Source organism: Myodes glareolus, chromosome 24 (assembly GCF_982192425.1).
Source record: "Myodes glareolus chromosome 24, mMyoGla1.1, whole genome shotgun sequence".
NCBI lineage: Eukaryota > Metazoa > Chordata > Mammalia > Rodentia > Cricetidae > Myodes > Myodes glareolus.
Genome location: NC_142049.1, coordinates 13308109 through 13430129, shown reverse-complemented (window position 1 = coordinate 13430129; position 122021 = coordinate 13308109). Strand labels below are relative to the sequence as shown.

At 47.4% G+C, this 122021-nt stretch overlaps 2 protein-coding genes and 1 long non-coding RNA gene across 7 annotated transcripts; 2 read left to right on the top strand and 1 right to left on the bottom strand.

Annotated features, from left to right (window-relative positions):
• The first annotated feature begins 3841 nt into the window (after nt 1–3841).
• On the top strand, nt 3842–13224 carry Stard5 (StAR related lipid transfer domain containing 5). Its single transcript, XM_048435267.3, has 6 exons — nt 3842–4002; nt 4596–4645; nt 4995–5127; nt 8995–9112; nt 9792–9885; nt 11448–13224. Exons 1-6 carry the CDS (start codon nt 3904–3906, stop codon nt 11593–11595), a joined length of 642 nt encoding a protein of 213 aa, XP_048291224.3. The 5' UTR covers nt 3842–3903; the 3' UTR covers nt 11596–13224.
• Nucleotides 13225–14502: 1278 nt separating this feature from the next.
• Il16 (interleukin 16) lies at nt 14503–108255 on the bottom strand. 5 transcript variants are annotated; one of them, XM_085683040.2, is made up of 19 exons: nt 108124–108255; nt 83037–83446; nt 57544–57652; nt 50840–50973; nt 48415–48525; nt 45910–46024; nt 41816–41889; nt 40890–41106; nt 38373–38490; nt 35565–35697; nt 31869–31956; nt 29482–29963; nt 24911–25055; nt 21570–22644; nt 20681–20849; nt 19516–19617; nt 17223–17481; nt 16787–16909; nt 14503–14980 (listed from the first exon to the last, which is right to left on the bottom strand). In XM_085683040.2, exons 1-19 carry the CDS (start codon nt 108161–108163, stop codon nt 14793–14795), a joined length of 4092 nt encoding a protein of 1363 aa, XP_085539166.2. In that variant the 5' UTR covers nt 108164–108255; the 3' UTR covers nt 14503–14792. The 5 variants fall into 5 exon arrangements, with proteins under 5 accessions (XP_085539166.2, XP_085539167.2, XP_048291220.3 ...); XM_085683041.2 differs by lacking the exon at nt 108124–108255 and adding an exon at nt 98186–98329; XM_048435263.3 differs by lacking the exon at nt 108124–108255 and adding an exon at nt 95139–95449.
• A 140-nt stretch (nt 108256–108395) lies between these two features.
• LOC125401039 (uncharacterized) lies at nt 108396–119692 on the top strand. The gene is made up of 3 exons (XR_007232196.3): nt 108396–109100; nt 112193–112316; nt 119604–119692. It is a non-coding gene; the product is annotated as an uncharacterized LOC125401039 (long non-coding RNA).
• Nucleotides 119693–122021: the final 2329 nt, after the last annotated feature.

Genomic DNA, 122021 nt, shown 5'->3' with positions numbered 1-122021 from the left:
TTTGTCTACACAGGATCTCCCATTTTTTTGAGGGCAAGGACCAAAGTTAATTAACTTTGTTTTTGTTTGTGTAGATTCTGGAGCAATGACTTAGCCATCAAGAGCACACTCTACTGTGGCAGAGGACCCTAATTCGGTTCCCAGTACCCATCTAGGTTGGTTGGCTCACAATCAGCTGTAACTCCATCTCTGGGGTCTCTTATATTATCTTCTGGCCTCGGTGGGCCTTGATACGTCCATGCACATATGCACACATAGACACACACTATAAATAAAAGTCGCGCTTTTGTAAAAAAAAATAAAAACTGCCCACAACACTCTGAACATAGTCATCTCTGGGATATGGATAGTATTGAAAGTCATTTCCTAGACTAATATTGGCTTTCTTGGACTGGTGTGCTGCTCAGTGGCTACAGCATTATCCTCACATGCCTGAGTTCATATCCAACATAAAGAAAAATAAAAACCAAGACTTACCTTTCTTCATTTTTGTTATCATATTGTTTAGGCTCAAGCAAAATTCTAATAGATCCCAACCTGACTCTGAAGCTGGCGTCACAGAACTTTGTAGAAATACATTATGTTGAATTCTAATTAGACATGGTAGTGGTTTGAAAGAAAATGGTCCCTAAAGGAGTGGCTCTATTAGGAGGTGTGGCTTTGTTGGAGGAAGTGTGTCACTGTGGGGGCGGGCTTTGAGGTCTCTTTTTCTCAGGCTTCCCTCAGTGTGACACTCAGTCCACTTCCTGTCACCTGCAGGGTGGATGCTCCAGCATCACATCTGCCTGCACGCTGTCATGTTCCCCTCCATGATCACAATGGACCAAACCTCTGAAACTGTAAACGAGTCACCCTTAACAAAATGCTTTCTTTATAAGAGCTGCTGTGGTCATGATGTCTCTTCACGGCAATCGCAAGCCCTAATTAAGACAGGCATTTAAAATAAAGAAAAAATATGGTAGTAAATGAAATAATGAGGCAGCATACGAGGAGATAAAATGAAAAGGGAGTGCCTAGCTGGCTCTGTCCTATAGATAAGATCACTCCTCACTAGACTGGAACGTTCTGAACACAGAAACATATCAACATCCCTAGCATGCAGTGCTTCGTGAAGGATAAATGTTTTGAAAGAGGAGTCATGAAGGACTTTTGTCATTGTGTAAATGTAACAGTGTGCTCCTATGAAGAGCAAGAGGTACACTGGGGGACATTATCCTAAGGGACCACCATTGTACATACTGCTTATGATTGACCAAAGGGACATCCTCATGGGCTGCACAGTTATATATAAACTTTAGCAAACTCACGTACATGTGCACACACACATACACACGTACACACACACACTCCTTTCTTGCTCAAGACCTATATGCACTTAACTGAACACAGATAGGGTATAGTGTGTAAATGTTTACTGCACATCAAATGCCATTCTGATTGCTAGTCACTATTAAGCCATTTTACCTTTGTTTCAACTACTATTTTTTTATTTCACTTTTCAAATGAAAAAAAAAGGGGGGGTGGAATTTTAAGGTCTGGAATGGCTACTCATTTACCCATCTGCCCAAAGGCTAGCTGACTTGCTTCTTTGCTTGCTTGCTTGCTTGCTCGCTCGCTTGCTTTCCATAGAGTCACACCCTGTAGCCCTGCCAAGCCTGGAACTCAATATGTACACCAAGTGAGCATCAGCATCGGGTAATCCTCCTTCCTCTGCCTCCCGAGTGCTCAGATTACAGGCATGTGCTACCATGCTTGGTTCTAAGCACAGGCCTTTGTAACAACACTGTTACATTCAGCTTGTATTTTTGACTTGTTTATGTGATGTACCAAATGACTGTCATTAGTTTATGTGATGTACCACATGACCATCTTTCCCTATTGGTTCTTAATCAGAGATCACATTTGAAGAAAGATAGGAACTTACATTGTACCCAGTTAAGCTTTAAAGTCTACCCACGTTCTCCAATAGCAAACGGCTGTTGAGAAGGGCTGACTCCTAATAACTCAGTCTGGGCCTCTGCTCTCTTGAGCAATCCTCCATGGCGCCAGCCTCAGTTCTGTCCCCTGTGTTATAGGAGTTTAGTGGTTACACAGTATCCCACATAATGGGTCTCTTGTAACTTGGCTTAATGCATTGACAAATAAGTTTGTTTCCATTACAAGGGCAATCTTCCATACCTCCATGCAGGTGAGGTTGTTGGGTTAAAGAGGAAGCACAGACAACTGTTAATATGTATCATATGTTTGCAAAACATTGCACACTTGTATGTTAGCATCTGCCATGAGGAAAAATCCTCTCTCAAGTACTGTTACTAACACAGGGCCCTAACACAGCTTGTTCCGTTTGTCCACTAGATAGGTCTCCTCATTTAATTTGTAATTCTCTATGCCAAGGGTTCTACATCTTTTGTGTCGTGGTCATTTATTTTGTCACAAAGTATCTTTCCATGTATGATGCTTTCTTTTTGTATACAGTTTGTTTGACATTTCTCAATGATTTAAAGCTATTTTTTAACAGCCGAATAACTTACTTTTAGTTAAAACGTATCTCAATTTTACCTCCGATTATTATCTTTGATGGTTTTATATGCTCAATTTCTCAAGGACAACAAAGTGAGCCATTAACTTTATGACTCCTAGAACAATGTCCATGTGTGCCTTCATGAGCTCTTCACAGTAGCATGGGGAGAGCCATGTTTTTGTAACTGCTATTCAAGTTAGAGACCTAACTGCCCAAATCCACACAGCCAATGCTGGGTCTGGCCCCCAAGTAGCCGGGATTCCTCACTCAGTCAGACAGTCCCTCACTTCTTCCAAATGGACTTTCAAGTCACGTGACTGCTATACCACCTCCCCAACCTTTGAAGAAAACAGAACAGGTTTCAAACAATTCAGCTGGAGGTAGGCTGGAAGAAGAAACCTGGGCTGTGGTTACAGAGAGAATGATGTTCCCACTCTCCCACCGGGCTGGCTACTTCTATGTCCAGAAGTTACTGATAATATTCCGGAGTGCTTGTAATTTATTTATTTGATGATTCTGGGATTGAACTCATGTCCTACCGCACGCTAGGTAAGCACTGTACTACTGCACTTCGTCGCCAGGCCTCTTTCTACTTTTTGACTTTTGATGAGGGTCTCATTAAATTGGCCAGGCAGACCTCTAATACATGATCTTTCTGCTTCCATCTCCGGAATCAGGATTAAATCTCTCAAGGGAAAGCCAGGGTTTCCTTCTGGTGCCAACACATGGCACTGTCTGTTGGCTATGTATGTCGACCGGGTCATCTGGAACTAAGTAGATCTGACATTGGTTTCAACATTTTCCCCACCCCATCCCTTCGATGGGTCTTTCTTCCTCTACTCAGCCAAGACACCAGCTAGTCAAGGCGAAACGATGGGGATTCGTAGCCTTTCCACAGACTTCAGCTTGTTCTATTGGAGGCGGACATCCCTGAGCAGGTCTCCTGAACAGTTGCAGGTGGGTTCCCCTCCTGCCTGCCTCCACGACCTGCTCCTCCACATCCCCGCGGCCACCCCTCAGAAACCTGCTCAGGGGTTGTTTGCTATGAAAACTGCACGGTCTCAGGCGGAGCCGAAAACCTCTGAGCACCAAGGAGAAATCACCATGCCGGGCTCTAGCCCAGGAGTAGTTTCTGGCCCCGCCCAGAAGTAGGCATACGCCGAGCAGGCTTCCTGAATCCCGCCCAGAGATGACTCTTGCGGTAGAGTCAGCCTCCATCTCCAGACTTGCCAATTTCCCGGAGGGACGGAATTGTTTGAGAGCAAAGACCAATTCTGAGAGGAAGGCGGAGCCCGAAGGCGGGGCTCCAGGCTCCGCCCAAGGCCCGGTTTTCCGCCTAGCAAAACCGGTGCTGCACAGCTGGGACCCTGCAAGCCGCTGCGATGGACGTGTCTTGGGCCACGCAAGAGAGTGAGGCAGTGGCGGAGAAGGTGCTCCGGTATCGGAGGGACGAGTCAGGCTGGAAGAAGTGCCGGGAAGGCGTGAGTGAGGGACTGGGCGGGAAAGGGTCCTGGAGACTGTTCCCAGGAGCTTGAGTCTTCCAAACTCCCAGGCTTCTCCTTTCCCTGAGATTTTCTGCACCCCAGCGCCCGGAGGTGGATTGAGGGAACTATTCCACGGAGGGTGGCTGCTCTCTAGGACTCCCGGAGATTCCCGCCCCTTTCAATGAGAACACACTCAAGGTCACCTGACTGGTTTGAGGTTAGGCTTGGATCTGCAACTCCAGGTACCGAGTCTTTCCTCCGTACACTATAATTATACGGTCCCTTCTCCCAGAAACTGCCAGGAAAAGAAACCGTTTTCTTTCCTGACGCTTCTGATGTTTTCTTTAAAACAAATATCCCTAACTTGCTTAAGGAAACAAAAGTTCTTGGTGGCGTTTAAGGCGATTGGAGAAGCGCGCATGACTCCTGGAGTCAGCCTGCCGGGATCTCTTTGGTCATTACCTGCTGTGGGGCAGCGAAGTCCATGAGGAATCCCAGCTGTACCAGGAACGGGCTGGGTGACCTTGGAGATCCCCTCTCCGAGACTTCCTCTAGCTCTAAACCTCTTCCATTCTGTGCCTTTTTGACAGAATGGCGTTTCAGTTTCCTGGAGGCCGTCTGAGGAATTTCCAGGGAATCTGTAAGTGCACCTTCGAACAAAAAAAAAAAAGCTTGCCCCGACTCCCTTCCTGGTTTCTCTGGGGTTGCCTCATGAGAGATTCCAACCCACCCTGGCCCCCCTGTGATCCCCAGTCGTCTTCCAGAAAAGCCTTAGCTAGTGTTTTAAATCGCTTCTAGCAAGCTGTGTTCCTTGAGGGCTTCATACCTGTTTGTGCAGGCTAGAGGGGAGGCGGGCTAGCATATTTTAGCCCCGTTTCTGCCAGTCAGCCCAAGAACTAGGACAGACATGTAATAATAGACTTGATGTAAAATCCTAAGATAAACAAGTTGAATTGATGTCTTGGGTCAAATTCTTCTCCGTGTTCCAGGTACCGAGGAGAAGGAATTCTGTGTGGGACCGTGGAAGAGGTGTGGGATTGCATAAAGCCAGTTGCTGGTGGCCTCCGGGAGAAATGGGACGACAATGTGACCAGTTTTGAAATTGTCCAAAGCATCACAGATGTAAGTTCCACTGGGTATGTCGTCTGAGTGTCTCGCCTGCCGCAGTGCCCTGACCCCATCGCCTCTGAAGGCAAGAGGAGTGCCTTGCACACCATCCCAGCTTCGGCCCTCTGGAAACAGCCTGACTCCTCCCGAGAGGCCAGAAACCCCCAGCAGAGACAGGGGCTATAGATGAGGAAACTCCAGGCAAGCCTGGGCTCCCCGCAACACAGAGGCAATCCTGGGTTTAGATTGGCAGATTAGTTTGAAGCCTGTCAGAGCCATTGACAGAGCCATTTTAGTCTTTTGCCCACAGTAGGACCATTGCAAGGGACTACTTCCGGATTGCAGCGTCTCCTTTAGGAAAGTGTGTGCCCCACAGACCAGCCCTGCCCAACCGAAAGCCTTGCTATGGGGCAGCATTGTTCTGCAACTGTCTTGTCTAGTGTGGGAGCCTCGGGTTCCCATGGGGCCATACAGCCTGAAAAGGTGGCTGGTTTGAGGAAATGAATTATTCATCTTAACGAATCTAAATGTAAATTTAAATAGCCGCGTGGGCTAGGGGCTGTTACAGGAGACAGCTGCAGCCTTGATGAGCCTGCCCTGGCATCATCTCTAACTTTAAGGCCTTGCTTCATTTTGATCAAAGACACTCAGAAGAATAGAAAACCGCAGTGAAAACACGTACACAAGCAACGCTAGGGAGGCTAACCTGTGGGATTTGCATGGCGTCTTAGTGTTGCTGTCTAGGACCTCTCTGGCATTGCCTGGTGCTTATGTAAGCAGGTAGCATTGGGAAACCTCACAGTGTTTTGCAGCTGGCCAAGCTGTGGAGCCAGGTGCCTTTGTCCTGACCTCATTTCAGTTCCGTCTGTTGTCTGTGGAAGACTTTATGTCAGAGTTGTCTGAAGGACGGGGCAGAAATCCCTGGGAAGATTGGTAATTTCATGTCCTTATCAGTCAAAGATGGAATCAAAACACACAGAGAGGATGGTGCTGTCTCAACCCTTCTTCCATCCCTCTGCTACCAATAAGAAGAGAGCGGATCTCAGGCACTGGTGAGCCTTTGACGCTATTTAACTCATGCTGTCCCTCGCTATGAGGCCAGTGGGTGGTCTAAGTGGGGGCATTCGCAGAACCACAATAAATAGATATGATTTTCTTGTTCTGGATTAAAGTGACACCAGTACAAGAAAAGGAAAGGATGCAAAGAGAAAATACAAAGTATTATGCCCAAGTGGGTAAAGTTGAGCAACCCTTGGTTAATGACTTTTATATATAATACAAATGCCATAACAGAAGGACTTGACTTACTTATTTGTGTTGGGGGGGTATACATGTATGTGTATATGTGTATGCTTGTTCATGTGTGCATGGTGCCCCAAGAAGTGTCTTATGCAGTCATTCCCTGCTTTATATATTGAAGCAGAATCTCTTGCTGAATCTGGAGCCAGCAGTTCCAGCCAGCATGCTTCAGGCACTCCCCCAGGGGCTCCTGCCTTCCTTCTGGAACTACAGCTGAGTTACCACTCCCGTCCAGCTTGTGTGTGGGTCCTGGGGGGTCTGAGGTCCCGTCCCCGTACTCACACAGGAAGTGGCTTCAACCGCCAAGCCATTCCCATAGCCCGGTGCACTGTCTCTCGGGATCAGGTGTGGCCCCGTCTCTTGAGCACATTTCCACCTCTCGGTCTCAGTACAGTGGTTGGTGGGACTAAGAGAATGTAAGCTAAGAAAGCCATAGGCTGATACGTGAGCTGCCATTGTGGTGGTTGACCCCTTCAGTGCTGTCAAGGTGGTTACTGGATGTTCTATTTCTGGCTACAAGCTCCCTGTCCTGAGCCCTGGGGAAGAAGACAGTCTGACAAGGGTAAAGACAAGTTGCCAAGTGCACACAGGTAAAGGAGCCAAGCAGGAACTGGTCCCCTCCTGCCACAGTGCCACCTCTCAAAGAGAACCAAAAGTAGCCTTCTAACTCTGCCACCTTCCCCTCAGCCCCAGTTCTGGGTCCCAGTGGCTTTACCTCTCGGCTCTTCCCCTAGAGGGGATGTTTGTCTCTGGTATTGCTTTCCAGGCACTGCCTGTTCCCCGCATACGAGCCACTCACCTGTGCAGAATTCTCTTGCCTTCTAAGTCAGTTCTCCAGCATGGCTGAATGGTTGGGGCTAGTGGGGCTTCCTGGCTCCTCTGGGGACGCTGGCTTGTCCCTGGCTATACTGAGAGACCCTGATCCCGGTGCAGCCATATCCCCTAGCTGAGCCCAGTCAGTCTTCTCGTGCATGAAGCATGAATCTTCTAACTTTTGGCTTGTGTTTCCTCGAACAGATTTTTGAAAATCTATGTCTCATTCCAACACATGTTATTATCTAACATCCAATTCACAGCTTAATTTTCATAAAGTATGAAGTCTGGTTTTTTTTGACATGTACTGTTTGTTATTTTTGAGCAAAAGCAATGGCATTTAATTCTGTCTAAATAATACAGATTTGTATTTATTATGTCCCATTTTAAAATGGCGCAGACCTGTCATGCCAGCAGCCAGGAGGTGGAGGCATGAAGATCACAAGGTTGGGGACAGCCAGGCTACTTAGGAGCTCCAGGCTTGGCAGGGTTACATTTCAATTTGATAAACAAACACCATCAATAAGAAGTACCTGTAATCAGAATGTAATTATTTTGTTTGAACTCTGTTTTACACAGCCCACTGAGTTGTTTGTTTGTTTGTTTTAAGTCAGGGTCCCTAGCTAGCCTAGAACTCGATGTATATATCAGGCTGATGTTGAACTCCAGAGATTCACCTGCTTCTGCCCACCAAGTGCTGAGATTACATGCTTATACCACTAAACTCAGCATCCCGCTCCATTTTATCCCTCACATGTGTTTCCTTGGACATCACCAAATGTTATTATAGATATTCGTATATGTTGAAAAGAACTTTTTAAATATTTCTTTTGATCACAAGACTCTTTTTTTTAAAAGTACTAGCCTGAGGTATGAGTGGAATTTATTAAAGTAACGTGATTACATTCGGAAATTTGGATGAAGAATGCTTAAGCACAAAGAGAAAAAGTCTTTTTCATCTCTGCATGGGATGTGTGAGAACTCTTTGTTCTCATTAATTCATGTGTTCATCGAAAGATTTGGCCTGTTGCCGGAAAGACACAGCTTTCCGCAGATGCTAAGGAGAGGAAGCATAGGCTGGGGAACTTAGACAGCCCGAACAGCAGTGAAGACAAGGACGAGAGGGGGCTCTTGTTCATTAGGAGAAACAGTGACGATAAGGGGCAAAGACGTTTCCTTTCCAATAGCATTCATCAGCATGATTCGGACAGCTCACGAACATCCTGATTCTTCTTAGAGGACGGGTAAGGGATGTGTGGAGGAGCCATGAACCTGAAGTGAACTAGGGTCTGGAGAGAGTGACTATTCAGTAATTCCTAAGACAGACGCTTCCCTCAGACTCCAGATGGAAGCAGAAGCAGATGTTACAGTTGTAGAAAGCAACGATTACTTCTATGGTGCCTGCTACAAGATATGGGAATTCAGAAACGGACTTGTGTCTTGGACTGTGCTTAGGGGAAACAGACATTCTGAGCCCAGCGTGGGGCACCGTGACCAAATATTGTAGTCAGCATTCCTGCAGATCTTTAACACAGCAAGGAATTATACCCAGGGCATTGCAAGCTAGGATGGTACTAGATGGGTGGGAAAGAACCTTTTTTTTTTTTTTTTAAGACGTGAAGATGAAATTATTTGGCCTCAGTGCACCCGCTGGAAAGTGCCCAAGGGTCCCCAGACTTCCTCTGGGTTCTCCTGCTTGCAGTTCCTTCATACTGCTGTGTATGAGATGGACTTGTCTTCAGGAGTCCTGAGCCTATTTTGTTTCGGCAGATGCTGTGTGTGAGCAGAACCTCCACACCCTCGGCCGCCATGAAATTGATTTCTCCCAGGGACTTTGTGGACTTGGTGTTGGTGAAGAAATACGAGGACGGCACCATCAGTTCCAATGGTAAGTGAAGGGAGGTGTCTGCTGGCTGTCCTAGAGGCGGGGCCCTAGCTCTTCGGGGACAGCTGGGTGATTGGGGACCATCAGCAGGCTCATGTGTGCCATCTTCTTCCCTTGTAGAGTTGGGGAGATTTTGTACCCGAGGGTCTAGAATGGGGAGACCAAATACCTGGGCCTTACTGTGTCCCAGATCTGTTCTGATCCCTGCTGAGCTCAGTCCGCACCGTCAACATGCGGATTGCACTTGCTCTCTTTGTATGTCAGTGTGTCGGGTCCACAGGAGCATCCTAATCTTGTGGTTGCTTTCTGCCCCGTTCCTTCCCAGTGGGCAACAGAGTCCCACGATTCCTCCTCATCTAGGGAAGCTCGGAGACACATCCTCACTTCTATGGACTGAAATTTGAGAGAAGAATCTTTCTCCTCCTACCCTGAGCCTTAGATTCTAGAATGTTCTTTCTTCTTAAATTCCTAAAGGGTTGGGGGAAAAGCTGTGTGGGGGTGAGGGTGCATGTGTGTGTGAACTAGAGTGGGTGTAAGTGTAAGGAAGCTGATAGGCAGCAGAACCCTTTGGGGCCTGCTGGACTTCGGTCACTGGGCCTGTGCAGATGGCGGATCTTCAGTGCTAGTGGTGGTGTCCCTGTTGTCTGAAGGTGAGTTCACTGACCTCATGAATGTCTTCCAGCTACCCACGTGGAACACCCATCGTGTCCCCCAAAGCCAGGTTTTGTGCGAGGATTTAACCATCCGTGCGGGTGCTTCTGTGAACCTCTGCCCGGGTAAGGAGATTGGGTGGAGGACTTTGTCTCAGACCTAAGCATAACACCTCTGCGAACTCAGAAAACAGGCACTTTGACTGTAACCCACAAAAGTAACATTGATGTTACAAAATGCATTGTCGCTGGCAGGCACTCAGCCCCACAATGTGCCTGTACCCTCGTGGCTCCTGGGAGGATTGTAAGTTACTTAGATTAATTTGGATGTGAGAATCCCTCTCTCCAGTCCCACAGGCAAATATGTTATACACAGTGACCACCCCTTCTTTACCAGAAATGGGACAGTGCTCAGGGCCTCGAGGACAGTTCCGAGACCACGTTGTGAATCGGAGGGCCCTGAATACACTCACAGACACAGCCGGGGTCTTGCCAGGAGCTCTCCGAGTAATGAGTTACCTGAAGGTCACAGGTTTATTTTGAGCGCCACCCAAGTTAACAAGGAGAGGAACTGCACCTGCTGGTGCAGCCCTGCGTCTCCTGCAGACAGCCAGAGGGAAACGGGTGTGCTTCCTCACAGTCCCAGGAGGCTGGTCTCCATGCCTAGGCTCTTACGAAAACCCAGACGGAGCACCCCCACGGAACACTGTGTCTGCCAGGCTGGCTCTCAAACATCTCTTGGAAGGCTCTTACTTGCGTCTGCAGTAGTAAAGCTATGCTTTGGGATGCACGCCTGCGCACAGCTTTAGCCCCAGTATTGAGGAGATCAGACCCTCTGACTTGGGCCTAGGAAACTACTCTGGACCCCTTTTCCTTGCTCTCCTCCCTGCAGTCAGGTGCCGAGACGTGCCTTGCCTTTCCAGGTTGCCAGGCATATTGCAGCGGAGTGTCTCGAGTAAGAGCAGAGACCTTGCTTGCTCCTTGAGGCTGGATCTCAGGGCTGGTTTAAGGAAACGCTTAGCACGCAAGTTTTAGCTGATGTAACTGGGATCATGGCCCGGGTTCTATAGAAGGGCTGGGTAGGACGGAGAGGTTATATAACTAGCCCAAGATCGCAAGCCAGCAAGTGATAAGGCCTCAGCTTAAACCCAGCCATCTGTCTTCCATATTGACTGTGTGTTTTTTTTTCCTGTGTTTTAAAAAAACAGATAGAAAACATCTGTTCTCTGCGGGCTTAATTCTGATGGGGCAGGAGAAGATAAACAAGGCACAAATGAAAGTAATTATGTTGTATGTACACTAGGAATTACTACACATTACGTGCTGTGTGGAAAACTCAAGGAGGGTGAACGGACCTGGGGTAGGATGGGAGTGAGTCACCCAGGAGGTCAGCAAAAGCCTCCTTAATAGCCTCACGGATCATGGTGGCCTGTGCAGGTCCAGGGTTCCTCTCGGTGGAAGCAGGTGTGGGTACAAGGGAAACTGTGGAAGGAAGTCACTGAGTCGGATCAGGAGAGGGGCCTAGAAGTACAGTCATTGAGGAAGCAGGGCCAGACCCTGCCAGATGCCTTTGTCTGTGTAACTCGGAGCCTTGGAGAGGTCTGAGTATCCATGCCATGACTTCAGTGGAAGCTTCGATGCCTCTGTGGTACATGTCTAACATGTCACCGCTGCTGTTGCTTTCTCAGGGAGCCCAACAAAACCAAGCTGGTCACGTTCTTCCAGACAGACCTGAGTGGCTACCTCCCACAGAGCGTGGTAGACTCCTTCTTCCCTCGCAGCATGGCCGAGTTCTACCCCAACCTTCAGAAGGCCATGAGGAAGTTCCATCACTGACACGGTCGCTTACTGGCAAGAAACACCCGTCAGGGGCTCCTGCTGTTGAGCGTCAAAGAACACGGAAGAGCTACTGTGGCCTTTGGAGGTGCCATAGTGAACAGGAAGTCTCGGGAGTGCCAGCCCAGGACAGCAGCCCATACACACACACACACACACACACACACACACACACACACACACGCCTCCTTCCTCTTGGCCTTGGTGTGGAAGGCGCTGTCTGTCTATCAGCTTGCGATGGTACACACATTCCCGGCAGGGCAGATACTGCTATGGCCTCCTGACAAAGACATGGCTCGAGCATCCTTTGAATCCTTGTGGTCCAAGGGCCCTGGGCGTTGCTGTCAGACACCTCGTCTCTGTGCCAGTCTTGGAGAATCATCATCTATCCTGGTCCTTAAGTCCTGCTCCTCTGGCATTTGGAGCTCCTAGACTTTTGTCCCAGACTCCTGTGTCCATTTTCTGATACAGTTTTATAGACCAGTTTTTAACACAAGACTTTCCTCCCTTACAAAGATGTCAACTCGGAAAACATGTTTTAAAGCACAGAAATAAGCCTTAAAGGAAAAACACTTTTTACCTAATTTTTTTTTTTGTATTTTTCGTCAGACTCGTCTTTTCCTGTCTGTCCTGTCACAAGTTAATGTTTGGGTCCCCCATGAAACCAGTGTGAGTCTGCCGCAGGCCAAATTCTATCTTTGGGAGGGAGTGGGAGTTCTTGTGACCTGTGTAAGTCATTCTGAGTGGAGCCAGCAGCCCCTGTGTTCATGGGGGACTCGGGAGAAGAGCCCCCCAGCCCCATCAGGCCATGCTGCCGTTAGGAAGGAAGAGTTAGTCTCCCGTGTAGTAGGACTGCATAGTCCTACAGTATCTAACAGTTGCCACAAAAGCAGCCATTCCAACAGGGACAAATGCTGTCTCCTTAGCTTTTCAAATACATTTAGAGATTCCTGCTTTTCTTATCAAGAAAGGAGAGGTCCCCGTTGGCTGACAGTGTGCTTGCTTGAAGACTGCAGATACGTGGTGCGCCTCACAGTCTAGCCAGCCTCTCCCTTTAGTAGATGTTAATAATTCCTCCCCTCCTCCTCCACCATTTGTCCACAGCGTGGGGGCGTGGAGTCCAGGACACATTTGCACTTTGATGAGGCTGGTTCGGACATTCCCACAATCTGTCTAGATCTATCTGGCTTTCTTGCCCCTGCTCTGTTCCTGGGGTTAGGATACCAACTGTTGATCTCTTCCTGCTGTCTCTCTCTGGTTTTGTCTCCATGTTAAGCCCACTTACTGTACCATTCTGTTGGCTGTGATCCACCCTGGTTTTTGTAACAGGCGAGAAACTCACCAAATAGGTTAGGCTGGATGCCCAGGAAGTTCCAGAGAGCTATGTCTTTCTGGTTCCCCGCGTCTGGGATTACAAGCGAATGCCACCACACCTGGTTCTTTTGTTTCCATTAGTCTGGTTGGTTGTTTGGTTTTATTTGTTTTTGTCTTTCTGGTCTCTGGGTATTAGATTCAAGTCACCAGGCTTGCATGCCAAGCACCTTCCTGACAGTTGTCTCCCCAGCCCCACACCTTTTATTGTTAGATCAAATTTACCTCCTAATAGATCTAAAGGACTGATCTAAATGATATCGTGAATCCTTCCTTTTCTTGTCTACTATATAGCACAAACTTTAAAGTGGACTGGAGAAATAAGCGTGCGAGCTCTAGCCATTGGCTGCTGCCATTTTTCAGAGTAGGGGAGACTGAGCTATGCAAGAGTCACTGAAGGGCTTTTCGGGAAGAGAAGAGCCCAGGGGTTTCTGAGTCCACTTCAAACAAATACTCTTGACCTAAGATTCTGGAGAGGCTAGCAGGTTACACTGGCAAGCCCCCATTGGCAATGCCCTGAAATAAATGGTCTCTGGTGTTTGGTCTGTGACCCCTGCCAGGCCTTCCCTATGTCATCCTTCTTTCATGGGAACAGAGGACTGGGGATAAGGATCTGAAACCCTGGTCCAGACCTCATAAACCATTACTTGCTGTGGATCATCAAGCATCACATCAAGTTGTCCTGAGCGTGGCTATCAGAGATTCACCATTGATCAAAGCAGATATTCTACGGGCCACACACATGCTACAAACAGGCTGGGAGCCTTGTTTTCCCTGGTGGGCTGTGTTTTAAAGCATCTGGGCCTGCTCATGTCTACCAGGTCAATGAAGAAATGACAATCTCTGCCCCATCACATCCCAGCCAGACAAGCCTCTCTTTGTCATGAGGCTTAGTACCTTCCAATACGCTGGCACAGGACCCACCATTGGTGAAGTGGCCGTGATCATGGATGGCCGTCACTCAACGTCAAGCAGAGTGCCTGCCATGACAGATGGGACATCGGGAGTAATTTTCATTTTACATTCATAGCCATGCTAGTTCATCCTGTGAACACATTTGTTCACACCTTAACTCACACTGTGCTCCTCTATCCCCTGGTCCCACTCTTTCTAGGATCACTTCTTAGCCCAAGCAAAAAAGAGTTTTTTAAGTGTTCTTCGTTACAGGCTGCATCTTTATAAAAAATGCTCCTGACAACATCTCCCTATTTCCTTGAGCCCAGGCTCCTGCTCTCAGTGCAAGCAATGCCATGAGACTTCAAAGGCAGACCATTTAAAAAGATGCAGCTCCTGCCTGGCTCTGGTGTCTGCACCAGACAGCCCAACATCATGGCTCAGCACCAGCAGCCAGAGGCACAAGCAGTAACCCTTCCTTCCTAGGGCCCCAGCCCAGCCCTTCATCATCTAGATGATGCTTAGTGGGACCTAAAGGAACTCTCCTCCAAGTCCTCCCTGTTCTACAGATTCATAAGGGAAAACTTGCTGTCATGGGGTGGCTTTCAAAGCACCTGGGTGATGTTCAAATCAGGACATGGGTTTCATTAGCAAACTGCAATACATCCATTTTATTACAGCAACAGAACATTGTCACTAAGCTGTCTATATACAGTCTATGGTTTGTATCAATCACCTCTGTGTGACTCTGCCCTGACATTTAGAGCAACCCTCTCAATGGACGGTGTCCCGGAAGGTCCAAACCTGAGCAGCAGCTCCCAGAAGCACACCTGGGCTTTCCTCAGCCTGGGTGAGGTGGGCAGCAGAGACCCTGAGATTCGGCAGTGATGGGAGCTTCGCGCTCCTGCTTTGTCTTGGCGTCGGCACCCTGTCTAGGAGTCTCCAGAAGCTGTCATCTGCTTGCACTGGAGGCCTTTCCTTCTGATGACCACAGTGACAGGTCCGTCCGGTAATGCCTTGATGACATTCCAGGCTTCAAACCGAGAAAGACCTTGCACGGCAGTGCCGGCGAGTTGCAAGATTTCATCTCCTGGCTGGACTGTCTCATTCTGTTCTGTCCCTATAAAAAAGGAGAAGATGGCAGGTGATCCTGAGCTTCACGGGCAACAGGAAGAATAAAAGGCACTTTCTGAGGAACCAGGACAGTGCAGAAGTGGATCACACACCGACCTCTGGGAGACTGCTAGTGGTTCTAAAGTGAGGGATTTCACAGCATGGTAGCTCAGAGCTTGGATACCAGACTCAGCTCTGTTTTCAAGTGAGGTTTGAACTCTGACCTCCAGGCTCTGGCATTCACATCCTGCCTGTGGCTGAAGGCTCATTTCCAAGTGTACACATGGGCCCATAATAATGAAGTGACCTGTCCAAGGCCCTGCTACTACTGTACTTGCGAAATTAACATTAGAACCCAGGTCTCTTAACTTTGGCTCCCTCAAAAGCTAAAAACATTTTCTCAGAGCTGTAGTTAACATAGAAACTTGGGTTAATTACCACACATGACACAGTCTACCCACTGGGTTTCCCACTGCTGCAGAATGGAAGATCAGCTAGCTGTAAAGACTCATAAGGACAGAGAGTCGGGATGTGATGCCCTTCGGACCCCAGTTCTATAAAGTTCCCAGACACACACCCTTACATTTTACCTCTTCTTGTGGATAAGGAAACTCTAGACTGGTAAAGAATGGTCACCTGCAGTTAGAGGTAGGGCTGAGACCACACCCAGAGCCTGGCTTCTGATCAATGTTTCTCCACATCCCTTGCTCCCCTGCCCAAGGCTTCCACCTAAGAATTGGAAGGGGTTGCAGATAGATCTGTACGGTAGCTACAAGGTGTTCATATGTCTCTCAAGAAAATCCATATCCAGCCAACCAACATGTCAGATTGTCTGGCAGCCCAGTTCATAATGAAGAAGAAATCAAATGGGAAGAATCAAAGAATTCAGGACTAGGGTAAAGCTAACCAGGCTGTGAGACAAGTGCCAGCCTCTGGCTTTACCCAAAACGTTGGCATCTTATACATTTGTTTGCTTGGTTGGTTTGAGACAGACTCACATAACCCAGGCTGGTCTCTTAGTCACTATGTAGCTAAGGTTGACCTTGAACTCCTGAGTGTCTTGCCTTCACCTCAATGCTATTACAGCTGTATAATTTTTAAGATTAACCTTTGTTTCTAAGTACATTGTGTGGACATGGTATTGATCTTCCTCAGTGCATCTTTTGGTGTCCCTCAACTCTGTGCCTCAAGCCAGAGTCTTCTTTGCCTCTTCCTGTCCTTGGTCCTGCCAAGCTGAACCAAGCCTGTTGTGGGATATTCATTCATGTTATGAAAATGTATTGCTGTGATTGGTTTAATAAAGAGCTGTGCAGCCAATAGCTAGGCAGGGGGTATAGGCGGGACTTCCAGGCAGAGAGAGGAAGTAGGAGGAGATAATCCACATACAGGGGAGATGCCAGGAGACACGGAGAGGAAACAGGAAGTACAAGATGGAAGAGAGGTAGATAATATAAATGGGTTAACTTCAGTTATAAGAGCTAGTTAGGAACAATCCTAAGCTATAGGATGAGCGTTTATAATTAATAGTAGGTTTCTGTGACATTATTTGGGATCTGGCTGGCAGGATAAAAAAAAGACTCATTACCCAAGCCCAAGGCTTAGCCACATGAGAGGGTCCAACAGAAAGAGAAGTAAGGGCGTGGCTGAGTAAGGGCACAAGGTAAGAAAAGCAGAAGTGAATGCATAGGGGTCAACGCATGGCTCAAAGGGCGTGAGAATCCACAGTGGCCCAGAAGGGTCTCAGGAGTTTGGGGTGTGGGGTGCTTGCAGCACACCCACAACTGGAGAGGGCGTAGAGAGAAAAGGGGCCCACCTTTAAAAATCCTGTTGATGGTAAGAGGCTTGTCTCCATGAAGGGAGCCCTTTCCTCCCTCCAGGCTGAAGCCCAACCCTGCAGAGGTCTTCTCCAGTGTCACTGTGCAGACAGTGGCTTCCGCTGCAGAGGAAAATACATAGTTTTGGTTGGTGGTCTGCTCTTCTCTCAGGCCCAGCTGCCCAGGTTGATGCCAGCTGCTTAACCAGATACACACACACACACACACACACACACACATACACACACACACACACGGAAACACAGACTCACATCTCGGCGGCACACCAGGCAAGTTGGGGCAGTGTGTTGTAGCCACACATTACCACATGGTGCCACCAAAGATGGATCTAAATGGCCAAAGGCGGTCAGTATGTGGCTCACAAGGGGGCTGTCCTCACACCAGCCCCCATCCCACCACACTGGGAACACTTACTAGATTCTACAGAAATGTCACTGGCTGCTGAAGCTGAGGCTGCTGAGTCAGTAGAGGAGTTCAGGTCATGAGTGGCCTCCACGGTTGCTCTCCTGGTGACAATCACAGCTTGCCTTGGGTCCCGAGCTTGGCGGAGGATAGCCAGGGCATCATTGTGGGTAGCCCCCTTGAGAGATTTGCCATTGATGGAAAGAACCTCGTTGCCTTTTTGAATTGTGCCTTCCTGGGAGGCCAGGCCATTTGGAAACACTCTGTGAACCTAAGCAAGCCAAAGGAATTAGAACCCACAGACCACCCAAATCAGATCCCCATTTGTGCTGGCAGGGGACCCCAAGCCAGGTACACAACCATCCCCAGCAGAGTTTAGGTCAAAGACAAAAACAGACAGACTATATCTAGGGCAGAGCAATAGATGCGGGACAGCATTCCTTCCTTTCCTTCCCTAGTCAGGGCAGAGCCAGCAACAGCGATAGCCAGAGAATCTTCAAGCAATCTCTCCACACAATGCCCTTGACTGATCCTCCAACCCCATCCACTCCTAGGGAACATCTGCCTTATCCATTTTGGATTCACATTTCTCAGAATGGTTTCCTGGCAAAAGTGAGTCTATGGCTTATTAAGGGGTATTTATAAGAACAGGTTTCCAGGATCAAGGAAATTTGGGAACACAAGGTTAAACAAAATCTCCCAAAATGTCCGTTGTTTAAAGATGCTAGCAACCCTACAACACCAGTCTACATCTTGATCCTCTGAGTAAGCAATGCAATAGCATGGTGACTCCTAAAACACCTTTCAGGAGAGCTTATCCCTCTGGGAATAAACTCAGGTCCCATTTTCTACAGGACGTCCTTGAGGAGCACTCTCCTAGGCTGCCTGGACAGCCTCATTCTCCTGCTGACCCCTTTCCTCTTTCTGTATAATATACAGGGTGGGGGAAAAACATATCTTACAGCCAGAAAAGAAGATACCTCAGTGGGGAAAGGTCCTTGCCACCACCTAGAGGCCTGAGTTTGAGTCCCAGATCCCATGCCACACAGCCTGGATCAGGAAGTCAGAGGCCTGAGAATAGCCAAGTCGGCAACTGATGGCCTGACGCTGCGGGTGAGGGCAATAGCCCATGCTGGTCAGATCAACTAAGCCAGAATCGACTACAGGGCCACAAGGGAAGATGCTTAAGATACAGATCTGCTGCCCCTCCCCATGCTATCCCAGACTCTGGGTCCTGCGAAACAGGAGGCTGGGACAAGCTCTGCAGACGCTGAATGAACACTGTGGTGTGTGTGGCCTGTGCATAGCACAGTAATGAAGTCCACAAGTGGACAAAAGCAGAGTAGCCCCTTCCTTTGCAAGCATTTGCCTTCCGTGGGCTCCTTTTTATGTAGTATGAAAAAGTCTACAGTCCTAGTCTGGAACTTTAAAAATGCCCTGTGGCTATATAGTGCACCTTTCCAAATCCTAGTGACCACCACAAGCTACATTTCCAAAGGAAATTATGTGATATTTTATCAAAGTTGGCCCCAATCCATGTGTATATATGTGCACACATGTGTATGCACATGTGTGTGTGTCTGCAGCAGCGTATGTGTGCACAAACATGTGGAGGCTGTAGGACAACCTCAGCTGACACACCTCAGGCATCATTTCCTTTGTTTTTAAAGACAGGATCTCTCAGGAGCCTGGAATTGACAAGTAGGCTAGGCTGGCTGACCAACTGGGAGTCTGTCTTGGCTTCCTCAGCTCTGCGGCTATAAAAGTCCCTCCATTCCCACCTTTCCTTTAACCTGAGTTCTGGGAAGCAGGCTGAGCTTCCCATGCTTGTAAGGCAAGTGCTTTATTGACTGAGATATTTCCAGATTCTGGTCTCTATTTTTAAAGTGTCCTTCACATAATCTCAAGAATATAGGTATTAGGGCTTTAAGACATGCAAACGTTCCATTCATATGTTCTGGTGGAGAACATGCGCACACATACACATGTGTGCATGTGTGCACATAAACTCACACATATACAATATTTTTTAATACTCCACGTGTATTTAGTGTTTGTTTTGGTGTACTGGACCACTTAGGGTGCACAGAGACCTTTCTTCACAGAAAGGCATATAATGTCAAAGAGTTAAGTCTGGCTCAGATAAGAGCCCACACTATGCCTCTTGAGAAAGGTTCCAATGGCTTTCCTTTTAAATGCCTTACCAGTGGCCTGGTGCTTCTCATCACAAGACCTCTTCCAGGCAGGTCTTCCCACCCGCAGCAACCCACTCTGCCTCCGGCAGGCTAAATCCTGGGCCACTCACCGTGATCACCTTGTTTTCTAGATCCGCCCCTCCTGCCAAGCTGAACCCAAGGCCAGCGCCTTCTTCCTTGTGTAAGATGGTGACGTGAATGCTGTCTAATTGCTGTGGAGGAAAATGATATACATTCACAAAGGCCATACCGCAGGCAGCAGCGTGAACAATTTAACACGTGCTTTTGCAACAGGCTGGCTTGTTTCATTAAACACCAGCTGGGCCAGAACTACCACCTCCTCAGGCTGCAGTTTCATCACACAGGAATTACAGGAAGTTTGGGAGGGGAAACAAATGTATGTAAAACAGCAAGCCCGGCTTCCTATCTCTCTCTCTCTCTCTCTTACTCACCCATCCACACCCAACTCCCACAGACTGGGCTACACATGGCTACGCCAGCTAAAGATCCGTCCAGGCTGGAAGATGCTGCTTTACCGTGACACTGTGGGACAAGGTCAGGTGGTGGAATTCGGGTCAACCTCTCGGGGCCAGCCCTTCACAGTTGCTGGCTTCTCCTTTTTCCACGGGCATAGAAGCAGTGAGGGGCCCAGCTGGCACCTCGTTCCATTGTACATGCGTGTACAAATGTGTCCATGCACACGGGCACAAACAGAAACTAATAGTCAGGAGCCAGGATAACCTAATTGCACTACCCAAAGGCAGGAGATTCCATTCTAGTCTAGGGTTGGAACCTGGAGCTTCAGGCTGAGTTCAGCAACTAAGGAGCAAACGGGGCTTTCCGAAAGATGCGAATGAAGCTCCTTTTGAGCTCACTGTGAGGTGCGCTGCGGAAGTAATGACAGCAGCCTCAGGGGGAGAGCCTACCTCCCCTACGCTGGTTACCGCTGGCAGCTCTACACCATGCAGCTTCTCTCTGGACACTCATGGCCAGGCCAGCAGCCCTGGACTTGATATTCACGCAGCACTGGACTTGAGTTTAGACACATCATGAACCTTCGTTCTCATTCATAAAATGGTAAAAGGATGCCAGGCCCAGGGGTCTACTCACACCCCCTGCCTCCGCCCACTGGACCATCTGATGCCAGCCCAATGACAAGCCTTGAGGACCACAAACTTCTTCAGCTACTTCCCCTCTCGGGCCCAGCTGAGATGGCCCCAACAGCCCACGGGGAGCCAGCGTCACTGCAGATGGGCGCACAGGAAACAAACCTACCTTCAGTGTCGCCTCGTCTAGGACTCTCACTTCCTCAATGAGTTTTCTCAGTTCCTCTGAGCTCAGCAGGGAGATAACTGACTGGCCAGGCTGAGAAGAACAGTGGTCCCTGTCCTCAGTTTCCCCTGGCTCGGTGAGGCCTTCTGAATATTCTCTCAGCTCTGAAAGGCTTTCACAAACAGAGAGAACAGAGTGGGAAAAGCGGGATTCTTGACCTACTCCATCCTGCATAGGTCAGCGCACCAGAAATTCTATTATTTGAGACAACATATCCATCCCCAGCAGCATAAGTAATAAATAAATCACAGCTGATCCAAGAGGGCTAGACCCAGATCCAGCCCTGATGGAGAAGGCCTCAGATCCCCTGACTAAGCCGCACATCTGTGAAGCAGATCTTATCCACCTCCTAATTCCATCCAAAGAGAGAAGCAGGGTGCACAGGTCAGGACTCCGCTCATAGAGTAAGGACCAGAACGGAAACAGGACTAAAATGTCCTTACACCCTGCCTAGGTCCTGGGACCATTAAAAAGCAAAACGGATTCTTGTTGGAGAGCATCTCCCGGCTTCACCCAGTGCTCCCTAAACTGACAGCGGGCCTTTCAGATACGCATCCACCTTGTGGATATTTGTGGGCAGTTACCAGGGGCCTGGTTATGTCCCCCATGTCCCGTCCAAGTCAAGTCAGAGATTGTGTAAACAATTCCTTAACATGGAGGTCAGAGCTACAATGCACAGGTGTACACATACACATGAGGCGAAAAGATTTTTTAACTAGCATAACTGAGAAACGTTAATATACTATATATATATATATATATATATATTTGCCATATAATATAAACTAGAAGAATGGGGACAGGGGAGAGCAAGCAGGACACAGACACTCACTTGAGGGAGAACCCTGTGTCCGCGGCAACGACTTCACCCTCTGGAGCTGTGTTGCTACTGGAAGGTGACTTTGGAGAGGCCCTTTCCTTGGGAAGGCTGGCGATCTGGCCACAGGAGATGGAAGACGGGAGGCACAGCAGGGATTTCATGACGGCTGATGATAGCTGGCTACTGATGGAGTAGAGTTTACTGGCTTTTTCATCCAGGAGCTTTGTCTCGCAGGACTGGGTCCTGGTCAGGGGGAAGCTCCGTGCCCGCTGACTTGGCATCTTGATGCCCGGGCCTTGAGCATCCTCCGCCAGTAGTCTCAGGAGAGGGTCTGGGGAGAGAGCTTTGGGGCTGGGTCTCTGGCCCGGGGGAGGGGATTCAGACACACCTGGGTCCCTGACCTCGGAGGAGGTGTTAGGGAAGCCTGTGGCTACAGGCTCTGTTGCTCCCTGCCTGTGCTTAGCAGAGACTGTAGGCCCTCGCCCCGGGAGACCAGACACCCGTCCTCCATCTTGTTTTCCTGGAAGTTTGGTGGTCTCCCCGGAGCCGGGCTGCAGGCTCAGTCTCTGGACTCCTCTCTCTGGCAGTTGTGAGGAGCCAAAGTTTTCAAAGGAGCTGATTCTCTGCCTGATGGAGGAGGAGGAAGAAGAAGAAGCCTGTGCATGTGACCCTGATAACTCCCTGGAAACAGGTGCTGGCTGAATGGCTGAGGCTACATCCGGAAGTCTTCTGGAGTCTGGGACACGATTCCTCAGACCTTTTAAGCTCTGACGAAACCAGGCTGGCTTGGGGGCTACCGGGGGCCCCTTCTTCACAGTACAGCCATCCGCCGACTTGTAAACTCTGGGAGCACCATTGGCGGTGTCCATTTTTGTCAGGATCCCCTGTGGGTGACCCTGTGTCCCGTCCTCTTCACCCAGGCTGGTGGTGGGCTGCAGCGGCATTTGGTTATGGTTCTCACTCATGATAGGGCTAAATAAGTTTTTGATGCAGTCGGAAATTCTAACCCAAGGGTCTTCGGTGGTGGTGTCAAAGCTATAGTCCATCCGCGCCTGCCTCTTCAGCAGCGGGTGTTTTCCTGGTGATGCTGGTGGGCAGAAACAAAGCCAGACCTGAGCATGGCACCTCATTGGGGATTTTCTCTGTAAATTCAAGTTACAATGCTGAAGAGCCCCGGGGCAGAAAACAGTGGGCATGCTAGGGGCCAGAGCCAAGGGTTGTCACCTAAGTGGGGTGCCAACAGGCAGAACTGAAGAGTCAGAGGAGAGAACCTTCTACCATCTTAACATCCTAGAACTGGGCGTGTTCTTGGGAAATACCTGCTCTGTCGTTTGACGAGAGAGGACTCCAGCAGTCAAGATGGATGAGGGGCCAGGGTTGTCAGGGTCAGACCAGCAGGCCAGACCCCCTGTCACCTCACTGTCCGCTCAGAGGTCCTCTCCACTGTCTAAAGTGGTCACCCAGATCACTTACGAGAAATGAGAAATGAAAGCAATTCTTTTGCTTTTTAAACCTCCACTCCATAAGCCTCGTGTGGGGCACCATATTTGATCTGAACTGTCCTTGTCACTCAAAAGCAGGCGGGACGACTGTGCTGGCCGGTGGGGTGCGCACAACTTACTGAGGCTCGCTCCTTTCAAAGGCACATGGCACACCTGTGCACCCACCTGCTCCTGAAGCCGTGAAGTCGCGGGAGTGAGAGGCTCTACCCACACTCAGGTCACGGACCAGCTTGCTTGGAAAATGAGTTTTTCGTAATCAAAAGAACTGATTAAGCTCTTCCAGGTTGGTGGGGGGGGGGGAAGCTATGTGTCACTGATTTTGAATTTGGGCTATACATTGGAATCCGAAAGGTGCATTCCTCAGCTCTGAGTTGATATATCTGGACATTTGGGATGTGGTAAGTCCCACAAGGGGTCCCACTGTGTCGCCTGCTTTATGACCATGATGTTCTCAGGCTGCTCTGTCCAAGGAGCAGCATGGCCAAAGCTTTCTCAGAATAAGATGACAGGCATTAAATTGACATCTACCTACAGGGGCAGGGGAGACACTGCACTCGACTCCCTTCCCTAGAAACAGGGGTGGTTGGCCCCGGAGTGACATTCAAGAGGGATGTCACTGTCAGCCCTCTGCGTTTCCCGCTTGGGCCTCATGTCTCAGGGAGAGTCTTCATGTGAGAATGAGCCCTTGTTTGAGGAACACCGCTCCCTCCCGTCTCTTGCCACAGTGCCCAGCCTCGAGGGAAGCAGAGCAATGACCCTGATGACACCGAAAAAGAGCCATGCATGATTGTGAAGGCCTGGGTGGGTACTAGTGACTCCGGGACTTCAGCAAGGTGGTCTTGCCCTTAGACTGTTTCTGCATTTACAGAATGTTCAGGAATCTGTAATGTAATGTAAATAAGGAACTGGTATGGTAAGGATTAAGAGTCCAAAGTTCTACAGGCAAGGCCTCTGCAGACGAGGGTGTCTCCTCAATTAGGATGACCAAGGGAAGGGAGGGTGGGGAAGTGGAGTCTCCCTCGGTGGGGCACCTCCCTGGGTGTTTCTAGATCATTCCACTTACATTGTCCTTTGCTCTCCAGAGGCCTCTGTGTGCTTAAGGAGTATGGTTTGTAGCCTCCCCGTTCACCCCTCTGCCACATCCAGAGCTCCTCAGGGCAGGAACCTGTCTGGAACATCCCTTCCTCCTTCATCCCTGGCCCCAAACACAGCCTCACACACCCCCTAGCCGCAGTGAGTCACATACCTGGATTCTGTGTGGTCTTTAATATTTGCTGACCAGTGCATGAGCCCACAAAAGCAAAGTAAACTGCCCAGGATCACTGTTAAGGAAGGGTAAAACCCAGGATCCTCTGCTCTTTCTAGTAAGCCAGTAAGTATTCAAACTATGGCACTGTGTTGAGAGGTGTACCACTTGGACCTTCCGCCGCTATCCACCTCCCGGATGTGGTGACCATACACAAGCACTGCTCACGCATTTCCCATGCTGCGTGCTCAGGTTTGAGCATAATGAATGACGTATGCCATCCTGCCGACACCCGGGTAATGCGGTTGCTCAGGGTTGCTGGGTGAGCTATAATCTTTGGTCATCTTTCCCTGTAGACCCCTCCAGAGTGGCCGGCATCTGTACCGCCACCTCCCTGGAATCATTGCTTATCACTCAGAAGGGCATTTCCCCTGCCCTCCTGCCCCAGCACCCCGGAAGCCTCACCGTCCATCAACCCCAGTCACTGGCGGTGTCCACTGTGTCCATGCAAGGCCCTGACCTCAACCCAAACTCTACGTTCCTACTTGATCCCCAGCATTTCTCCAGGAAGATCTTCCTTCCAGAAGACCCCCGTGGGGGCTCACCTGGACTGGCGCTCCTCCTTGGCTCCCCCTCTGTAGAGGACGAAGGCTGTGTGCTGACTGCAGGTTCTGGGCAGCAGGCAGCGGTGCAGGGGCTTCTCCCGGCCGAGTCTTCCTGCGGCAGCAGAGGCAGCAGCTCTCTGGTTTCCTGTGGTGTAAACAGGAAGCCAGACCGTGTCAAAACGGTGGCCTCCCGCTGTGAGAAGGCAAGGCACTCTTTGATGAGGACTTGAAAGTGAATATTGAGACACCTCTAGAGGGACATTCGCAGCAGCGGGGGTGGGGAAGGGCTGCTTTCCCCCACACTGGGCTGCTGCTGCACAGTTAACCTCTCTTGGATGCTCCGGGTAATCCCAGGCTTCCAACAACCTGCTGGGCTCAATATGGGCATGCGTCGCAGACACTGGAAGTTGCTGGCCGTCTGTGATGGGCACAAGAGGTGCGGAGAAGAAAGATGCTGGCACTACTTTGCTGACAACAGCATGCTGGCCCACTACCTGACTCGAGAAGGTACACGCAGGGGGCCAAAGAAACCGCCCTCTAACGCTGCCTGAGTTAAGACCTAGGACCTCTCAAAAGAGAAGCATGTCACACGCTTCCCTCACTGGCTTTAAGTTTTTCAAATGGCGTTCTTGACTGTGTTCACAGCACACACAGGAAGGTCAGAAGACAATGTGTGGGAATCCCTTCTCTCCTTCTACATGGGTTCCGAGGATCGAACTCAGGCCATCGGGTTTAGCAACAAGCACCTCTACCCGCTGGGCCTGCTTGTCAGTCCCAGTCTTGTTTTCTTTTGTTTGAGGCAAGGTCTTATGGGTCCTAGGCTAGGCTCAAGCACTGTGTGTAGTCAGAGACAGCCCAGTGCTCCCGCATCTATGTCCCAAGCACTTGGATTTCAAGTGTGCACGGCCACACTGGCTCAGCTGGTGTTAGAGGTCAAATCCAGGCTTCTTGTCTACGAGGAAAGCACCCTACCAACTGAGCTCCACATGGAGATTCCTGGGGTAATTAGTATCTAGTCAGCACTGTGTTCTGGCTCCCCTCCGCAGCACCTAGAACAACACCGCCCATCTATTGCAGATTTTTTTTCTCCCTGGCGATGGCTGCTGCCTCAGGGTCCTTCTTAAAACAACCTGTGAGGAACCAGACCAGGTACCAAGTAGCCATCTACAGTTTAGGTAGAGTTACCATAAAGCCAGAGTGAGGGTCAGGGTCCAGGGGCAGCAGAGGGCAGCTGGGCCCCAGCAGCACAGAAGGCTTGATAGAGAAATGCTTTGCATATGGTTCTGGAGCAAAACTGAGACTTTGCCAGGCAACCAAGCATGGTGCCCCTTAGAAGACAAGGCAATGCCAGACCCATCTAAATGATGCTTGCAACACGTTTGTAGGGAAGAGAAATGTTGTTCTGTGCAGGGGCGGCTCCCAAGTCCTGCTCATTGAGGAGTTAGGTCACAACGGGCCAGGGGACAAGGTTATAGGCCTTCTTCCTGAGGAAGGACAGAAGCAGGAGCATTTGCCTCATTTAGGATTGATATAAGACACGCCAAATGCCCGGGGTCTCAGATGTAGTGTCTATGCTGTCCTCAAATACTCTTTGGGAAAGAAAGAGCTGGAACAGTTGGAAAGGGACCACAGTCATTGACCAGCCCAGGCTCTAGGGTGGAGACTTCAGGGAGTGTTCCGAAACACTGAGGGTCAGAGCCTCCAAAGGCTTCCCTGAGCTAGTTCCCTTAGCACTTAACAGTAAGCCAATAAAAACATCTGGACTTCTCCAAGATGTTTACCACACAGGAAAACTCACTGCACCCTGTTAGGGGCTCTGTGAGGTGATGGCTGAGTGTTTTTACAGAAAGGCATAGCCAATGCTAGGAAGTCATCTTGAAAAAGACCCTGATGTATGCCCGTGGTGGTTGGAATGAGAATGGCTCCCATAGGCTCATATATTTGAATGCTTGGTGCCCAGTTGGTGGACTGTTTGGGCAGGATTAGGAGGTGTGGTCTTGTTGGTGAGGTGTGTCATTGGGGGTGGCTTTTGAGGTTTTAAAAGTCTATACCATTCCAGTTCTTTCCCTTTCTCTCTTTTGGTCTGGAGGGCCCCAGATAGACTAGGCTGACTGGCAGCAAGGACCAGGGATCTGCCTCTGCCTGCATCTGCCTCCCTGTGCTTAGTTGCCGCTATTGTTTTTGACACGGGTTCTGGGACTTCACTCAGGCCCCTATGCTTCTCTTCAGGCCCTTTACCAATGAGCTGTCTCCTCGGCCTCCTCCAATATTTCTGATGTCACATTCTCTTTGGAAGAGGTCGTTAAAATCAATGCTAAAATTAATTTGACTTCTAAACAAAATTTTCTCAGGCAAATGTTTTCTGGCTCAGCGCTTGGTGAATGAGAGAGAGGGGAGGAAAGAAGGCAAGAGGGTGAGAGATACAGACTCAGTAGAGAAGACAATATAGTTTTCTTCAATGTATGTATGTTGAGACAATGTGAGTGCAGTGCCCACAGATGCCAGAAGGGGGCATTAGATCCCTGAGAACCAGAGTTGCAGGCACCATGATTACAGTTACCTACACATGTAGGTGCTGGGAATGGAGCTCGGATCTTTTAGAAGAGCAGCTCTCTCTCCAGCCCCATGGGAAATACCTTGAAGGTCATTTTGGTAGAGGACATTAAATTTCCTTCAGGGACGTCAAATGAGAAACATGCCTAGACTGTCGTACTATCTGCTTTCAAAGGGTCTTAGGACCCTAGAGAGAAAAGACAGCTGAAAGGAATTAGAGACAAATGTAGCAAGAGGAGAAGAGAGAGAGGGAGAAAGTGGAGAGAGTGAAAGACAGGCTGAACATAGGACCACAGGCAACAAGAGCCACTCATACAGGCCCAGGATTGGCCAGGGATGTGTTAAGCATGGTGCGTAAACTCAATTGCTTCCTGTTTTCTGCCAGGATAGAATCCCGTCTTTGTGCTCGCTCTCCCAGCACAACAATGCTCTGCTGGTTGTGTGAATATGTTACAGAAGGGTCTGCTGGCCCTGGGAGATGATGCAGAGAGGACGGAAGAAAAAAAACAGTCACAGAACGGCCTTTGTGTTAGTGGGGACCATGTTGCTGGGGAGGACAGGGAAGGAAGCCAAAGATAGGGTGGGGCAAATTGCTCAAGATGTGGGATGCTGAGTCTGAGAGAGCAGTGTGTGTGTGAGTGTGTGTGTGCGCGCACGCGCATGCTTGTGCGTGTGTGTGTGTGCGTGTGTGTGTGTGTGCGTGTGTGTGTGTGCGCGCGCTGCACCTGTGCGAACTCACACACAAGTGTTTATATGTGTCTTTGTGCTGTGTTTAACACCTTGACTCTTTGCCTGATTGTCCCTGTAGCTCAGTACAAAACCTGCTTCCCCTGCTGGCTGCCTAACTTGGCAATGCTCCCTGCCTGACATGGGCCCCACCCAATCAGGCGGCCCAAGGGCGTCATGGTGCACCTGTTCTTCTGCAGGGAGAAGGTAAAAAGTCTATCCTCTCACCTGTCTGCTTCTGATGTGCCTTCTCAGACTCAGAAGCAATGGCGTATTTGCTGAAACGGGGGGAGGGGGTTAAGGAAGCAGATCCACGGGCTAGCCCATCCCTGCTTGCTAGCCAGCCTTGCCCTTCAGCTGTCTGAAAGTCTGCACTTCCTGTTTGGTCATGGCTCCTCCTTTCCCTCACGGCGCCTTAGCTAGGGAACTCAAGACGTCCCTCCCCGCAACCACCCACGTTTGTCAACCTGCAATTCAGCTTCTTCTAGGGGATTCCCAGAGGCCTTACTTTACATGCTATCTCTAGCAATGTGAACTTCAGTAACTTCCTTTTCTGGTAACTGGGACCCTCACCCTTCAGACTCTTGCAAGGACACACTGAGACGGTATGCATAAACATATCTAGCATGGTGCCCTTCGTTAAAAGTTTCACCAGCTCCTTTTTCTGTCCACCTGCCTTTCCTGAGGAGTAGGGTTAAGGAAAGAAAGTCTTGACAGGGTGATGAGGAAAGCGTGAATGGGACGGTGGACCTCTCAACACTGAGGGGGATGTAATTCTCACAACAGCCGGTAGAGGCAGGCACTCAAAGAAGCGCCAAGTAGTGCTAAGGACATCTAGACTTAAAGAGAGGCTGGCACCCCCAGTCTCCCCACCTATGTGAGGTAAAGTTAAGAACGAGTAATGGGGCCAGTTTCTCAGTTTCTCACAATCGCCTTGTATTCCCACAGGCAATTAGTTCTCCCTCGCTTTTAGCTATTTGGGTGACCGCTGTGGGTAAGAAGAGCTCCTGAGATTCCCGGGCTCAGCCTCCCCATCACGGAGTGACCCTGCTGCCACTTCACCATGGCGCGCGAGACAAATGACCCACGCAGAGAGAACTCTGAACGCTATAGCCAACAGCTGGCAGGCCCGGGACTTCCATTTTGGTCCTGCGAAGTCACGTGTCTCTTCAGGGTGGGCCTAAGAGTGTTTCTCTACGCCAGAGTACAGGAAACCTGAAGATATTTCTAAGGCTCAGGGGCAGCTGCTCAGGACGCAGGGGACATGCGTCCCACTGCGCACACCCTCCTACCTGGCTGCAGGTGGGCAAGGTGTGGCCAGAAGGGTCTGTGACCTTCTCTTCCAGTTTCTTCTGAGTTTCGCTGTCATTTTTAAAGTATTTTCTGGGTGGAGGCTTGGGTTTGGAGGATGTCGGCTTTCTCACCAAAATCTCAAAAGATTTCTTCAGTCTCAGTGGCGGGTGGCTGTCTCTTTCCAGGCTCTCAGGAAGGGGCGGGCTCTCCTGCTGAGGCCTGGATGGGACCCCGGGATGGGGCTCTTGCTCCTGCCCTGGGGGCAGACTGGGGCTGGGGGTGCAGCCTTCCCTCTCAGAAGGCTGTGGCTCCGCACCTGCGCTGCAGGGACTTCCCCCGGGTGACCCAGACATGTAGCTGCTGTCGCTGCTGGAGCGGACCATGATCTTCTGGGCCCTTCGATGCGGAGGTGCCGAGTGCTTCTCGCGTTCCTTCTCCAAGGTGGGCCGCCCATGCCAGCTGCTCTCCAACCTTTTGACACCTGCATGGGAGCATGAGGAAACACCTTAGCTGAGCCTCAGAAGAGCAGTCACCCCTGGGGCTGCAGGTAGCAAGCGCTCTGGACGCCCCATTGCTCAGTGACAGGCACCTCAGACTCGGAGCTTGGCAGCCTTGGGTTTGGGCTCCCCATGCTTTCTCTAGTTTCTAGCTGAGAAAAATCATTCGGCCTTTCTGATCCTGCAAGTGACGGACACAGAGCTGCCACCCAACACGGCCCATTGTGTAAGAGTTCTGTGTCCCCACTGTGGGGGAACTGGTGGCTAGCTGTTAGCTGTGAGATTTGGGGCTTTGCAGCTGCAGGAAGATACCATAGCACTGTGAGAACAGCCCAGTCTCAGGGTCTGGTGGAAGTGAGGGTGGCTTAGACGGAGCTAGTCTAAGCAAGGTAAGCTGAGTGGATCATGCTGGCTATAGGGGCCCAGGGCTGGCTAATTCCAGTTTCAACAAGCTCCACTTCTCTATTCTGCTCTCCTGCGTGCATAGGAGCGGATCCCCAGCTAACCTAAAGGACATCTTACACACTGCACTCTGCTTCAGTATCCTCTTCCTGGGAGGAGGCTCACACTCCACGTGTGTGTGTGTGTGTGTGTGTGTGTGTGTGTGTGTGTGTGTGTGAGAGAGAGAGAGAGAGAGAGAGAAAGGGGCTGCAATTCCAACGTTGCCGGTTTGCCCCGGGTTCAGTAGTGAAGGAAGAGAATATGTAGACATGCTTTGAGCCCCACACCCAAAGGGGTACCATCTTCCAGTAAAAGAGGTGAAGCCACAGCCCCTCCCCCTCTCTCTTACTTTCCCGTCTCACACACTGTGGTTTTCTGAACAGTGGCACCTACACAAGACGCTGTTTTTTCTAGTGGCATATAGTCACAGGTACCCCTTTCCTGAAGGGACTGGGAGCCATGGAGGCCTGGTTGTTTGTGGGTTCATTTGGTGCGGTTAGGAGAGTCAAAAAGGCTCCCACGAGGAAGTACAGAAGCCAGCAGTATTGGATCCAAATATGCTTTGAGGAGGAGCTTTTTGCTTTATCTCGATTGTAGGATAACATGTCTTTATTTGAGAAACCTAAAACACCAAAGGAAGGTATGAAAGCTAACATTGCCCTGCATCTAATCACCCTACCTCCTACCGCCATAAGCAGTGAGCTCATGGGGGTAGGGACACTCCCTGTCAATCCCCCTGGGCTTCTTCACATCTGGGGTGAATGGAGCCCTAAGTAGGACCTAGTGGAAACACAGTGTGGTCTTGCCGTTTCCTCTGAATGTTTCCCACACACTTCAGCCTCCTTGCCAACATCAGTGCTAACTCTTCAGGATGGCCTGGCATGTGCATGCCCTGGGAAGACCTGGCTGACGCTCAAAGGCTAAACACAGGAACCACCCAGAGGGCCGGGTTCCTGACCCCCTGAGACCAGTTTCTTCATGTACTGGTCATGTGTCTTTGGCAAGGAGCCTTCCAGCGTCTCCCTTGTTTTAATAGCATGTACATAAAAATTAGATGTGAGGATGGGGTGGAATACAGCAGGTCGAGATTAATTAGGGATTTTTCAATGTCTATTATAACAGATTAGGAATCGCAAACCCAAAGCCTACGGGGCATTATGTGGGCAAAGCAGTCTGGCGGGTGATGAAAGGGTTGGGAATGACTGCTGAGCACCTGCCGCACTTAAAACAATACAAACCTTGTACTTTGTGCACAAAGCAAAAATGAGAGCCAGACTCTACTGGCGAGCCCCTGTCTTTCAACCGTTGTTGTCTAACGCCACGTGTGCACACCGTGGCCGACCGTTCTCATGCTGCTGAGGCGAGGGTGGGTTGATAGCTAGCCCCCCCCCCAGCTTCCAAAGGAGGCAGAGATAGTTCAAGGGAACCTCCACCACCACGCCCCTCACCTTCCAGGCTCCACTGGTGCCTCTCCTTTCCAAATCTGATGCCTTCCACAGCCTGAGCCACGGCTTCCTTGAGTTGCTGCTCAGAAACCTGGAAAAGAACCACGACCGAGTCAAGCAAGAAGAGGAGGCAGGTGCAGCGGATTCCCAAGACTGTACCTACCATGCCCAGGGCTTCCATTTTCCACTCTGCAAAGAGCTGACCAATTCAGCTTCCAGAAGTGCCCTGGGTATCAACACGCCCCCGGGTTCCTCCAGGTGTTTTGTTTCCGTTGATCCCCTCGGTTCTCCAACCTTTTCCTCACTACTGTGAAACTCTAGGCAAAGTCACCGTTCGTAGTCTACTTCTGGAAGCTATTCCCTTAGCGGTGATGTCACCATCAGTGTCACGGTCATCACCGTGGCCATTATAGGGACTGTGCTATGCTCACAAGCCATTAGTCCCTTCACAGTAACAGTTAGATGTGAGGGGCTGGCTCAGCACTTGAGAGCACTGGCTGCTCTTCCAGAAGACCGGGGTTGGATCCCCAGCTCTCACATGGTGGCTAACAATTGTTTGTAAGTCTAGACCTAAGGGATACAACACCCTCTTCCGACTTCCTGTATACTACATGAATGTAGCACACAGACAGAAGCAGGCAAACAGCTATACACATAAAAATAAATAAACAAATAAGGAAAGAAAGAAAGAAATGAATGAATGAATGAGATGATAGATAGATAGATAGATAGATAGATAGATAGATAGATAGATAGAAGCTAGATTGATTGATTGATTGATTGATTGATGGATAAAGTGTGAGTCTAGAAATCAAGCAGACTTACATCCCATGCCAGTTTCTCCATTGTCTGGTTACAATATACTTAGACACAGCTCAACCTTCTAAGCCTCAACTTCTTGTTCTATAAACTATAACAGTAAGAATCTTCACAGCGTGGAAAGAGGGTAGTTTACAAAATAAATTATTAGTAACCTAAATATGAGGAACAAAAGAGGAAAACAATAAATAAATTTCCTGGGCTGGGGAGATGGCTCCGAAGTTAAGAACACATGTGCTCTCGTAGAGGACCAGAGTTCAGTTGCCAACAGCCATGCTGGGCAGCTCACAACCCAGTGCTTCTGACCTCTGAGGGCACCTGCACACATATGCACTTAGCCACACACAGATACATATGCATACACAAAATTTTAAACAGTTAAAATAAACTATAGGAAAATTAACTAACACCAAAATTTTAAAGTCTGCATTCTAAGTCAGCAGACTGAAACAACAACTCTCAAAATGGGAAAAATACTTGTAAATCATGTATCTAGTGAACAGTTAAAATCCAGAATATAAAGAACAATAACAAAAGCCAAAATGTATTTAAAAAATAAGCAAAAGACTTGGGGGGGCGTTTCTCCCAGGAAGATATACAAATGGTCAACAAACATGTGAGAAGATGTTCAACACCACTGACCACTGCATGAAAATCTCAATCGCGGAGAAGTATCACTTCACACCCATTAGGAGAGCGACTCAAATAAATAAACAGAAAAGAACACGTCTTGGGGCTGGAGAAAGGCCTCTGTGGTTCAGAACGCTTGCTGCTCTTCCAGAGTACCAGAGTTTGGTTCCCAAACCACACTGAACAGATCCAAGACACTCAAAATCCTCTTCGAGCCTCTCCTGGTACTGCACTAATACACACACACACACACACACACACACACACACACACACCACATAAAAATAAAACAACTAGTCTTGGCAAGGCCGTGGAAGAACTGGAACTCTTGGGTACTGTTGATGGGACTGTAAAGTGATTCAGTGCTTATGGAAGACAGTACAGAAAGTCCTTAAATAATTAAAAAATTAAAAATAAAAATAGCAGATGACCCACATCTGGGTATACACACAAAAGAATACTAAATAAATAGATGGATAAATAATAAATCAGAGCAGGTGTGGTGGCTCATGCCTGCAACCTCAGCACTCGGGAGCATGAAACAGGAGGATTGCTTCAAGTTTGAGGTCAGCTCGAGCTACACAGTGAGTGTCAGACCAGCCTCAACTACCGTGTGAGACTAGGTCTCAAAAAAAAAAAAAAAAAAACCAAGGAATTAAAAAGCATCTCAAAGTCATGTGTGCGTCTTGTGGTCTTTTTTTCCCATTACTGCAATAGTCAAAAGTAGAAATAAACAACTATCCGTTGAAAGCTGGGTGCCTGAACAAAATGCATCATATGCATGCAAGGCAGTATTAGTCAGTCTTCAAAAGGCAGGCAGATGGCAGAGGCTATGACAAGAATACTTTAAATGACTTGAGGCTGTAATGAAAGAGCAAATGTGCCATGGTTCTGCTAATAGGAGGTACATAGGCAAAACAGAAAACAGGAAAGTGATTACCAAGGGCCACGGGGAGGGAACTGTTTAATGGGTAGCGTTCAGTTTCTCAGGGCGAAGTTTGGTGGTGGTTGCACAACAGTGTGGGCGGCCTTCAAGCCGCAGACCTATCCCCGTGACTGCCTGTCTCTGTGACTCATAAGCTGTGTTCATAGGCCTTTCAAGCCTTGCTTTCCTTGCTTGTGAACTGGAGCTTGGCAATCGCAACTGACACACACACAGAGGAAAGACTCAATAAATAGTGTGAGTGGCTATCACCAGGTTCCCCAAGGTGCTCTCACCTACCTATAATCATAGCATCAAGTCTCAAGTCTAGGACCATCCTGGATATCATAGCAATGTTGACCCTCAGGGTAGCTGCCTATGGGGTGTTTCTATCTGGATATTCTACAGATGTCTACGCCCCATCATGTTACCCCAACTCCTAGGTCATTATCTCCTCTCCCAATCCCTTAGTCATGTTCTCCTTAGTCCAAAGCTAAGGAGCTAGGAGCTACTGATGAATCTTCCCAAGTCTGGCTTCGAATCCCTTCTTCTGTAGTCTCTCTCTATACCTTCTGTGTAGACCAGGGCCTCCCCATCCATTCCCTTCTACTCTCCGCCCACGCTACTCAATCCAAAGGTTGGAACAACCAACTGTGAACCTGTTACATCTAAAGCTACTGACCAGATCCAGAAAAGAGCACAGAACATCAGCTGTGTGGTGACACCTCATAGTCCAATCCTAGCCAATGTCGGCTCTCACTCTTGCCTGGTCCACAAAACCTGCCATCCACTCTCCAGCTATAGCCAGTCCCTTCCGACTCTGACTTTGAACTTAGTGCTCCCCCATGCTGGAATGACTTTCTGCGGCCCCCGTCTAGAGAAATCTAAACTCTAGCGAGCTCTCTTCTTCCATGTGTCAGTCTCTTTATTAAGGCCACGTGCTGATTCGGGACTCTGTACCTTCAGCTTGCTTGTCTCTCAATCCTCACAGCTGAGCTCCAGCTAGTCCCATTATGACTGTCCACCAGATACACACACAAATAGAGCTCTTCTGTTTGCTCTACAGGACTCTGTAATTCTGTCTTCCTACCCTAAACTTGTAACTTAGTAATAAGGTTTTCCTAAGTGGCTAACCATTGCTTCTGCCGTCTAGGAGTTTGTCAGGGGGTCTCTACTGCAGAGATGTTTTCCCACAGATGGTCTGGACAGGTTTGGGAGAGTAGGGTTCAAACCCTAGCCAGTGACATGCCTGCTTCCATCTGGTTCTTGTCCTGACTTTCATACTGAAAGAGAGAGCCTGGGCAGAGAAAAGCCCGGCGGCTTGTTACCTGTGGGTCTGGATGTCGGCTCACAGTGATGGGAACGGGGCCAGGGTCACAGTGGCTCAGGATTGTGTAGACTTCATTGAGGGTCATGCAGTGCACTGGAGACTCGTTGATTTCCACGATCTCATCACCACACCTGCGAAAAACACCGTAGGAACCTCAAAATAAAACAATTGACTGCAGCAGAAAGAGGGCCACTTCTCAATAACATACTTCCTTCAAGGTTGCTCACGACATCTCAGTGAGTAGACTTTCTTTACCACCTGACCAAAACTCAGAACAGGGTGGGACAAGCAGCCATTTACTCCTGACACTGTGGGCCACAGCGTGGCCAGTGTTTCGCACCCAGAGCCATCCAGCGTAGACAGAAGCTCACCTGTCTCTTTCCCTCGCCTTCTCCCATTGACCTGATCAAGATTGAGGATGTGGTTTACCCCCTCTAGTCGATTAGCCAGGATATAACTCATCACACCCTGGACCTCAGTGTCCTCAGAAGTGGAGCGGCTAGGAGGAAGGGCTGGGCAGGGTGTGCTAAAGGTTAAGCAAATGACGGAGGTGCGATGCAGCAGTGGGCCTTGGAAGAGAAGCAAGGATAGCAGTCAAGGGGACTTATTTTAGTTTCAAGATGGGGCACTGGTTACTGTCGACTCCTGTGTTTTACATGAGTACCCTGCAAAGGCCCTAGAACCAGTGCAAACTTTAGGAGGCGGGGCCTAGGGCGAGCCCTTTGGTCACTGGGGATGTGCCTTTACAAGGGACAGTGTGACCCTGTCCTCATCTCTCTTTTCAGAGTTCCAGCCTGGAGGTGAACACTTGTTCTCCCTTCTCTCCCTGCCATCATGTGTTTCCATTTTACAGATCCATATGAAGTGGGGTGGGTCGGACACACATGGACCTCCTGACCCTAGGATAACCTTTCTTCTTATGTACTGACACCTCAGGTGTTTGCTCCAGTAACAGAAGACTGGTTGGTGTAACCACTGACACAGAAAAAAAAAAAAAACCAAACTAGAAAAGACAGGACTGGATTGGATTGTTGATATAAACTATCATGGCTGGTTGCATGTCAACTTGACACAAGCTAAAGTCACCAGGGAGGAGGGAGCCTCAACTGAGAAAATGTCTCCAGAATATCAGGCTGGGGGAAGCCTGAAGAGCATTGTCTTAATGATGGATGGGGAAGGACCAGTCCATTGTGGGTGGGGTCATCTCTAGGCTGGAGGTGCTGGGTTCTATAAGAAAGCAGGCTGAGCAAGACATGGGGAGCAAGTCAATAAGCAGCACCCCCTCCTGGGCCTCTGCATCAGCTCCCACCTCCAGGTTCCTGCCCTGTTAAGTTCCTGTTCTGACTTCCTTCAGTGATATGGAGATATAAGCCAGATAAACCCTTTCTTCCCCAAGCTACTGTTGGTCATGGAGTTTCCTCATAGCAATCACGACCCCAACTGAGACATGAATAACCCCTCCCCCGTCACAGAGGGAGAAACAGAAGCATGAAGGATGAAATGATTTTCCTACTGCCGCCTATATTGGAGACGGACACTTTCCTGTAAAGGGCCAACAGGAAGTGTTTTATGTTTTGCAGGACCTGCTCTCTGTGTCACAGATGCTCAGCTCTGCCATTGTGGATGATTGACAGCGGTAGCCATGGACAGCAAACAAGAACAGGCGTGTGGTTTCGTTCACATAAAACTTCAGTGGAAACAAAGGTGAAAGACAGTCGTTCTCAGAGTACCAGCAGGGTTAGAATGAGAACTAGAGTCTCCTGACTCTGCATCCCCTGCTGGGGTCCCCTGCTCCCTTCTGTGTTTCTGCTAAGCTGAGCCCCTTATTGTGCCAAGATGATGCATGTTCTCTAGGTATAATGGAAGACCTCTGCCACACAGCACAGAACAGTGTCCACTCCCCACTGTGGGCCTCCGGGAGAGGGCAAAAGAGCTAAAGCCAGCACCCTAACTTGGCAGGGGTCCTCTAACCCTGCAGCTAGATGCCCTGGCCCTGAAGCCAGGTCTCCCAGGCTCCCAACTGAACCCCATCCCTGCAGCTGTATCCCAAGCACAGTAGCAGTGATTGTCCTGCAGAGGGCAGCACAGATCAGTTTCCAGCTCAGAGCTGCTATCCAGACACCACCTGAGGTGGCTTTGCCTTCTTCCTACACTGCAATCATGGGGAGGGGGGAATTAAAGCAGGGCAAAACTCTCCTGTTTACAAAAGCAGAGCATGTCCTCATGAAAGATACATTTGTCCCTCTGGCAGATGTTAGAATGGCTTCGCAAGTATCGTAATGGGTTAAACTGAGATAACGATTTCTACCCAATCAGATCGCTCCCTGTAGGCAGAAGTTCTATATAAAGAGGCAGGGCTGTAGAATCTATCTGAAATTATTTGGCCCTCTTGGCAAGGATGTACATGAACACAGCTGGTTTGCTCAAAACACTTTGCTGTGCACATAGAGCTCACAGGAAAACCCCATCGAGACGGCGCCATCTACGTCGCTATGGATTCTGTGTCAGTCGACTCTGAGTTAGAGTAAGCTTCCCTTGTTTTCTGTTGCCGTCTGATTTGCAGTGATTCTGGGCTATCAGTAACACTGGACTCAATTGATAGCTCTGGTGTGGGATTGCTGAGATTTTTTTGTATCCTGCCCCTTTTGCCCTATGCCCAGGTGATTGACGTGATTGTGACTGTGCTACAACTGAGCCAAGCCTGAGTCCTTCCGCATTCCTCCTGAGGCCAACCTCAGATACTCCTAAAGGAAGCCTTCTCTGCTCTAAGCCAGGGGACCATTGAGAGAGAGAAACGGGGACCCACCGCAGCCGTCCATCCAGGTGCGCCACGGATCCAGGTGACAGCGTGTGAACGAAGATGCCCGAGATGCACTGAAAGTAGGGCACGCTGCACAGGCCAATGCCCAGGCCAACGCCAGCCTCTGGAAGGCAGAATGGGGGAAAAATGGGGAGTGTGAGCTTTCCTGGGGGTCCCAGCCTAGTAGATGCCTCTGACACCTGGCGTCCCGCGCTAGGCAAGTGTCCAGGTCATGACGCTCCTCCCGCCCCTGCGTGTGGAGTGTCACTGTACACCGGGGCCATTGAGGGAGCAAGTGATGGGCAAAGCAGATGGTGAGGAGGGTGTGTGGTAAGGTCAAGTGGAGAAACACTAGGAAATGAGAGAGGTTGGGAAGCCCGAAGGGGGATAGAGGACGGTGAGCCAGAGGAGGTGGGAGGAAGGGAGGAGACATTGATGGTATTAAACAGAAAGTGAAAGGGAATGCGCTAGGAAGTGGCGGGATGCCCCTCCAGGCCTCTGTGACAACATTTGGTACAAACCATGGACGACAAGAACGAGCCAGGATGGGGAGATGGGGCAGAGGCAGGAGGCAGGGAGGGGGCTGCCTTGTTGCTGTGAGACCAGAAAGGCCGGTGTGGGCAGAACATGGGCAGGCATGGGGAGAGTGAGCTGAGGAGACAGGGCAGGCGTAAACAACACTGTTTAACTTGGAAGAAAATGCCACGGGACAGTCGGGAATGAGGAGGTGGTGTAATTTAACTACCATCTTTATTAATATGCCTGGCTCTATATGGAGAAATAAATATGGATGGACAAAAATAGAAGCATGAAGGTCATTGTAGGGCCCAGTGGGTACAAAGGGTGGCAGAGGGAGAAACAGAAGGGCATGGAGTATATTCCAAAGGAAAGGAGTAGAAGAAGTGGATCAATAAATTAGCTCAAAGGTAGTCGTGAATTGAGTGACTGGTAGGTGACAACCCCACTATCAAACAGGAAGTCTGGGCAGGACCAGGCCTATGAAGTTCTGCCCTGCAGGCACCCATGATGCCCTTGAAGGCGACTGAAAAGATGTGAGAAGAGGGCTTGCACAAGACCAGACAAACAGGGATGGCATTTGTGCTGTGGGGACCTCCAGTATGGAAGGAGAGACGGAGGATTTGCTAGGTTGGAAAGGCCCTGGAAACAAGAATTGGCAGCTTAGAAGGACCAACTGGGGGACCAGGGAGTAAGAAGGAGAAAGAGCCTCCTTCGGGTTTTCTTTAGGCACACAAAGCTTACAAAACACTCTGTGTTTTCACCTTTTGGTATCCGGAGACCAACAGCTCCATGAGGGATGGATGTTGTAGGTCATTGTTATCAAGGTAAAAAAAAAAAAAAATGTGGTGTGTGACATGCACTGTGCAGGGGCCAGAGTCAATCCTGGCATCCAGGTCTCCTAACCAGAGCAAGTCTCTCTGACCTACTGGGCATCTGTCATGTGTGGGTCCTTGAGGTTCACCCCAAACAATGCTGATCACAGTCTGAGGGGCAGAGATTAGGTTAGGCTATTTAGAAGGACTCAGCACTGTGTCTAGTGTAAGCTGTCAGAGAGAGCCCCACATGAGGCCAGGCCCCACACACATACCATGCCAAGCGTGCTCTGTGGTCTTCAGAACAGGAGCCCCACTTGCTATGGCCACTGAGTATTTGCATCAGAGATGCCTGGAGGCTCAAACAGCTCATGGTTCCATAGAGGAGCTAAGACATACGCCAGGCAACGGATCCACTGCACCCTCTGGTCCCCATTTCCACACACATCCCTTTCTCTGGTTCCTCAGACCCTGTTTTACCCCCTTTCTTCCTCTCCATCTTTCAATCCAACCCCTCTTCCACTTGCCTGTGTTGTACCAGCCCTGCTGGTCTTCCCTTTGTTCCCAGAACACTTGCTTATCGCTGCGCTTGGAGCCCAGCTCTGCCCTGAACAATGTCCCTTGTCCCTCCAGCCTTCTAGAATTAGCCATCCACCTGGGATCACAGAGCCAATGGCTGCAGATCCCTGGGGCCCAGAGAGAGGGTCAGTGTGCTGTTCAAGGTCTCAAGATATTAGCTGTGCTGTGGAGTTCAGAGTTTGGCCCTTCTCCCGCCCCTCTCTCTCTCTCTCCTCTCTCTCTCTCTCTCTCTCTCTCTCTCTCTGTGTGTGTGTGTGTGTGTGTGTGTGTGTGTGTAGTTCCCTGCTATATGCTTGTTAACTGTCTCACTAAAGACATAAAGACGTTGTCTGAGTTTGAACTGCACAAATAGCCTCTAGAACAGAACACACACGGCAGAAGGAGTGAATCTCAGCCCCCACTAGCTGTTCTCTGTGTGGCGTGCGCACGTACAGATGCACAAACACATACTAAATAAGCAAGAGGAGAGGAAGAGGGAACGAGGAAGAGAGGGAAGGAAGGAGGATGAGGTCTGATGGCAAGTCCAGCTGGACAAAAATAGCATCTGCTGGCCACCCGTTCTGTGCTGTCTCCCTAGGACGGCAGTGGGCAAAGGCTGGCACAGCGCCCCTACCTTTCTGCAGAGACACCTCCACCATGATCCTGTAGTTGGGCTTGGCGGGGCTGGCAGGGGACGCTGGGCTTTCCAAGGAGAAGGGGCTGCTGTCCTGAGCACCGCACGTGCTGGAGCTGAGGGAGCGGCACAGAGGGGGTGACAAGTGGCTGCACAGGGACTGGGGTGCTGTCAGGCGGGTCCTCACTGTCAGGGTCAGAAGCCCCTTCTTGGCTTGCTGGAAAAGAGTGACGGTATTTGGAGCCATTCTCAGACCAGTGGGAAAAAGAAAGCAAACAGATGCCCAGTAACGATGATTGTTGTTTCCCAAGGAAACGCAGGTGTGTGTGCATGCATAGCATACAAACATGTGACAACTTGCACAAGACACGTACACATAAAGGCACCCAGAGAATACATGTTACATGACATGTGACATGGGTGCTTACCCAGACAGACTCTTGAACTGAACTAACTGGATGGAGACTCAAAATACCTTTTAGTGATCCCTTACAAACTCAAAAAGGCAGTGGTGGTGCACGCCTTTAATCCCAGCACCTGTGAGGCAGAGGCAGGTGGATCTCCGAGTTCTAGGCCAGCCTGGTCTACAGAACAAGTTCCAGGACAGCAAGGACTACTGTCTCTAGCCCCCCTCAAAAAATAAAAAAACCCTCAAAAACCCAAACCATATTTGTAAATCTACTATGATAAATATGCGTGTTTTGAGACAGTTTTATAAACCTCGAGTAGTTTGAATGTCCTGAATCTACTGCCATGTGTAGAGGATTTTCCTTAATGCTGTGCCCAAGGGCAGCGTCGGCTAGGCAAAGGCTAGGTCCCTGCAAAGGGTCAGTTTTTAATTTTGTGGCCTCAGAGGAAGGAGACGAGGCTAGGTTTGACTTCATTGCCCAAGGGCCTCAGACTGTGGACAGAGGCTAAAACGTTACCTTGAACTTCTGCAAGGCATCCTGGTGTGTTAGGCCAGCCATTGATTCGCCATTGAGTTCCAGAATTTCATCGCCTGTTGAGGGAGAGACACGCAGAAGCTAACAAGCTTTATTCAGGCTTTCGGGATATACCTGGGGCCTTGGGCCTTGTCCCTAGGCCGGCCAAGCCTAGCCTTTGGCCATGAGAGTTTGCCACTCTCGAGCACTGTCTGGGCCACCAATAATCAAGTGCCAACTTTGCCATTCATTTGGCTTTAACAGTGCTTCCCAGCAGCTTGTCATAACTGTTTCTTTTTAGCTCAGATACTGTTTAGTTTAGTGTGTCTCTGTGTTAGGAATCAAGGCTGCAGAGCTCAGAAAGGTGGGCCCTCTGCAACCAAAGGGAACAGTGACAGAACTCGACCCTTGTCACCAAAAGACTCCATATGACTGAGAACACACATGGTAAAAGTATGTCAAACTACCCCAAGCATGCAGTCCCAGTACTTAGGGCACAGGCTACAGGATCACCAGAAGTGGGAGGCCAGCCTTGGCTACTTATCGAGTCCAAGGCTAGCCAGGGCTACAAAATAGACAGAATTAAAACGTAATTAAATGTGTGCTGAGAAAGGGGGAACCAAAGCCAAAACTTCAGAATGCCCACTCTTAATTCCACGAGGGCTGACTCTAAGTTATTAAAATATCTGTCCCCAAAGGCCAAATAATCCAGTCCTGGACTTGTCTGCCATGTCCTCATTTGGTCGTGTCTGGAGAATATTCATGAGCCTAGGGTGTGCCAGATCGATTTCACACAATTGTTTTCCAGAAGGAGAAGGAAAGCAAGTCATTAGTGGTTTGGTGTTCACAGCAAGCCCATCATAGCCAGCATGCTCACCCAGAGCCGACGTGAGAACGCACGCCACTTTTGAAAACAATTAGGCTAGTTCTTAATTCTAAACCAGGAATGGGCTGGTTGGAATTCTGTTTTTATTATTGCTATTAACTAAGGGAGATAACCCCACCCTGCGCCACCTCCCCCTCGAAAAAATTGATGGTTTCCAAAAGAGTCCAAAAGTAACAAAACACCAAAGCACACACCTTGGATTCGGGCCTACTCTTCCCTTCTCCTGGCTCCTCTTTTCTTCCTGATCTTGCCTGGGCTGCTCCTGTAGACCTGCCCTCATTCCTTTTCCCCCTCTCAGTCCCTCCCTTCTCCTTCTTCTCCTCCACACCCCTATCATTCTTTAATTCACCCCATCACCTCCTTCCCCAAGATCTCCCTCTTGGCGACCGCTTTTCCGTGGGCTGTCGGACAGCGCCATCTAGTGCTCAGCCAGGCACATCGCCCTCCTGCAGTTCCCACTTCTTCAGCCTTCTCCTCTTCCTCCTTGGCCTCTTCCTGTTCTCCAGCTGACTGAAACTGGAAACCGTCACGCGTCCTCATTACCCACTTACTGCCTCTTCCCAGGCCTCGTCTGTTCTCACTGACCCTAGTCCTCGGAAGAGTTACTGTTCCAGACAGCCTTAAGAGCAGGCCACAGTCTCTGGTGCCAGGCTCTCGTGCCAGCCTCTGAACGGCTCTCCTGCTACCTGCCTCTTGTCAGCCACTGCATCCTATGCACTGCTTCCTGACTCACCCAAGGCCTCTTCTATCCAGTGCCTCCCACTGCCCAATGCCACATTGTGCTTGGGTTGGCAGTGTTTTCTGTAAAGAGCCAGATAGGAAATAATTAAATCTTTGCAAGTCTTACCATTTCTGTTTTGATGACTCAACACAGAGTTGGAACATCAAGGCAGCCATAGCCTCACATGAAAGAACATGGCTGAAATTTGAATCTTCTCATAATTTGCATGCCACAAAAACAGCAAGATAGAATTTTTTGAATTAAATTTTATTAATCTTGTGGGGTGTGTGTGTGTGTGTGTGTGTGTGTGTGTGTGTGTGCATTTGAGGGTTTTGTTTTCTGTTTGTTTTCTGAGACAAGATTTTTCCATGTAGTCCTGGCTGTTCTGGAACTCACTCTGTAGACTAGGCTGGCCTCAAACTCACAGAGATTCACCTGCCTCTGCCTCCTGAGTGCTGGGATTAAAGGCATGCGTCACCACAACCCAGTGATAGATTTTTTTTTTAATCCTATCACTGGGTTCTTTACTTAACTGATTGATGACTGATGATTAATTGATGTGTATAGGCATTTCATCTGTACGTATACCAGTATACCACATGTGTGACTGGTACCCTTAGAGACCAGAAGAGGGCATCGGATCCCTAGGAACTGGAATTACAGATGGTTGTGATCCACCGTGGGGGTGCTAGAATTCAAACCCCAGTTCTCTACAAGAGCAGCCAGTGCTCTGAACCACAGCGTCACCTCTTCAGCCCTTGATAGAATATTTTTAATCATTTAGAGAGGTAGAAGTCCTTTCTTTGTTGTGGTATATGCCCAGCCTCTGGGACTATGATGTCCCCACCCCCACCCCCACCCCCAGATAACTCAGGTTGTTAAGGTGGTTGGACTTCCAACCTGGCTTACAGAGACTGCTCTGACAAGAAAGAAATCCTTCCCATTTCCTTCCCTTCTCTCTTCTCTTTACTACTTGCCCTTGAAATTTGCCCCCTGACTGAAATCCAGAGATCTCTTTGGCCCAAGCTGGCTGTCCAGTTCTCCAGACACAGCCTTGAGATAAGGCGGAGTAGGGGTCTGGCAGCTGTGTCCCCAGGCCTCTTGCTCACTTAGAGGGAACATCTGTCCTCTGAAGACAAGAAAGAACTGCAGGCAGAAGGAGGGCAGAGGGAGGGCCAGTGGGGAAGCCATTGGCAATTCAAAAGAGGAGTTCTGCCTGGATTTTCTGTGGATTAAGGTCCCTCCAAAAGGCACGTCTTTGCTGCTGCTGCTGCTGCTGCTGCTGCTGCTGCTGCTGCTGCTGCTGCTGCTGCTGCTGCTGCTGCTGCTGCTGCTGCAGAATGACCGGCTGTTTACAACAGTTCACGGTGGAGAGCAGGAATGTCGCAGATCAAGGGCCACGATTATTTCAGGCTATCCCAGGTTGCCTTAGTAGTCGTGCATCATTCACCGCCTTGGTACCTGACCTATCACCTTTCTGACCACCAGATAAAATCTTTGCAAATGTGTGAACTCAGCCGATCAGGAGCTCCCACCAACCTGAAAGCTAAGCCCGCTGTCCTGTGTCCTCTCTCACCTAGAGCGTTTCGTCCACGTCACCCTAACCCACCCACCTGGTGCTGCCGCTACTCCCTGTGAAGAGGCCTTGGCCTCTGACTCCCTTTTGTTCTGTGGCCAGGAAAGAGCTCATATGACCCCTTTTACAAGTGGTTGTGGCCATCTAGATGCTTGCTCCTAGGCCACAGTCACTCATATTTGGCTCAGAATGAACTTCCCCTAATTCCCACTGGTGTGAGAACTGTGGTTTGAGTCAATGTACTCTGTCTTTCTACAGCCTAGAGCAGTGGTTCTCAACTGTGGGTCGTGACCCTGGGGGGGGGGGGGTCAAACGACTCTTTCACTGGGTCACCTAAGACCATGGGAAAACACAGATATTTACACTATGATTCAGAACAGTGGCAAGATTACATTTAGAAAGTAGCAATGAAGTAATTTTATGGTTGGGGGTCACCCCAACACGGGGAACTGTATTAGGGGGTCACAGCATCAGGAAGTTTGAGAACCACGGGTCTAGAGTTTGCTGGGACTCTGAGCACTGTACCCACTCATCTGCCAGAAGTGCTAAGCCCTGGTGTCCCACGGTTTCAGGTGGAGCAGGGCAGGGAAGATGAAGGAGAGGGGCTGTCAGTGAGTCCCCGACACTGAACAGGGCACTGGAAAGGAAGGAACAGAGTCAGCCAAGAAAAAAGGCTTCATCCCAGACAGAACCAGGGGGCGTTGCTGTCAGGGAATGACAATCCGGTCATGGCTATGATGGTGCCCTTGAGGGGAGAAGTCTCCCACTAGAGATACACACCCCTCCCAACCACAGAAGTGTACTCTGAAAGCCCCAGACACATATTCAGCTCTCAGTGCCTCCTGACCCTGGCAGTTCTGGATTGTGCTTTTCACCTCTCAGCCACACTCAGAGGGGGAGGAAAGGAGGCCTACCTTCCTGGAGCCGGCCATCGGCCGCAGCTGCGCCCCCAGCAAAGATGCTCTTCACGTAAATCCCAATGGGACCGTAAATGCTGTCCTTTCCCCCGACAATGCTGAAGCCCAGGCCCTGGGGAAAGAAGAGGGGGGCAGATGAAGAGTACCCCAGCTGTTTCTGGATCCGATCTTTTCTCTAAGGCCCTGCCTAAGCCCTGAAGAAAGGAATTGGGGAGGAGACAAAATGCCTTTAGTCCCGGGGGAGGGGGGATCTCAGAAGTTAACCAGGCAGTGTGGTTAGTAGCTTGTGGCCAGTTTGGACTACAGAGTATGAGGGGCTTGACCACAGAGCTGGCAAAGGGGTGCGGGGTAGAGACTAACGCCTCACTCTCTCCGCTTGAGTATTTCCATCCAATGGCCTCCTCTGATATTGTGGTGAAGTAAGGCTAAGGAATGTGGTGAAACAGGCTGTACTTGAAAATAAAATATGATGCCCAGAAACATCAAGGAGACATTAATGGCATCAGTAGTAACAGTTTATGCCCAGGAACACATCATTTCTGCCACCAAAGGCCGCTCGCGACCCTCCGTCCTGTGTCCATCCTGTCTGCTGCCGTAGGACGCCAGTCACCTGGTCTTTCTAAAGGTGTCATTCTCAGGAGCCAACCAACACGTCCTAGGGTTATGTCGGTGGCACCGGGAGAGACCGGGGCTCAGCAGATACCCTCAGCTGTGGAAAGGATACAAGGCGGCCTACGTGGGTCCGATGCAGAACCATGCGGACTTGCCAGGAGGTCAAAGGTTCGCTCTCAACTGGCTTAAACAGTGGCAATGGATACACCTACAGCTCCATTTATTATGTTGAAGATGGAGGATCTTTGTATTTCCCAGATAAACTGAGTTTGGCCTCAAGGGACTCCCTTTTCTTCTGTGACCTTCAGGAAGCTAGAGAATCTCATTTTTTTTTCAGTGACTGGCCTTAGACAGGTGCTCGAGAATAAATGCAGGTCTTTTGGTTCAACTCTGAAGCATCTAGGTTTGGGCTGGGAGCTCGGTTCTTAGACAAACCCTTAAAGTCATGGTTGCCACTGAACATCTATTCATAGATGGTTCATCTCAACAACAGCTCTCAAAACCCACACAGAAACAGAAGAATCGGTGGTGAGAGAGTGCCCCAAGTGTCTCTTGTGTTCACCCCCAAAATGCTACCATATTCCTGGGGCTTTGTATTGGTTACCTTTTGGGTCACTGTAACCAAATGCCTGGCTTATAAGTCAGAAAGGGGGACTGCCCAGAGAGAGCCCCTGCTTCTTCTCCCTTTGGCTTGAGGGGCCTTTGTATTCCTTGCTGATCTCCCAGGAGTGGGAAGGGACAGGAGACAGAAGGAAAGATGACTCCAGGTGTGTGGCGAGGTCCCACCCTGGACAAGGGTGGTTCTTATCTCACCTCAACCAAAACGTAGTTGGATAGGTTCAAGAAGCCCACTGTTCATCTGAGCAGCTGGGCGGTTTAAACTGGTTTGAAAATGCGTCTGCCCTAGTTGTTTTAGGCATGGGCCAGTCTGTTACAGTTTGGATGTGAAATGTCTGAACGTCTTGTCCTCAACCAGTGGCGTTGTTTTGGGAGATGGTGGCACATTGAGGAAGCAGGGCCTACCTAGAGGAAGTAGGTCACAGGAAGGTGGCTGATAGGATGTGTATCCTGACCCTACTTCCTCTTCAGCCTCTGTTTCCAGATCCATTGAGATATGAGCAAGGAGCCTCATGCTCCCGACACCATGGGCGAGAACGGTGTTTTACCTGTGGCTGGACCAGTCACTCAGACTGGGAGCCTGAAGAAACCCTTCCTCCCTTGGTCACAGTCACCAGAAAGGTGCCCAAAACAAAGCCTCGGGCATGTGGTAGCAAGCTTTGGGGTAAGCCTGAGAGATTCTGGGGGAACATTCTCTCACTGCTCATGCTTTGGTTGCCCTTATTGATACTTCTCAGTTCTCAGTCATGGGGTAGACATGATCAGATCGGTCATCATCTCGACAAAGCAGAGTCCATTCGAACTCTTCAGGATGCCCAGCAGAGGCCAGACCTCCTGTGCCCATTGAATGACCCATAAAGAACGGGCAACATAGGTTTTGGAAAATTTGGGTTTGAGTCTAACTTTCTTCTAGCAACATCTGAATATGGGGGGTAAAATCCAGCCCTGTAAATCTACATAAAAGATTTTAGTTTCTACATCAGGTGAGATTATGTTGTGGAGAATATCAAGCCACGAAGGAATAGGAAACAACTTAGAGGGTGCCCAAGCAATCAGGGAACAACACTGTGGTGTCCTCAGAGAGGAAATGATCACAGTGGAACTGGAAGAAGAATCAGCATTGCTTAAACCCCAGCGAGGGACTGTGAGCTTGGGTTTGCCCCCTCTGTTGCACACAGTGTCCCACCGCCCCGTTCCCACTCATCCCTGGAGCAGCAGCTCCTAGAGGCGACATTGCTCCAGCACTTCCCATTGGTGATGATCTTTGCTCACCTTTGCTTGGCCCTTCATCAGCACGATGTTGGAGATGACTGAAGCCTGCAGACCCCCAGACAGCTGCCCAAGCTGAGCGGTGCTCAGTGACCGAGTTGGTCTTGTAGTGCCCTGTCATGAAGAACGCAAGAGGGCAGGAATGAGCCACCACCGGTGATATCAGCCAAGAAGAGCCCCACCCTCTACCTCCCAAGGGTCGGCAGTGTAAGAGCTGGAAACTGTTTCCCGGGATATCATTCAGATCCTGGAGGCTCGGGCGGGAAGCTTTATTTAAGGTGGCCTGGATGCAGATCAGCAGAGAAGACTCATACATGCTTGCGAAGGGGTAAGCCAGGGGTAATAATTCAGACCATTCTGCCCCCAGAATAAGCCCTGGAGGCCAAGCAAGACCTTCAGTTGAGTTTGAGACATCCCTATAAACTGTGTTCAGCTCAAAGCATGTTTACCAAAAACTCTGCTTGTTCCAGGCACAGGGCAGTAGTAGGCAAGGAGTCTAGAACCCCAAGACTCCAAAGGAGAACTTTAATTCCAGGGAAGATGGAGGGAGGTTAACCAGCTGCCTCAAAGAAGCAGAGGGCATCAACCAAGAGCAGTTTTGTGCCCCAGAACCCCAGTGGGGAGCAGTGGGGCTCAGTGGTAATGTTGTCCCTTCGGAAGCCACATCCATGTTCCAGATTGTTCTCCTGGCTCTGTCAGTTATCCGCTGATGACCTTGGAGAAGTGACTTTGTCCCCCTGTGCCTCTGTTTCCTCCAGAAGAAGATCATTTTCAATAGGACTTACCTGTGTGCATGGTGTCAGGAATAATTAACTATGCTAACTATGCAGGTGCTGAGTGATGTGGGAGAATTGTCTGTATTCTGTCAATCATATTTTAATAAAATGCTGATTGGCGAGGCAGGCAGTATAGGCGGGAAAACCAGACAGGAAGTAGGGGTGGAGCAATGAGAACAGGAGAATTCTGGGAAGCAGGGAGGTTCCTCTGCCATTCCTGCACAGACCACCGTAGAGGCAACATGTAAGCTGTCACACTGAGAAAGGTACTGAGCCCATGTGGCTAACATAGATAAGGATAATGGGGTAATATATGTTATAAGAGTTAACAAGAAGCTGACCTAATGGGCCAATCAGTTTATAACCTTATGGAGTCCTGTATGTGGTTTCTCATTGGGATTTGCCAGCTGTGGGGGACCAGGCGGGACAGATACCCCAACAAGCCGGCCCTCATACTACAGCTGAGGGCGTGGTTTCATCCCCAGGAAGTAATGGCACATCCTTCTTTTGCCATGTGCTGCTTTGACAGTCTGCAGCCTGGGAACACGCTAGTGTTTCCTATCTGGCCACCAAGCCAGCGTGTTAGCCGAGGGTGTGTAAGGGAAAGTGTGTAAGAGTGTGTAAGGATCCTGCTCACTAAGATTTGGTGCTGTAAAGTGAGTCACATACATAACTAGCCTGTAGGGACCCTGGAGTAGATTTGGGCTTCAAGACTATCACTCCCTGAAGAAACGGCTCATCTTCTCCTCCCCTCTTCCCTCCTTCCTCTTCCCGTTTCTCCCCTGCTATTCCCTTCCCTCTTCTTTCCTGTTGCTGGCTTGAAGCTGTTGGTACTTGCCTAGGCAAAGTGACCACACTATCCCAGACTTTGTAACCCTAAACCAAGACTGTCCCTCCCCGCACCCCAGAAACAGCTCTTCGAGGATCCTGCCTTGCTGCCTCCCTTGGAAGCCTCCATGCAGACAAAGTGAGACCCTGAGTGGACATCAGCAATGGCTAACTAACTTCTCAGTGTTGCTGGTCATGAGATGAAGACATCCAGATGGTCAAACCCCTGTCTCTGTCTCTGCCCCCTCCCTCTGTGGGGGATGGGTGTGTCTGGGACCCACATGATGGAAGGAAGAAGCCTGCTCCCATACTTCTGCCCTCCACACTCACGCTGTTGCACCCCCACCACCCCCACCTAAAAACACACAGACACTCACAAATAGTAAATGAATGAACGTAAAAAAAAAAAAAAATAAGAAGAAGATACAACTTCAAGTCCCAATTCTGCTACATACTAGCACCGTGAAAGATAATAAACTCCTTAGTTTGTCAAAGCCTGAGTTCCCTGGTCTTCTCACCTCAGAGTTATTGTGCAGGTGAAATAAAGGAATTCTCAGGATGCTTTAGACCTTGAGAACTCTGTGGGGGCAGTGGGGGGGGCGGGAATGATGTTCTCAATGGGCTCCTAACAGCATAGAAGTAATAGTGGTTGCATGTACCTAGCCCAAGGGAGGCTTGACAGATCGTCCTTCCAAATGATTTTTGCCTAGCGGGTTGCCTTAGCAAACTCAATAAGCTCTGTGCAGTCTGTGAGCAAAAAAGCACTAACGCCATTACAGAGCCTCCGGTCCTCCGCGTCTCCAGGCCCCTCCCCTCCGTCTTACCGAAACCGGGTAGTCCAGCTGTTGAGAGAGAGACTTCCTGTTGCTACAGAGAGAGTACGGTTGCCTGTCGGTGGGAGCTGCAGATTTCTTGGCCATTGGAAAATCAATTTCTCCTGTGCAATATGGATTAACACCTAAACAGAGATGGACGGGGGGAAAACAAGAAGAAATCTTTGTGTGCACTCAGACATCAGCCTCGCCCTTCAATCGCCAGCCCCTTCTTTAGTAGGGGTCTGTGAGGGCAGAAACCATCCAGCACTCAGGATGGTTGGTGCCGTCCTCGGGGCTGCAGAAGACCCAGCATCGTTTCTAACTCTTCATCCATGGCTTTGGCGCTGTGGAGTGGGGTGCTAAATAATTCCCCCCCCCCAGAGTGGGCTCCCACTCCACCCCTGCCCAACTCAGCAAGAGGTGACAGAAGTTTCCTGCATGTCACATGCTATGCCACATCATACATGTCGTCCGGGCGGCCAGGGAGTTTTCAATCTTGAGCAAAGGGCAAGGAGACCTTACTGAGGTTCCTGGGATAGGAACTGACCCAAGGGGCTAAGCAGGGAGCAACAAGTGACTACACAGGGAGACCAGGCAGAGAGGGTGGCCTTCCAATTTTCACACAGACCCCTTACTCCCTCTTACACACCCTCACACAGGCAGACAGCTTGAATCTTTGGGCATTTGTGGAAATGCAATCCATTAGCTCCCTGGTCTGTGTGGAATCCTACTCTCGTTGTCATTCACCTAGCTCCACCAACACTCAGTCCCCACCCCTCTTCCCCCACCCCAACTCCCCACTCCCCACCACTCACCCCCCATGCTCCACTACTCAGTCCCCACCACCCACCACTCGCCCCCCCACCCGACACCCCCGCCCCCCACCACTGACCCCCCCACCCTCCCTCCACTCTCACAGTCAATTTGAAAACCTTTAGGGTTGACAGACTTAACTCCCTGCTGTCTAGAGCTGCCCTGCTCAGATACAAAGCTAGCTGCATAGGCCGTTTACATTTGTCTGGTAGGCACACTGAAAACGGTACGAGAAGGAACAGGCATAGCGGTGGACACCTGTAATCCCAGCCCACACAAGGCAGGGGCAGGAGGATCAGGAGTTCAAGATCATCCTCCACCACATACTAAGTTGGAAAAGAACCTAGGCTATCTGAGATCATGTTTTAAAGAAAACAAAAATCTGGCCAGGTGGTGGTGGCACACACCTTTAATCCCAGCACTCACGAGGCAAAGGCAGGAAGGTCTCTGTGAGTTTGAAGCCTGGTCTACAAGAGCTAGTTCCAGGACAGGCTCCAAAGCTACAGAGAAATCCTTTCTAAAAAAAAAAAAAAAAAAAAGAAAGAAAAGAAAAGAAAAAAAAAACAAAGCAAAACAAAACAAAAAAAGAAAACAAAAATCTAAATAAAACAAAAGAAAAAAGAGAGAGTTTCAGGCTTGCCTGTCCTACACAGTATGAACTTGTCTCAAAAAGAAAAAACAAAACAAAATAGGGAAGAAGAAGAAGAAGAAGAAGAAGAAGAAGAAGTAAAAGGAAATGGATGTGATTAATTTAATTAAATTAATATATCTCATTCTTCCCACCATGTCTAAACTATGATCCTTCAACGTATAAACAATACGTAAGAACATTAATGAGATGGTCATGCTCTATTTTTCCACGTACTTAGTCTTCAACTGGACATGCCCTCTAAAATCTCTGTGTTCTTCACAGAGGGCAGCCATGTGCTCAGGAGCCGCGTGTGGCCAGCGCACGGGCAGCAGGGTTTAAGAGGCCCAGGGAGGGACAAGGTTTACCCAGCATCCTTCAACCTGAGTAAGTGGACTGAGCTTTGGAAAGCCCAACCCCCACGCAAGGAAAAAGAGAGAATGGTTGTGGCTCACAGGAAATACACGACGGTTCAAGGTTGAGAGTTCCTTCCTGTAGGGGCAGGGAGTGGGAAAGACTTGTTTATTGTCTAAAGAGAGGATGTGACAATTCTGGGCAGGTTCAGAACGAGGGTCCTCGAGGATGTGAGATGCCTAAGGAACATAAGGAACAGAGGCAGGGGCACCAGAGAAAGGGAGAGACTTTGGTTCCTTAGTGCTCTGAAAGTAACTGGGAACGCTTCTCCCTGCAAAGGTGACTGCTTCCAGAAGTCCTTCCAGAGTCTCTGGTCCTCCAGAATTCAATTCACAGGGACCAGTTGTTCCCAGATGAGCCAGGAGGGAGCAGTGTGGGGAAGTCGGGATGCAGAACTTTGGAACAGAGTTGGTAGGAAATCAAAGGCCATGTGTTCCTAATATACTCAAGCACCATGCAGATTGTGCACTCCTCCTGACCCACTGGTGGGGACCAAGTGGGTGATCATCTCCCGACAGGCTTTGGGGAGCCCCGACCTACTCTTTACTAACAAACGAGTAAACAGTGGATCAAGGGCCTCATCGCAATAAATAAGTCTAGGGCATAACCCAGTCCTATGACTTCTGCCCATGGTAATGACCTCTACCAGATGAAAGAGAGGAAGAGAAATAAAGACAGAAAAATAGGCTGCCATTTGGAATGAATTACAGTCGTTTGAGTCCAGAGCCATGGGCAAATCCAGTGTGACGTGCTGAGGCCATGCTGAGCTGGGCTCTGCCCTTCCTGACCCAGGCAGCTAGTGTGCTTTTGGGTGCTCCATAGCGTCTATGGATTCAGATCTGTATAAACAGAGGCCAGAGCAGGACACGGTTCATTCTCCAAAACTCTGGCTGTTCTGGGTCCTCCTGGGAGGAGTTAAAACCTGCAATGCCCTCCGCACTGGCTTGATTGATACCAAATGTGGTTAGGAACCCAGCTCAGAAGCCCAAGCAGTTTTAGAAAGAGAAGCTATAAGTTGAGATGAATATGTAACAATAATAATGAATTTGTACTTCGAAGCTAAGTCGAATTATGAACTAGAAAAGTTAATTGCCAAAGGAACTAAAAATGGATAACGCTAAGTTCTTTGTCTCTCACAAAAGGGATGATTTAGAAATTTTATTCTGAAGTATTTATTCAGTAATTAAGTTTAATAAGTTAATTAGCTAATTTAAATGTAAAGAAAAGCTGAAGTGAAAATGGAGTTGAACAGATCTTAGAGACAGCAAGAGACAGAAAACAAATAGCAAGTCACCATGGAAACACGATGCAGAAGGAACAAAGAAAGGTATTTACCAAAGGATGGGGTCTAGCAGGATGGCTCAGTGGTTAAAGGCCCTTGCTGCTGACCCTGACCACCTGATCTCTAGGTCCCACATGACTCCCTCAAGTTGCCTTGTGACCTCCACATGAACACACGCTCTGTGGCACATGCTCCCCACTCTCCTGCCCCCTCCCCCACCACACACATATACACAAGGGCTTGGGCAAGAACGATCAATAGTGATGCTAGCCTTCCGCTAATCACTCAGGAAGAAAAACCATAGTGCACAGTGCTTCTTACTTCATGGAAAGCGACAAAAAATATAAATATAACAAGTCTGATATGGAGAAAAATCGTTTTTTAATTAGAGGAAAATATGAACACACAATGCTGGTTGGGCTTTGGCCAACTTGACAGAAACAGGAATCACCTTAGTCAAAGGGCCATCAGTAGAGGAGGCACCTCCATCAGACTGGACTGCGGGCAAGCCTGTGGGACATTTTGATGGTTACTGATTAACGTGGGAGGGTCCAGCCGCTGTTCGGCAGCGCTGTCCCTGGACAGGTGATCCCAGGTTGTGTAAGAAAGCGTGCCCCTAAACAGCTCTCCTCCGTGTTTCCTGCCTCGGGTCCTGCCTGCATTCCCACCCTGACTTCCCTCAGTGATGGACTAGGATTGTAAAGGAAGTCAGATGAACCCTTCCTCCCCACGTTGTTTTGGTCATCCTGTTTATCATAGCAACAGAAAGCAAACTAAGAGGCACACATATTTAATAGTCTTTCAACACAGTAGAAGAGTCCTGGTCAAGGGAGAAAGATCAAGTTTGAGAGCATAAAAAGCAAAACATTTTCAAGTGAAAAACGAAGTAACTGGAGGAAGGTGTGTGTGTGTGTGTGTGTGTGTGTGTGTGTGTGTGTTTGAGAAACTCGAAGTTCAACTATTACTTTAGCCAAGAGTTTTGTAAATTAATATGGTAATGATGACCCCAATAGAAAACTCGTAAGAGTCACCACAAAAAAAGTACTAAATAATAAATGAAGAAATCTTTCAGTCCACCTAGAGAGTCTGTTTTCAGCTTTTGCAAGTCACAGGTTGCATAAGAATCAGAGGCACATTAAAAAAGAAGACGGAGGAGGAGGAGGAGGAGGAGGAGGAGGAGGAGGAGGAGGAGAAGGAGAAGGAGAAGGAGAAGAAGAAGAAGAAGAAGAAGAAGAAGAAGAAGAAGAAGAAGAAGAAGAAGAAGAAGAAGGGAAGGAAGGAAGGAAGGAAGGAAGGAAGGAAGGAAGGAAGAAAGAAAGAAAGAAAGAAAGAAAGAAAGAAAGAAAGAAAGAAAGAAAGAAAGAAAGAAAGAAAACCAGCCAGATGTGCTGGGGTCCTGGGGCTGCTACCTTTCAGGGTCTGAAGGGCACAGGAAAGAAATTATGTTAGTGGGACCCAGAGAGTCACAGCCAGGGAAGAAAGATCGCCTGGGTAATGGACAGTCAGTTGGCCAGGGAGAAAAACACCGAAAAACACCCCATCGCTCTCTCCTATGGTCAGCCACTAATTCATTCAATAACGGAGCTCAGTTTGGACCCAGAAGGTTGGGAGGTGGGTGGCACTGCCTGAGGGGTCTGCTCCCAGGGGCCACCAGCATGGCCGCCCACAGACACAGGGCCTGGGCAGTCACCGGGGGCTGCGGTCAGAAGGCACGCATCTTGATTTCATGCTGTGCTCTTGCCACTTTGAGATTCTTAATAATTCTGCACAGACTCCCTTGGTTTCATTGTAGACGGAGCCCCCTGCAAAGTGTGTAACTGGTACCAGGTGCAGAACAAGGCAGAGAAACAATCCCAGGCAAGACGGAGAAGCCTGTGCTGTTTAAACCAAAATTTAACTCCCAGGCCAATACAAACAAGAAACCAAGTGATATAAGTCTCCAAACAGGCCATTTAAGGACGGCTCATAGTGCTACAGAGTAATGAGGTCCAGAGAGACAAACAACTTCCCCAAAGTCACATAATTATTTCCAAGGAAGTTAGATCCCAATCTAAGCATAATGGCCTTCAAATATGAATATGGTGTCTTTCGTTTTGCTTTGTTTTGGGGGGGTGGGGGTTGAGACAGGCTCTGCTGTAGCCTAGCCTGGCCACACACTCAGTGTATACAGTCCAGGCAGGCTTTGGATTTCTGATCATCCTACCTCTATGGCCCACATGATGGGACTACAGACACCACCACACTCAGCCTTCAGGCCTTCTTAGTGACCAGCCACTCCCTCCTGTGTGGTTGTCACTCAGTATTCATGGGCACCAATTGCTTCCAGGAACCCCCCATGGAGACCAGGATGTGTGGGTGCTTTTCCATATTTTGTATAAGTTTACCACACTATTATCACATAATAGAGGCATATAAATGCACTACATATGCTGGATTGTTTGGACGACAATGGGGAGAGAAAAGAATCCACACATTTTCTATAAAAATGTTACTTTTTTTAAAGTGGTTCCCATTTACAGATATGGAGGCTAAATGGGGTTTCCTTCAGGAATCAACACGGGTGCAAAAAAAATCCATGTGTAAAGTAAACAATAAGGATTATGCTAATGAAAGACTAAAAATAATGTGAATATTTAATAAAAGGGAGTTGATAACTAGACTGTAAATGTTTGTACAATGATATTTTGTATTTCCACCTAAACACGGGGTTTAGAGTGGAATTTCCAATGACTTGTGCACACACGTTTTCTGTGGTCACATGGGAAGAGCATGGCATTAACTGAAAATGTTAGCCCGGCTTCGTGTTAACACCTCCAGTGCAAGCTTAATTTCACCACGCCTTTCTCCACTCTTCTGATTCCATTTACAGCGCTCACGAGTCCTTGGGTCTTCTGATCTCAGTCCCTGTCAATGATAGGTGAGGCAAGGGGGGCTGGGCTGCAGGGGAAGCTTGCCCAGCTCAGGAAGTATGCCAGCACTCAGGTTTTTTTTCTCTTCCCCAGACCAGATCTTCCCAGCACATCACCCAGCCAGAGGTGCTGTCCACATAGACATGGCCAGGTTAATGTAGAACCTCTCTAGCTGTCTGGGAAGCACACCCATGAAGCATGCTCTCTGAAAGACAGACGGTCAACTTGGTTTACCCTTGATAACCCAGGAAGGACCCAGCCCCCTAGTCTCCCAGCAAGGTCAGTCCCTGTGGTGGGCTGGATGCATCCCCACAGGCTCATGCATTTGAACACTTGGTCCCCAGTTGGTTGGGCAGTTTGAGGAGGTGTAGGCAGTGTGGTCCTGTTGGGGGAAGGATGAGAGGCAGTCTTGAGAGTTTAGACTCCCGTTTCCAGTTCTCTCTCTGCACCGTACTCACATCTGGTTCAAAATGTGAGCTCTCGGCAGCCTATTCCTGCCACCATGACTGTTTGCTGTCTCCTCCTGCCACTGTGGACTCTAACCCTCTGGAACTAGAAGCCAGAATAAACACATTTTTTAAGTAGCCTGGGTCACAGCATTTTCCACAGCAACAAAAAAGGAACTAATACAACCCTGTTCCCGAAGATATTTTGGCAAGATACTCACTGGTGGAGTTGCTGCGTGTCCTTTGGTGGCAGACCTTAGGGAACAGGAAGCTACTACTTTGTGCTTCTGATTTTCCAGTCTTTTCTCTAGAGGAAGTTGTAGAAGGTTCCTGTAGAAACAGTTTCCATCTTTTTTATTCAGCAAATTGAGAGTTGAAATAAATGCTTAGTGCAATGAGGCATTGGCATTGATGTGGGACGTCCTTCTGTATATGTATTGCTTTTATTGGTTGATGAATAAAGCTGTTTCAGCCAATGGCTTAGCAGAGTAAAGCAGGGCAGGACATCTTAACCGAGATAGAGGGAGAGAGTAGGCAGGGTCAAAGAGACACAAGGTAGCTACCAAAGGAGAAAGACGCTAGAACCTTCCCAGTAAGCAAAAGCCACATGGAGTTACACAGATTAATAGAAATGTGTGAATTTAATACATAAGAGCTAGCTAGGAATATGCTTGAGCTATTGGCCAAACAGTGATGTAATTAATATAGTTTCTGTGTGATTATTCAGGTCTGGGCAGCGGGGAAACCAGAGTCTGTGTTTACAGGCACAGAGCAGAGAAACACCTGTTGATTTGTCTGTCTCTACTGAAACAGCAGGCACCTTGAGGGCTGGGATTTAGAACCATTCTTAACTATTTATTCCAGATAAGCATTTGCTTAATTAAAAGGTACTTAACAAATAGAAATTACATAGTTATTAAACAAATGCCACTAATGTGAAATGTATATGCCAGGGTCTTGATTACACATGGGGAATTCAGCAGTGATCTAGACAGGCAAGGATCTGACATTGGATAACCAGCATTTTAGCCAAGAAAGGCTAACAGTAAACAAAGGTGAAAGGTCACTACAGAGAATGACAAGTGTTCAGTCAAAAGGATTAGGAAGTGGCCTGAACAGAGAGCCTTGGAGACCTGTCTTAGAGACGACGGCGGTGCTACATCACCCTGAGACAGGCACTCACAAAATTACTGGTGAACAAGTACAGAGTTTTAAAGTATTGAATCATTCAAGTATTCTCCTGGGTATTATGATTTTATTATATTGCTGATTTCTATTTGCCAGCATTTAATTTAGAACCTTAAAAGTCAATATCAAGCCAAATTGTTTACAATCCTCTTTTATTTCTGCCTTACCGTATTGAATGATTTCACTTTTTTATCGCAATGATTTTATACGAATGGCTTCTAGGACTTGGGAGACGGCTCAATCTATGAAGAGTTTGCCACCCAAGGATAGGGACTTAAGTTTGGGTCCCCAGTATCATATAAAAAACCAGGAATGGCAGCTTATGCCTGTGATCTCAGTGCTGGGGAAGCAGAGGCAGGTGGAGCCCATTGGCCAGATCTTGCCGAATCAGTGAGCTCCAGCTCCAGCTTGGTCTCCTTTCTCCAAAAAGTAAGGTGTAGAGAGAATGAGGAATATAGTCAATGTTGACTTCTGATCTTTGTATGTACACACATATACCATACCACACAACACACCACATACACACCTACCACACAACCCACACACACTCAAACACACAAACACACACCACATACACACTCATACACATTACACACACACACACACACACACACACACACACACACACACACACCACAGGCAGAGTTTCCATTGTACTGGGTATGTTGAATAACCTAATTAGTCTCATCTCTCTACCAGGGTGGAAGAAACCATCTGGCTCTTCCTTGCAGGAACAGAGCATCTGGAAGAACTCTCCGGCCCCTCCTTTCTCTGAGACACCAGAAATGGAGAGTGAGGGGCGCAGAGACTGACAGAGAGGGTGAAGGGATTACTTTACTTCTGCTTCCGGGTCTGCTCTGTTTTGTAACTTTACAAACGCTGTGACAATTGTTGAGTTACATTGGCCTCATCAATTACTACTGCAACCGTGTGTGTGTGTGTGTGTGTGTGTGTGTGTGTGTGTGTGTGTGTGGTGTGGTGTGTGTGTGTGTGTGTGTGGTGTGTGTGTGTGTATGTGTGTGTGTGTGTGTGTGTGGTGTGTGTGTGTGTTTCAGGGAAGCAGTATGTAGAAGGCTCTAAAAACATAAGCATTTCCATAACTGTCGAATCCGAACGACCAGATAAATGCCTTTTGGATATTTGCTATTGGACCTGGAAGCTATAGCTGAAGATAGTTTAGATGTTTGGGGGTGGGTGCTTAATGTTGCAGTGTCCTGGAGACTCCTAGTCTACCTGGCGTGACTACCTTTTTGAGAAGGCAGGTATGGCAGGGACTGGTTAATTCTGTGTGTTGAGTGGCTACAATATTCAACACCCGGTGTGTGGCCTGGGAACAGAGAATCCTCCTTGCTCTGCCTCTCATTGGGTATCTCTGGCCTCAGCTGGCCTCAGCCGACCTCACCCGGCCTCAGTCGGCCTCAGCCAGCCTCAGCTGGCCTCAGTAGGCTGGCACTGAAGACACTGCTGGCATCTGTCCCACGAGTTTCGTGGCTTTTCTCTCCTGAGTCGTTGATGGCAGGCGAGAGAGCCTTTCTGAGTCCACGCCCACCTGCACTATGACACACAGAAATTTCTCACGGGATCCAGAACACAGTTAGCCCCCTTCCATGGCTCCTATTCAGACAACCGTTTCTCCAGAGGTATATATTCTTTTTCAGTTTTGGAAGACTTTTCTGCCCGGTGGCGGAGTTAACCAGGTGAGTGTCGTAAGCAATGTGGATCCAGAAGTCCACTAACAGACTTTCAGAAATAGAGCTAAATCCAGTCTGACACAAGAATTCATGCAAGAAACCGCAAATCAATTCCCTTTTATTTCCTTGGTACGGCCGCTGATGTGAAAACAGAGATGAAGTCTGGGCAGCCTCCTAGGCAGTCATATTTATTTTCAGCAGCAGATGGCGCTGTGTTAGCCTGAACAAAATGACCCATCTTGAAGGGCGCCAACCTGGGAAATTCCTTACACGTGACGAAAGCAGTGATTATAGACAGGAGAGAGTTGGTTTAGCTGAGCTCTCGAGACTCTGATTTTCAAAATTAAGTATGTGAGCTGCTTCTCTTAGCACAGCGGAATACCCAGCCTGATTTCCAAAAGACACTTCTTAGTGATGGCCGTGGGGAGGGGTCGCATCCCAGCTCTAATCACAATCTCCATCTCATGCTCTCCAGTGAGAGGACGGAATAAGCGATCTCGTGTGGCCTTGGGACCTTTGCAGGCCTGCTAAGCACAGCCGCTAACTGGTCTACTTGCCCAGGGGTGACCCTTATTCTTGAAGCCCCTCTGAGACGTGTATTCAGTCTGTATGTTGCCATTTCTAGATGTTTAATAATTTGAAAGTAAATAGGTAAACCGGATGCACACAGGGCATGATAAGCTTCTTTTAAAACAGTGTTTAGAAGAGTTATTCATTTAGTGTACCTATACTTGTGTTAGCTATACGTTTTGAACTATTTTACAATAGTACGCTGCAAAGGGCTAGAAATAGAGGCACCGAAACAGCAGCGTTCATCCAGCAAACATTTGCTAAGAACTTGTCATATACTGGGTTCTCTTCCCAGTTATGAGAATACACAGTAGGTGAGACATACAGAACAACGGTTCCCGTGAATGAGGAAGGATGTATCTGAATGATGACGCTATGCCTGCTTGTTCCTTTCTTTTTGTTTTACATGTGGATGTACTTGTGTGCGCATATGTGTATGTATTTGTGTAGGCATGTGTATGTGGAGGCGGCTTAGATGTCATTCCTCAGAAGCTCCTCGTCTTGTTTTGGAAGACACCACTTCTCCTTGATCTGAAACTCGTTAGCCTAGGCTGACTGGTGAGCAAGACTCGGCCATCCGCTGACCTCACCCCTCAGTGCTCGAGTGACATTCACATCACTAGGAGACCCGCCTTTTCACTTTTCAATGTAGACTCTGGGGGTCTGAACTAAGGTCCCCCTACACACACAGTAAGCTCTCTACTAGAAGCTAATTTTCCAGTACTTTCTCCCCCTTTAGGAACAGAGTCTCATGTAGCCCAGGCTGACCTTGAACTCCATATGTAGCCAAGAATAACCTTAAACTTCTGATCCCCCCCGAGTACTGAGATTATAGGCCCAAGCCACCACCCCCGTTTAACACATTGCATATTTTCTAGGTTCTCTACGGTGAGTATTTGTCCTTTTAATTGGGCCCAAAACAAATTGCTAATATGATATTTATTTCAACTGTTACATTAGTAGGATTTTTTTTTCTTTATAAAATCTCTAATCCAAAATAGAAATTGTCTGGCTAGTCAAACCAAGATGGCAGGAAAAACAGAGGGAATAGAACAAACCCATTTTTTCCTGGATTAAACAACAACAAGAGAATGCTCTGTTCACATGAGGGGTTCATTTTCTGACATTTTCAGTGTTGGTTGAAGAAGGCCTGATCCAAAAGAAGTCTTGCCATCTTGCCATCTTGATCATCCACAGGACCTCATAGTTCCCAGAACACATTCCTGCCTCATGACGGTACTCTCCAGGGAAGTGGGACCATGTCCTTGAGTCTGTCTTCCTTACCAGTTTGTGTTCCCTAACCAAAGTCATCTCTGATGTAAGTCTTAAGGCAGTTGCTCCTTCCCCTCAGCCATGTGGCCAGCGTCTGGCCTGACAAGAGGTTCCAAAAGGTTGCATCAAATCAGGGCTATGTCATCAAGCTTCTGGATAATTGTGTGAAACTGAGGTGCATATCTCTTTAACCTTCTGGGAGGGGAACGGTTTCCCTAGATTCCGAGGCAGGAATGGAGACACAATGGCGGATGAAGATCAAACTTAAGTGGCAATTTTGCATCGAGTGTGAAAAGACATGCATCCTAAAAGTTCCTGAGCGAGGCAATGCAGGTGTTTATAGATGCTCTGTGGCTGGCACACCAACGCAACAGTGCCCCGTGTGCTCTGAGTTCATCTCATTGCCAAGCTGGAGGCTGAGTGGAATGCTCAGTTGATAAAGCGTTTGTTATGGAAGATAAGAGCCCAAGTTTAATCTCTAGGACCCACAGGGGGAAAAAAGCCTCCTGATGTGATGGTGAGCTTCTAAGCTCAGCACTGGGGTTGTAGACACAGGAAGAGCCCTAGGCTCACTGACTGTCCAGTCTATCCTATCAGGTGACCTCCAGGCTAATGTTGAAACCTGTGTTGGAGGAGGTAGATGGCGTTTGTGAGGATGACACCCCAACCTTGTCCTCAAGCCTCCACATGCACACACACATACGTGTGTGCACACATGCATGCACACATACCCATGTGTATATCCCCACACACATGCATTTTTCAAGAAGTTGGAGAGATGGCTCAGCAGTTTAAGCACTGGCTGATTTCCCAGAGAATCGGGGTTCAACTCCCAGCATCCACATGGCAGCTAGCTACCATCTGTCACTCCAGTTCTTCCAATACCTTCCTCTGGCTTCCATGATGCATGCATGCACACGGTGCACAGATATGTGTGCAGGCCAAACACCTGCACACATAATATAAAAGAAATCTCAAAACAAATATTTTTGAAGATGTCAAACTTGGTGACATCCCCCCGCCAGGAATGAGTGATGAGATGGAAGATGGGGTCATGAGACCAGCAGTCTTGACTTCTTCATGAATCTGAACATGCTGTGCTTCTGCTCAGACTCAGTTTCCTTTTCTATAAGCTGAGAGGCAGACTAGCCCTCCATCACCATCACTTGAAGCGCTGCACTTTCTAATGCAACTGAGGATTATGTTTAAAGCCTCTGAGCCGCTTTCCCTTCTGAAATGGTCACATATCAGAAAATGATTCACAAGACTCAAACGTCTTCCCTTGGCTTCCAGGGAAGCCTGGCCACTCTTGGACAAGCAAGTCCTGGGTGGGGCAGCTTCTCATCAAAGGAGTCTCTGTAGGAGCCCCAAGAGCAAGTCCACAGAGGCCTCCCTCTGCCTGCAGTACACAGAACAGAACACTTCTGTTCCTGTTCCCAAGGTGGGGCTTCTCCCCATGCCGGGGCTTTGTCACTGCAGCCAAAGGGCTAACACAGTCATTAGAACACTCTTCCCCTTGTTCTCATCAGAGACTGTGGTCATGGCAGCCATTCTGTGGGCGATGCAACCCACCATTACCTAGACATCCAGCCCGGTCACAGTGGGACCAAATGGCCTTGTGGTCCACTGTCCAGCAAGCTCTTCACAGTACTTTTGCCAACATTAAGATCGGTCCTATTGCTTCTAGGGGCAAACAGCCAACTCTAAAAATGGAAAGCTCCGTCGTCCTCTGGGAATGAGAGGATAACCCAGAATTATTGTAGTGAAGAATCTGGGGCCATTGTGTCCTACAAGCAAACTGATTCCAGAGCCTAAGCGTCTCCCAAGACTTACAAGTCTCCTTGCTCCACTGGGAGAGATCATTTCACATGTGGACTGCTCGCTGGCATCAGTGACAGACCTGACACTCTGGAGCTTGCTGGCGGCATTCCTCCTCAACGGAAACTTTTCCGTTTTCTTTTGAACGGAGTTGCTGTGACCACTGCCTCTGAGAGATCCACACAACATAGCCTAACTATCCCCAGCAAGGTCCATTTCCTGTGGTTGGGTTGACATTGCAGCAACAGGCTTTGGTTTTTAAACCACAAGGACACACAAGCAAGCTCCAGCAGATAGGATCTGGGGCCACCGCCTCGTCATATGGATGATGTCACCTGTCTGGTAGTCTCAAGGGGAAGGGACAAGCACAGCCAGGACTTCCCTCTGAAGTCCACTCCCCTTCTCCACTGTCACCAGATCCTTCTAATTCCACCTTCTCAAGCTTCCCCAGCACATCATTCTCACTCCTGTCACCACGGTTCAAGGTCCTGGCCCAGATCGCCTACTACAGTGGCCGCTGCTACCGTGAAAAGAATATTTCTAATAAACGCTGCCAGGGCAGACCCATCTCCACACACGAGGACATGAGTTCGACTCTGTTCTCAGACCATGCGCACCGAGTAACTGTTTACAAAGGGGGTCCAGAAAGGGTACGGAAAAAGGCAGAATACATGCAAAAGGACACAGCTGTGGAAGAGGGTCTGAAGCCAGTGTTTTTTACAGCTTCAACTCTATCATTTCTCGGGGGGGGGGGGTCAGGTGATGAGTAAATGCATAAAGATGTATTCGATAGTGAAAGTGTGGAACTCTGATCTAAACACCACAGCTTCAGAAGGGCCATTGCAACTGTTTCCTGAGGTGGATGGAGGTGGGGGCTGGGCAAGCCTTAATCCAGGTCTGGGATATTTTCATTTCAGAGGTGGTTGAACTCACCTTTTGAGGACTTTCTTTTATTATAAAATTACTTTATGGCGATGACCTCTAAATGAAATTCAATATAGCTCTTGAGGTCCTAGCTAGAGCAATAACACAACAAAAGGGGATCAAGGGAATACAAATTGGAAAATGAGAAGTCAAACTCTCACTATTTGCTGATGATATGATAGTTTATACAAACGGCCCCAAAAATTCTACCAAGGAACTTCTACAACTCATAAACACTTTCAGTAATGTAGCAGGATACAAGATTAACTAAAAAAAAATCAGTAGCCCTCCTGTACACAGATGATAATAAGACTGAGAAAGAAATCAGAAACATTACCCTTCACAATAGCCACAAATAGCATAAACTATCTCTGAGTAACTCTAACCAAACAAGTGGAAAACCTGTATGACAAGAATTTTAAATCTTCGAAGAAAGAAATTGAAGACACCAGAAAATGAAAAGCTCTCCCATGCTCTTGGGTGGGTAGAATTAACATAGTAAAAATGGCAATCTTACCAAAAGAAATCTACAGATTCAATGCAATGCCCACCAAAATCCCAGCAAAATTCTTCACAGACCTCGAAAGAACAGCACTCAACTTCATATGGAAAAGCAAAAAACCCAGAATAGCCAAAATAATCCTGTAGAATAAAGGAACTTCTGGAGGCATCACAATCCATGACTTTAAACCCTTTACAGAGCTACAGTGCTGAAAACAGCCTGGTATTTATATAGAAACAGACAGGAGATCCAATGGAACCAAATCAAAGACACAGATATTAATTCACACACCTACAAACACCTGATTTTTGACCAAAAAACTCAACAATATCAGATGGAAAAAAGAAAGCATATTTAACAAAAGGTGCTGGCATAATTGGATATCAACACAAAGAATTAAAATAGATCCATATCTATCACCATGCAAAAAACTCAAGTCCAGATGGATCAAAGACTTCAACATAAAGTCAACCACACTGAACCTCACAGAAGAGGAAAAAGGGAAGTACACTTGGATGCACTGGTACAGGAGACCACTTCCTAAATATAACCCCAGCAGCACAGACACTGAGAGGAACAATTAATAAATGGGACCTCCTGAAACTGAAAATCTTCTGTAAAGCAAAGGAGATAGTCAACAAGACAAAACAACAGCCTACAGAATGGGGAAAGATCTTCATCAATCCTACATCAGACACAGGACTGGTCTCCAAAATATACAGAGAACTCAAAAAATTTGTCATCAAAAGAACAAATAATCCGATTTTAAAAATGGAGTACAGACCTAAACAGAGAACTCTCAACATAGGAATCTAAAATGACTGAAAGACACCTAAGGAAATCTCAAAATCCTTAGTCATCAGAGAAATGCAAATCAAAACAAGTATGAAATTTTGTCTTATACTTGTAAGAATGGCCAAGATCAAAAACACTGATAACAGCTTATGCTGGAGGAGATGTGAGGTAAAGGGAACACTTCTGCATTGCTGGTGGGGGTGCAAGCTGGTACAGCCTCTTTGGATGTCAGTGTGGCGATTTCTCAGAAAAGTAGAAAACAACCTTCCTCAAGACCCAGCAATACCACTTTTGGGTATATACCCAAAGGATGCTCAGTCGTACCACAAGGACATGTGCTCAGCTATGTTTATAGCAGCATTGTTTGTCATAGCCAGAACCTGGAAACAACCTAAATGCCCCTCGATTGAAGAATGGATAAGAAACATGTGGTACATTTACACAATGGAGTACTACACAGCAGAAAAAATATTGACATATTGAAATTTGTAGGCAAATGGATGGAGCTAGAAAACATCATACTGAGTGAGGTAGCCCAGATTCAGAAAGACAAATATCATATGTACTCACTTATAAGTGGCTTTTAGACATAAAGCAAAGAAAACCAGTTGACAATTCATAATCCTAGAGAACCTAGACAACAGTGAGGACCCTAAGAGAGACATATATGGATCTAATCTACATGGCAAGTAGAAAAAAAAAACAAGTAAATTGTAAAAAAGTAAATTGGGAACATCGGGACCATGGGAGAAGGTAGGAGGGGGGAGAAGAGGGGAGGGGAGAGGGAGGAAGGGGAGCAGAGAAAAATGTATAGCTTAATAAAATTAATTTTTAAAAGAACCCTAAAATTCAGTCTCCAAAGAACACCAACCCACATCCCAATTGATTCTCAACTCTGTCTCTTCATATTCTCATATTTTATTATACGGAATAATTGTACAGAACACATACAGATGTTTGTGCAAGGATGCTCATCACACCTGTAAACTGGAAGCTCTGGTAGGTGAGGCTTTCGAGGACAGGGGAGAATCATGCTTTCGCTAATGTGGTGACCACTGACTGTGATCCTTCAGCAAAAGCCAAGGAACTGGTTTAAGTGAGACAGAAACCTATCAATGAGAAAACATCCTTATCGGGCATAGCCAGAGACCAGTGACAGCATTAAAGGCTGTGGGACGGCTTCTTGAGAAGCAAGCAGAGCCCAGAATCTGCTGTGGTTCTGAGATCATGTGCCGAGTGACTGAATTTGGATTTTGCTGTGTGCACAGAGCAGGAGAAAGCTCCGTTCCTTCCCAAGATCGGAGCTTAACGGGACAATCTCGTTGCATCCAGAGGACACTCCAAAGGATTATCTCCTTATTTTAATTATGAACTAGAGTGAATCCATGCCACCCCTGGGGAAACGAAAGGAAATTATGGTCCAGATATCACCCTGAAGGGAAGGGAGAATCCCCTGAGGATTGACAACCATCAGTGAGCACGTGTAGGAGCCGCAGCCCTAACTGATGCCACATGAATGCCTTACCACTCTGCAGACAAAAACTCGGTTGATCCTGCTACTGCCTAATGATGCCCCAACTGCCCCATGGGAGCAGATTTGAATCTTCTGTGAGAGAACCGGCACTGCCCGGGGCCCCCAAAACACCCACGGAGAAAGTCGTGGGACAGAGGAGTCTGAGAAAACAGTCAAGTCAAAACAAAGCTCCCTGAGAGAAAGCCGCGAGAACCACACACACACACACACACACACACACACACACACACACACACACACACACACGGAAGCCTGCACAGACTGCAAGATCAACACAGCCGTGTTTTAAAGACCTGAAGGAAGTAACTGGAAATTCAGAGCAGAAACTGAAAATGTCTCAGCGAGTTGAATATTAATAAATTAATATTCAGAAGTAAACAGACTGAAAGGGCTGTTTAAATAACAGCACTAAAGGGAAGTCAGGAGAGCTGGGGGGTAGGTTTGAAGAATACCCAGATGGCAACACAAAGATATGGGAAATACAAATGAGAGCTTAAAACTAGACAGTGACAACTTACCCACTTAGCAAATTTGCAGAACGAAGGGACCTACATCATCTGTCTGTCTGTCTTCTATATATCATCTATCTACATATCATCCATTCATCCATCCAATACTTCACATGAAGACATTTGAAAGACATTAAACCATAAACTCACCAAACTCAACAAACCCTAAGTAAAATAAATAAAAATTAAAGCATAACAAAAACCATTTCTGTGGAAGACTGAAAAAAAATAAAAACCACTCAAATGTGTAGTCCTTAAAAGCTGTGAGCAGGAGCTGGAGCGCTGGCTCCGCGGGTAAGAACACTTGCTGGCAGAGCATGAGGACCTGAGTTCGCTCCTAGAGCTAAGGTTAAATGCCAGGCTTGGTCATGTGCACACCTACAGTCTCAGCATCTAGGGGAGGGTGGGGACAGAAGGGTTGCTGGAGGCTTCGTAGCCACCAGTCTAGCTCCATGCTCTGTGAGAGGCCCCGTCTACAAAGAATGAGGTGTGGGGGGCACTAGAGAGGTGGCTTGGCAATTAAGAGAACTGGCTGCTTTTGCAGGGAACCATGATTCAATTCCCAGTGCCCACATGGCAGCTCACAACTGTCTGTAACTCCAGTTCCAAGAAATTCAATATTCTCCTCTTTCAGGCTTCTGCCAGCACCAAGCACACAAGGGATGTACAGACAGTACATGCTAGTAAAACACCGTAGTCATAAAATAAAGTGTGTGTGTGTGTGTGTGTGTGTGAGAGAGAGAGAGAGAGAGAGAGAGAGATGGGAGCAGAGGCTAAGCAATAATTCTGAGCACAAAGGCTTAAAATTTTTAGTAAAAATGCCAGATGAAAAGGCTGGACAAAATGTTTTCTACACAATAAAATCCATCAATTTCTAGGTGTTCCAGTATTCACAGGTGATGCATTCATTCCAAGAACCCCAATTGGTCACTGAAACTGTGGATGGCATATGTATGTATATATCTTCATATATGTGTATGTGTGTGCATATGTGCAAATGATAAAGCAGAAACCTGACATTTTCCTCCAGCCTCCATACACACATACATCTGCAAACACCACACAAACATACACCGCAGACACACAAATAAATTAATTGTTCGGAGCAGCAGGCAGAGAGAAATGAGAAACTGTCTTCCAACAGGAAACAATTAACTCCCTTCTCAGCAGGAACTGTGTAAGACAAACAACAGGAAATAAGTCATTAAGAACCATATGTGTGTGTTCTTATGTCTGTGGGGTGGGGTAAGGTTAAAAACAAAGGAACAAAAATTAGATTAAAATGTGGGTGCCTAAAAACATGTACATACAAGCAACACTAAACAGGCTCAAGAAGCTGTTTATGTGTTAATTCATTTATATAAATAAATATAATGAATAATTAAATAGAAATAATTAAAGAAAATGCGTCCAAATTTGAGAGGGGGTGGGAGGTATGGAAAATTTGTGGGGGGAGGTAGTGTTAATACAGTATGCATATATGAAATTTAAAATAAAATAAAAACTAAAACTTTAACAAAAAGAAGAAACACATACAAAGCAAAATAAAACTGGTGTACTTTATAGAAAAAACAGATTTATTTTTATTTATGTATATGAGCATTTTTCCTGTATGTGCACCTAGCATGTGTCAGTTGCCCGTAGAGGTCAGGAGAGATACTGGATCCCCTGGAACTGGAGTTACAGATAGCTAGGAGCTTCCACAGGAGTGCCAGGAATTGAACCTGGGTCCGGCAGTAGTCTGAATGTAATTGGCCCTCATAATCTCATAGGGAATAGCACTATTAGGAGATGTGGGCTTAGTTGGCATAGGTATGACCTCGTTATAGGAAGTGTGACTCTGTGGGGGTGGGCTTTGAGGTTTCCTATGCTTGGAATACTTCCTAGTGAGTCAGTTGACTTCCTGTTGCCTGGAAGGTATAGGACTCTCAGCTATTCCTCTAGCGCCGTGTCTGCCTGCGGGCCGCCATGCTCCTGCCACAGTAATAATGGGCTGAACCTCTGAAACTGTAAGGGAGCCACCCCAGTTAAATGTTTCCTGTATAAGAGTTGCCATGGTCATGGTGTCTCTTCATAGCAATAGAAACGTAGCTAAGACAGGCTCTCTGCAAGAGCAGAAAGTGCTCTTAATCTCTGAACCATCTCTCCAGCCCCAATTAAGATGATTCCTTATTTTAAAAAAATAATAGTAATTGATCTGCTAAATAATAACATATTTAAATCACAAAATAAATATAATTTTGAATGTGCTCGCCCACATAGTGCAACCTTACAAATTGCTGACATAACTAAAAAGAATATAGACTGTAATGATACCTTTGGCCCTCTGCATTAGTTCCTTTCTTGTTGCTGTAACAAAACAACATGATCAAGGCAACTTACAGAAGGAAAGGCTCTTTTCTCTCATGGGGCAGAGAGACAAGAGTCTTTCGTGGTGGGGAAACATGGCAGCAGATGGGAGCAGGATGCTGGGGGCTGGTATCCTGAGCCACAAGCAGGAAGCAGAGAGAGTGAACTGGGAATGGCTCCAGACTTTGATACCTCCAAGTCCAACCCCAGTGACCAGCTTTCTCCTTAGCCTGTCCAAACAGCCCCGCCAACAGGGGACCAGATATTCAGATGCCAGGGTCTATGAGGACATTTTCATTTAAACCAGCATAGATAACGAGGAAATTCTAGAACCGTGATGTGCATACAGTAAAACACTGAACAAATGAAAAATGGGTTCAGTGAAAAGCCTTTAAAATGTTGGGGCTGCTCCAGAAAAGGACCCTGTGGGAAAGACGGAGACCACAAATGACATAAAGGAGCTTTGCCGTAGACGCCACCTCGAGAGTCAAAAGGTGGCAAAGAGACACAAGATACATTTGAGCAATCAGGTGAAATTGGGAAATTATGAGAAAGCCTGCTTTTATCAAAACCGACTCCAGAAAACTCCAGAAACCTTCATGGTCTTGTAAAAACTGAAATAAGCTAAATAGTAAGCCTTCCCATGAGGAAAACACTAATTCCAAATGACAGAAACTGGAAGTGTTACAGATCACTACAGAAATAAGCAATTTGAGCCTTTAGTAACTAAGGACCACATCACTTCTTTTATAAGGCTTGTTGTAGTTGGATATGAACTCTCCCTAAAATAAAATAAAATTAGATTAAAATTAAATGATAACAACAAACACATGTTGCAATTTTAATCCTCAATTGATGAATCCAGCCACTGAGAAATGACTGGCTGCTGAGGCCTCTACATCATCAGGGAGACTCCATTGGCAGGTTCGTAATACGTTACTGGGAGTAGTGGGTAACAGGTGGGTCTAAGCTGGAAGAAACGGGTCAGTCAGGTGTGTGACCCAGAAAGATGTGCCTTGTTCCCAGTACCTCCCCTTCTCTCTCTCTGCTTCCTGGGTGCCATGAGGGGAACATCTTTGACCGGCAACATGTTCCCCCAGGATGTTTAAGTAACAAATGGCATCCGCTGACCCTGGACGGAAGCCCCGGGAACCATGGGCTAGTGTAAGAACCTACTCTTTAGATGGTTCCTCCTGAGTTCTCATCACAGGGACAGAAACATCCAAAGCTAGACAATGTCGATACAGGGAAAGGATGAAGAACAATGAGAGAAAATAATGAAGAAAGTCTGGTGACATCATGAGGTACACATGACCCTGGATCTAGAACAAGAAAGACCATGCGGAAAGCAGTCTCACACATGAGCGTAAGATCACAAACCAAAATAATAGTCAACTCTATCCAGTGATCTAAATAATTGTTATATTGGGAAATATACAACCTACAGATTAGCAGACTAAAGAAGAGTATCAAATAAAAACAACTAAAGTGAAATTTTAAATAAGACTCAGGAGCGATAACATTTTCAACAATATCCAATATTTCAAAATCACCCATCATATCCACACCGGAAAAGATTTCAAAATGGGTAGGAAAAAAGATTCACGGATCTCAACATTGAGATAACAGAAATATTTGAGTTAACTGTCAAAGGTCTTTAAGCAGAAATCAAGAAGTGTCTGATAAAAAAAAATATGAGGGTGCCTAAAAAATAATTTAAAAAAATAATAAGTTTAGAAAATACTTACCTAACTGAACAAACCACAGAGGACTGGCTCAAAGGACAGAGGAAAGATTAAATTAGAAGCTGGAACAAGAAAATTATTAATATAATGCCCACAACAACATTTCTAAGGGCATGAAAAGAGATCTACTTAAAAGCACCAGATAAATTAAAACACAATTCAAATAAATTTTCATGGAACTTGTCGAATCCTAGAAAAAGATCTCATGTTGGTATCTTCACAACTGTGGAATCTGGAAGGCAGAGGGAGGGTTGAGAAGTACCAATGGAGATACTGGCTGAGAACTCCTCAGATGAAAGAAAAATTGACAAATAGAGAGAGTTACAAACAGGATAAACCAAAATAAATCAACATAAAAACATGTTACACACATACTAAGCGAGATGATCCATGCTAAAAATTACAACAAATTGCATATCCTCTCTCTTCCTCAAGGCCTAGCAAGTCACAGACGTGCACACATACCTAAATGGGTAAGCATGCGGAACTCCTAAAGCGTTAGAGAGAAGAGAGTAAAGACGATGCTATGAAACAGCTTCAGCCAAAACGCTCCTCCCAACCTTTACAACTCCCCAGAAACAAACAAAAAGTGGACATAGTCAAGGTGGTAAAGTGGTGAGTTGTAGGATACAGCTTTCTTCTTTGAACTACAATACCAAAGAGATAGATGTTTTCAAAAAGCAGCCCCAAGAGATACTCGAATTGGACAAATCTAGCCCAAAGCCTTAACATTTAGGTGCCTCGAAATCAAACTTCTAAAACCAGAGGCAGGGACAAAAGCAAATGCTTTAAATTAAATCAAGGTAAATGATCCAGCATCTAAAAAGAAGCACTTTCCTATCTGAATACACCGAGACAGAAGGACAGATACTCCAGGCTCTAAGGACAGAAAATACGTGTCGACCAGAAATCTGATATCTGTCAAAGCTTCCCTCCCAGATAATTCCAGCGCTTAAGAGGTTGAGGCAGGAGAATTACCCTGAGTGAGAGGCCTACATATCAAAAACACATGTCTCAATCAAACAAGCAAACCCCCATTACCCTTCAAACACAAATGAAAAATGAAAGATATTTGTAGAAGGACAAAAATAAAAAGAATTTATCTTTAAGTCAGTCTACAATTAAGGATTGTCTAAAGAAAGCTTCCCAGATAGAAAGAAAATGTCAAAAGGGTTGGAACCTCCAGAAAGAAAGTAAGGATGGTGGGATGGGTAAAGACAGCAGCAAGCAGAATAGATTCTCTCTCCAGGGTGAGTTTAGCTACGTTTATGCTTGAAGCAAACAATGTATCTTCTGATGTGGTCCTCAAGAATGTATCTTCTGATGTGGTCCTCAAGCTGTGAAGGAAAGCCTTGGGAGGATGAGGTAAAAGTTGGGAGCATCAAGGGACTTATGCCAGCTAGTTTGTGTCGACTTGACACATGCTGGAGATTCCTGGGAAGCCTCAGTAGAGGAACTGCCTCCATCCACGGTCTGTAGGCAAACCTGTGAGACATTTTCTTGATTAATGATTGATGTGGAAGACTCAGGCTGCGCTATCCCCAGGCAGATGGTCCTAGGGTGTACTGAGTTAACACAGCAAGCCAGGAGGAGTAGGTTAGTAACCAGCATTCCTCCACGGTCTCTGCTTCGGTTCCTGCCTAGAGTTCCTCCCCTGACTTCTCTTCATATATATATTTATGCCCTTGTAGCTCATTTAAAAAAATGTAATGTATAATTAAGACATATAAGTTAATAGATACTCATCTATAATAGTCCAACTTGTAGTCATGTTACTTAGGTTTTCTAGATATATAGAGATAAATTTCAGTTTGATAGATATTCTTCAAATCTTTCAGAGACCTTCAGAATATGGCATTTAAAATGTTTTAAAACTTCAGACTTTTCATGACACTGAGACACATCTGCTCCTGGCAGCACCAATATACTTCAAGAGAAAGATGGGCAGCAAAAAGTCTCCTTATGGAGTTTATTAAATGAACTGGACATGCAGGAGCCACAGAGAAATGACTGCTGAATTTGCCTAAAGGTGAGATGATCCTTCAGGGTTCCTGCTTCATGAAAGAGTGTGCTAGACATTCTGCAAGACACAGAGAAATAAAAGGGACAGACAAACTACCAACATAGGCAAAACTGTCTTTGAGATTTCCTGCGTCATGAAAAGTCTGCTGGATACTATGGGCCTGTAGGCTGAAGATGGATACCCCAAAGGTAAAAAGAACTTTGGGTGACTGTCCAGGCAATGAGATGTCTCTGTCACTTCTAGAGTTTTGGAAGTTGCTTACAATGTACTTCCTGTTTACTTAGGTAATATTATATCCTTCTGGAGTCTTTGATGGAGTTGAAGAATTTATGGTTATAGTTTTCCTTAGTTATGATAAAAGATAAAGTAAATATAAATATTGTAACTGTAATTGTTTCATACCTGTTTTGTTATATGTAATTTTTACTATGTTAAAGCCTTCCTTTTTATTTAAACAGAAAAGAGAGGTGATGTGGGAGTCCCCTCTGTGTTTTGTGATTACCATTAATGAATTTTTAAAAATGCCTTGGCCTGTTGATAGGGCAGAACTTAGGTAGGCGGGGAAAACTGAACTGAATGCTGGGAGGAAGAAGGCAGAGTCAGAGAGAGAGATGCCATGGAGCCACCAGAGACAAATGCTGGGAATTTTACCTGGTAAACCACAGCCTCATGGTGATATGCAGACTACTAGAAATGGGTTAAGCTAAGATGTCAGAGTTAGCCTATAAGAAATTATAGCTAATGGACCAAGCAGTGATTTAAATAATACAGTTTCTGTGTGATTATTTCGGTTCTGGATGGCCGGGATGAACAAGCGGCTCTCTCCTACAGCCAATGACTTAACAGAATGTGGCCAGGCTGTATAAAGACAGTAGGCAAAGTCAGAGAGACGCCATGGAGCCGCCAGAGGAGAAAGATGCAAGCCGTCAGCTGGAACCTTACCGGTAGGCCATAAGAACTAGCTAGCAATATCCCTAAGTGATTGGCCAAGCAGTGATTTAATTAATACAGTTTCTGTGTGATTATTTCTGGACTGAGCAGCCAGGAGCGAGCAAGCAGCCTCCTACAACACATGATTTAATAAAGTTTTAAATCCTATTTTTTTTAAAAAAAAAAAAAGGATATATTTAGGTAAGTATGGAACCTCATGAGGCCTTATATGGTTTTTGAACTTTCTTCTAAGCTCATAACAGAAGCACAAATCGATAAGTGAATTCCTCCTGCCTGCAGCTCGCACCCTGAATGTATTCTTTGATGGGAGCATGCCAGTATCTTCATTGATTGCTGTTTCACCTGGGATAGTGGAAATGGGGTGTAGGGTAAGGGAAGGGGATGGGGAAATCTTCATGGCAGATGCTCCACTGCCGCACTCTTGCTCCCCCAACCCTCACACTGGTTCCCAGTGCAACAAGGGTTCTGATCCCACCAATGGATGAATTCACTGCCGATTTGCTGCTCAGTGGGTTTGAAAGGAGGGACCTCTGTTGCCAAAGCCAGCCCCCAGCCCCAGCTCTGCCTCTCCCTCTTGTGCTTGCTCCTCTCTTCATCTGCTGCATGGCGAACATGATCCTCTACCACAGGCTTCCGCCCCCACGATACTCTAACCCCACCATCAGCCCAAGAGCAACTGAAGCAACCGTGAGCTGAGACCTCTTGATACTTGGACCTAGATAAGCCTTTCTCCCTTTGAGCTGATTCTCTCGGAGACTTCTGATACAGTCCTAGAAAGCTGGCTAACACTCTGGGCCTTCCACGATGACTCAGGTTTGAGCTCATGAGTCTTCCCGACAGAGGTGTCTGTACAGTCAAACTCTTGAAGAAGGTGAGGCACAGACTGCAGGCAGGGGTGGAGAGAAGCCTAGATGGGCTGCAACCTGCATGCAAAAGACAAGGACAAACAGCCGAGCTGGAAAGGTTGCTGCTTCACTGATTCGTCCCAGGTTTCTTTATTCTCCTTCTACCCAGGCAAACTCTTCACTAGCCAAACGGTGACTTGCCAAAACCAACGAGATTCAAAATGCCAACTAATGAAGCCAACTTCTAAGGAAATATTTCCAAATGTCTTCTAGCATTGGAAACAACTAGAAATCACATGGAATTTGGGTGAGCATCAGCAAGTGGGCATGAATCATACCTGTGGGCTGTCTCTCCCCACTTCCTGCACATGGACCACCCTTGCCTCTCTCTGTGTCCTCTCATAGACTCTGGGGACCCAGCAGCTCCGTGGGAGTCCTGGAAGCCTAAACCTCCCTCACAGTGACTGCTCTCAGTGCCCACAAGTGGCTCTTCTGTGGCAGGAAGAAGACAAGCAGCCAGGATATAAGGTTTCCTGCTTGTCAAGAAAGCCTGGGCCTCAAGCCACAGACTAGGCTGCTAGGAGCTGGTCTGCCCAGGGAGGCCTTGACACCCCCTCCCCAGCACCCACAGCAAATGCCAGAGATGCAGACAGTTGAGCTGACTGTACCACCAATGAATCATGGCAGACGAGTGGTGACTTCACCTAACCAATCTTTTAAATTTGTAAAGAAAATCAGGATTGCCACACTGGATCAAAGCATTTCACATCCATCCAGGGGGCAGCTCTAGAAACTGCATTCCCCGCCCCCCCGTGCCCCACCGCCCAACACGTGTCTGTCCTCTTGGCTGTTTTCCTCCCCCCTCCCCCCGCCCCGGGCTGAGCACCGCTGACTCTAGATCCCAGCTAGAGGATGCTGACAGCATGCCTCATGTAACCCCACATGTTGGCTCAAGAGAGGGGCTACGCCAGCAGATGCTCTGTCTTAAGGGTGGCCTCACTGTGCCGATTCATAAATAGTTCTGTCCATAAATATTTATAGGGCAACTACTCTGTACCAGTTCTCCGTTCAAAGAGTACCAACGGAGCCAGCAGGTTTTGAGGACAGTGTAGTGATCTGCTAAGATCCAGCCAGAGAGAAAGTGAGGAGCACACGTGGAGGAAGGCATCGATTTCAGCAGGGGCACTTGTGTGCCCATCCCCTCTCTCCTGGAGGTGTGTACCGTCCAGAGTGGTCCATGGCATGAGTGTACACGTCTCAGGGCTGGAGGGTTGCCAGGGCTTGCTGGAGGACGGCAGTGAATAGGAAACTGCAGGTGACCACTTGCTTACACCAAAGATCCTTATGATGATGGGCAGTGGGGGTGGCCAGGCAGAGGGTGATGGCCAAGAGTCAAGATGGACCTCCCGGTAGCCAGGGCAGAAATCTGAGGATTCCAAGCCCTTAACTGAGACTGGCCTGCGGGTTCCTTCAGAGGCCTGTTTGTCCAAGTGGAATGACAGAAGAATTGATTTGAAAAATCTTTTCACCTTGGCGAATCATTTAAACATTTAGCTTGTGGATATCATTTGTGCCCTCAGCTCGGGTCCTGCCCCTGTTAAAGATAAGCCTGTAACAAATGTAAAAAATCAGCTAATCTAAAAGATAAGAAAGAAAACAGAATATAGAAGCCTGGCAGTGGTGGTACATGCCATTAATCCCAGCACTCAGGAGGCAGAGACAGACAGATCTCTGTGAGTTTGAGGCCATCCTGATCTACAAGAGCTAGTTCCAGAACAAGCTCCAGAGCTACAGAGAAACCCTGTATCAAAAAACCCAAAGAAAGAGAAAGAAAGAAAGAAAGAAAGAAAGAAAGAAAGAAAGAAAGAAAGAGGAGGGGAGGGAGGGGAGGGGAGGGGAGGGGGGAGGGGAGAGGAGGGGAAGAGGAAGAGGAAGAGGAAGAGGAAGAGGAAGAGGAAGAAGAAGAAGAAGAAGAAGAAGAAGAAGAAGAAGAAGAAGAAGAAGAAGAAGAAGAAGAAGAAGAAGTGTAAGCAGTTTGGAAGAAGGACAGGATTCATTATGTTTATACTTGTCATTTCTGCACAAGCCCCCTGGAATTATAGCACCAAATTTGTCTATTTAAAACAAAAACTTTTTTTTAATCCTATGGGCGTTCTGCCTGCATTATGTCTGTGCACCACATTCAAGCCTGGTGACCATGAAAGCTAGAAGAGGGTGCTGGATCCCCTCAAACTGAAGTTGTAAATGGTTATGAGCCACCATGTAAGTGCTGGGAATCAAACCTGGGTCACCTGGAAGAAGAGTAACTGCTCTTAAACACTGAGCCTTCTCTCCAGCTCCTAGATTTGTTTCTTTACTCCAGATAATAGCTTAGAACATGTAAAAATCCAGTATTTTTAGAAACTGGAAGCAAAGATTGAAGGCGGAAGGAAAAGAAAGAAATGGGGAGGAAGGGAGTGCCCTTCTCTGGTCTAGCTTCCTTTCCTTGGCCTTAATATTCTGCTCAAATAACGTTTTTTTTTTTTAAAAAAAAATACTCTTTGGGGATAGAAATATAGCTCAGTTGGTAGAATGCTTGCCCAGTATGAATGAGGCTCTGGGTTCAATCCTCACCACTGCTTAAACTGGGTGTGGTAGGGTATGACCCAGAGGTAAGGGCAGGAAGATCAAAAAGTCATGGTCTTCTTTGTTCACATAACTCAAAGGAAGGAAGGGAGGGAGAGAGGGAGGGAGGGAGAGAGAGAGGGAGGGAGGGAAGGAGGGAAGGAAGGAAAGAGGGAAGAAGGGCAAGAGGGAGGGAGGGAAAGAGAGAAGAGAGAGAAAGAGAAAAAGAAATTGAATGAAAAAACAGTTTTAGACAGTCCGTCTGAAGTGTCAGGGAAACCGAGTTCTTCCTCCTGTAAGCATTCTAGGTCTGATGGACCAGGGGTCTTTGGGAAACTGGCCCTGGAGCAAGTGGCCCTGGGACCTCTGTGCTCTCTGCAGGCTCACTCACTCTGACTGAGCTCCAGCCATCCCCGCTGGCTTTGCACACCCGTAGGCAGGAATCAGCCCGGTCCTGGGTGTGCCACACACAACCTTCTAACGATGCTTTCTTTTTTAAAAAAAGAAAATTTTTCTTCAAGCTGGCCGTTTATGCGACTTCCTCTCTTCAAGTTTCACATTGGGCGTGTCTAGAGCGGGGGCTGACGTCACGGGGTCTCTTCCAGATGTTGTTTGGAAATCGGTGTAACCATGGCACTGCTGGAAGCCGAGAAGCCCAGCTGAGCCAGCTGAGTCATGCCTGAGCACAGGAAGCTTCTGCTGAGGAGAAGCAGGGAGCCCAGGGCAGGGACCAGAACATCCCTGCTGAAAGGAAGTGGATGGCCTGAGATGTTCTCAGGAGCCTCTACGGGAGGTATGGGGACCAGTTATGGCCTTTGACCTCCCTGAGCTGGCACCTTTGATAAAAGGAGGGGCTCAAACAACCGAAACCTTCACTTGCTCCCAACACATTCATGGGTCTTTAAGACTCACCTGTGCTCACTTAAAAGGAACCACATCCCCAATCCCCAGCCACACAGTACCTCTCTCTCCTCTCTTGACTCAGACCTGACTGAGCCGTCAGGTCAGCCTAGCCTGTACCCTCTCACACTCCCAGCCTCTGCTTAGCCCGGGATTCCTGTCATATCCACAATCCTCATGGTCCAAACTTCCCCCCTACTCACCTGGCCTCCCTTCGTTGTCTCCACTAGAATACCCCCCCCAAATTCACATCTGCCCTAACCACAGTGGGAACTGCAACGATCCGGTCGGCCCCACTAGCCTATAGCACCGTTCAAACCACAACTCTTGTAAATGTTACTGAATTTATTAATTACTTAATGACCCAGAAACCAAGTTTTCACCCCTGCAAACACAAATAATGGTATCTGTTGAGCACTTGCTACAGCCACGGAATCAGCGCAGATGAACATTCTCACGCAAACACCTAGTCCTGACTTCTCAGATCCCATATAAGGCGTGTTCCATCCACTAACATTCTCAGTTTCTAAGAGGAGGAAATTGAGGTGCGAGGAAGAAATATGAATTGCCCAGGAACAGACACATAGTATATGGGCAAGTTTGATTCCAACCCAAACAATCAGAGCAGTGAGCCCACACCCCGACCTCATGCTGTTACAGCTGCCTCCCTCCTAGGGTCTTGGGAGAAGGACGAGGAGTTAAGTGCGGTGAACACAGCACCAAGATGAGCAAGGATAAGCGAGAAAGTTTTTTGTTGCTAGGATTATTGGTTTCTTCCCATTTTCCTCTCTTTTGCAGATACCTCGGCCTGGACAGGTACATGAGTCGAGCCTTGGACATGCCCAAGTGTGCCTAGTGGACAAGGCCCAAGCTCAAGCACCCTCTCCTCCATCTCTTTGCTTAAGCAGTTGTCTCTACATGGAATCCTTTCCAGCATCTTCTGCCTTAAAAAAAAAAAAAAGTCCCTCGTTCAGGGAACCAATCTGCTTTTCCTGATCTTACTCCTTCCTCTCCTCTTCCTCTCTCTCACGCTGTCTCGCTCTCATACACACCCCTTCTCTGAGCTGCTGCTCTGGCCAGATGTGCAGCTGGAAGGGACCCCTCTCATGGTGTCACACTTTGCGTCCCCCATCAACAAGCCTTTCAGCTTTGCCTGGCCCACAAGAGTCCGTCCTTGCCCTGACTCTTCTCTGGGACCTGCCACTAGTACCTCAGTGTAACCCACATCATTGCTGGCCTCCTGAGAAGGCCCCTCCATCACCGTTTGCCAGGCCCCTGAGTGCTCCTGTTAAAACAACCTCATCATGCCCATTCCCTGCCTCCCATCCTTGTAATAAAGCTCCAAAGCTTTGCCACAGCCCTACTCAGGACCTTGGCCACTACCTTGGCTTCCTGTTCTCTTGTTCTCTCCTTTACTCTCTGCCTACCATGTTCCAGACTTCTGGATGCTCACAACATACTTTCCTTCTTACTTACTTTTCTCTTCCCCCTTAGGCAAATGTTGCGTATTCCAGGCTGAATCGAACGTACTATGTAGCCCAGGCTTGTCCTGATCCTGTGGCCATCCTCTTGAATCAGCCCCCTGAATACTCCTAGGGTATTATTCTCTTTCCCTTGTTGCATGTGCTTTCCCTGGGAGGCTCTAGCTGCAATGGTCACGTGACTCGCTCCTCGATGCTATTGAGATTTTTGATCGAAAGTCGGGGTTGGTAGAAAAAGCTTTGTGATGGCGGCTCACAAACAGCACCTCATCACCACACCGCACACCCCTTGCCCTGCTCAAGGTTTCTTCGTGGCCCCTCTACCAAATGCTGCATCATGCATTAAGTTGTTGACAACTGCATCCCTTGGCCAGATGCATGTCACACAACGACAATTCATCACACAGTGCCTGCTCTGGGTAGATACTCAGTCAATACTGCCTGGAGGAAGGAGAGCCAGCACCCCTCAGGACATGCTCCTCATTTCTCAGTTCCGTCTGCTGTCCCACACGCCTCTTGGGGTATTGCTTACCCTCTAAGCAGGCTCTCTGTGGGCAGGATTTGGATCCCCACAGTGCCCAGCACATAGTAGGTACTGAGGAAAATGCCTTGTGATTCAACAGAAAAGTCAACCCTGGGAGCTGGAGAGATCTCCAGACGATTTTGGAATCTCGCCTACCTGAGCTTTCACACTGTGGTTAATAAACTTGACTCTCAGACTGGAGATGTAACTCGGCCAGTAAAGTGCTTACGTGAGAACCTCTGGATTTGACCCCCAGCCCTGCAGAAACAAGATGTGGTGGCACCCATCACAGGAGAGGCAGTGACAGGAGAACAAGAAGCTCATGTTCTTCCTCAGTGATACAGGAAATCCAAGGCCAGCCTGGGATGTATGAAACCCTGTCTCTAAACAAACCCTCAGGTGAGTAAAGCTCTCCCTGTTCCTGGCATGCTGAGAGCCTAGTCAGCTTTTACCTAAAGCCCATCAAGATGCTGGCTTTATCTTCTACTCCATGAGTTCAAGGCTCATCAGTGGGAGTTGCCCCAAGCATGATGATGCAGCCTGCTCTAGGCAAGACCATAACGATGCTGCTTGTGTCTAGACGTTGCTAGGACAACCACCTCCATCTGCTCCATAGTGTGGCCTGATGCTACATATTAGAAAAGTACTCAAGAGTGAGCTCCCTCCTGGTGATCAGGATGTACAAAAGTACCAGACTTCGCCGAGTCAGCAGAATGCCTTCTTTATCTGCTGCTGGATCACATGACTGCCTCAGGGTCTTGGCAATAGACTATGAGAGAAACCCCTTGGGGCCTGTCCATCTTGCATGAGCAGTGCTGACTCCAGGTCCAGGATTCTTTGGACCCTTGAGAAGTCCCTCCTTCCGTAGATGGCACAAAAGCAAATTCATGGCACTTCTTAGGGAACAATCACAACACATCTTTAGCCTGGGTGCCCCACACCCCGCAATTTCTATCACACGAGGACAGCCATCTAACCGGGGTAACATTCTCAAGCCCCAAACACTTAACATTGGAATCAACTAAAGGGACCAGAAAGTACTCACAGCTGTGTTTGGGAAGCTACCTTCCCATCCCTTGCTTCTTAGATGCTTTCCCGAGGCCTCTCCTGTGTCCTGGTAACCTGGTACCCTTCATCCTCAGAGATGATGAAGGGTAGCTATGTTTTGACCTGCTTCTACTTTGTCCAGGGATGCTTATGTGGTGATGAGAACTATTGCCAATGGCATCTTCCCCCAGGGCTCAGTCCATCTCCAACTGAACCACCTCTCACCAAATATCTCAGAGAAGCGTATTGGCTGTACCTGATTCATCAGCAACTTTATTGCTATGAGTTCTAGGAGGTCCTGCCTCAACATTTCCCTTGTTGCTGTCCAAAATGAGAACTCTTTGATTTTCTGACTTTTGTGTAAATGGATTCAAAGATTATAATCACTTATGGCATCAGACAACAGCTATGGGCCCTGCCGGAGATACAGATCGTGGCCGTACCTTCATGAAGAACATCTTCCTGCAGTGTTTGCCGCGATCACTCCCAGCTGCTTGGAGTTGCGAAGCCTCCGATGCCAGCGCCAGATCTGGAATGTTGCTGAGCCCCGCCTCCGACGTGTCTGCCAGCTGCATGGCGGAGTGAAGGAACTCCTTGCCCTGGCACAGCGAAGTCTCAAAAGGGTCAGGGTACTTCTCATCGGGGCTAGAGCTATCATCGCTGGTCTTGGCATTGCAGAGGATCAGAGAACGGGAAATGGAGCGAAATTTTGTGGATTTCCGGCTCTTTCCAGAGTGGCCGTGGGGCTCCATCCTTAGAGAGGAAGCGAGGCCACGCTTCTTCCTCTCCTGTTCTCCCGGCCTTGGCCGATGAGTGGCAGCTGAACTGGACTTAGCCACCCCTGCATGAGTCCCTGGAGGAAAGAAAAAATGGGAAGAAGTCCTGTGACATGCTGCCGGCTCAAGTCCTGGAACTGAGCCGCGGGTGCCCACAAAGCAAAGCAGAGGAGTCCCAGGACCCAGTCGGTCTGCAGCGTTAGCTAATGGAGCCGTGTCCCGGGCTCACGGAGACCAGACCTAAACTCTTTATCCAAACCATCATCCTACAGGCAGGGAAACTGAGGAACAGAGGAAGAGAAATTTAAATCCAAGATGCTAGCAAAAGATCTAAGAATCAGGTGTTGGGGAAAGGCTTAGGAATTAAATTGCTCCCCAGGACCATGGCTTTGTAAGGCTTTCAAACGTGGAAGCTAATCTTTAGATGAAACTCTAGTCTGTAGAGCAGAGCAAGGAGAAGGTCAAGGAGGATGGAACCCACTGCCCTGGGCCCCTTGTACTCCTTAGTATCTCTTACACTGTCTCCAAAGGAACCCGAGAGCCCAGGACTCAGCCCAGGGACCACTGGTGTATTCCAATACCAGGTGTAACTGAACGTTTTTCTCTGTCCCCCTGGATCCTCCCCTTGCCAGTTTCTGTCCCATTCGTGGTCCCCAAAGCCTCTTATGAAATAACACTCTGAGGCTTAATATCAACTACAATTGTTTGGTCAAGAGCTCAGGCATAATAAATTAGCTTTCACAATTAAATTAACCCATTTCTATTAATCTATGTATTGCCACAGGCTGTGGCTTATCGGTGATGTTCTGGCATGTTAATCCTTTGGTGGCTACATGGTGTCTCCTCTACTTCATCTTTCTCCTTTCTGTATCTTTACTTGGATTTCCCACCTAGCTACCTGACCATTGGCTGAAACAGCTTTATTGGTCAACCAATAAAAGCAACACATATACAGAAGGACATCCCACATCGTCCCCCTTTTATATCTAATTAAAAAAGGAAGGTATTAATTTTAACATAGTAAAATTACATATAACAAAACAGTACTCAAGCAAGATTTACAGTTAGAATATTTAGTCATTTGTATTAGGCAAAAGTAAAGAAAATACACTATCACCTACCCTATCTTTGTGAGTTTAAGGTTTTATATCAAAATTATCTTTGATTACAGCTGAGGGCAATTGTAATATAATTGCCTTCAACTCCATCAAAGACCCCAGAAGGATATAATATTACCTAAGTAAACAGTAAACGCATTGCAAGCAACTTCCAAAACTCTAGAATTGACAGAGACATCGCATGGTCTGTACAGTCACCCAAGTTCTTTTGCAACGTTGAGGCATCCATCTTCAGCCTACAGGTCCAGAGTATCTGGCAGACTTTTCAGTGAAGCAGGGAATTTGAAGATCTGTTCTGCCTTGTCCTGGCCAAGTTCAACAGTTGCTTTCTTCTGTGTCCTGCAGAATGTCTGGCAGTTTCTTCTGTGGAGCAGGAACCCTGAAGGACCAGTCATCCCATCTTTTGGCAAGTTTAATAGTCACTTTTCTGTGGGTTCTGCATGTCTAGTTCATACAGCATGCCATCAAGCAGTCCAGGCAAGAAGAGTTTCTTGCAGAAATGACTAGCCTTGTCACGCTGAGTTTCTCTGATGCCCAGCAACCTCTCTGAAGTAATTGGTGCTGCCAGAAGCAGACATGTCTCACTGTCGAGAAAAGTCTAAGTTCTTAAAACGTTTTAAATGCCATATCCCGTAGGTTTTTGACGTGTTGAAGATTATTTAACTGAAATATATCCCTGTATATCTAGAAAACCTAACATGACTAAAAGTTTGATTATTATAGATGACTATCTATTCATCTGTATTTCCTAATTATACATTACATTTTTAAATAGCTGCACAAGCATAATACCTTAAATTTTTATCAATAGATCGAAATCCATACCAATGTATTTATTTCTGTAACACCCAGGGGAAGATCTGGAGACTGGGGTCTTCTAAAGGCCAGTTCCCTGCGGCTGGGGTGAATGCAGAAAGTTCAGTGCACAGCTGACTCCTGAAAGCACATGTGCCCTTCCTCAGGCCCAAGGTTACACCCTGACCAATGTGACACATAGGGCTGTGAGTTCCTACTCTGTCAGCTGTCCCCGCTGGTTCATTCTCCCGGCCTCCTCACCCAAGGCTGGCCCCTCTACCAGGCCCACAGCCCAGCACAGGTTTGCCAAGAGGCACCTCCCTTGAATTTGGTGTCCACAAGATAGGTGGCAGAGCGGCCTAACGCTGTAGCTGTAGCCAGACAAGTTCTGACTCGGGTCCAAGCCACAAAATAAAGCCTGTTGCCAGAACAACAAACTGTGGGATGCTCTTGGCAACCCATCCCGGTGTTTGTGCACAGGCAGGATGGAACCAGGAGATGCGCAGAGCTTCCAGCGTTTCACTGCAGAGAAGTCTTCACATGTGCCCCAAGAGAGAATGCCTTCTTAGGATGCTGTCTGTAACCCTTGGCTTACATACACACACACACACACACACACACACACACACACACGCACACACACACACACCATGCATGCGCACACACACACACACACACACACACACACACACACACACACACACACCAGAGATTAATATCCTCTCAAATCTTCTTCTATCGTTCTCCGCCTGTTTTTCATGATGGACTCTCCCACTGAACCCAGAGCTCAGCTACTTGGCTAGGCTCCCTAGCCAGTGAACCCCAGTATTCTGTTACACCTGTCTTCACAACACTGGGATCGCAGGAGAGCACTAATGCACCCATATTTTAACCTGGGTGATAGAGATCTAAACCCAGGGCCTTTCCTGACTGAATCAGCCTCAGCCCACATTGCTTTCTGTATTGATAATTAGATGGATAACTATTTGCAGTGATATTTTATTTGTATTTGAATGGATAAAGCTTGTCTGAAGATCAGAGTGCAAAGCTAAGCCACTAGAGGCCAGGGATTGGTGGCACACACCTTTAATCCCAACTCCGGAGCTGGAGGCAGATGGATCTCTGTGAGTTCAAGGCCATTCTGGGCTACACAAGATTGACCCAGAAACAGATTCAGGTGGTGGTGATGGCGCACACCTTTAATCCCAGTGTTTGGGAGTTACATACCTTTAATCAAGCACTAGAGAGGTAAAGACAGGAACAATATGGCTGGAAGGAGAGAGGAATATAAAGGGGAAAAGAGAGGAGCTCACTGGAGTGTGGAGTCAGGTTTGGTGGAGACACAGCGTAGTTTAGGTAGTCTGAGGATTGTCCCTTCAGTCTGGACATTGGTAGAGGTAAAATGTCTCTCTAGTGACTTACTGTTCTGCTTCTCTGATTCAGCTTGAAGCCCTATGTCTGACACTGGGTTTTGATTAATTAAAACCAACCAGAATTTGTGCTGCAACTACCTGGCAGCTGTCTGTGCAACGGGCACTGCGCTGGATGTTTTAGTCGAAATTAACTCAGAAGAGGCAGAGCCCAGTGGATCTCTGTGAGTTCAAAGCCAGCCTGGTCTACAAGAGCTAGTTCTAGGGCAGGCTCCAAAGTTAGAGAAACCCTGTCTCAAAAAAAGAAAGAAAGAAAGAAAGGAAGGAAGGAAGGAAGGAAGGAAGGAAGGAAGGAAGGAAGGAAAAAGAAAAGAAAAGAAAAGAAAAGAGAGAGAAGAAAAGAGAGAGAAGAAAAGATAAGAAAAGAAATTAACTCAGATGGCAAGAGTGAGTAAGGGCACTTGCCACCAAGCATGAAAACCTGAGTTTGATACTCAGGGCCCACATGACAGAAGGAGAGAAACAACCTCCACAAGTTGTTCTCTGACCTCCAAACATGTGTCATGGCAATAGAGTACAAACACACACACACACACACACACACACACACACACACAATGTTAAAAAACAAAGCAAGCAAAAAAAAAAAGCACCATTGGCTCTTGGGCCAACAAGAGGAGGTGTCTCAGCAAATGAAGGTGCTTACCACTAGGTCTGAGGACCTCGCTCTGACCGCTGGAACCCACACAGTAGAAGACTGACTCTTCCAAGCTGTCCCCTGACCTTTACACCACACATGTAGTATGGTGTATCTGTGTGTAATCATGCGTATGCACATACTAATAAAAAATATTACAGAAAAGAATGTAACTCAGCATTAGCCATTTCATAAGCAACCCTTGCCAATATTCCAAAGCCCTGTGTTCTCCCATCCTTCTAGCTCACGCGGACTCCAGCCAGAGTGGAGCAAGCCTGCAGTGACAACGGAGCTGGGTGGCAGGCTTTTGAGCCCTGCTGGCCACACTCATTCTTGAGCAGACTGGGACAAGGAAACTTTCACGACCACCAGCTGGCTTCCAGTACTGGCCAATGAACATGCTGTTTCCATATGACGTTCATCACGCCCTCAGGGACCTCAGGACTTCAGAATGTCACCACACTGTGCCAGGCAGTGTTCAATTGCTTTACCACGTGGTCCTCAGGAAAGGGCTTGTGGGCTCGATACTGCCCGCGGGTTACAGAAAGATGGTCAAAGCATGGGGCAGTGAACTATGCAGCATGGCTATGCAGCATGGCCAGAGCCTGAAGCTCCGAGCTGTCTCCTCACAGCCCCCATTGCTGCCTTCTTGCCTTCACCCCATGTCTCAGCTGCATGGGGTCTCAGCAACCCACATGTGGACATGCTCAACCCTCTTCTTTCCTTAAATGATCTGGTAGACCAGGCACAGTGGTGCCTGCAATCCCAGCATCCTGAGGTAGAGACAGGAGGATCAGGAGTTCAAGTCCATTCTGGCACAGAGAAGACCCTATCTTGAAGAACAAACAAATCTGGCGCCTGTCACCCCATCCTGGTACCCTTGAATAAACACTCTGTACTCTGTTCTCTCTCTCCTTAACTCACCACTGCTTCCAGATCCGGCGCTGGGGTTTGCTTCCTTCCCCTAAAGCCATGGAAACTTCTGTATCAGTTCCACGTTGAATGCATCCAGAGCCGCAATCACAAAGTCCAGAGGCTACAAACCTCTCCACTGAAACTTGCTTTGTCTCGAGAGGATTGCTCAGTGTCTGTTGGCGGTCTTTGAGCTCTCCTGCGAGTTGTTTCTTTTCCAGATATCCCCTTTCAAATCCAAACCATTGCAGTGCCCTTGGGCTGACGTCTCCAGCGTGTCTCAACTCTGTCCTTTCAAGTTCCCAGAACTGGTAGCTTGATGCCAGAATCACTGTGGATAGCAACTTAGGTCGAACCTCCTTCCTTTTGGACCAACCTCGGTGGGGGGGGGGGGGCATGCGTGGTATATGGTGTGTGTGTGTGTGTGTGTGTGTGTGTGTGTGTGTGTGTGTGAGTGTGTGATGGCCAGCACTTGCACACTCCCCATTTGAAAGTTTGAAAGCTAATCAGTTTCGTGCTAAAATCCTCCTAGGACTTTCTGACACCAGGCGGAGAAGATCTAAGAATAAGTTGCTGAGCACCACGGTTTGGAGAGTGACGTTGACATGGAAGGTTCAGAGGTCGTGCAGATGGAGAGGAAGTGGAGAAAAGAACAAGGAACAGAAGGACAGAGGGAATGTGAGCAGAACCAAGCCTAGATGCTATCATGCAGCAGCTGGACCCAGCCATGCCCGAAGCTATGGTATTTATTCTGTTATACGAATCGACATGTTCGGGTTTGGGCTTAAAAGTGTATCTTCATGGACTAATAGTCTTTCGGACTGCTGATAGAGATCTAAGCTCTGGAAAATATCACCAAAGCTTGTCTTCACCTCTGTCCATTCTCGCTCATAGCAGCTGGCTCTGGAAGTCTTGATCCAACAGCCTCCATAGACCCTGGGATTATGTACCCCGTTCCCTTTCTCCCCATGTCCTTTCCTAATCTACAAGATCCCCAGTCATGACCATTCACTTGCCAGGCATCTTCCAGAGCCAAGATGCTACATGGTCCTTTGAGGATGAGGTGCAAAGCTGTAGGCTTCCTTGGCTGGGGGCACGGACTGCATGAAAGACTTAGATCAGAGGAGGGTCAGATTCCTTGGTAGAAACTGCTCGCCCCATGAGGATATTTTCAGAGCATGTCCACTGAGTACTGGCAGCCAAAAGCACGCTTTTCTACAGGGCGTGGCCATTTCTAAGGCTGCTCTCTCCTGAAAGCGGACAGGGACCATGGGATGGGAGGGAGAAAGCAGAAAGGCAAGGCCTTCATCCTCCAACTACGAGCAAAGGCTGCTCCCCACGAGCCATGTCAGCCCAGAAGACATGAAAGGGAAAGGACCGCATTGAAATGGAGAACCGCTTCTGTGGAGGGGACTTCCCTCCAGGCCTGGCACCAAGAGAGACAGTGGAGGAGAGGGAATAATTGAAAACACAGCATGGCAGTCATGTGGCTCCGCTTAGCCTTGGTAATTGTGCTCAGGACATTGGAACCAGCTATTGCTCTCTCATGAAAGCCAATGCCAGCTGTGCCGGGGGCCAGCTGTGCCACCCTTCTCCTCAACCCTCTCTGTACGTTCAAACCAATAGCCTTTCTCTTATTTGGCTCCCCAGCCCCAGGATTCTTGCCAGGGTCTTACCAGGTGTCCTCGGTCCCTAGTAGGTTCTGCACGAGGCTGCCCTGTGGTTTCCTACACAGAGGACTTCAACATGGTGCCCCCCAGGAGACATCCTGCCTTTCCAGACCAGAGAAGGCCAGAGAACTAGAAACCTGCCCTCCCAAGACCTGGCCAGCATCCCCCCAAACACCCAAAGAGGATTGGCTCTCTACGCCAGGTCTTCCAGAGAACAGAGGTGTTACAGGGGATCACCTCATCCTGTCAGGCAGGAGATTGCCTGAAAAAGAGGGGTGGGCACTGCTGTCCTCACAGTTGCTCAGAACATCTGAGCACAGCTGAGTTGTCCTCTATGGAGTGCAGTGCCAAGGGGAAGCACAGGACTACAAGATGGTGGGCACTTGTTTCCCTTAGAGTCCGGAAGAGAATTCTAGACTACAGGCTCTGGAGCAAGGTTGTAAATCTTCCTTCCCTCTCTTCTACAGTCCCTTACATCTTCTCTCTCTTCTTTCCTTCCTTCCTTCCCCATCCCCCATTTGCCGGCTCTCTGCCTCCTTCCTTCCTTCCCCTCCTCATCTGCATGCAGCCAGTGTGCTGGGCGAAGCTATCACTAGAGAGGAACAGTCTTACATTTTGATCTGGAACATCATTTGCTGACTGGAGAATTGGAGAGGATTTTAAATCACCATGTGGCGAAAGAGGAACTCTTTGATAAATGTGTTTGGAGTTTCTGCATTCTCCCACAGTGTCCTATTTCAAAGGCAGTTTTGAAGTCTGGCCATTCCAGCCTGAGGCGATGGTGGGGGGGGATATTTTTTGGTCTTGAACTGAAAAGTGATTCAGAGATAAGGAATGAAGGGAAGAGGTGAATGTCCCTTCTCCTACCCAAAGAAGATCTTTAATAGAATCCATGGGACCCACCGCTGAGTCTGACCCTCTGTCTCTCTCTCTATATATATATATATACATATATATATGTGTATATCATACACAGGATTAGGAAGACAGCATCTCTGGGCCTTAGCATTCCCCACCCCCCAGTCAAGTAGGCCTTGTTAAAGTAGTCTGTTGTTATTACTCTACTACATCCCTGAGGATGTACATCCCTGACTGTACTCTCTGGGTCTTTGGCACAGTGTAGGGACTTTGCATACTGAGGACCAATAGCTGAAGAGCATCTCAGAGGCCCCTCCCACTGACACCTGAGCCAATGCAGGAAAAGCATCCCACTTAGGTCCACAGACTGGAGGACTCCAGTGACCTAAGACAGCAGACTGACTAGAAGCTGCTGAGCTGACCTTTGAACTTAAGAGCCATCCGAAAAGACACTTTGGACTCTGGAAATAACCTAAGAGGCCACGGTGAAAATCTCACACAGGTGTTAAAGTTTTGGCACCCTGGGAGGTGGTACTAAATCACCAAGGCACAGGCAGGGCTGGGGCACACAGTGCCACCCCAAGTTCGAGGGCACAGGGCATGGCAGGGCAGGGATTCCCCTTGAGCAAGCAGTACTAAAGAGACACAAGTAAAACATGTAATTCACCTTAAGAAGAATCTAGAAAAACCCCAGCAAGCATATTTGCCCATTGTTACTCTGGAAGGACCAGCTAAGACTCGGTGCTTATGGCATTCCCACTTCCAGGCTCCAAGCAGAAATGTCACTGCAGAATGACTTGAGTGACCATCTGTGGGAAGCCACACAGCATCTCCACACAGCTCACTGTAGGCAGAGAAGCCCTGCCACTTACCACACCACTTACCGCTGCAGTCTTAAGCAGTGTCATTACCCGTGAACTGGAGGTGGCTATATGCTAACAACAGGGAGGTCCGAGGGCAACAGACAAGGCTTAAACTTGCTAGATAATGGTGCATTCTGTGGGATAGCGCAGAGCCAGCAACAGGAATGAAGTTGGTCTATACGTGCAAACGTGGTGGAAGTCTTGAAAAGCTAAGAAATATACTAAAAGAATTGTATAGACTTTGTCTTAATTTACCAAAAAATATATCTTTTGGGATAAATAACAAAGTAGTAATCATTTTCAGAAGGTGATTAATCAGAAGGTGATTAATTGGAGGTGATTAATGCTGGGAGATGAATTTAGATCATTTTCTGTGTTCGGTTCCTATTCATGTCAGTCCCAACTCAAGATTACGGTCAGAAAAATCAAAGTTTTGTTTTAGGAGATGATAATATAAGGCTACATCTAATTTTCAATCAGCTGATACTGATCTGGGGGTTTAATCCCCACTAATTAACTCCCACAGTGCGAGAAGCTGTGGTGCATTCTACTGAAGGGGAAACAAAACAATCAGTATGGTCCATCTGAGAACCCCACAAGGTGTAATAAACCTAGGAAGACAACCCCACTGAGGCAACAGTGATTATTCGAGTGACCAGACATTTTTTGGTTGGATCTAAGTCCCTTTCCAAAAGCTGGAACTTATATCTGGCACTGTTATCAGATCCAAGAACCTATGGTTAGACAGGTCACAGTCCCTAGAGCAGAACCTACATTATTTCTCTACTAAAATTATACGGTGTTAAACCAACTCCCAATGGCTTGTCATTATACCCATAGATCACTGCTCTGTCAATCTCATCAGAGAAGCTTCTTGTGGTAGAGGGTGATTAGCACAGAGACCCACGACTGACCAATGGGCAGAGAACGCAGGCCTCCCTCAATAGGACACTTACATCACTCCCTCCCTCATGAAGCTCAGAGATCCCTGAGAAAAGTAGAGAGAAAAACCTGTGAGGGCTGGAAGCAGTGGAGGCCGATACCAAAATAGTGTTTTCCAGATACAGCGTGGCAGCTGTATATATGAACTCAAAGTGGTTGTCACAAAGGCTCAAACCATCCAAAGTCCCAGCGTGAATGGGGGGCAGTGGGCAGGAAACCCCACCCCTACCTGAAGACTATTGAAAGCTAGTAGCTCCTGGGAGAGGGAGAGTCAGTTTGCTTTAAGGCTCTGACCCCTGGGAGCGTCAACTACACTCCAGGGGTTGGCCCCATACCCAAGATTATTTGGGTAACACACTTTGGACCTCATGGGCTTTAAAAAAAAAAAAGACTCAACATAAGTAGGGAGGAAGGTAAGGATGGGAGGAATCAGGGGATGGAAAGGGAATGTGGTCAAAATATGGCGTGTATGAAAGACTCAAAGAACTAATAAATATTCTTTAAAGATTTTTTTGAAATGTTTAGAACATTTATCAAAGTTAAAAAAAATAGTTGAATTAAAGCCGAGTAGGTTATAGCCGATTGAAGACATAGTAAGTATTCCAGTTTCTGAAATATAACAATGTATTAGTTGACATTGTCTTCATGTCAGCTATCTTTGTCACTATTACTTTAAGTTAAAAAGTCTCCTTCTGAACCCCTCAGCCACAGTCTAGGAATCTTGGACATCCATTGTCTTATTGTTCTTTTTGTTGTTACCTACCTGGTTAGTTACTTTGTTTTTACCTGTTTTGACTTTGTGAGGAACTCAACTTAGGCAGGTGCCGACTCACAGCCCAGACCTTTTACGGTCTTTTCTTAGAAAGTCAGTCAGTAATTGAAGCTTCAACTCCAGTTTAAACTCCATTCTTTACAGGTGTGTCATGGTTACTGTCACCTAATTTTCAAAATTTTGTGTCTTTTGGTTTCTTGAATTTTTTTTTATTAGAAAATTCCAGCTTAATTGTTTCGTAGCCACGGGGAGGTGCCTTGGCATGTGGTTTTTCTTTCTTGGCATCTGTTAAGGTTGATGTTGTAAGATGACATATGAGATGAGTAAGTGGTTTTTGAACTATCATTTGTACAGAGAGAGGCTGACAGCTCACATGGTCTCTCTCTCTCTCTGTGTGTCTCTCTCTGTGTCTCTGTCTGCATCTGTCTGTCTCTGTCTCTCTCTCTCTCACAGACACACACGCACGTGCAGACATACTTCATTATCTGCTTTTGATAATTATTTCAGCACTGGGGAAGCCCATTGCCCAGATATCACTTAGGCAGGAAATATGGAAGACCCCCATCTCCTTCAGCAACTGCTGTGACCATCCCTGGGCTTGTGGGGTTTGACTGGAAGGAGCAACCTCAAGCGACCCTTGAGGGCTGAGAAAAGAGGAAGGGCAGGCATGTGAGACTGGGCCAGTCGCCTACCTCTGACCCTTGCAGTAACTCAGCAAACTACTCACCCAGTAGGTGAGCATAAGAACAGAAAAAGGAAGGAGAACTCGTGACTAACTGGGCCAGAAATTCTTATCGTGGACAGCAGGGAGATGGCCACTGTGTCCAGAGGAAAGTCATGTCAGACTCCAGGATATAAGGCCACACCCCCATCCTTCTCTGTCCCGCTGAGGTGCTAGAATACTGCTGGCTTTTTAAACTTTTATGATCTGATTCAAAGTTGGAGTTTACATTGTTTTTATGTCATGGAACACACCATTATCACACATAAGGTACACAGGTAAGTAAATGTTTATGAATTAATCAATAGCTTATGTAACGCAAACAAAACTTTATTACATGGTACATTTGCTGTGCTATGAATAAAGACACTGGAAAGTTCATGAAATATATGACTGTGGGGGAGAGATGCCGCAGTGGTAAAGCATTTGCCCTTCAAGGATAAGGACCAGAGTTTCGAACCCGAGCACCCAGAGGAATGCACGCTGGGTGTGGTAGCCTACCTATAAGCTTGACCCTTGGGAAGCTGAGCCGAGGGATTCCCCAGAGCAAGCCAGCCTACTGCGCTAGTCAAATAGGTGACCGGAGAAAAGCTTTCGTGAGCGATTGAGGAAGTGCCCACACCAGCATCTGAGCTTCCCATGCACAAGCACACACAGACATAGGCACTCACCCACATGTGTGCACACACACAAAAACACACACATACATACAACGCAGAAAGACTGATTTTGTGAAGTTTACATACTTGCTTACCCTACTCGTTTTATGTGTAAAAGGGAGTTTCTCACCTGCATTGATTTCCAGTCTACTTGAGAGTTAATGTTGGAAACCACAAGCCTGAAGCTTCCTTTCCAGCCAGTTTCCTGTGGGATGTGTGCTTAGAGTGAATTCCCTGCATCTATGTGCCCTTGGGTCTCCCAGCCCTGGCTAACATGGCAGGATCCTGATTCTAACAGACCCCTTTCTGTCACCTTTTGGGGGCTAAGTTCCCTGCTGGGCTTTTTTTCCAATGCTGAGGCAAGATTGAGAGAAGGGCTTAGAATTACTCACGGTTAGCCTGGCCAGGTAAGAGATTCCATGAGCAGAAGAGAGGGGGTGTCAGTCCCTGGCATCCCAGCAGCGGGGAGCGCATGTGAATATGCCACAGTGCATATTGGTGGTGGCCACCTCCAGCTGGCAGAGCAGGGCAGCCACATCCTAGTTGCTGCACCTGTCCCTTACAGGTGCACTTCTGACCCCACGGTGCAAGACCCATGAAGACCCCAATTCTGCATGGGCCCCGACATCTGGGTCACCATGCAGGGAACTAGCAGCCTAGGAGCTGTGTCCGTGGCATCTAATCCTCTCCACCAGCGACGCGTGTAGCCAGCACCACAGCTCCTGACTCTCTGCCTTCCTCTCCCCAGGCGCTGTGCTCACGCACAAGCTGCGCTCAGCAACCCCATCTGCTCCGTGCTCTTTCGGGCAGGGACCTCTTCATGTTCCTGGCAGACACCAGGCAACCTTGTCTAATTACAAGACTGACACGGATGGGTCCTAATTTCAGCAGAGAGCCCAAAGAAGAACTTGGAGTTCGTTGCTGATTCAAAGCCGCCTCCCAAACAGAAAACTGGGGCTTTCAGAGGCATTTGCCTGTTTTCACTGTTTGTATTTTTGCTCCCCAAGTATGGGAGTGTGCGGCTATCGACAGTGAGCTGTGTTTTAAGATGAAGACCATCTCGCCTACGGAAATGTATTGCCAGTACAATAGGCAATGCAGACATAAAGAATTCTCTCTTCTGATAATGTGTGTCTGTGTGTATGTGTGTGTGTGCATGTATCTTGCTATATGCACATGCTCAAGAACAGTATACATGGATGTACTCACCTGTGCATACACCCTTGGAGGCAATAGGCCAACACTAATTGTCTTGCTTCTATTGCTAGCAACCTTACTTTTGGAGACAGGATCTCTCACTAAACCTGAATTTTGCTGTATTAGATAGATTGGCTGGCCAGCTAGCCCCAGGATCTGCTTAGCTCTGCCTGCCCAGTGCTAAGCTTATAGACACAAGATGCTGAGTCCACTTTTATGAGTAGTACTGGGGATCTGATCTCGGGTCCTTGTACTTGGGGTAACAAGCCCTTTACCCACTGCGGCATCTCTCCAATCTCCGATTACTGTTAGTGTTCATCCACACAACAGTCAGTTCCTAGGGTTCCCTGTGATTCAGGCACTTGTGTCACATGGGACAAAAACATGGGCCCTTGCAGCCTGCTGGGTGCCGCAGGCGCAGATGGACACTATTCCTAGTGTGGGTGCTATGTCTCATGTGACTCTTTAAATCATCCAAGGACCCACGAGCAGAAACTTGGAAGCTGAGGGAGGGGTCAGAGATAGCACTACCCTTTGGCACTCGGGTCAGACAAATCTCTCGGTAGCAGTGGAGCTTGGGGGTGTGGAGGAGAGGACTGGGGTGCAATGACACACTGAGGCTTAAGGTGCTCCTCAGGAATATGAGCTCTGTGCTGTCATCAAATTCAATTCAAAGTGCATCCCACCTCCCCAAGTTCTTGGGTTTCTCTTGAGGGACAGAAGACAGGGATGGAGAGAGCTGACAAGAAGGTAGGTCCTTGGTTTTTGGCCTGCTTTCTCCTAAGATAATTCTGCCTCAGCTCTTTGTGTATGGATTTTCAGAAGTTAATTCTAGAATGGTTTGCAAGTAGTATTAAAAACCTCCAAGGAAGTATGATCCAAGAGGGAGAGAGAGAGAGAGAGAGAGAGAGAGAGAGAGAGAGAGAGAGAGAGAGAGAAGCATGCATAAGGGGAGACTAGAAGACAATGTCGTGGAGGTGGGTTCTCTCCTTCTACCTTCACTGGGGTTTTAGGTATTGAACTCAGGTCACCAGGCTTGTGCAAGAAGTGCCGTTACCCCTGGGCCATCTTGCTAGTGGATATTGTCCAGTTATGTTTTTACTCTTTGGCTATATAACCAGTTTTCAATTGTTGAGGTGGGTCTTGCGGCTGTGTCGTGCATGAAGCCTAGAGTCAGAGACTACAGCTAAGGCGCAGAATGCACCCCTGAGTGAACCCCGCCATTCAGGTGGAGTCGCACCATGTGAGCTCATAGACAATGCGTGAAAAGATGTCAGCATAGTGTCTGGGACGGGAAGAATGCCCAAGAAAGGCATTAAGAAGGCAGTAAGCACAGTTAAGTAATAAATGGCTAACTGGAGCTTCTAGCATGGTACAAGGGCACTCTGGCAGCTCTTGGGCATGGGAGGGGCCTCTGCAGGGCTCCAAAGAATTGGCCACTGTAAGCACAGGGCAGAGGGGAGGACACAGAAAACAGAGGTCTGATGACCTTCTTCCAGGGATCTCAGCAAATAAGGAGGGAAACTAAAGGGACAGTGACCCCAAGAAGCTTCTGGAAGCCCCCATATGACTTCAGATGGCTCCTGGGATGTAGCTGTCATCTTTGGGTAGCTCAGCCAGAAAGGGACAATTTTCCCTCAAAAACTAAGAGCAGAAGGAGAGATGCTGCCCTGTGACTTCGGGGCACCTGCTTCTCTTCACTGTCATGTTCGTCACCTGGGTCCCCAGCAACAGGGAGCAATCACACTACGAGCTAGAGGCTGGGATTAGCACCTCTGGGAAGGAAAGGGAGCAGGAACTGGTCAAAAGCAGAGCGCAGGAGCCGACAAGCACAGGGGATTCTCGTCTCGTCGTCAGTGTAGCCATCAGCTATACACGCTCATGGTGCGCCCCCCCCCCCGCCCCCACCAGCCAGGTCCACAGGGAAGCATCCTTCAGGTACTCAACTTTCCAACCGCTTTCAAACCCCAGCAATGAGGACAAGATCAAGCCGGGAGCCAGAAACCCCAAACCCACAACCAGGGCATCCAACCACCCACCATGACTGGAAAAGCCCCATCATGCAACACGGTAACACCAGGACATCTGCACAAACAGCTCTCTTCACTGAGCCTTCCCTGACAACCTCCAAACAGAGCGCTACACCCTAGCAACCAATTCGTTACCCATCCAGGAGAGTCGGTTTCCTCCTACAGCAAATGGTCACTGGCTCCACACACTGACTGAGAAGCCAGTCACTCACCTGACCCTCTTGGTGCAGCCCATCAGGATGTCATGGCCTTTGCTTCTCTCTCCGATTTCACTGACCAAAGTACCAGTGACCTGCACTGCCAGGGTACTAGGCTCAGGTTGGGGTGAGTGGGGAAGGCTCCTCTCTCACACTAAGACCAGCCCCGAGTCACATCCCAGCTCCAAGGGAAGACACGCCCTGTCAGCGGCTGCCTTCACCACCTGCTCTGGACAGGTGACGCTGGGTAAGGGAGTCCAACCTGGCGCAGAATTGTGTGAACATTCCCAGCCAGGGCCATCTGACTTCTCCACGTGAAAGGCTTGGCCCAAACAGAAGGAAGTCAGGGCTGAGAGCTGAACCTCAGAACAAAGTCCACCATCTGGACTGACAGGAGCACCCAGGCAGCAGACCCTCTCCAGAGCATAGAGAGCCTCCTGCTCTGACCCTGACATCCACGGGCAGCAGTGGTACGGCTGGACGGACAAGAGGGCTACAGACAAGGGTTTGGTACCTATCAGGAGTGTACCGTACATGTCACTGCACAGCAATGCCCGGCCTGATCACCATGCACCTGAGGTCCCAACTGCTCAGGAGGCTGAGGCAGGAGGATCACAAGTTCAAGGCCAGCCTAGACAACTAAACAAGGCCATCTCAACACAAACTTTCGAAAAGGAATGGTAACTCAGTGACCGTACGCTTGCCTAGCAAGCACAAGCCTTTGAGTTAGATTCCCCAGTGCTGGAAAAACATCACCCCAGGATCCCACTGGCAGCCCAAATGCTATCATAGCCATGTCCCAAAGTCACCAGTCAAACTTTCAGTGCACACCTACTCACTCTGTGCTGTGCTTGGTGACCCTGAGTCAGAGCTAAGCATTGGATCAGCAAGGTCAAGAAACTTTCTGCAAGGTTGGAGCTAGCAAATTACCACATGGGGGCTCTAAACAAGGTATTCCTGACTCCACAGCCCAGCCCCCTCTCCCACCTTTGTGTCACACTTTTCCTAACAGATGTAGGTATTCTCAGGCTCAGCTACACCCTCCAGAGGGAGTGGCCAGCTCTGCATGAGCCAAGGATGTGCCACGCGACACTGAGCATATTCCATTTAAGACCAATGACTTAACTTCCCTAAAGCACATTGAAAACCAGTCTTAAGTAGCATGGCCCTCCTGAGTGTTTACTATCATGTGACCAGCACACCTTTCCCCCTCACGTCCCTTCAGACAGCCTGATCTCAGGTTGCCCCAAAGAACTTGCTATATCCCTTCCCTTTCCTAAGCACAGTGTGATCAACGCATTGAGCCTTATATGGCCTCTCTGGCATGTTTTCTGACACTCTACCAGAGGGTCCAGGTCCCCATGCATTAACAAGGGTGTGGGAACAACTTGTAGGATGCCCTTGACATTCCATGCAAGACTGCGGAGGTGCAGCCACTGCTAGGCAACCAGGGTGGTCACAAGAGGCGCCCTGGGAGGCCATTCTGAACATAAAGCCACTTTTGTCAGCAGGCATGGGGACAGTCCCCTATTGTGGAACTAAGTCTGGAGGAAGGTGCAGGAATTTCTGAAGTGCTGGGGATGGGGGAGTTGGTCGGCACTGCCTGCTCTGTGCCCCCACAGCCTCTCTTGAAGTATCCAAACAATGTAACTGGGATCCCAATAGGTTATTTATTGTGGCTACTTTCCTCTGGCAGAAAGGTTGAAGAGTCGGTACCCTGGACCTGAGAAGGATCCTGGGTGCCCCTTGTATCAGAGCAAAATCCTCCTCATCATCTAGCCTGAGTCCAGATTTTTTTTTCCCCTTCTATTTTCAGATAACCCCTTCTCTCTTGCTTTCATCAGGTAAACACATTCCCAAGTGTAGTCGGGACCCAACTGACCCTGACTCATATACGATGTACATCCCAAATCAGAAACTCCATCACACCTAGGATGTCAACACTTCTGAAGAAGAGGACCCTCCCCTTCTGCCCGCAGTGCACAGGTCTCATGCATGGCTGCCCAAATGAAGCAAAGGAGAGGCAGCTGGGAGAGCCCCACCTTGCTTTGAGCTCAGAGGCCGAGTCCTGTGAGTTCAGCCTCCCATGTGTGGTCTGAGAAGTGAAATCAGAAAGTCCAAGTGCAAGTTACTATTGAGAGAATATGGGGTGGGGATGCGGACGCTAACAGGCCCAGGAATGTGTAACGACGGGAAGGAAACCTGCATACCTTGTGCTTCTTGCCATTACCCCTTACCCTGGGAACCTCCTGCTCCCCGAATCCCACAGTCACCTTGGCCTTTGAACTGGTTCTCAAACAAGCCAAGCTCGTGTTACCACAGCTGCTCCCTCTCCCAAGAAAGTTCCTCTTCTAACTCTTTCTGAGGCTGGCTCCATCTGAAACACAACCCGTCCTGTCCACTCAATCTCAGTGACTTCCCCTCAAGCTCTCTACTGTGTTCTCCTTGTTTATTCCCTGCGGGGGACCTGCCACCATTGGAGGGTGACCTACCAGCCCATTTGAGTCCCTGTGAGTCATCAATCGATCCCATCTAGAGTACAATCCCCCAGAAAGGGACCTCATCGGCTTTGTTCACCGCAGGGTCCCCCAAACACGCCAGGCCCACATAAGGGCTCCATAAACATTTACAGAATGAGTCAACACATAACGGAGAGAATAAATAAACGGCCGATGCCTTGTAACGGGCTTTGCACATTTGTTTGTACTTTACAGTTTACAAAGAACCCTTAGAGACATTTCCTTCGTCTAACTCGTGATTAGACTCAGGTTAAATAGCACTTTAAAAACACACACTTCACTCCTAGCCCCCACCCCCACCCCCAAGGCCTCGGACCAGAAAAACAAGGGAGCCTGTTCCCCTCGAGGGACCAGAATTTAGCTATGAATCCTCGTTCCAGAGCTACAGGACAAAGGAAGTCACCAGGCAGCGCAGAACCCGAGTGATGGTGTCAGTTTCCACGGCACAGAACATACTGAGAAGGGCCAACCTGGTGTCTGCAGCTGCTCAGTTAGCTGCCTTTGGAAGGTGCCGTGGTTCCCACCCTTTCCCTTAGGAGGTCCCAGCAGGATGCAGAAGCCAGATGTGAACCTGGCATCATCTGGAGGGGCCTGTCCTTTTAACACGAGCTGAAGAAGCGCCCTTTGCCAAGCTGAACTGCTGGAGACTTATGCCTGGCCCACTGTCCCCATCTGTTAGACAGGTTTGGAAAGGGTTAACACAAGGCTGGAGGGAGTGGTCCCAGACTGGGTGGTGCTATTTTAAGGACAAGACTGGGGTGGTTTGCTAAGCACCAGCACCCTGCCAGCCTCTCCACCTGGAAAAAAAAAAAAATGGAAAGCCAGTTCTCACTGGCTGATATTCAGGGTGAGAAGGCAAACAGCCCCACCCAGCAGAACCCTGGTAGCTGAACCCCTCATCTTTTCTGGCTTTTTAAGGGTGTCAGAGGTGTTCCAAGGGGTGGGGTTTGGGTCCTGGGGTGTCATTTCAGACTGGAAAAGACAGAATCTGAAGATGACTGTGCCTAGTCGTGCCAGGCAGTAACTGCCCTCACTCTCCCTCTGCCCACACAACTATCTGAGGAACGCTGTCTCCTGCTTCATATCAACATTTTAAAGATGAAGAAACCCTTTCTTTTCCTCATTTGTGATTGCCCTGGTATGACTGACTCGGTGCGTAAAAATGTTAAATCCCTGCCAAGGTCATAGGCTTGTCTCCTACAGACGTGCCACGCTTCCTCCACCTCCCAGGGTCAGCACAGCACACCCCCTTTGACAGAGAGACCAGCCAGTTACTACTTCCCAGGGGGATTGTATGGTTTTTGAGTTTTGCCTCTGTCACCTCCACCAGGAAGCCCTCCCTGGCATGGCCTGCCAATTACATCACTGAATTTAGGGCTTTTCTCCCATCCTCTCAAAGGATGCCTGACTCTTCTGTGTGTCTACCTTATGCAATAACTGTGACTTCCCATGCCAGGGACTGACTGTGGCTCCTATCTCCCGCTGCAGTCTTGTGACCCAGCACAGAGATGGTAAAAGTGTATGCTAAGTCGCTGTCACATGAAGGAACAAGAAGAGGAAGAAAAGACAGGGAGGAGGGAGGACAGGGAAGCAGGAGACAGGGGTGCTGAGGTCAGATCCATAGACACAGACACAAGATAGACCAATAGGAGGCTAAACTTGGATCAGGCTGGGCGCATGTGCTCACACCCTGGCAACAGGAGGCAGAATGGGCAGGGAACAGAGCGACAACCCTGCAGTCCAGCGGCCAGTGTCCTCGGCTCTGCTGTTCACTGGCTGCATGACCTACCACAAGCCAGTCTTCCATCTGAGTGCCAGATTCCCTTTTGCAAATGGGTTATTATAAGGCCCAAAGAATGTCCTGCTGCCTGACATACTGGCAGCTCAAATACCAGCTTTGCTTCCCTAGAACCCCAAGGTACTACAATGCCCCATTTGCTCTCCAAAGAGGGGAGGAGGGACCATCAGGGCACAACAGCCACAAACTGCCCTGTAACTGGACCCTCTCCCTCTCTGTTGCAATATCACCCAGACAGTTGAAAGCTTGTCCCCCAACACTGTCTGCAACCCGCTCTCGGTTGCTCTGAGCATCCTTTCCAGTAAAAGCAGATCTTTGCTGCCAGGGCTGGGGCCAGGGCCAGGCTGGGCTGCATTGAGAATCACAAAGCAGCCTCTGGGAGGCAGATGGACACACGCCACCTGCCCAGGATCCTCTGGGGCCCCCAGAAGGCCCAGGTAAGACATGGATCTGCATAGAGCCTCTATGTAGTCTTTCATCATTCCTGCTCTGTTCCCATGATACACCTGTTCCATCTTCCCTGCCCCAGGTGGCTCCTCCCCTCCTACAATCCACTAGTAACAGCTTGGGTCAGTCTCTGCAGAACTTCCCTTTAGCCCTTGAGCAGAGGGTTACTTTCCTCTTGGAGCTGCCCCATACTACAGAATCCGATCTGTACCCACTGGGAGGCGTGTCGACCAATCACAGATAAGGATTCTGTCTCTGGAGCTAAGAGATGCTGAAGCAGACACTACACTTTACTTGTATAAGCTTTTAAATTTGGTGTTATATGGCCACCAAGCAATTTCAAACTACATAGAAGAACTTTCTTGTGTGGTGGCTTTTTGGGGGGCTTAGGGGGTGGCAAGGGTCTCATGTAATCCAATCTATCTTCAAATTCACAATGTTGACAAAGATGACAATAGATTTGTCTTTCTGCATCCACCTTCCAAGTGCCAGAATTACAGGACTGCACCGCTATGCCTGCTTTAGGGAGTTCGGGGAATCGAACCTAGAGCCTTGGGCATTGTAGAGAGGCATTCTCCCAGCTGAGCTGCATCTCCAGTCCAGTATTCCCTAATAGTGTGCCTCACACCAGAAACTGCACTTCTCAAAGTACCCTACATATTAGCTAAAGATTTACGTGTTTCTGGGGTGGAGAGATGGCTCAGCAGTTAAGAAAGGGTACCGACTGCTCTTCCAGAGGACTGGGGTTCAGTTCCCAACACCCACATGACAGCCCACAACTGTCTGTGGCTCCAGTTCCAGGGGTTCTGGCACCTCACACGGACATACATGCAGGCAAAACACCAACGCACGTCAAAATAAATAAATCTTGTTTAAAGATTTGTGTATTTCACCGTCTGTAAATTGGCAAATATTAAGGTAGTTCTATCCACTCTGGGGTTGAGTGATACCTGATACACACGCAATTACACCGAAAAGATGGAGCATGGAAGGAGAGGAAGACTAAGAGATTGGCAGATACAATGAGGGAAAGACGATCAAGTCCAATGTAGCTGATGGATGCCGGTGTGGCCAGTGCGGGGGCACGAATGTAACAGCCCCATAGGCTCATAGATCTGCTCACCAGGGAGTAACACTATTTCAAAGGATTAGGAGGTGTGGACTTGTTGGCATGAGGGTCCAAAAGCCCATGCCACACCCAGCATCTCTCTCTTCAGCTACAGCTATGGAACCTGCCTGCACGCTGCCAGGCTCCCTTCCCTGATGCTAATGGACCAAACCTCCAGAACCGTAAGCCAGCCCCCAGTCAAATGCTTTCTCTTATATGAGTTGCAGTGGTCATGGCGTCCCCTCCCAGCAACAGAACACTGACTAAACAGTGCAGTGACTTCTGCCTCTCTGTGGGCTTGAAACCCTTTCTCCAGCTGTTTTGGAAAACACAAAATTGAAAACAAGCTGGAGTAAAACAGCCCCGGGCACAGACTGTTGCAGTCCGTCAAAGTTGAGGTCCTAGTATCTTTAGGAATAAGGAGTTTTCCAGACCTAATGTCAAGTGGAAGCACCGTGGAAAATCTGTGTGTGTGTGTGTGTGTGTGCGCGCGCGCGCACATGTGTGTGCGTGCATGCGTGAGTGTGCGTCCTATGTGTGCATGCATGTCTATGTGTTCATGTGTGAGCACGTGCATATGTGTGCATGCTTACACCCAGTAATAGTGTACACACCCATACATGACTTTCAATACATGGGACATACTGGCCAGCATTCAGTCCTGGTCCTACCCCATGCCATTTGCTAAAACCCTCAGCACTGCATTCATCTCGCTTGTCAAACAGAAACAAGCGCTGTGCCCTGGCATGTGGGGGAGTATGGTAAGCCCTGCTCAGGGAGGCCCTGGCTAGTTGTTTCTGCTGAACACACTCTGGAGGAGGAAGAGAGAACTGACCTTACAGAGGGCACAGGGAGGCACAGGGAGGCCTCCTAATACTACGCACACTTGGAATCAGGGACAAAAACGGTTGATGACGGGGGACTCTTGTCCCACCAGCAACACCATCCTTCTACACAGTGGATCAGGGGAGAGGTCTGGGGCCGCTGACTTCCCTCGGTCTCCTTTGCCTACGGTCTGCATTTCCAGCCCTGTCCCGACCCGTGTGGTGATGGTGGTACTGTTTACTCAGATGGGTTGTCCCTATCTAGCCCTTGCTGACCTTGAACTCACTTTGTAGCCCAGGCTATCCTCAAACTCACAGCAATCCTCCTTCCTCGGTCTCCCAAGTACTGGGATTACAGGTGTACACAACACGAATTTAAAAAAAAAAAGTATAGCACAAGCTGGTCTCAACCTCTTCACCCTCCCGCCTCATCATCTTCCACAAACTGTCTCCTCACAGTGCACAACCCCACCACAACGGACCTGCCCCTGACTGGTACCCATACACCCTGGGGGGAAACACTCAAATAAGACTTCCTCACAGAAGCCCATTCTAACCGCTGGCTTGGGTTGGTTTTCCCCATCGAGTGCCTCTAGCTTCATGTTTTGAGTCTGCTGTTTATTTAATATGTACCGTTAGCTCGCTAGCACCCAGCGCAGTGCCTGAAGCACAGGAGGCTCTAGGCAAACAATGTGCTGCAAATGAATCCCAAGTGTTTAAGAAAGTGATTTCACTCTTTGTGTATTGAAAAGTAAATTGAACGAGGGGCATGAATTAGAACAAAATCTAATGACACACATATGAAAATGCAGAATATAACCCATCGTCCTTTATACTAACTTTCAAAGTTAATAAAAATTAAAATTTGCATATGTAAGAAAGCCTGAAGTCCAATTCATTTCTCTCATAATTTATCTTCAGCTTATTCCTGCTTATTGTCAATAACACTAGTCTAAATTTATACTTTATTATTTAATATACCAATTAATTCAATTCAACATACCTACTATTTTCTGGTTTCTCTAGTACAACTTTCCAATGCATAAGTATTTTTACATAATGTAAGTTAAAATGCAATGAAATGGGCATTACAAGTCGTGTCCACTAAAAAGAAAAGAAAAATAAACAGGAAATAAAGAGGTCAGGGAAGGAGAAACAAAACAAACCCCACTACATCCACACTTGTCCCCGGAACACTATAAAGCTCTGAACGATTGAAGACATGCATAGTGTCTCATGCAGCCAGACTCCTTCCCTGAGGCAGGGAAAGGGAATGGCAGAATTCTCCAGACCCAGCCCGTCCTGCTGCCAGCCTTATGCAGAGCTGGTGTTTGCCTTGCAGGCTGACACCCTGCTGGCAGCTGCTCCATGAGGGTCTGGGTGCCTATCCTCTAACGGGAGAAAGTAAGACAGCCGCAGTCATGTGACTGAAGAGATCCAAGCAACCAGCAGGGTCACATCAGCAGTAATCTACCCTTGGAGAATGGTTCCTAGGGTCGTCTCTAGCCCTTCTCCTAACCATTCTGTTCTCAGGGATTCTGTGGACAGGAACTTATTCAAGATCACGATGCTTTGCAAGAATTCAACTGGCCAGGTGGCCATATTGCTCACCCCTTCTGCATGAATAAGCTCAAAGGAGAGCAGGCACTCAGTCAGGTTTACCAAGTAGCTGTCACTCAGAGTCGCTCCTTACCCCACGACTAAGACTTCCCTTCCCACAGCCATGCAAAGGTTGCTCGGGACAGACCCCAGCTCAACTCTTCTAGCATTTCCTGAGCCCCGAAGTTGCTTTGCCTCAGGGGCAGACCACACGCATTGACTGATAACTGCAAGGGTTCCAGGCTCTCTGGGAGCAGCTGCACCAGCCAGAGCCCATGCTGAGACTCTATCCCCAGTCTCCAGGTCTCCAGCCTGCTCTGCCATGTCCTTCACCCTCGTGGGTGCTGTACCCGCCACAGCACTCTGCAGGGAACTCCCCACTCTCACCGCTCTGCCTCAGTCTGTTGCCAGGGAAACCCTCGCCAGAGGAGATACAGCCAGAGACAGAAAGCGGATAACAGCTGAGAAGATGGTTCTACCCAGCACCAAGTACTGGCTAAGTACTAGGTCAGCACTTGCTGGGGCGGATTCCCCGGGGGAAAAGACACATCCGCCGTCTTTTCCTAAGAGGTATTTGAACGGAAGCCTGCTCTCTGCTCCAGAGGAGACTGCTACTGCTGTTCCCCCAAGAGCCCAGGTGTCTGTGAAGGTTGCTGGACCACCTAGGGGAGCTACTCCTGAGACTTGACACGGTCACCGCATTATACCCGTGGTGTCCAGGGCATTCCCAGGCTTGAGCTCTGTCATGGTTTCTCTTTTATCCTGTGAGGTAGAAATGGATTCTCCTTAATCTGCAAAAGAGGAGACTGGGCCATGCAACAGTGAACACCTTTTCCAAGATTAGGAAGCCAACTAGCTCCTCTTGGAGCCACAGACACCATCGCTCAGGTCAGGTAGTGGCCTGCCAGCCCTTCGGCCTTCCCTCTGAACTCAGAGGTTTCCGTGGGCGCTAATCCAAAGCTCTCAAGAGTTGCGTCCGTATCTTCTTGGAGCTGGAAAAGTCAGGCTGTGCGCTCTTGACTTGCCTTGCTCTCCTTGTTTAAAGAAAACCATGTGTACGTTTCCTTTGCCAAAGTTAAAGTGGAACCCAAGTTTCACCGGCTTTCGCAGCTGGGCAGAGGGATCAACCTTGGCTGTCTGGTGCCTGTTTGTGTCTATTTCCGGAGCACACCCTGGGGGCTGTCATAAGAAATGTCATCATCCCATAGACAGTACCTACAGGAAGACAGTGCCTCCAGTCAGGGTACCCGAGACTCTCAGAGTCCAGACTTGGGAGGCCCCCATCTGTTCCAATGTCCTACCCCACTTAAACTCTGCCTCTGCTCTGGTTACCCTGACAGCTCCAGCATTGAACACGGATGACCCTGTTTCTTACCAGCAACAGCCACAGAGGAAGCCAGGTGTGTTCAACCACGTAGGGAGAGCCCCTCCCCCTCCCCAGCCCCTGTGATACACACTTCAACCTTCTGCCAAGTGCGTGGAGGGTGAGAGCCCAGCCAGCCCCTACAAGGACAAACAGACTCACAGCACACGTGTGCACACAGTCACACACAGGCTGCACCAAGTAAGGAAAACTGCTCTCCCACCCCTCTGGGAAGATGTCCAAAAAGATCAGGCCCTTTCAAGTCCCCAGAGACAGATGAAGAGCCTGCACTTACCGGCCTCCCTCCTGGGGAAGATGGTCCTCGGCAAACTCATGAGCAGGGCGGTGAGGACCAGTGACAGCCTCCCACAGACCACGCACAAGAGGCACGGGGGATCCGCAGCTTCTCGGGCTGGGAGCCTTTGAATGGGAGTTACAACTACAAAGTGACTCTCTCTTTAGAACTGTTTTTCCTCGGCAGGGAGGGAGGAAGGGAAAAAAATCCCTTTCCCACTGCCAGAAAATCTTTAACGTTTCTCAACGGTCGGTCGCTTCCAACTCCGGCCTCCGTGTGAAGCGAGTGTGTATTTCACTGGACTGGAGGGAGCCCTCGGATCCTATGCCTCTTCCCGGACCACAGACAGAAATGCAAAAAAACCTCAGCCTTTCCCGTGGGCTTGGAGAACGCCGTGAGAGGGCAGAACCCAGAGAGGTCCGACATATGGAAAATGTGCCCCACTGTTGGGGCCACCGAATCACTCCAGTCTCTGTGCCCGCCCCTAATGTTTCCAGAGAATTCTGCTGTGTTTATGTACTTGCATGGGACAAACACAACACCCCAGATCCTAGCCCCACGTTACAGTGATTCATTTTCTCCCTCACACACAAACACAGCGCCTGTTCAATCCAAGTGGGAAACGCCTTTCATAAAGTTGCACAGGGTCTGGGCAGAGGGGCTGATGGTGAATGCAGCCTGTGTCCCCAGAAGGGCAGAGGGGCTCTGGGGAAGGAGGAGGCTGACTTTAATTAAGACAAACAGAAAGCTCTGGGCTCCTGCCCCGTGTCTGGAAAAGGAGGGATCAAAGACCAGGGGTTCCAGGGCACTGTTAAATGCTGTCAGGCTGCTCTGCCCAATTTTCCCTCTTTGCCTCCTTCTACTGGGTAGTACTTTTGGACTTGAACAAGATGTACTGTTAGTTTAAGTGACCAATTTGACTTCTGGCTTAGACAAATCCTTGGATTTCTTCACTGAAAAGACAAAAAGGATACATGGTAAGTGGGCAAACAGAACTGAAAGCGGGGAGGCTCTAAGGGAGGAGGCTCTAAACAGACTCGGGGTCGAAACGGACAACCTGAGACAGACCCTGGTGCAGCTCTCAAATGCCCTGCATCTTCCTAGAAGAGGACCCTATAGCGGTACCCTGAACCCTTTGACCCCTGTCATGCTCCACTAGTAACACACCTACACACACAAATATACCTCAGATTAAGGCTTCTTAATTTTTTTCCCTCATGACCACTTTCCACTCAAAAAATTTTTACATGTCCTTGGGGATATGGGTATTTTAAATAGATACTCAAATCGAAAGTTTATCAACAAATCATAAAGACCTTTATTTTAAGACCATTCTTTGGCATCTCTACAATTTTTGCCATTTATTAAATGAGAAGAATTCTTTATTTTTTACATAAAAGGCTAAGTCTTAGGGGAGTATCTGACTCCGCAGAATGTAGAGTTGGCCATTATTTTGATTTTCTCATCATCAGTACTGAGAACACCGCTTAGCGTCTATATGTAACAAAGTGGTGTAGGGCTATTCAGAAAGGGCTGGAAATTCTGCCCTAACCCCAAGATGAAATACATGTAATACATTTTTAATAAAACTCAAGTCAGCAGCTTACAGCAATTTTTGAGTAACTCATTGAGAATTTCATAGACTATATTTTGATCATATTCACCCCTCACCCCCACCTCCTCCCAGATTCACCATCCCTTCCTTCCCGTCCTCCGATTCTGTGACCTCTCTTCTCTCTTTTTTTAAAATTCATTGAGTCCAATTTGCTCTGCCCACATTCTCTCGGGTGTCTGCGCTCCACTGGATCCATACCTTTAAAGCAAACTGACCGTCTCTCTCTCTCTCTCCCAGCATCCACCAGTTGTCAGTAGCTCCTTAGCTAGGGGTGGACGTGGTGCCCACCTTTCCCCGACCCCGTTGTCGTTTAGTCTGTCTTGAGTAAGTCCTGTGCATGCTGTCACAATTTTTGTGAGTTCGTATGCACAGCTGCCCTGCTGGGTCTGAATAATGCTCTTTCTTTGTGGCCGTCCACCACCTCCACCTTTGACATTCTCTCCCCGCTCTTTTCACACTGTCCCCTGGGTCTTTGGAGGGAATTATGATGCAGACGTCCTGTCTAAGGTGGAATATTCCAGTCTCCTCACCTTGGCCAGTGTTTGTCTCACAGACATTGTTTTTGGTTTTGTTTTGTTTTGTTTTTTTAAAATCAAGCATTCTATCAGAACGCAATCCATAAGTTCACAAATTTAATACCTACATGCAGGGGCATGATGGCAGAAAACTGTTAAGTCTTTGCTATCTGTAACTAGCCCACCACATTTCAGAAACAGAGGAGGAAACTTTGGATACACTGTGCAAACCACTGCCATTCGTGGCGTAGTCTCGCATCTGAGCAGTGGCTTTGCAGACTGTGTTAACTTGCCTGCATGGCTGACTTTGTGAGACACAGTGGTAGCGGCTATAAAGCTGTGAGAATCCCTGAGCACAAGCCAGGACTTCCAGGAAAACCTTCAGTTTGGTAAGTGTTGGATTTAAAGGAGATTTTTATCATGGTACATTCAGAATCCTTTCACTCTTGGCAAATTTTCCCAACCCTCGCACTGAGTTCTGTGATCCCCTATGGGGTAGATACCCACAACCAAAGAAGGTGGGTTTAGATCAGCATTGTTTCTCAGAGCAATCATGGGGGGTCCAAGAGAGGCCCCTGCTGTCAGCACCTGAGGTCAGAACAGCTCCCCGGGAGTCACCCTGAGTGAGGGTGGGGACCTAGAACAGGGCTTCTACTGTTATCTGTACTCTGTGCTGATTAAGTAGTGAACGTCCCAGATGCTGGGTCTGTAGGACGCACTAGGAGAGCCTCGCCCTGCCTGCCATTTCCATGGTCCCCAACTGCAGTGGCCCTGGAAACAGGCTAAATAAACAAGGGAGGTATGGTGGCATTTACAGTCACAGGAAGAGGTCTATGAGATTGTACTAAGTGAGCAAGACCAATTACAAAACAGTATATTGCTCATGTACCTGCATGACGACACAAAATTAAATATGGAGAAGACAAATGGAGTTGCTTTTTAGTTTCGCAAATATTCCTTTGTTTATCCCATGACCCATTACATTAACCCTGCATTCCAGGAACAAGCCATTGTTTCAATCCGTGCCAAATTAATTAAACACATATTCAGGATTGGGAGGAGGATGTTGCTCAATGATGGAGACCCCACTTGACTCTCACTCCCATCACCCATTTCCTGGACTTCTGTGTTCCCCTGTGGCATTTTCAAACCATTCGTGAGAGGCCTCCAAGGCACTGTGGAGGGAGCAAGTGACCTGCTGTCCTCCGGACTCTGTCCTCAGAAGACACCGGCATTGACTTTCCATCCCTTGGCCACACCCCACACATTCTTACAGACAGAGCCACCACATGCAGTGATGGGGAAAGTCTGCACAACAGAGACCCAAGAGAGCTACAAATGACTCAGAAAACCCAGGAAAGCAGTTTAGGCCTAATGATGGCATTAAACCATGTGTTTTTCAACCCAAGGATGTTAAGTCCACCGAAAGATCAACACTCTTGTTCACATTAATTATTTTTTTCATTGCCATGACAAAACATTTGTCAAGAACGAACTCAAGGAAGGAAGGGTCTCTTTTGGCTCACAATCTGAAGCCATAGCATGGGGGAAGGAATGTGAGGTGGCTGGTCACATTGTGTTAGCAGTCAGGAAGCAGAGAGACAAATGTCCACGCTCAGTCTATTTTCTCCCTGTTATTCAGTGCGGGACCCTACCCCAAACTGTGATGCTGTTCACGTTCAAGGTAGGACTTCTCTCCTTCATTAAACTGTCTTGCAATCTCCCTCACAGACATGCATAGAGATTTGTCTCATAGATGACCCTAGACCTTGTCAAGTGAGCAACATAGTATAACCATCACCACTAAACATTGTTCAACCAACCTGTTATTTTTTAAATGTTCATAGGCTTCCGTCATTTTTTTTGACTCAGGGAATGAGTAAAATGATATAATCTAGTATATCTACTGATGTCATTTTAAATACTTTTTCATTTTTAGACGTTGGTGGTAAGGATAAACTGGGCCTCAAGCAGTATCCAGAGAAGAACAAATGCACAGGTTGGCTCTCTAACCTGGGTGATTTGCTAAGTATAAGCCACAGAGGAACAACCCACAAGTTCTGGTAGGTGCTCAGTGATTAGAGACCGCAAGACCTGCTCAGCTGTCAGCTAATGCTTGAGCTTCATACAATACAAAGAATGAAACAAAACAGATGTTGTGATCAAGCCTCGTATCCCCCCCCCCATGTGAAACTATAGAAACGATGCTCAGAGAGCCTAGGGAATAACTTTCAGGCCAGAGAACTAAGAAATGACAGAGGTGGGATTTACACCCAATAGTCAGACAAAACCAGCCACAAGTGCCAAGCAGTTTCGCAACCCAGAATTCAACAAATGCATCAGTGACAAGTCCCATCACATCGGCCACGAGGTAAGAGAGCAATGATATTTGGTACCTGGACTGATCCATGGAAACCATTATTTCTGGAGGATCTAAGCCAAGTGTCTTGAGCAAACCAACCTCTTTTCTCAAAGCACAGGACAGCAGGCCCTGAAATGGACCAATGTGAAGTTGTCCTGGCAGGACAAGTAACAGAAATATGGCTGCTGTCTTTGCCCCTACCTTAGCAGGCCCCGGAGAGCTACTGAACACCTGCAGAATCTTTCGTTCTATGGTGACCTTTCAGTACAAGCATGGGGGTGCTGATACATAAAGGGGAAATGATTTTTTAAATTTTTTTTTTTGATTTTTCAAGACAGGGTTTCTCTGTAGCTTTTGGAGCCTGTCCTGGAACTTGCTCTGTAGACTAGGCTGGCCTTGAACTCACAGATCTGCTTGCCTCTGCCTCCTGAGTGTTGGGATTAAAGGCATGCACCACCATCGCCCAGCAGAAATGACTTTCTTAAAAACAAGGAATCACAGAAGCAATGAGAGTCCTAATGACCACTGCCCACCTTCTCTACTCCCAAATCCAACTCGGTCCCCAGTGCTGGTGACTAAGGAGTCATTGGTTATACTGTTCTGTCCATAAACACCAGCAAGAAGAGCCAAACATACTTGGGCCAGGGATGCCTTATCCACAGGGATTCCTGGCAGTGGGCTCTTTAGCAAACTGCAGAAATGGATCCAAGCTTAATCACCTTCCACGTATTTTATACCTGCTGTGTCTTATATGTTTAACTTATAGACTGTTTTCTGAAGACTCAGAGACATAGTGTCTCATTTAATTCTGGAAGCTTTCCGTGTTTTCTTGCAAGTGTTTTCTATTATGTATTTTTTGCATTGTGTATACATACGTGCACAGACATAAATTCATATTCATCGGTATTCATCTGTGGCCGACTCATAAATTCCAAAATAACAATACATATGAACTATGTACGAATTCCCAAGAGCAAGCGTGGGTCACAGTGAGAAATTTGCCAAATCACCAGGAAGTCAATTCAGTGTGGCAAGGACTTCTTGGCGCATGCCCTGGGCCAGACATGATGCTGCCGTATGCCAGCTGGGCACTCATATGCCCACTCAGCTTCAGCGCCCTCTTCCATCCTCGTGGGTCTGACTCAAGCCAGCTCTTGGTCGAACTGGAACTCCGCTGAGGGGGTTGAGCAGTGGACGGCTACTTGCAAGCCAGTCCTTTGCCGTCCCTGCCTCTGTTTCCTCCCCAGGGGTGCTCTCTACTCTGATTCCAGCCTTGCTCTTTCTCTCCAGCTTCTTCACCATGGAAACTGACCACTCTCTGGACCATTCCTGGAGACTCCCACACTGCAGGATCTCTGGCTTTCCCTCCTGCGCAACAGCTTGTCTCCTTTCTTCGGGGATGAAGTGTTCTGACTCTTACTCTGACCCTTTCCATTCAAGGCAGCAGCTGCTGGCCACCCTAATCCCATATGAGGACAAATGATGGACAGAATATTCTAGATTGGATGTGGCAGTGATAGATTGAACACACACGTATGTGTATTCCATGTCCATATGCACCCATATACACAAGCCTGCGTTTAAACAGATAAATAAATAGGGGAGGTAACTCAAGTATGAACTTAGAGAGGGACCCATGAAGCACATGGGGACCCAGAGAGTATCCAGGGAAATCTAGACAGACACAACTTAGGAAACAGAACTAAAGCAAAGGGCTTACTCCAGAACATCATGACTTTATTCTCTCCTTGGAGGATTAAAGGATAATACGCCCACCGTGTAGAGGTTAGTCTTGCTCTCCCTACCTGATATCAGCCTGGTCTCAGAGCGTTGACTCAGTGGCCACAGCTGGGAAAAGCTGGGGGAGGCAGAAGCATGGCTGGAATGTTGGGCTGGGGGCTGCCATGACAAAAGTCTCTTGTCTGAATCCCACTTCTCCAGGAGAACTGTATGCACATGGATGACTGCCAACCAGAGAGAGACCCACGGTCCACTCTGAAGCCATCAAAAATCTACATAAGGGCCACAGAGGGCTAACGACCAGTTCACATGGGAGGCCCCAGAGTCAAATCACCAAAAATAAAGACAGACAAAAAGAAAGAAAGAAACCATCCTGTCGTCTTAGTTGCAAAGGGTGAAGTCAGAGAAGCAGGAACATAGGGAGTGAGTGACTTGCATGACTTTCGGGTCAGGCTTGAGACAGCAGCTCAACAATGAAAGCCCAGGCTAGACCCTCATGGAAAAGCTGGCGTTGAGGCATTCCCACTCCCACCAGATGGAGACTGTTTCTGAGACCTTCTGCGTTTTCTGTCCTAGCATCATCTATAGCCATGACACACAAGCCCATGCTTCCAAAGTGTCCCGATGCCTTTTAATTATCTTAATGTGCAAGTCAAGCCCTAAGTCAGATGTTTCGGTTAGACACTGACTTCTCTCTATTCCTCTGCCACCTTCTGTTTAAGGCTCTTCTGCCATGCATCCAGGGTAACCCTCAACATCTTTTACCTTTCTGCCAATCTAACATTCTTCAATTTTTCCCTCTACCATAGTCATAGAAATTCGGCCTATACATTCTAGCTTACCCACTCTGAGAGGTCACATAGACTAGCCAATAAAATCCAACTCTGGACAGTTCCACCTCTGATCCCGTGCCCAACAACTGCCACGGGGGCCTTCTGACCACATTGTGGTAACCAACCCTGCTGCTTCCCCAGGCTCTGGTCCTGGTCTATGCCACCTCTAGTCTCATAGAGTCCCTTCAGACTGAGAACCTGTCCTGAACACCTGTACCATAATGCCCTAGGTGCTACACACCATAGTTACTCTACTCAGCTCCTCTGACCCTGGCCCCAGTAAGAGACCCTACCTTCCCTGGGACCCCTGCCTCAGCAACCTTGGCATCACACTCCTGAGGCTACCCTCAAGCCACCCAATCTATCATCCTCACCTCAGGATCCCAGCCTGGCAGCCTAAAATTTACACCAATAGGAAACCAGCATGCTAAAATCCACATGGTGAAAATACAAACCATATGATAAACCAAAACAGCATGACCCCTCTTCTCCATCACCAGTCCTATAATAACATTCCCTAGGGAAACAACTTAGATGAAATTCAAGACACAGAATTCAAAAGAACAATTACAAGTGTGTTCAATAAGTTTAAAGCATTCAGACAAGACACAACTAAATACCTGAATGAATATAAAGAGAATAGAGACAAAATAACTGAAATACAAGAAAAACAAATGGATAAAAGAAATTGTAAGGATAATGCAGGATATGAAAGTTGAATTCAATAAAGAGATAGAAACACTAAAGAAACCCCAAAGTGAAATGAACAGGAAATGAAAACTCAATAATCCTAATAAAAGTTCAGTGGAAAAGCCTCACCAACAGAATGAATCATGTCAAAAACACAGGGATGGAAGACAAAGTAGAAAAACTGAATCATTCAATAAGAACACATGACTGGAACGCACAAAAACTTTATGACACCTTAAAAAAAACAAATACATTTTTGGGCAGAGAAGGGGAGAATTCCTGTACAAAGGCATAGTTAATACTGTCAATAAAACCGCAGAAAATTACCAAACCTGGAGTAAAGAGACACTCATCCAGGTAGAAGAGGCCCACAGAATACAAAATAGGCAAGACCGGAGGAGGGGGAACTCCCCATGACATATGATAGTTAAAATGGTAACTAACAAACCTTCAGAGGTACTAATGACCTTGCATTTACAATGGTTAACTGAGAAACCCATATGGGTTAAACAATGGCCTTTAACGAAAGACAAACTGCAAGCTTTAGAATAGGTGGTACAGGAGTAATTAGATGCTCACCATATTGAAGAATCAACCGGTCCTTGGATTCTCCTGTATTTGTTGTTAAAAAGAAATCTGGAAAATGGAGAATGGTGACAGATATAAGAGCTGTCAACAAGGTTATCCAACCTATGGGCCCTCTACAATCTGGAATTCTTCTGCCTTCTCTATTACCAAAAAGATAACCTCTTATAGTAATTGATTTGAAAGATTGTTTCTTCATTATACCTTTACAAGAAAAGGATGGAGAAAAAATTACCTTCATAGTGCCTACTTATAATAATTCTCCGCCTACTAGGAGATGCCAATGGACTATCCTCCCATCAGGAATACTCAGTAGTCCTACCCTGTGTGCCAATACTTTGTAAGTCAGCCATTAGAAATAATACGTAAGCAATTTCCTAAGTCTATAATTTACCACTACGTGGATGACATTTTGATATCTGATTAAAATGCATATACTTTAGAAAGAATGTTTGAAGAAGAAAGTTTTGCCTAAATGGGGATTACAAATTGCTCCTGAAAAAACACAATGAGGAGATTCTATCAATTACCTCAGTTACTCAATAGGTTAACAGAAAATTAGAACACAAAAGGCACAAATTAGGAGAGACCAATTGCAGACTCTTATGACTTTCAAAAATTGTTAGGAGGTATTTCCAGTCTATGACCAGCTGTTGGAATAACACCTGCCCTACTAGTTCATTTAAAAAAATCTTATATGGTTACAAAGACCTTAATAGTCCCAGAGAATTAACAGCTGAAGTGGAAAAAGAACTGATGGTTGTTGAAGAGAAATTACAGGAGGCACATGTACATAGAGTTAATCCAAATCTTAATTGTATTCTAGTCAAATTGTCTTCCAGATTTCCCTGAGAGAAATTTTAATGCAGAGGGAAGATATTATCTTAGAATGGATCTTTTCACCACACAAATCAAGTAAAAAGTAAAAAACTTATATGGAAAAAATAAAAAAAATATAAAGTGTCTGAATTAATTATAAAAGGAAAATTGAGACTTCATCAACTAGCAGGTATAAACCCAGCAGAGATTTATGGTTCCTTTTACTGCTGATGAAATTAAAAAATTATGGAAAGACAATGAACCATGGCAAAGAGCTTGTGCTAAATTTTTAGGAGAGATTAATAGCAGTTATCCCAAAAGTGATAGACTTAACCTTCTAAAGAGAACTACTTGGACTCTTCCCCGAATTGTACGTGACTCACCAATAACTGGAGCTCATACATTTTATACTGATGCAAATAAATCAGGAAAGGCCGGTTACAAATCAGAAGAATTAAGTAAGGTGGAACAACCTTATAATTATGTCCAAAAGACAGAATTATATGCCACTCTCCTGGTACTAAGTGATTTTAAAGAACCTCTCAATACAGTTACTGATTCACAATATGCAGAAGGAGTTGTCTTGTATATTGAAACTGCTGAATTTATACCAGATGATACAGAATTGACTTCATTATTCATACAAGTTCAAGATACAGTCAGGAATAGGCTTTGTCCCATATACATAACACAAATCCAATCCCACATGGGTCTGCCAGTTCCTCTAGCACAAGATAATGCAGAAACTGATCAATTATTGGTTGAAAGTGTGCTGAGGGTCTCAGAATTTCATAAGAAACATCATGTCAATAGCAGAGGTTTAAAGAAAGAATTTTCTATTACATGGTAATAAGCTAAGGAGATTATAAAGAGATGTCATACCTGCTCTTTCTATAACCAAACACTGTTACCTGCAGGGAGCAACCCAAAGGGTACTCAAAGGAATGAAACCTGGCAGATGGTTGTGTTTCGCTTTACAGAATTTGGAAAATTAAAATATGTACACCACACCATTGACATTTATTCAAGTTTTTAATGAGCTCAGAAAAGGCTGATTCAGTAATCATGCATTTATTAGAAGTTATGGCCATCATGGGCCTGCACAAATAAAGACAGACAATGGTCCAACATATGTATCTCAGAAAATAAAGCAATTTTTGCTTATTATAATATAATGCATATTGCAGGTATTCCAAACAATCCTACAGGTCAGGCAGTTACAGAAAGATCAAACTGAACTATAACAGATATGCTAAACAAACAGAAAAGGATGGAAAATACCCCCAGAAATAGATTGCATAAAGCTTTATTAACCTTGAATTTTCTTAACGCTAATGAGAAAAGAACAACAGCAGCAGAGAGACATTGCATAATAGAAAAAACTTCTGAATTAAATCAGCCGGTGTATTTCAAGGATGTGCTGAACTCACAATGGAAACCATGAGATATGCTACGTTGGGGAAGGGGTTTTACTCTTGTTTCCACAGGAGAAGAAAAGCTGTTTATACCAACAAAATTAATAAAGATTCAATTGAAAGAGAAAAACCTCTTGAGAAAGCAGGGGTGACAATCATACAGGGAGTAAGTAAATCTCATAAGGGTTGGGGCAGGGTTCTATTCTTGTCTTTGCAAAAAAAAAATACTCATCTTCAAAGAGTCAAAAAACCTTGGGCATCTAGATGCCTAAAGATGAAAACATAGCTATCCAGAAAGAATCAACAAGCAGAAAGAAAACAGACTTACGATGCTGTGTAATCTGCATGGTAAAATTTGATTATCTTCACATGTATACATCTCTAATTAAAAAAATCAGAGCTGGCTTTGGAGATGGATGATAGCTCTATCTTTCTCTAAATGCAAGCATGTTGTTAAAAGAAAAATTTAGAATTTCTGTCTCATGTCAGGAGCCATCTGGTAAGGGACAGAAAGATTTTAAGAAAATATTTTACTTTCCTTCATGCCCATTTTGTCCATATTGCATCTTTTGTTGAATATATGTCTATATGAATGATGTTTAAGTTTTCAGCAATGAACAGTAGATTTTCCTGAAGCAATCTTTAAAGCTTCCAGGAAGAAGATGAGGCCCCACAACAACAGCTCCATCTCGTTGGCATGATGTCATGATGTCAATAGTGCAACTAGGAGACTGGTTTTTGAGTACCAGCTGTGGAAATGGTGTACCTTCTTTCAACATTCTGGCCTGAACTCCAAATAAGAACTTCAAAAAAGGCAAAAACAAAAACCCTAGCAACTACTCAGAGATCATTTGTAATTATACAAAACAGCAATTTTGAAATTTAACCATCATTTTACTTTTACAGGATCCCATAGAAAAAAACATCGCCGCCATGACAGCAGAAAACAATTCTAGAAGATGACGCCCCTCTCACAACAAAGTTTTTTCTCATGGTGAGTGACCCCATTAGGAGTTGATAATTACTCGCATAGGGCTGGGGGTTGGGTTGGAAATTATGTAGGCCTAGAGATCTCAAAAAAAAAAGGGGGGAGAAACTGAATGGGATAATAGGTAGATTATTCAAACAAACCAAAAGGCAGAGAAAGAACATCCAAATTAACAAAATCAAAAATGAAAAGGGGAACATAACAACAGACACAGAGGAAATCCAGAGAATCATTAGTTCATATTTTGAAAACCTGTACTCCACAAAATTGGAAAATATAAAGGAAATGGACAATTTTCTGGATAAATATCACTTACTTACCAAAATTAAATTAAGACCAGATAAGCAAATTAAATAGACCTATAATTTCTGAAGAAATAGAAACAGTCATCAAAAGTCTCCCAAACAAGAACACAAACAAAAAAAGGCAGGACCAGATGGTTTCAGTATAGAATTCTACAAGATTTTCAAAGAAGAACTAATACCAATGCTCCTCAAATTGTTCCACACAATAGAAACAGAAGGAACACTGCCAAACTCTTTTTGTGAGGCTACAATTTCCCTGCTACCCAAACCACACAATGACATTACTAAGAAAGAGAAATAAAGACCAATCTCACTCATAAACATTGATACAAAAATACTCAATAAAATACTGGCAAACCAAATCCAAAAACACATCAGAAAAGTCATCCACCATGACCAAAGCAGGCTTCATCTCAGAGATGCAGGATTGCTTCAACATACAAAAATTTGCCAATGTAATCCACCATATAAACAAATGAGGGGGAAAACCCCACATGGTCTTCTTATTAGATGCTGAAAACGCCTTTGACAAATTCCAATATCCCTTCATGATAAAGGTATTGGAGAAAGTAGGGATACAAGGAACACACCTCAACATAATAAAGGAAATATACAGCAATTCAACAGCCAACATCAAACTAAATAGAGAGAAACTCAAAGCGATTCCACTGAAATCAGGAACAAGACAAGGTTGTTCACTCTCTCCATATCTATTCAACATAGTACTTGAGGTTCTAGCTAAAGTAATAAGACAACAAAAGAAGATCAAGGGGATATAAATTGGAAAAGAAAAAGTCAAATTTTCACTATTTGATGATGATATGATAGTTTAACATAAGCAACTCCAAAAATTCTACCAAGGGGTTTCAACAACTTATAAACACCTTCAGTAATGTAGCTGGATACAAGAATAACTCGAAAAAAACAGTAGCCTTCCTTTATACAGATGATAAATGGGCTGAGAAACATCACCCTTCACAATAGCCACAAATGACATAAAACATCTTGTAGTAACTCTAACCAAACAAGTGAAAGACCAGTATAACAAGAACTTTAAATCTTTGAAGAAAGAAATTGAAGAAGATACCAGAAAATGGAACGATCTCCCATGCTCTTGGGTAAGCAGAATTAGCATAGTAAAAATGGCAATCTTACCAAAAGCAATATACATATTTAAAGCAATGCCTAGCAAAATCCCAGCAAAATTCTTCATAGAGCTCTATAGAACAATACTCAACTTCATATGGAAAAGCAAAAAACCCAGGACAGCCAAAACAACCCTGTGCAATAAAAAAACTTCTGGAGATATCACAATCCCTGACTTTAAACTCTGCTACAGAGCTACAGTACTGAAAGCAGCCTGATATTGGCATAAAAACAGACAGGAGGGCCAATGGAACCAAATTGAAGACCCAGATATCAATCCATACACCTACGAACACCTGATTTTTGGTAAAAAAAAAAAAAAGCAAAAAATATAAAATGAAGAAAAGATAAGATCTTCTAAGTAAATTGGGTGCATGGGGATCATGGGAGAGGGTAGAAAGGGAGGGAAGAGGAAGGGAGGAGAGCTGAGAAAAATATATCGCTCAATAAAAACAATTTAATTAATTAATTAACATATGACCCAGACACATTGCTCCTGGGCATGTCCCCAAAGGACTGTGGTTTATAATACAAAAATACCTCCATATCCATGTCCATCATTGTGCTCTTCCCAATATCTAGGGAACAAAAGCTGACTTGATGTCCACCAGCTTATGAATGAATAATGAAATCTATAAATACACACGTGTGAATTTTATTCAGCTGTAAAGAAAAATGAAATTGTGAAATTTGCAACCAAACAGAAGAAGCCGAAATAATTTGTACAGAGTGACCCAGAAGGACAAATGCCGCACGCTCTCGCTCGTATCAAGATCCTAAGATCCTAGCTTTGACTCTTCTGTGGTTTGTTTAACATGGAACACCTGTGGATGGGACCTGGAAAACAAGGGAGGGGCCTTTAGGGGTGAGGATTGCCCTGCAGGA

Bases quoted from the DNA above. Each gene is read 5' to 3' on its own strand.
- Stard5 (XM_048435267.3), top strand. From the start codon at position 3,904: ATGGACGTGTCTTGGGCCACGCAAGAGAGTGAGGCAGTGGCGGAGAAG. The intron at 4,003-4,595 runs GTGAGTGAGGGA...CCTTTTTGACAG, and splicing joins GGAAGAAGTGCCGGGAAGGC to AATGGCGTTTCAGTTTCCTG. The intron at 9,886-11,447 runs GTAAGGAGATTG...TTGCTTTCTCAG, and splicing joins TTCTGTGAACCTCTGCCCGG to GGAGCCCAACAAAACCAAGC.
- Il16 (XM_048435263.3), bottom strand. From the start codon at position 95,343: ATGGGTCTTGCACCGTGGGGTCAGAAGTGCACCTGTAAGGGACAGGTG. The intron at 20,850-21,569 runs GTGAGTGTCTGT...TGTTTGTGAAAG, and splicing joins GACACAGGGTTCTCCCTCAA to CCTTTCAGAGCTGAGAGAAT. The intron at 16,910-17,222 runs GTAAGTGTTCCC...TTTCCTCTGCAG, and splicing joins TGACATTTCTGTAGAATCTA to CGGAAGCCACTGTCTGCACA.